Below are 115807 nucleotides of genomic sequence, written 5' to 3' on the forward strand. Positions count from 1 at the left end.
GCTGCGCAAAAGAAGGAACATTTTACAGATTTGGAACAACATGGCATACCAGAATATGAAAAATATATGTTTATATTGATTTCCCCTCCCATTCCTTACTCTGGGCAGTCTAGGTGTATGTGGTGTATTTAGTTTCCAGGTTGGGTTCAGTGTATTATTTGATAATATCGTTGTGTTTCCTCAGAGGCGCCGCTGATTGGGCGGATTAATTCGCGTGCATCTTGAAGCCGCTTGTGCACGCGCTCTTGCCTCTCACAGTCTCAGCGCGCCACATATGGGCACGGGAAATTAAACCGCAACAATATCAATACTGTCCAACGATCAGGATCCTTGTCCATATTCGCATCTCGTCCAGAAAACTTCGTGGGAACTTCGCAGGCATAATTTTACGGATTACGAATTCTTCATTTCAAGCACGGAAAACAATAATAAACAGTAAACACACTGTTTCATAAAGGGATTGCAATGTTTCCGACCAAGGCGATAATCTTAGTGCTTCTTTTCTTTGGCTGCGCAGGTAAGATCGCGTTCAAGAGTTCTGCAATAATCGCACACGAAATATAAACAGTTATATAATGAAGAGCTAGGGTTTTGTGCATTTTTTTCTGATTTGCATGCTACTTTTATGGTCAGTGATGTAGTGTCTGTGGCAGGTGCATCTGTGGACCTGTTTGAATTCTGCTGTGCTCATTGATCAACACTGTTGCATACAGTTTGTGAGAGGTTGTGTGTTGTTTACAATAATGCATGCCAGATAACGTAAGTATCCTTATAATACAGCTTATAGGGACTGCTATGAGCTAATTTGCTAGGCTAGATCCAGTGGGCTTTGATAATGGAACCTGTTCTTTAACTAGACAGGATTATCTGAGCTAATATTATAAGCAGCCCTGTACTTGCGCACTGAGTTAAAGCCTCTGTAAGATAGCAGAAGGATTCGAAAGAATCGCATTGATTTCCATTGATCCTCAGTAAATCCTTAAGGGACAGTGGTGGGATGAATTTCTTGGCAATCCACCTGCTGCACGAGTCGAGAAAGATCCAATCAGCGAGTTTAGGAGGGAACTGTCTGTGATGTATTTAACCTGTGTTGTGTATTACCTCATAGGCAACGCGGAATCCCAACTACACTGCAGTTATGAAGGGTGTTATCAGAGTCGTTTATAAATGTATGGCTGATATACATTGCTTTTGTATGTAAATTTGTCCATTCTATCCATTTATTTAGTGTGTTAAATGTTTGCACTTAATTTATCAAGTGCACTTAAACAAAGTAAAAAAAAAAAACTGTATGTAAAGTTTTTACAGAGCTTTATACACACATTTTTAGATAATCAATACTTTGCACTTTGAACTTCTGAATGTCTGTTCAGTAGTTAGTATGTAACATGACACATTAACATTATTCTAATTAGGTAAAAAAAAAACAACTTTAAAATGCTCTGCACCAATAAAATGAGCAAACACTTTCTGGTTTATTACCAAATCACATGTAATAGCAATTAAGACTGGAAAGTTTAACATAATATCTTGCATTTTGGAGCACATGCGTTCCTGATCATGATGAATGATTGGATACGCTTAGTCTTAAATGCTGCATCGATGCTGTAGAGATACCGTGGACTCAGTGTGCGTTAAGGGCACTGAGTTTTGCCATCAGACCTGGGACAGTCCTACACATTTACTTCCTGTGTGGCGTGCATGTGCTCACAAGTGGCTAAGACCAAAAGTGTGTATATTGGGACAGACCCTAATTTTCCATGGATTCCCAAGGGAATTTCCTGTGGGCTTTTAGCGTTTTGGATTTATGAGTGAAATAAAGAGACTAGTAAAAAGACTTCCTTATTGTGTTCTACCATATAAATAATGTTTTATTTCTCAAACGTGAATTTTGAAGCCACTGTGTTGTGTTTCTATAAAAATAAGTCACTACTAAAACTTGTCTCTGATTTGTCAATCATGTAAAATCATCCCTAGTAGCTGTCGTCCTTAAGTAGCAACTTTTTAACAAGTTATGTTTATCTGATTTGAAAATTTGTGTTTTATGTATAACTGTAATTTATGGGGTAGAAGAAAACATTAAAGTAATGTGAAACGTTTTTTATTCATATACCAATACTCTCTCTTGGCTTTTAGGACAGCAGCTCTATTGATGAAACACTTAAAGAGTGAAGATGTGGTCACATTAGCAAAACTTCAGCGAAAATTTGCAGGCAAAGTTGGCCCATTGTCAATAGTGTGGTGAAGCAGATCTTACTCACTTAACAATCAAGCTTTATATTGGTCAGCATGTCGAATTCCCATGTTGAGAGTTAACCAAACTTAAATACGATGCTAAATTTGTGTGTGAACATGTTTTGCCTCACGTGTCCCTCATGTAAATCTGAGATGACTGCATTTTGCCCAAAGAATTTTACCAAGTAACTGAATGTGGCGCACATTTAGTTCACATAAAAATGAAAATTCTGTCATCAATTACTTGCGTTAATGTCATTCCAAACCCATAAAACATTTGTTTGAAATACAGATGAAGATATTTTTAATGAAACCTGTAAGAATTCGGTCCCTTCATTGATGCAATTGCTTTACACAATGAACAAATGTAATTGAGGGTTTTATTCATTTATGAACAATACTTTATGTATTCCGAACAAAACTTCAGCGTATGCACAGTTCACCAGTCACTGTTTTCAGAACCAGAGAGTATATACTCCTATAATGCCGGTGGAGCTACTGTGAATATAATTGGAATTTTTGTCTTGTTGACATAGCTAAACAGAAAGCTGATAAGTGTGTTACAATATCTTATGAATGTTTTAGCAGATATTTAGTATATATGCACTCTCCTCCACTAACCAGTTCATAAGAACGCTGCACATTTGTGGAAGATTTTTTTTTAACTTAAGAAGATAAGACATTCAAGCATTTACATGCTTATTTTTTTCCCCTATTGATCTGATTGTTTCAGGTTTACACCAACTCTTTCTATCGGATCTAAATTTCATTCAGATCCAACTCAGTCGGATTAATTCAGGTGTTTACATGAAGGCTTTTTAATCCATTTGAGCCATCAATCTTATCGCTTATGGATTGGGTGGCTGTAAACATAGGGTGATTGTGACTCTTAAGAAGGATTGCTTGATTCATACAGATCCTTACTATGAGTGAAATAAAGAGACTAGTTTACTTTTAAATGCATGAAAGTTCTGGTTGTGTGGATTTCAGCAGATAGACAAAGAGGATGAAAGAATAAAAATATAATTGTTTGTGTTTCGAAGATGAACAAAAGCCTCATGGGTTTGGAATAACATTAGGGTGAGCATGTGACAACACAATTTTAATTTTGGGTCTTTAAAGAGATTGATTACCTGTGTAATTCCTTGTTTACCTGCACCCCACTGTAACAATTAAGAAGTAGACTTTAATTTTCCAGAATTGCCTCTTCAAAACTACCACAGTGATGTGGGAGGTTGCCAGGGCTTGCTATGTGGTTCCTAAGGTATTCTGGGTGGTTGCTATGTGGCTGTTCAGTAGTTCAAGTCAAAACAAAAGACCACCCCCAAGTCTCAGTGATATTCTGCTCCCTATAGGTTCCTCCTCAAGTCTATCAGATTTTTTGGGGGGAATCATTCCTTAGTGTGAACTTTACATATGAAGTTTAATTCTCAGTTATGAAATTTGATAAAGCAAAATGAGCAATAAGAACAGTGATGCTTTCCTTAGCATCCCCCACTCTTATGTCATTGTTTTGATGATGAGAGGAAAACACAAGGCTGTGCTGCCGGAGATGCTCTGGGACCTCATCTGTCATCTGAGAGATAAGATGGGCGGAGCCCTGTGGTCACATGATGCACTTCCCCAGGCTGCGGGCATGAGTCATCTTTGTGACGTAATCTCCTGATATATGCAGTTAAGCTCTCATTGGGCTTTTAATTAGCTGTGCTAGAGATAGATTGGCCAAAGCAAGATGAAAACAATAAATATGATTTAACCCACTGATCCGGAAACACGACAGACTGATCTCACATCCTTGCTTCTGAATTCGAGGAGATGACTTTGTGGCCTAAAGAAAATGGGATTTAACAGGACAGATGTTGCACTGACAGATCAATTTCCCTTGATCATTACTGCCGTACACCCACACAAACACATGCAGAGTTGCTGTCATGCACAAAGTGTGACTGGAATCTGTCTCTTCATCGCTGATGAGATTTGTGCATCTGCATTTGATCTTTCATTGTAACGCTGTTATTTTGTGTCTGCATCTGCAGTAGGTTCAAAAAATAACATTTACTAGTTTGCACTTAGCCTTAACCCCTCTGTAATCTAGTGTTGGGTCAATGGCATATGTCCAAAACAAATCTGGTATAAAACACGTGCCAAGTTCTTAAAAGTGCATTTTTGTATTCATGTTGTTTTTTTATGGTTTTGAAAAATGTTAAAACTATTTTTAAGAAATGTCTCAATGTGATAATGACTCATTTGGTGTATGTTATCATTACATTGTAGTGTCATGACGTGTAACCATTAACTAAAAGTAATAAAAAAAATTCCGTACACTTTGAAAGAATGTGAGCGTACACGTTAATCATTTTTTTCAAAAGATTTAGATATATTTTTAAAGGTAAAAAGTACTTTTTTAAATGTCATGAATTATCAATTCATAAATAATATAAAATTGTCAGGAAGTCGCACCACATGACTTTAGAATTCTTGTATTATAGGTCAAATTATGTGATATTGCAATACATTATTGAACCTGGCATGAGGGTCTGCAGGGGTCCTCTTGATGATATAATTTATTAATTTATTCTTTTGTTTTTTAACAGCTTTTTACTTCATGTTGGGCCACTTTTTTTGTCACACCGCATGACTTTGACTTGGCATACACGTTTTTCAAATTACTAAATGGTGAATGTTTTCGTAAAACAATTTCTTCTAAGAATTCAAAGATGAAAATGCATGTTCATATAAGAGCTTTATTCACGCCATCATAAGTATGATTTGCATTTTAATGTTTTTTTTTGTGTGTGTGGGGGGGGGTGTGATTGGGCCATATGACTTTTTAGCCACACCTCATGGCTTTGACCTGGCATTTAAAAAAGTTTTTAAAATATTAATCAGCAGTTAAGCCGTTTTGTTTACGTTTTGGTTTTGAATACTTGTTTTTGAAAATTAATAGATCTGAACAACTCACACTTATTGATCCTGTTGAATCATATCATATAATATGTTTTTTACCCTAGCATGCCATGACTTAAAGCAACCTAAAAAAAATTCCCAGGGGTCATTCTTGGTGGACTGTTTCTATTTCAAGGTTCAGCCTGTGTAGCGATAGCATATGTCAGTAAGCTGGATAATCCGGAAAGGCCTTCAGGGGCGAAGGCAGACTACATTCAGCATTTCGACACCATTTGGTGGTAAATTCATGTCTAGGGCCTCCCCATATGTGCAACCGAATCATTGAGACCATAAAGCCCTCCGCCGTGATTGTTCGGTACAGCAGAGATCGCATGCTTATCCTGTTGTTTGACATGTTGTGTCCCAGTGGATGCTTTTAAACCTCCATGATCGTTTCCCAGAGAGCTGCAGCAGATGTTTTAAAAGGACATGACGTTTAACTGATGCTCATGCTATATATGATGACTTTATGAACTATATTTTCTGTGAAAGAATGTCTCTCACAGTGATGTTGGATGGCAGTAACATGGCCAGCAGTAAATGCCAATGTCTGGGAATGAGCCCTGAGTTTTGCAGGACGTTCTGTTTGACTAAATGGTTCCCTGGGATGTAGCTCTTCTGCTTGGCCTCACCTTTGATCATGAGTATAGCTGGCAGATTAAGGCCTGCAGAATGCTGGAGGAACTGCAGCACCTTCAGGCTTAATGAGACCAGCCCTTTACCTTAACACATCCCTTGCAATGAATGCTATTCATGACTTCTGTTTCTCAATGTGTTGTCATAACACTATATGTTTCCAAAATAATAGGTGGCTTAAGTGCTATGAATTGTTGTTTTTATTCAGAAAGACATTATAAATGTGGTGTCTGTCTAACAGTGTTGGCCTGGAAACTGGCAAATAATTACCCTCGTGCTCTCAGCTTTACTGGTCTAAGATATCCTTTAACTCGTGTTTAAGAGAGTGTTATGGATTATCATCACCAGTCAAAATGCAATAACCTGGAAAGCACTAGCAGGAAAAGCAGATGGTTCTTAGGAAACCGATCCTTTTTTCCCCAAAATTTTCCAGTTTCACACGATTGAAGCAAGTTATTTGGACATGTCTAATTTTAGTGGAGTCAACACAATATGCTTTAGTTCGTTCTTAGGGAGTATATTGATAGTTTTCAGTCAAGTGACCGGCTCTAAGACTTGGAGGGCATCCATAGAACATCCATAGAACTGCTGCACAAGCGTGTCAATTTTTCATCCGTTTCACAGCCGCAGATATTTAGATCACCTCTCAAAAGAATAAAACAAAGGTATTTCTGTACAAAATGCAAGTTTTGGCCATTTTGTAATCCATACTAAGCACCTGCGGCAATATTTCAATCATAAACAGTGCGACAATATATATATATATATACATATACATATATGCCTTAATATATTTAAAACAGTAATATTAAAAGATCAAATTCAGTAATCACCACATTAATGATGCATAGTTTACACAGGCAAACAGATGAAGCCGGGAATATGAACGCGGTCCGCTTAACGGTTCAGTGTTTTTCTTCTAATGGTTTTCTATGGGAAGCCATTTAATGTGAAACTTTGCACATTGCGTTTATATTCTGGCTTCATCCTCTTGCCTGTAAAAAATATACATCATCAAGGTGTCCACTGAATCTTGCCTTTTAATATCTGCGTTTTACTACATTATTACATGATGCAATCTATGTAAAAATAGCTGGCGGTCAGTGGAGCAAAGCTTCGTTTTGCCCGCCAGGTGGGCGTTCCTATAAGGGTGTGACATCACGTGAAAACTATCAATAGCCTAACGTTAACCACTGTCCATAATTCAATTATTAAATGTAGGGTAGGTGATTTTGGTGAGGCAATAACAAGCTAGCTTTGAAAGCATAAGATGCCACCCTCTCTGCAAATCACTCTCCAACGCCGCACCTCCTTCAAATAGGGTGCACAGAGGTATGCAAATGCATACATTAGCATGCAGTTAGGACAGACTACTGTAGCCCTTGGATCGAGGGATATGATTTGATGAACATTTTATGGTCCTACGTATTCCATCGATGGTAGAAATACAGTTAGACCACTTAGGTACACAGAGATAAAATAAGTAGTACTCAGCTGGTCGTGTGATCTTAATATGGCAGCCCCATGAGGCGACCATGCTTAATGTTAAACTGCTTTTTATGTGACTGCATTATTATACGCGTATGTGTATATATATGCAGTACCTTTTAATACATAAAACATCAAGGATATAAGAATTCAGCCAAACTATCACTGTCAGTTTCACATGCAATGTATTACATACAAATATATTCCGCACATTGCAGTCAGAAACATCAGTTCTGTGGCAGTATTCATTTCTTTATTAATGGCTCTGATTTTTCACTGGATTCTTTCCCCGAGGGCATGTTCTCTCTTTGCAGGGGTGGTGTTGGTGTGAATTTTTTCTCTGGGCTTGATGTCTTTATAGCATCTGTCTACTGCTAAAAAATATTGAGCAACCGAATTAAGAAATGCAATTAGAGGCTGTATTTTGGCTAACTATTCACATACAGTATTCCCATGTGAAATGAGTAATGTTGTGATTTTATGCGTTCCAGGGGTCACTACAATCTTCAGTGTTTTTTTATTTTTATTATTATTTATTGTTTTTTTATTTGGTATTTTTTGCTTTTGAATTTATGTAATTCTATTCCTAATTCCTAATTCTTCCTCAAATTATTTGTCCTTGCAGGCATTTACAAAGCATTAATTGCTGAAACCATAAAGTTAACCTCAGATTTTTTTATTATTATTATTTGTATTGGATTGCATTGCATTCCTGCCTCTTGAAACCAGAAGGTTTGTGCCACTTTCCAGAAATATGGTAAGGCACAAAACCCATGTTTTTTATATGAGAAATAGGCCAATAATATAACAAAATTAAGCATATATATACGGTTGGGTTTATGTTATATATATATATATATACTGTATATAATATATTTATATAAACTTGTTACTTTTTAAGCATGTGTAATTTAATTCATTAAATTTAATTTAATATAATTAGATTTGTCCCAAAATTGAGTCCTCATTTATTGTAATGATCAGGGGGAAAAAAAAGAAAAAAGTTTTTAATGTATTTGCATTTTCTAAAATTTTGTTATCAAGGTTGAAAACATAGCTAACCTCATATAAAATAAATAGAAACTGTGTTTCTGATTCCATTTATATTATGAGGTTTGCAACTTTTTATATAGTAAAATATAAATTGGTCTCAAACTCAAGTCCTGGAGGGCCACAGCTCTGCACAGTTTAGCTCCAACCCTAATCAAACACCCCTGATCCAGCTAATCAAGCTCTTTCAGGATCACAAGAAACTGCCAAGCAGGTGTGATTTGAAGTTGGTTGGAGCTAAACTTTGCAGAGCTGTGGCCCTCCAGGAATTGAGTTTGAGACCACTGTATTATGTATTCTGACCTCCTGATGTTGACAGTCAACATTTTCCAAAGGTGAAGTACTTTATCCTTTACCATTGGTTTAAATGGGAAAAAAAAAAATACAGTGGTGTGAAAAAGTGTTGGCCCCCGTTGGCCCCCTTCGTGATTTTTATTTTTTTGCATGTTTGTCACACTTTTGTTTCAGATCATCAAACTAATTTAAATATTAATCAAAGATAACACAAGTAAACACAACATGCAGTTTTTGAGTGAAGTTTTTTATTATGAAGAGAGAACAAAATCCAAACCCACATGGCCCTGTGTGAAAAAGTGCTTGCCCGCTAAACCAAATAACTGGTTGGGCCACCCTTCGCAGCAACAACTGCAATCAAGCGTTTGCGATAACTTGCAATGAGTCTTTTACAGCACTGTGGAGGAATTTTGGCCCACTCATCTTGGCAGAATTGTTGTAATTCCGGCACATTGGAGGGTTTTCAAGCATGAACCGCCTTTTTAAGGTCATGCCACAGCATCTCAATAGGATTCAGGTCAGGACTTTGACTAGGCCACTCCAAAGTCTTCATTTTGGTTTTTTTTCAGCCATTCAGAGGTGGATTTGCTGGTGTGTTTTGGATCACTGTCCTGCTGCAGAACCCAAGTTCACTTCAGCTTGAGGTCACGAACAGATGGCCAGACATTGTCCTTCAGGATTTTTTGGTAGACAGCTGAATTCATGGTTCCATTTATCACAGCAAGTCTTCCAGGTCCTGAAGCAGCAAAACAGCCCCAGACCATCACACTACCACCACCATATTTGACCGTTGGTATGATGTTCTTTTTCTGAAATGCTGTGTTACTTTTACGCCAGATGTAATGGGACACACACCTTCCAAAAAGTTCAACTTTTGTCTCGTCAGTCCACAGAGTATTTTCCCCAAAGTCTTGGGGATCATCAAGATGTTTTCTGGCAAAACTGAGACGAGCCTTTATGTTCATTTTGCTCAGAACTCTGCCATGCAGGCCATTTTTGCCCAGTCTCTTTCTTATGGTGGAGTCATGAACACTGACCTTAACTGAGGCAAGTGAGGCCTGCAGTTCTTTAGATGTTGTTGTGGGGTGTTTTGTTACCTCTTGGATGAGTCGTCGCTGCGCTCTTGGGGTAATTTTGGTCGGCCGGCCACTGCTGGGAAGGTTCACCACTGTTCCATGTTTTCGCCATTTGTGGATAATGGCTCTCACTGTGGTTCGCTGGAGTCCCAAAGCTTTATAAATGGCTTTATAACCTTTTCCAGACTGATAGACCTCAATTACTTTCTTTCTCATTTGTTCCTGAATTTCTTTGGATCTCAACATGATGTGTAGCTTTTGAGGATCTTTTGGTCTACTTCACTTTGTCAGGCAGGTCCTATTTAAGTGATTTCTTGATTGTGAACAGGTGTAGCAGTAATCAGGCCTGGGTGTGGCTAGAGAAACTGAACTCAGGTGTGATAAACCACAGTTATGTTTTAACAAGTGTAAAACCCTAACACTTTTTCACACAGGGCCATGTGGGTTTGGATTTTGTTTTCCCTTCATAATAAAGATCTTCATTCAAAAACTGCATGTTGTGTTTACTTGTGTTATCTTTGATTAATATTTACATTTGTTTGATCTGAAACAATAAAGTGTGACACATGCAATACAATAAAAAATCAGGAAGGGGGCCAACACTTTTTCACACCACTGTAAATAAAAATCATTTTAAAAAATAATTTCAGATCCCATTTTGTATCCTCTTTGTGGAAAGCTGCACTTTTCATGTAACAGTGAAATATATGAGTGTCTATACCCATGTCTCCTGCCGTTCTTTTTGCTGTTGGTTTTTGTGGTTTATGGGGACTCTCCATAGGCGTAATGGTTTTTATACTGAACAAACTGCGTGTGCTATTGCCTTACACCAACCCTACACCTAAACTTAGCCCTCACAGGAGACTTTGTGCATTTTTAGATTTTCAAAAAAACACCATTTAGTATGTTTTTTTTTAAGCCTTTCGAATTACGGGGACATAGGCAGTGTCCTCATAAACCACCTTCATATTGTAATACCTCTGTCATACCCATGTCATTATACAAATTTGTGTCCTCATAAACCACATAAACATGCACACACACACACACACACATCCCCTCTCTGCCTCTATCTCTTGCTGTCTCCCCTTCTGTCTGTTTTCCTCGCTCTCTTTCTCTCATTTACAAGCACGTGCCACCCGAACACACTCACACTCACGCACTCACACACAGATGGAGAGTCCAGTGTGACTGGGTGACCTCCCCTGCCTGAAATGCCTCACACTTACTCGGCCAACAGAAGCTGGATGTGTCATGACCCCTGCCGTGTTATCTTTTTTTCTCCCGGATGTTTCATGTAGAGTTTGAGCAAAATGTCCACAGGCAGTCAGACCATCAGATACAACGGAAATGCAATGAATGAGAAAAACAATCTCACTTTTGGGCAAGAAGCTCCCTAGTATTACTAGTACTAAAGTGCTAATGCAGATATCAGTATTATTACAAAGAAATCAGCATTTGTTGGGCTTACTTCATGCTTATGTTGCGTCTCGGGGGTTAACTTAACAATGAATTGAGTGGTTTATTTTGGGGATGGTTAAGTCTTTTTTTTTTAATGTGGTCCAGCAGGCAGCATTTCGAGGCACTCAATCAGGAATGTCCCTTCTGGTCTGATGGCAAAAAATTTGCTACGTCAGGCTGGAGTGAGTGCGTCATCCAGGACCCACAGCTTGACGAGAACATGCATTAGTCTCTCTGCATGACTGCCTCCGTCCACCGCTCTGTAAATACATGATGACGGAACAGGGTCACTACTGCTTTTTTTTTCATTCTTCTGAGCTCAGTCATGAAATATAGTTGCATAGAACAGCCATCAAGCCTTAAGAATGATGCTTTTAGGTTGAAGCTTATATTCAGTCTTACACATATTTAATCCTGTATTTATTAGTGGCACTTATTAAAGGGATAGTCACAAAAAGAAGATATTTTGTTGGTAACCAATTTTGGTTTCACTTCCATTGTATGGACAAAAAGTCAATAGTCAATAGTCAATGGGAAATTTTTTGATTACCGTGTTCCACAGAGGAAAGAAATGCATATAGGACATGCATATAGAAACAACATGAGGGTAACGGACATTTTTGGATGCAAGCATCACTATTACTATTTTGCCCACACTTGAAACATGCAACTCAAACGTGCTGGGTGAACAATTCGATAGTAGTAAACCAATATATCGCCAAGACTGATAAATTGGCCAATATTTGCCATTTTATGATTATTGCCAATTGTTGCCATAAGTGTAGGAAGCAGGACTATTATTTTGACAGGGCTAAGAATGCAGCCATTTGAGTGCGGAGTTCACCATATTCTGTTAACTCTTCTGTATAATAAATTATTTAAAAAATTTAAAACAAAGAAAGTAAATGGTGTATGAAAAAGTATTTTAGCGTTTGACTTTGTTATTAGTAGGCCTAATAGAAAGGCAAACTCTATAATGCTTTCATTTCACTGAACAGTGTTGGTCAAAATGTTTACTTAAAAAAATAAATAAAAATAAATCTTGTTTTTGTAAAAAAAAAAAAAAAAAAGAAAAAAGCTAAAATATGATAATAAAATCAAGTAGATTTTAAATTGGTTCATTTTACTGGTTTATTTTGTCATATTATTTTTTCTTAATTGACAAAAATTTCAAGTTATTATAATTATATAATAATAGTTATATAATTGTCAAGGTATTTCTAATTTGGTAAATATTTATTTTAATTTCAACCGCATAGAACACCCTAGCAACCACCTAGGAATGCTTTAAAAATCATCCAGAATATCCATATAGCAACATCTTGGCAATAACCCATAACACCTCAGCATTGTAACATTGAGTTTGGCATTGGCAGGCTTGACTCACTCAATGCTAAATATCTAAATATCAGTAGCAGTATTCATTAGTATTCAGTATTCACGTTCATTTGGTTGGTAGCTCATCTTCTCTCATAAAGCACAGTCTCTCCATCAATTCATTTAGCATGTGAGCGTTTCAGCAGACACACCGCTTGTTATTCTATAATTAGAACAAGAGGAATTGTTGGATGTGAGCATCGCTCCCAGCCACGGATCTGTTCTCTCTGATCATCTCTTTTCTCTCGTAATGAGAGCTCTGATAAGCTCCCTCAGCTCAAGGAGTCAAGCCCAGAGACTCATAGACCTGGACCAGGCGGGAGAAGGGAATCCTTGGTTCTCCTGCATATCTCAAGATGTCCAAGAATGAAGTTGATCCGTGCATGTGAGCGGACCACTGTAATTTTGGCACGATTGTAAAGTATTGTGGCTGCCTACAGTTGGCGTGCGGGGAGGAGGTGCCTCTCCACCATCTGTTGCCCTGTCACTAGATATGACACACGCTTCCTCCAGCAGCTTTTTCACCAAATAACAGCAGTTTTATGGCAGATCCTGTTGCATTCTTTTGTGGTCAATTGATTTTTGCCTAAATCAATTCTGTGAGCTTTGTAGGCATTATATTTACACTTGAAGCTGGTTATTGAACACAAAGTGCCATAATGAAAAACGACTATATATATATATAACTTGTATCTAACAGTATAAGTATTTACTATCAGTTTTTATCCATTTAACACATCCTTGCTGAATAAAATTAGTAATTTATTTTAAATTTGTTTCCAGCACAACTATTTCCAACATTGCTTATAAATTAGCATATTATAATGGTTTCTGAAGGATCATGTGACACTGGAGTAATGATGCTGAAAACTGAAAATTCAGCTTTGCCTCACAGGAATAATTAATATTTTAAAGTATTAAAATAGAAAACTGTTATTTTCAATTGCAATAATATTTCACAAAATTACAGTTTCCTTCTGTACTGTATATATTTTTTTATCAAATAAATGCAGCCTTGAGGAGCATAATCAATTATTATTATTTCTTTCTGCATGATTTCACAGACAACTGTTTTTAAAGATTAATAAGCAGTACAAATATAATCATATGTTTATTACTGAAGATTTCTTATGGCTCTCTAATAATTATATTCCTTAAATGCAGTTTTTCTTCATTATGATATCAGGACAGTTGAATCACCCTGATATTTGTGACTTTATGCCCTTCACAAAATGAATTTTAACTCAGAAATTAAAAACATGGTCATCAAACAGAGAAAAATCAAGGTACATGAATGTACCTAAAAAGGTATAAATGCTTTGTCGCATAACAATGCTTTGTCGCTTACCCTAGGGTACAGCAATGTACCTCGGAACGTTGGTACATTTTTGTACCTTCTTCTTTGTACCTCTAAAAGAACATGTATGCACCCCTAGTGATAGACATGTACCTTTGTGTCCTGGTATGGTTTAAAATTACATCCTGATATTTTCCATAGCATTTCACTAATGTTCTGCTGAACTGATTTGTCCTAAAAAACGTAATATTTCTGAGTGAAAAAGTACACTTGCATGGGGTGATTTAATTGCTTCAGAAGCATTAGGCTTTGTGAGCATTTTGTTAACCATTTTTAAATACAAAACACAGAGGCAGTCCAAGTTTATCTAATATTCAATTTATAACCCGACAAATTATGGTAACTCAGACCATTTGAGGAAACCGATTGCCTTAAACCATTTAAAATATGAGTACTATAAACTCATATACATTCAGTTCAATTTACTTTTTTTGTGTGTGTGTTGGCTAATCAATTATTAGAGTAAATGAAATTAATTTTTTAATTCACTCGGTTTGAATTCAGGTAACAAATCTAACTAAACAAAGTCTTCTTTTCAGATAGTAGTAGATATGCCAGGATCAAAGCTTGAATGACTGATGACATTATTGTCCCTGAAGACAAAACACAAAATTAGGGAAATTCAACTCATTCAAATAAACAACATATATGGACAGCTTATTTTTATGAATCATAATAAACCACTAAAAACTTACCTGACATCTTTATTATATATCTTATATATCTTGATCATTGTTTAAATTTCAATCTAATATTCACAAAAAAGTATAGTATCGCTTCCGAAGACTTACCGTTTGTGCTTCTGGTCATCACTGCATTTGTATTAATAGCAATTCATCAAAAAATACAAATTGAAGAACAAAGTGTTTAAATAAATGTTTATAACGTGACAAATTACATCTAGTACAACACAAAAGCCCATCAATTTGTTTAATGTGAATTCTACTTCATTTTAGGTTCATATTAGTTTTGCAGCCGTGCTGTTGCCAATGTCGTCACACCACCCCTCGCTGCCTTTGCTCTGAGAAGATTGATCTCAAAAGCATGACAACAATTTGTTCGAATGAATTTTAAACACGACAACGTGAGGAGTAAATAACAGCCTGAAATGTTAACTAAAGTTATAAACCCTCCTCAGCCCCTTTACTCACCGGGGCTTCAGCAGAATTAGTAAACCTCATCAGCATCAATAGATGATACTGAAAAAGCGGATAATAAATAACGATTAACAAAAAGTTTAAATGTATTGTAAGTTAATATCGGGAATGTGTGTTTGCTTTACCTTGCTTGGGAACTGTGGCGCGAGTGACGGTTAGAGATGAGGAAGATGGTCTCTCAGCCGTCTCTCCAAATACAATTTGCTGGACTCGTTTGTGTCCGGCAGTGAAAAATTTTATTAATTTATCACTGACAAACTGTTGTGTATAACACTGCATATATAATACTTGCCGATAACTTTGATGTAATGGCGCGTTAGCTCCACACTTCTTTGCTAGCTAATGCTACACGCATTAGGATAACTGAGCTGGTTAATTCTCAGATAAAGTTAACAATAAAACACAAAGCATTCAAAAGTGCTTTTATAGGAGTAAAGAAGTTCAAAATGCTTACCTGTTACCTGTTGTGACCGCGTCGTGAGCCGTCCTGTGATCCCGTGAGTGAGCAGAGGGGGATGTGCGGAGCGGACGTGACTGACTGAAAAATGCTCGTGGTTTTTGAAAAATACCCGGATAACATTTTGCCTCGAGTAGAAGTAATTACTTTTAAAAGGATTAATGTAGACTTAATAAGAAAAAGATTTCTGAATATGAAAGGTAATATATTACAGTTTAGTTAGGCTATTTAATTAGTTATAGAAGATATAAAGCCTAATAACTTAGAGCCCCATGTTATACAAACGTGATTTCTCGAAAAAAAAACTATATTAGAAATCATGCAATGTATATCTGAAATCCCAGCTAAGTTTATAATGGAACTTATAGGTCATACTGACCAAGAATTAAATGGGAATTTACCAGTAGCCTTTTTTATTCAATAAACACACACATTTAAATGACGATTTTGTGATCTGTGATTTGCTGCATGATTTGCCTGTACCTCAAGCTTGTTAAAAGTACAGTTATGTACCTTTTGCTGTCAGAACTGATTTTGTACCTTTAAATTAAAACAAATGTCAACAGTTGCAATCTTAAGGACCATATTCTGTACCTTACAGGGTACTTTCGTGGCAAATGTACCTTTAGGTACAGAAACGATACCCCTATTTTTCTGTGTGAAGATGTGCATTCAAGTCATTGCAATCATGTAATGCATTTTTTTTATTTATTAGATCTAGGCAAAAAGGATGTGGCTGATCATTGTTGTCCAGTTCTGTTCCTTGATAGCGTGACAAGCATTGCACTTCAAAACACTTAATTCATACAGTAACTGAATTTCTGAGTGCCAAGTTGGCGTCAGTTCAGTTTGAGAATGTTTTGAAAAGTTCATTGGATATGAATGACCAAATTGTTCAGTTTTTTTCTTCTTTGTCAGGAAAGGTCTTATGGCTAAGAAATGGAGACAGGGCCATCTGTTGCTAAAACCGAACACAGAATTCGACAGTACTTGCAGATGCTGAATGCTGCCATTTTGTGCTCTCACAATGAGATTAGGGGCCTTGTTACTCCCACGACTACAGCAGGAGAAAATGAGGTTACAACAGATATAAAACTGAATAACTGCATGTATCGATTGAATCGTTTGTCACTGTTATGGGGTTCCTTTGAGGTCCTCTTTGTGCTGGTGCTTAGCATGTTGCTGTGCTTTTGTGCTTTACAGTAGATCTGATTTAAGATTGTTTAGGGGTATTGCTTGGTGCACGCTGAGTTGCCCGAGAGCCGAGAAGACCGACTGTGGTGGATTAGCATAATTAGCAATGGCATGGATTAATGAGATACGTCCCTGATGCACTTGATGTATGAAAACCACTCTGTGCTGCCAATTGTTTGTAGATTTGTAGAAGAACCAAGTGCCAAAGAATATCAACATCTGTGGTTACTTTAATGGAACACCAGAATTGTAGCTTATGTACGGGAACTAAGCATGCACATTAAAACATTAAATCAAAACAAAAATGTATATACCTATAGATCCTCCAAAGTGACATTTATTTGTGGAACCTTTCTAATTAACCTGTTTTTGGAAGACTAGTTGACTCCTATGACCTATACTTGTTCCCCACCAGGTTTCTTAACTAGCTTAACCAGAAAGACTTTGTTGGTCAGCAAAAAAGAAAAGCTAGGAGGAATTCAAAAAAGCGGAGTGGGATGTGTGAAATGGTTATGACTTCTATCATGTGAACATGGTTTGTATTTTTAAAGTCTAACACCAAGCAGAAAACATTTATTCTGTGATCTTTGTCATCCGACAACATGAAAACCAAAAATGAGCCCAAAAACATTCACTTCAGGTGATTAAAAAAATACCAGTAAGTATCTAAGTACCAAAGAAAAATAATTAAATGATATGAAGAACATTTAATTTTTAAATATTTAATTTATTTTATTATATGTCCCTCTGGAATACTTGATTCTGATTGGTCAGTCGCTGCACTGGGAGATGTTTTTGCATAATTAATTACTGCTAAATTATTTCATATCTCTCCTAAGACTCTACAGTGTCTTTTCTCACATAATATAACTCAAATCAATATTTCATGCACATTTATTTATTTATTTTGTTAAGTGGCTATGTAATAAGCTGGATAATGTGCAGTCATCTCATCATTATCCCCAAATAAACCCCTTCATTATGATGTAAGATCACCTTGACTGATTTGTTTAGCAATGACGGGCTGACTGTAGATTATCCCTTGCATATCTAAAAATAGGCATTACCACCTGGATACATAAGAATTACTCATCATGTATTATAAGATTTTGGTCATACCAAATGATTTTTGGGTCATCCACCAGAGAAAAGAAATAAAGCTCCAAAAATCAGATTAATAAAATTTACGATGACTGGGGAATCCACATTTAGCATTTCTAATCAAGATCATGGTCTAATTTTCAGACATCTGGAACTGTATCAAAAGTAGGATTTATTTGTTCTCCGACAGCATTAGCTCTGCGCTCACAGTACTGCGCTATGCAGAATCTAAGCCATAAATATTCTGGATTGCCAAAATTCCTCAAAGACACTTCTAAGGATGGATAAAAATGACACTGTTTATACACAGTTTTGTAATTCCTTGGCTGCCGGTTATACCCCCCCCCCCCCCCCCCTCTATTCCATAACAATTCGCTCCCCTTTTAAATATGGCACTTAATCATCTTGAAATAACGTCTCAGGTGACAAAGAAATGAGCAGCGGAAGAAATGGAACGAGCCTCGTGACATTGAACAGTTTTCACTGGTTGAAATGACATTTCGTAAATTACTTTCTGTGAATTTTCCTCCCACATCTCTGCAGCATCTCCTCCATACACAGGACATCTGAACGCAGACGTACGGTTATTTTGAGCCAGACGGAGAGAACTCATGTCATCACCTCTTTTGAATAGACGCCCACCACTTTGTTTTCCATTATATTTAAAACTGTGCCTTGGGAAAGTAGACAGTGCTGCTGTGCTCACATGTGGTCTTGGATTCAAACAGCATATTAAGTAGTTCATGAAGAGACGTTCATGTGAACTCCCACTCGGGGTCAGTGGGGTCAGCATCTTTGCGCCCTGGCCCGGGTCTTGGATTGTCATTTAACCCAAGTGTTTTCCAAGGTTTCAGACTCATTTTGCCCGTTTTCATTTCCCCAGCTCATCAGCTAATTTGCACATTAATTTCATTTGTTATGGCAAACGGCAGATAGCAGCATATTGAGATGCATTGGTTCATCAAAGTAGCCAACCAACCTTGAATACTGTGTGAGACATTTAAAAATTCTCATTCAGCATCTCTCAAAGTGAGTTCACAGGGGGGTTTATTGCTGCAGGGCGACAGTACTGTTTAGTCACTACTAGTAACAATGGATCTAGATGGCTGACTAGTCATTGTTCTTCCAGTTACTAATTAGTGTTGAAAGCATCAGTGCTTTAATTAGAATCATAATGTCATGTTATGCATTAAATATGATGCATTTTACATGGAGATCACCTTGGAGACTTTTTGCCATTGCATCCCATGACTGTAGCATTGTGTCAGTGTAAATATTTTTTTAAATCTTCTGTTTTGTTTAATTCTGTTTCACTGCTAGCTGGTTTTGAGCGCTCCTCGTGAAACAGAAACTTTGGACTCTCTCTTTTTCTAGCACTTTAGATACGGTAGCTCCTTTACACTCAAAGAAGATTAAAGAAAACAGTCCAACACCATGGTATAATGAGCACACTCACACCCTAAATAGAGCATCCCGGAAAATGGAGCGCAGCTAGAAGACAACAAAACTAGAGGTGTTTCGTATTGCATGGAGAAAAGTGTTTCCTCCTACAGAAAAGCTTTAAAAACTGCTAGTCTCTTTTAGAAGAAAACAAACACAATTCCAGGTATTTATTTAGTACAGTGGCTAAATTAACTAAAGATAAAGCATCAACAGGCACTGACATTTCCAAAAACTATGTGACTTTGTAGTAAAGTATACTTTAGTATAGACTTTTCTAGTCATTTAGTCCATCTAAATCCCATCCCTCCACAGTCAACTAGGGATGAAACCATACCATTTTTTCAGAAGCGATCCAATCTGATACCGAAAATTCTGAGTATCTGGCGATTCCAATCCGATCCCAGCTCAGTTTTTTTTTAAATCAATGTAGAATTTCTATACTTCTGTGTGTTGACCTGATTATCACTCTTTTGTGTGTTAAACACAATCTGCCAAATATAGACAACTTAATTTTAATGAAAAATAATGTAAAAAATATATTATCATAATCTATGACAAAAATACTATTATAAACTAGGTTAGTGGATAATTCAGCAGCAGAAGTTACTCTAGAAAAATCATGGGTGCACAGTAATTTTATAAAATCTAACATGTAGTGAAACAACATTTTTTTGTGGGGAACAAATAAAAGTTAATAAGTGTAGGACTAAATGGGGTAAAATGTTACGCAAAAATATATTTATATATTAAATGAAATATTGATGCATACCCCCGGTTTCACAGACAAGGCTTAAGCCTAGTCCTAGACTAAAATGTAAGTCTGAGCTGTTTCAACTGAAAGAAACTTGCAATGACTGATCTTAAAATATATCAGTGCCTTTGGTTTGTCTCAAGATGCACACCAGTAATGTTTTTTCCTCAGCACATTTATGAAAATTAGTTAAATGCCATAATTGAAGTATGGCCTAATCCTGGCTTAGTCTAAGCCCTGTCTGTGAAACCGGGCCAAATCTGTGAGATAATTTTATTGAGCCTTTTCTTTAAACAGTTTAAATCTCGAAGAGAGTTTCATTTTTTTGACTGTAGCAACCGAATGCAACACACAGTTTGAATGCTGAATGGAGGATGACAGACAGCCGCAGTGTAGAGAAGAGTTTACACCGATTTGAATTTAACGACTTAAATATTCATCTGTACCTCACATTAAACTATGGAACAGCTTCAGAACACTTGAAATATAGCACAAAAAACTTGATAGTGCTTTATAATATTTTTGTGCCTTTTGTGGGGCTTAACAATATCACAAAATAGTATACGCACAATAACGGATTTGGATCGGTCCAGTAGAAAATGCCAGTATCAGAGCCGATACCGATACCGATACTACAAGCTTGCATCTATTTTTGAATGTAGCGCCCAAATCTCAAATTCCAAATCAATAACCGATGGATATAGCCCATTTTTTCTTTGCCGATAATCCATTTCACTTTGAAGAAACAATCTGCTGCTTTTGTTTCAGTGCTAACATTGTTCAAGCAATTGTTGCGTCTAGTTAATTTAGAAAATGTTGAATTCTAGTGCTGTTTGGGCTAAAGAAGCACACATTGTTGCCACTGGTGTCCGATTTTATATATTTTAGATCAATGTTATTGAAATGTAATTTTGACACACAATTTTGAGTGTTCAGCCTTCCCTCATCCAAGTAGGTTGGTTCTTTTCTTGCCTATTACTTATAGTACATAGAAAAATAGCTGTTTGTACCAAGTAAACTGATTTGCTTTAAAGAGATTTGCAGCAAAGGCTCATCAAACCAAACTGTTTGCAGCCTAAACTACTACAGGAATCTGACCTCATCCACAGATCCGTAGATCCCTCACCAGCCGGTGGCTTTTCAACGACCTAGATAGTCCGGCGCCTGCATTTTCGCCGCAGGTAGACTGTTGCAATGACAAAGAGCACATGCTGATTCTCATCCATCTCATATATGATGCATATATATATACATTTTTATACAAACATTTTCTGTTACTGGCCATTCAATGCATTAATCAAACTTACTTGGGGAATGCCCACAATCCCAGAAATCTTCTGGCTGCTTTTCTGCTTTGTGTGTGTGACTCCGGTCTCCTATTTTGGCTCATAGATGCTCTACAGTTCAGCGTGAAGGCGGAATGAAATATGAACATTTTAAGGAAAGCGCTGCTATTTCTGTGGTTACATTTCAGTGCAACATTTTAACGGTTAAAGATATTAGTACAGTGGTATTCAGTGTTAAGATGCTGCAGGCAGGAACCTCTGTATTGAGATAGTTCATTCAGTTATTATAGTAGCAGTTTTGAGCTGACGATAAATAAGTGCTTAAAAACGTTACATAATAGCCCTTACCCCCGCTCAGAGCTTAGCATTATTTGCAAATGCCTAGATGAAATGGAAATGATTGGAGAGAGAATCCCTATCTTTTTGGAAAATAACAGTGATATAAGAGGGCTTTGCGAAGTCTCTAAGTAAAGGGGTTGCCCCCTCTCTGAGGTCTTTACCAATATAGATTCACTGCTGACTCAAAATATGAGTCATATATCGTTTAGACATCCTACTGGCTTGATTTGCCACTGTAGGTTCACTAGGGATGGGTGATAAAGCAAAAATGGTATCTCAATATTAATGTTCAGAAATGTTTACTGCAAGAAGTATGATAATGTATAAAATGTAGAGGGTTTTTGTTAGTAAGCACAAGGTTATAAGAAGGAATGCTAATGTGTACACAACATTGAAATATATATATATATATATATATATATATATATATATATAATTTTTATTTATTTTTATTTATTTTTTTTTTTTAAATGAGTGCTTTTATGCAAGGACACATTTAATTGATCGAAAGTGACAGTGAATACTTCTATTTTGTTTAAAAATTATTTCACAGTATATTAATCAAGGATTCCCAAAACATAATATAACAAGGTTTCCTCAAAAAAAATAAATAAATAAGCAGTATTGTAATATTCACAGTGTTGTTTAAAAAGTATTGAATCTGTTGTGAATATCTAATATATTGTCCAATCCTAATCTTTACCCAATGTTACCCAAGTGTTTGAGAAATTGCCCTGGGTGATTTGCCATACTATCAGACAGGACCTTGTAAAGCAAATTGGACCAAATGTGATTTTCTGCAGTTACGAGGCTCTCACAGTATCCCACATACAGTGGCTGCCCACTCACAGCTCGCTTTAAAGGAATCCTCTCACAGTCAATCCAATGTCTCTTCGGATTTGGATCAGCAATTTACCACCAGCTGATCCCCTCACTGGTCATGTGTGAGCTTGGTGAGGCTCACCCTTCTTCAGTACACTGTGTGCAGGCACAATGACAGTCTGAAAACCCAAACTCTGAGCTGTTTGTGTGATTCGAGGGATTTGAACAGTGTCTTAGGGTCAGCAACTAGGCTGCAACTAGTTTCAGCCTTAGAAAATGGAAAGAAATCCACTGAATGTATCCATTTGACAGCACCATCAAATTTTCGAAAGTAGCTAGTTCAGACAACTGCACTATATACCAAGTCTACATATGATTGTTTATGTGAGGAATAAAGCAGATATTATGTTGATTTTTTTTGCTGATTATCTTTCTCTCAAATGGACTGTTAATATTAACAAAAATAAAATTAAGGTTGAACCACTGATGTCAAATGGACTATTTTAAAGATGTCCTTAATACATTTCTTGGCTTTGAATGTGGTAGTTACATTGTCTATGCAGGGTCAGAAAGCTCTCGGACTTCATCAAAAATATCTTTGTGTTGCAATTTGTGTGGAATGATATGAGGGTGTATAATTGACAGAATTTTCATTTTGGGGTGAACTATCCCTTTAATTACTGCAACAAGATCACCGAGTCTTTGAATCAGTTGGTTCATTGTAAAGATCTTACTCGGTGTTGATATTTTTTTATATTTGCCTTAAAGTAGCAATGAACAGAAGTAGCGACAGATCATTTCTTACATATTGTGGAACAAATTATTGAAAAAGAAAAAAAATGTATGGCAGGGACTTGGTGTCATTAGCTGATTGGATTGAGGCAGATTTGAATGCAAATTTAAGGTTGATAATACAAATGTGCAGTTTGTGCAAATTAAATGATTGGAAATGTTCAGCATACGTCACCAGAGAGAGGAAGAGTTATGACATATTGATAAAACAAAAAAATGGGTTCAAAAAACTGAAGCAAAATTAAAAATGCATGGACGAATAGTTCACAATAGAATCAATAAGATGCATTTAGAAAATAGAAAACGTAGAATTTTTTTATTTGTCATTAAATTTAAATTACAGTATTTGCCTTGAACCCTCTTAATCATGAGCTAGGGAGATTATCACAATTTTCAGTGGTGAAATTCACTTACTTTCTTCTGGAAATCACAGAAGACGTTTTGAAGAATGTTTTTTGTACAATGAAAGTTTATGGTGTCCAAAACAACGCAGTGACTTTCATTCTGAGTTGCATTACAACAAGAGATTATGGAAAATGTGTCAGGGTTATTTTGCCTCTACAATGAAAGCCCAAAATAACACTGGACCCCACTGTGATAGTGTAGACAAAATAACTTGTTTTGTGTTCTACAGAAGATAGTCATACAAGTTTGGAACAACATCAAGGAGACAGAATGATGACACATTAGTGAGTTATTGCTTTAAATCAGCAGAAGTAAGGTTCATTGTCATACTGTAGTTACCGCTAACTACTCTGCTGCAGTGTAAAAGTGTTATTTCATCAGGGTGGTTATAGGCGAGCCGTAGGTGTCTGGCTGTGCCATTTAGAGCCAACAAAGTGGGTTGTGAGCAAAAGATGAAATGCAGGTGTGTAGTGGGGCTTTTAGACTCACAGTGATTTCTTCAGAACGAAGTGCAGCCAGAGCTCCACACATTTCCCTCAGTGGGCAACCGGCTGCCAGCGTGAGGGGGAGGGGCTCTGAACTGTTTATTTGTTGTGCAGCTTAATATATATTCATAACCACAGTTGCTGCATGATATTAACAAAGAGAGAAAATGACTGAGGACAGCAGTTGCTAAAATATGATTTGTAATATACATGGCCCTTTGTATTTTTCTTTGTCTTTCCATATTATCTTTGTCGTAATTAACTTGCTCACATGACACTGTTTGCATCCTTAAGCTGCAAAGCCCATAACAAGCATTAGATGCTTTTGGTTTGGTACTAAATCTTTATTGCACAGTGAAGACAGTACATTTATCTTCTATTATGCTGCTCCAGTAGTTGTTAAAGGAGTAGTTCAGTCAAAAATGAAAATTTGCTAAAAATGCACTCTCCCTCAGGCCATACCATATGTAGATAAGTTTTTCTTCATCAGAAGAGGTTTGGGAAATTTTAGCATTGCATCACTTGCTCACCAATGGATCCTCTGCAGTGACTGGGTGCTGTCAGAATGAGAGTCCAAACAGCCAATAAAAACATCACAATAATCCACAAGTATTTTATAAAAAGGAACCTCATAAGTGACTAATTTAAAACACTCTACTGTAGGTAGAAACTCTGTGCTGGTTAAAGGCATATAAGAGACAAAAACAACCATATCACACATACATGGGATATAATATGCATTTTAACTGGATTTAACTATTTTATGTGTACTTTTTAGTACTGAGTTAAATGTAAGTATATTTTCAGTTCACATTTTCCAGCTTAGATGATTTTTTTCCCCCCACTGCTTACCGCAGTGAACTCTGGGATTGCATCTTGCATCTTATCTATTTGGAACAGCCTTCACTTTGGGAGCGTGCATATGATGTCTTATGCTGTATTGGCAGCTCACTAGGGGAAGGGATCTACATTTTACATACTGAAGTAGGCATGAGTTGAGCATCTGGAGTTTTTAAGCTGCTCATGCAAAAAGAAAAATATAAATAAATAAGCATGAAATGATATATGCAAAACAGTGACTGGTGGAATATTTTGATCACAACAAAACAAATGCAAAACATCCTGTCTCTCCATTAAAACAAATCCAAAACGGAAGTAGAATTAAGGTTTAAAAGAAAGGAAAGATTCTTATTTTAATATATATTTTAGATTTATATTTTAATGAATACAATTATATTTGATAGCAATTTATTGAGGGTAACATTTCTAAAAGTTATTTTAAAAGCATTTTATTTTATTATAATTTATGAAATGTGAATTATTTTATTATATTATATTCAAAATTAATGCAGAAACATCCAGTATAGCAAATACTAAGATGACAGTGGAAGTGGATAATTTTAATTTGATAGAAAGATAAAAAGGCAAAATTATTAATTTTGTTTTATTCATATATGTGGATTAATTACAAATTTTCACTAATTTTCAATACTATATTTTATAGCAAATAATTGAGGAAATTGAGAAATTATAAAAGTTTTTATTTTATTTCCATCTAAACACATGCAAAAACAGCCTCTCTGTCCAGTTTAGCAAACACTCCGACAATGGAAGTGGAGTTAATATGATAGAAAGATAGAAAGGCAAAAATAATGATTTTGATTTGTTGAATGGATTAATTACTTATTAGATTTTACTTTATTTTCAACGAAAACTATAAATGCTAACAGCAATGCTAAAATGATATAGAAAACATCATCACATGGGAATTGCAACAGGTAAATAAATATGATCAAGTGAGGGTTATGGGAAAGCACAGGTTTCTGTCCACTCCCTCTATCTGGGGGTCCGGTCATAAACCCCCTCATCATTTACAGGCACGAATGCTTGATATCATAATAGCGTCGTGCTCCAGAGGCCTTATCAAATTATTGGGCCTAGCCTAGTCTTTCAATGGCTGATGTTTTCCTCTTGTTACCAGAATGCAACATGAGCCCGTTGAATTTCGCATAAACAGTCCTGCCTTCACAGACAGCAGCTGCGATTGAAGGGGATAGAGGAGGGGTTTGATGCTGTTATCCAGCCTTTTTAAGTGCCTCCGAATATCTGCCTTCTCTACTCTCTTTAGTCTGCCACTTAAATAAAGTCTCATTACGGGCAGGGAGAGGGAATTATCTTCTGGCCTCTGCTGCATTGGAGAGCTTCTGTAAAGTTATGCGCAGATGTTGATGGGCACTCAGCACAAATTGCCTGAATATGGTCAGATCTCATCTGCCTCGAGTAACTCTCAGATCCACACTGCCTCTGCACACTGGCTCACTGATCATTTTCAACAGGCTGGGGGAAGCAAATTTCTTCAAACGTTTGAAGTGCACTGTTGTGATTTAGACATTAGGCCTTTGATAATGACTGTGAACATTTGCTAAGGCAATAAGTACTCGGTACCTTACCATGCAGAGTTACGTATAATCAGGATTTTACATATTCCAGTCTTCAGCACTCCGGTCTGTAGGAAAAAAGTGTCTTATGCTTACCAAGGCTGCCTTTATTTGATCAAAAATATACAAATAATGATATTGTGAAATATTATTACAATTTAAAATGTTTTCTATTTTAATACTGTATGTTTTGAAATGTAATTTATTCCTGTGATGGCAAAGCTGAATTTTCAACAGCCAATAGTGCAGTCTTCAGGTTGAATCAATGACATCACATGGGCTATTTTAATGATGTCCAACTACCTTTCTGGGCCTTGGCTGTAGTAGTTGCATTGCGGTCTATGCAAAGATCTCAAATTATATAAAAAATATCTTCATTTGTGTTCCGAAGATGAAGGTCTTACAGGTTTGGAGTAATTAATGACAGAATTTTCATTTTTGAGTGAACTATCCCTTTAACACGTTATAGCGGAGCGGTAAAGAAATATGGATGAATGAGAAACCAAAGAGTGCAACGTGGTTGATATTAAAAAGAGTTATTAAAAGCGCAATAAGTCGCAAAAGAGAACTGAATCTGGTAATCACATACTGACAGCTTTCTGTGCATGCGATCCGAGATGGAGTGGAGTGCTCGACTAGGTCAAAACAAATATAAAAATGTGTGAAAATGCCTGTCTTGTTGAGTCTTCCCGTAAATGCATCAGGTTATGTTTTACATGAATGAAATCAGTTGGGAGGAAATAGATTGTGTAACAGTATATTGGATCCTTGCATTAGGTCTTAAAGTGACAGCAGTAGGGATGGGTACCGAAACTCGGTATTAAATCGGTCTCAGGGCTAAATTATGAAAGACCGGAGTATCGATAAGCTCTGACGTTATCGGTACTTCTGTCGGTATTGGAGAAATTAAGAAAACACACATACATTTATTGTTGCTCTCTCTCTCTCTATCTCTCTCTCTCTCTCTCTCTCTCTCTCTATATATATATATATATATATAATGTCGCCAGCTGTTTTTATGTGCAATAATATTCAAACATTTGTCTATGATGCATTTTTGCTATGCGCAATTCAGAAGCCAGATCGCGCTCACGCGGAGCTTCAGCACACGCAACATGAAAGTCCTGTTTAATTATGATAGAAGAGAGAACCAACTATTCAAACATCTGCTCACACTTTAGGCCTGTGGCTGTTATATTAAGCTAAGTATTTATTTTTTTTTTCGATTTTGGCTTCCAAGGATTATAGCCGCATTTCTTCTAGCACAACTCCCTTCCCTTCATAGCGGCGCGGATTCGTTCCTCCGAATCAAAACTTAACATCTGAATCAGCTCAATCAGTGATTGTTATAAAATGCCGTCTTTACTGTTGCTACATTGCAGGACATATTTGATAGTAAAACGTTGAAAGTACAATCTGCTGTTCCCCAGGCTGAAATGTGTGTGCGCGCGTGTGCCTGCGCGGCGGCGTGCTCCAAAACGGACAAGCACACTTTGAGCTTCGGGCGCGTCGAAATAACACACAAAAATATGCCAAAAAATACACACACAATGTGTCAAAATGGCCGGTTATGAGAGTCTTCACTTTTATGTTTTAAGTGGACGAGAACAGTTGGGAGAAAATCCGATGCGTGTCAGTATATTGTCTTAAAGTGTCAGACTGGAGCTTGAGCCATCAATGTTTATCAAAGAACAAAATGCAAAGAGAAAATCACCCACAGCTCTTAATCTGAACAACGTTATAGCTTTAATAAGCATAAATCTATCAGTACATACAGTGAAAACTATGCAGTGCTCATTTACATTTGATTACTTTTGTAACTATTACTTACCTGAACATTAATATTAGTAGACCTTCATGGAAAAATGAAAGCACTGTTTATTTCATTTCGTTTGTGTGTTTGTTTTATTGTATTTGTCAGTTTGTTTTACTTTGTTTCTTTGTTCATGTTGTTACTGTATCTTATCTTATGTATATAAAACACTAAAAATACCTGCACACTGGTGCATTTACAAATTGATGAAGTGCAGGCATTTTTAGTGTTTTATATACATAAGATAAGATACTGTAAGAATATGAACAAAGAAACAAAGTAAAACAAAAAGTACCGATAAGAATACCGTTAAAGTACCGGATCGATAAGCAGTATCGATAAGAGTAGTAATACCGTTAAAACCTTAACGATACCCATCCCTAGACAGCAGCCTAATAAACCCACTGCTGTGTGTGTTTAATCAAACAACAAAAGGAAAAGTCACTCACTATTCTTGACCTAATAATTTTTGTAGCTTTAATGAATATCAGTGTATATTTCATTCATAAATTTTTGTATTTTACATTTGAGGACTTTATTGAATTTCTGTAGTATCTTACCTGAATACTACTTTTAGACTTGCCTGAAAAAAAAAGTAAAGTACTTAATTTGTTTACTATATTTGTATCATTGTTCTGTTGTTTTTATTTGTTCTATTGCTTATCATTTGTTCGGACTGTTTGCGTGTGCTCAATAAGCATGAGAAATGTTTACTTATATTAGTTGTAAGTAGGGCTGCATCGATCTGATATGGTCATTTTCTGCTGGATCGGGTATCGGTCAGACGAGATGATCCAAATCCGATATTCTGCGTATACTATTCTGTGTTTTTGTTAAGCCCCACGAAAACACAAAATCATTATAAAGCGCCATAAAGTCAAAGTCCAAGTGCTCTGAAGACATTTCATAGTTTAATGTGAGGTACAGATGAATATTTAAGTCATTAAATTCAAGTTCACATAAATTCTTCTCGATGCTGCAGATGTCTGTCATCCTCCATTCAGCATTCAAACTGCGTGTCATGTTTGGTTACGACAGTCAAGACGATGAAACTCTCTCCAAGAACGCACAGTAACTGAAATTTAAAACTATTAAAAGAAAAGGCTCAATAAACTATCGCAAAGGTTTAATAATCTATGTGTCAATATCTCTTTCCTTTGTGCTTTGAACTTCTCTATGCGGAGCTGCGTGCTGTGAGTCTGTGACTCTGCGTTGCTTCAAGCGCATCATTCTGCACACGGGATGAGCACAATCGGTTTATGCCGCTCTGTATTGGAGCTTTTCATATTAAAATACTTTTGCACAATGAAAGATTATTTATAGTGTTTCTTGTTCTGTCCTATGATAGGTGATGTAGGTGCTGTTTGACAATTTTTGTTAAGGTTTTCTGACCCCGAGACAGCTGTGGTCCTTGGAGAATCTTTAGCCACTCAAACTCTCCTCCTCACCGTGCATTAGGACAATATAGACACACATCCTCTTCCAGGCAGTTTCGTAACATTTTATGTTGATTGGAAATTCTTAAGTATTGCCCTGATGATGGAAATGAGAATTGTCTATGCTCTAGCTCTTTTCTTAAAGCCACTTCACTAATTTGTGAAGCTCAATTATCTTTTGCTGCACATCAGAAATATATTCTTTGGTTTTTCTCATTATGATGGATGACTAATGGAATTTCGGCTTTGTTTTCCCTCCTATTTATATTTCTGTGAAACAGGAAGCCATGGCTGGATAATTTCGTGTTCATAATCGCCCTGGAGTGCTCAAAATTGTGAATATGAATGGGAATATACTTCAGAGATATTTTACTCATAAGAATTTCTAGGGGTGCCAATAATTGTGTCCAACGTGTATTTGAGAAAAACATTTATTTCATAATGATATTTCCCCCCATTTTAAATTCTTATTATCCAATGAAAGGTTAGATTTTTAGTTTATTTTTTTAAATAAAAGATCAAAAGGATTAACAATGCAGATTAATTTTCACAGCCATCTTTGATCATATTTACCAAGGGTGCCGATATTTTTGGCCATGACTGTAATAGTATTTTTGTCATAGATTATGATTATATGTTTTTTAAATTTGTTATTTTCATTAAAATGAAGTTGTCTATGTTTAGTAGATTGTGTTTAACACACAAAAGAGTGACGATCAGGTCAACACACAGAAATATAGAAATTCTACATTGATTTAATAAAAAACTGCCCTGGTATCGAATCGGATTGGAATTACTCAGCATTTTCTGGATCGGATCGGATCTGAAAAAATGGTATCGTTGCATCCCTAGATGTAAAGCCTGCTAGTTTTTTTCTTAATTTGGCAAAAACCAACACAAATACAATTGTGATAAGATCATGGATTATGATCCTTCATGACAAAAAACTTATGATATTATTTCCATATCGCCCACCTTTCAAATTAAACAAAATGTGATGTTCCAGATTCTAAAAAGACATTATAGAGTAGGCAATGGTTATCTGAAGTGGGCAACTTTCTTTTTTCTTTTTTTTTCTTTTTTGTCTGCTTTAAATTACAACATTGTAAACAGTACAGTCTGTACTTCAGATGCACTTTTATTATATAATGCCAAGATGTGGGTAGAGCAAAATTTAGCACTATGTAAAATAGAATAATACTATTGCTATATTTCAACTAGACATAATTTTTTCATAAAATAAAACGTACTATTGTTTTATTTTAGTGTATATAATATATATAATATTTTATAATAGAACTAATATTAATAATAAATTAAATCTGATATTGTCTATAGATTTTGGCTAAATGTATGTTATTCTCCTCAGCTCATGGTGAGCTTTTCCAGTGGTGGTCTATTGCATCCTATTCACATGGATTTTACGAGCAGTGAGGGATGGGGGGGGGGGGGTTGGTTTCCATAGCAACGGGTAGCAGGGACGATCACTGTGGTTGTGGCATGATCAGCAAGCAAATGCAAGCCTGACTTAGCAACCGCTCGCAGCCTGTTGGTTCGCCCCAGATTGTCCCCCATATGCGAGAGACTGACCGTATTACGTAACGTCACTCACTGGATTTATCGCATGCTGTTTCGCACAGCCAGTGTGTGAAGTTCGTGTATTATTTGAACTCATTAAAAAAGACTGGAGCTTGAAATACCCGTAGCTCAGCACATTGCCGATGGCTCCCTCGTTTGGGAAAGGGTTACTCCCGCCCCAGGGCTGCGGATAAGTAGCTCATCATATTCTCCACACAGTGACATATCTCTGGGTGCAGTACCGACTGTAAATACACAGCGGTAATCTGCTTAAGATGGCCCATGAGCCGGTGCAGCGTGACAAGGTGTCTTACACGTACAGTAACTCCAGCAAAAATAGCAGCAACAGCAGCTCGACAATTGAAACCGTGATAGCGGTAGAAACTGTAGAGCTTGTTGTACAGTATTAGCTTGTCGCGTCAACGCTTCAAACCAAGTGATGATCTGACTGAAATCAGCTTAATTATGCGGTGAGCCTCATCCACATAATGGAAGGAAAACTCTGTGCTGCTTGATGTTTTACCCAGCAAGAGCTGCAAATTGGCAGACCGCCCAGTTTTATGTGAGGTAATCAAAGGAGTTTGTGCAAAATTATATGATTTTGTTTGCAGAAGGATTATCAGCAAATCTGATATGAAGTTGACATGAAATGGTATTTGTTAGCCATTTGACTTAATGTGACATTTTCGAGTGAAACATGATTTGGAATGAGAAGAAAATGTGTGGGAATTGATTGTATCCATCTGGAATTGGATAATAAAAAGGAAACTTTTCCAACATTCGTTGATTGAATGTAAGTGGCCTTGGTGAGGTCAGCCGAAAAGATAAAAGTAGATCAAGTTGTTACATTTTTATTAATTCATTTAGACCTGTTTTGTGTTGGTTGGTAGAGATTTTTATTATTTTATAAAACACTGACTTTAACCTGAATAACACATCCCTACAATCGGCACTAGTCATTGTTGGGCTGAATTTGTTAGACATTTTTATTACTGATAAATGCCTTTTTCATTCTTGGCACTTTGTTTTTATGTTGGAAATTATTTATTTATAAGAAAATGTTTGAATAAAATGTTAAAAGATTAATGGCAGACGTTTTGGTTATTGCTTTTTAGAAAATTAACCAAAGGATTAACTAATTCATCAGAAAACAATTGATGGATTTAGAAAAATAATCATAACATTAATTAAGTAATTGAGGGATAAAATTATAGAATAAAATGAATAAATGATAGATTAATCAATAGAAAATTTGGTCACAGTTTATATTAGGTGGCCGTAACTACTGTACTTGCATCAAAAAATAAATACAATGTAGTCATATTGTATTGAAAAACACTTTTGCTGCTATTGAGGTGGGATATGTGTAAGGTTAGGGATAGGTTTGGTGGTATGGGTAGGTTAAGAGTGGGTTAAGGTGTAAGTGATGGGTCAACAGTGTGATTATATATTTTTTAAATAATATTAAAAATAAGTACAATGGAAAAACATGTATGTACACAATACGTTCATTGTATCAAATGATTAATTTAAATGTACATAGTAGTTAAGGCCACCTAATATAAATTGGGACCAAAAATGTATTAGTAACACTTTAGTATAGGGACAAATTCTCACTATTAACTACTGTAGTTGCTTATTAGCATGCACATGACTAGCACATTAGCTGTTTATTAGTACTTATAAAGCACATATTAATGCTTTTTTCTGAATGACCATATTTTAGATTCCTTAATCCATACCTAAACTTAACAACTATCTTACTAACTATTAATAAACAGCAAATTAGTATTAGTATTAGCAAATTATTAATAGTGAGAATTGGTCCCTAAACTAAAGGGTAACACTTTATTTTAGGGTCTCTCTCTTTAGGGTCACTAGTTGCTTATTAGCATGCATATTACTAGAATATTAGCCATTTATTAGTACTAATTAAGTGAAGTGAGTGAAGTGACATTCAGCCAAGTATGGTGACCCATACTCGGAATTCGTGCTCTGCATTTAACCCATCCAACGTGCACACACAAAGCAGTGAACACACACCCGGAGCAGTGGGCAGCCATTTATGCTGCAGCGCCCGGGGAGCAGTTGGGGGTTCGGTGCCTTGCTCAAGGGCACCTCAGCCGTGGTATTGAGGGTGGAGACAGCGCTGGACATTCACTCCCCCCACCTACAATCCCTGCTGGCCCGAGACTCGAACCTGCAACCTTTAGATTACAAGTCCGACTCTCTAACCATTAGGCCACGACTTCCCACTGCACAGATTAAGCACATATTAATGCCTTATTCTATCATATTTAGAGGTCCTTGGCACTAGAAAGTCTGAAAACCTCTGGATTAAACAACTGACCAGTGGTGTATTGAACCAAGCTGATTGGTTTCTTTCTCCAACAGCCCCGTGTCTTTCACAGAGTTGGGTTCATTGAGAACAAATGTACCGTTCTGTAACCTTTTCAGATGACTTTTAGTTGTTTGTGGCTTTTGTGGAAATGAGTCAACCAAGGTGAAAGGAACAGTGGGGTGTAAACAACGCCGTGGTACCCATGGGGCTCCGAATCTGGCTGTGTCTTAAAATGCCACTATGTAAAACAACGCCCCTACAGCTTTGAAAATAATACAACACTATGCAGAATTCGATGCAGCGCTGTGCACGGAAATGTCATCGTCTCTTGCTCGCATTACATATGTTACATAGCCCACGGCTCTGCTCCGGTGGATCGCCGGACACCCCGGCATCCAGCTCATTAACATACTCTGCACACACACGGGATGTCATGTTGCCAGGCAACAGCGGCACATCACATATAGAATGTTGTAAACTGTTTTTTGAGAATCACACTCGTGGAAAAAAGTACAACACCTACTGAGACCCAAGGAGCATCTAGTTCAGAGCAAATGTTACATCTTATTGGCTCAGTTTGTATTAGCCTTGTTTACTTGGGGCACAAACGGCTGCAACTGAGTGTGGAAGATGAATTCGCTGCACCAAATAAAAAAACTCATAATTGAGTCCCCTCTCTCCCCATTATCACTTTTATCACGGCCTTTTTGTGCAGTCTCTGATTAAAAGGTTTTTCTTAATGCATTTTAGAGCTCTTCCTGCCTGCTATCATTTTTTTTTTTGGTGTGCATTTATCACCGAAGCATGGAAACACTGAACAAATTTGTGGTAAATCTAGGTTAAATCAGATCTCAGACAACTTGTTGAAATGATTAACGCATTTGCATTTGATCAATGTAAATTTGTCTTCAGCAGAGATCAGACATGAGCTCGGAGATGTCTTTCTCTCATGCAGTGCTGAAGCTTCAGAATTGGACAATTAATCAGGCTACAAAAAGAGTTTTTTTTAAACATGTCATTTTCAATTAATGTCTGAGACAAAGATTGTAAATCTTCCCTTCACTTTGTCTTGACTAAAAATAAACCCCATCGTCCCTCAAGTGAATTCACTGATTATGTCCTAATCAAGCGTGTTTCCGAAGGCAAGACTGTGAGACTGTTGCATAACGTTATGCAGTCTCAGCCAATCAGAAGATATTTAGTTTAATGTGGAGCAGAAATTTGGGTCCGAGCTAAACGCTGAGCTCGGACCCCTCTCCCCAGACAGGGAGAGTACCCCGGGCTCGGGTGTCTTTATTGAGCTCGGAGCCCTCTCCCTGGACAGCACGCCAAATATGCATAACCTTTACTTAGTTTATTATATTTAAGTGTGAACTCGTGAAGTTATGTTATGGACAGAGACACTTTTTTTTGGGGGGGTGGAATTAGTTGCACATGATATAATAAACCAAGGGAACGCATTAGTAAATCATGCGCACGTTTTAGTAAACCGAGGGAATGAATTAGTAAATCATGCGCACGTTTTAGTAAACCGAGGGAATGAATTAGTAAATCATGCGCACGATTGTGTGTTCACGGTGTGTGTGTGTTCACTACTGTGTGTGCACTTGGATGGGTTAAATGCAGAGAACAAATTACAAGTATGGGTCACCATACTTGGCCACACGTCACTTTCACTTTAAAATGAGGGAACTAATTATTATATCGAGCACACAATTTACTTAAAACCAGTGGACAAATTAGTAAATTGTGCATTCGTTTAGTAAACCAAGGGAACAAATTAGTGCACAATTGACTCCGTAGAAAGTTCTGTACTGTCTTGGAATGTTTTTTTTTTTTTATCATGCCTTCATTTACGTTTGTCACTTTTCAAATGGAATAAGTGAACTCACTTTTAGAACAATATTTTTATTACGTGTCCATTTCAATCAAGCTGTAATATTCTATTTTTTTTTTATTTAATTGTATACTTTACTTTTCAAATGTTTGGGTCTCTCACCAAGGTGATTCAATTCAAAACAAATTCATAAATTCCATTTTAAAATATTGAAAAATAAAGTGATTTCTGTGAATACAAAATGTAAGTTTCAGCAGCCATTACTTCGGGCTTTAGTGTCACATGATCCTTTAAAAATAATTTTAATATGCTAATTTGCTGGATACCATGTTGCACTTTTTTTGTTAGGATTTCTTGAATAAAAAGTTTAAAATAACACCTTTTGATCAGTTGAATGCATCCTTGCTGAATAAAAGTGAATGTTTGAATGCTCGCTGAATGCTTAGAAAATAAAATTCTAGCTCAGAAATTAGCCTTTGCAACACTCAAGAGTCCTATAATGTTCTATATTGATTAAGGTATCTATATAGAAACATTACAGTTCCTGATCCAAGTACAATTGTAATGAAGTAATGATTTCAACAAACTCTTTCATTGTCGATGTATCGTCTCTGAACAGTCACAGCACTACAGATTTTCATTTAATCTCCTGTGTTTCTGTTTTCCCACACAGTGCAAGTAAACAGTTAGTTTCATATGTGACACCCCCCCCCCCCCCCACCCAGACTTTTCTCATGGTGTTTTTCCTTTTGTCATGAAGAAACTCTTCCCTGAGGGATGATAACCTACCCATGATACCACCGTCAGACTGCAGGCAGTTCATTTGAAATCGACATCTATTGCTAACCCAGCTGGTTACACATACAGTTCAGTTGTGTTGTAGAAAATATCACAAATTCAGGTATTCCCAGTCTCCAGCAGAGACGCTGAGGACGAAATGCCTGCGAATCTCTTCATCTCTTACTTTTAAGATTCAGTGTGACAGTTCTGCTGGGCCATTTGTTTTCCCAGAGGAAATCGACAGATATGAAAGAGGATTTCAAATGAAATATGAAGTCAAATGCTAAAATGTAAGATGATTCATTCAAATACTTGAAGGTTTATAAAATAACAATCCTGTCAACAATGTTCAAATGTTCTACATTTGCGTCATCTTGGATGTGTTAAACAGATGAGGTGAGATCATATGTGTTTGATTGGGTGGGACTATGAGCAGAGAGGCACATCCAGCTGCAGTCACAAACACACACACACACACACACACAGACAGAGCTCTCTCATCGCAAAAGCACTTACTCACGACTCACTGAAAAATAGTGCATGAAACACCATGCACACTTCCATTGATTTCTCAGAAAAAGACATCTGTCATTTACTCACACTCATGTCATTCCAAACCTGTAAGTTTCTTTTTTCTGTGCAACACAAAAGAAGATATTTTTCTAAAGTGTACTGGTAGCTTTTTACAATGAAAGGGCGCTGATTTCAAGCTTCAAAAATGATGCAAAAGCACCGTAAAAGTCTCATAAATCTACCATAAACTTGCTCACTGAAATCATACCATAGATAAGTGTTATGAAAAGATTAAAATGTCAGTTAATATTCATATAATTGATATTATCCAGTGAGCTGTTAACCATTGAAACCAGATTCAGTCAGTGAGTTGAACTCAGGATTGATTCATGAACAAATCATTTAGTTTGATTGAACTGGATTAGACAATTTGTCAAAACGATCTGAGCAAGGGTACATTTCAATCTATCTCTCACATAAAGAAGACTTGGAATTTGATGCACAAGTTGTACAGGCCACTTTTTTTGGTGCTTTATGTACTTTCATTACACTGGAAAAAAAATCATAAATTCACATCTGTGTTCTACAGAAAAAAAAAAAAAGTTGTATGCAATGACACGAAGGTGAGTACATGAAGACAGCATTTTCATTTTGAGTGCACTTTTACTTTAAACACAAAACAGACCCTTGAGAAATGAGGTGGAGGTGTGCTGTGAAATTTCTTTTGCTGTGACTGAGGCTGTTTTCAAACTTGGTTCAATTGATTTGTAAGCCAATTTCTGCGGAGGTCAGCAGCAATGAGGAGTGCATTATAATATTATAACAGGCAAATTATACGCCATCAATAGCTGTTCACTTCCACAAAGTAGAATGGATTGCTTTCATACCAGTTATGAACTGTGTTCCACAGACTCAGACTTTCAAGCGGCTCTTGAAGAGCAGCTGAGCTTGAAAATTGGCATGGAATGAAAATTCACCATATATATTTCTAAATGCTTTTTATAGGTCTTACTGTGAACAATTCATTTATGCACTTGTTTTATAAAAAAAAAAAAAAAAAGATCTCATAATGTTTAATCAAAATGTCAAATCTGGACCTTCCAGATGTGCTCTCTGGTGACATATAGGACTTCTCCAATTACTTAGTCCCTGCAAATGATTGGAGAATCTAACAGTCCCTGCAACCTCACATTCATCTGCCTCCACTTTTAAATTGCAACACCCATGTCTCAAAATCAAATCAACAAATAATGCATAGAACCAAGCCCCTGCCCTAAATTTTTTTCTTTTTCAAAGATTTTTTACACTCAGATAAATGTCACAATTCAGAAGAAATGATCTGTCGCTTCTGTTTCACCTCGACTTTGCAGAGCCAGTTTTTTTTTTCTTCAAAATTTCATTTAAGCCCTCTATGTAAACTCCTCCTTTATATGTCAAATGAAATTGAAATTGTTGTGCTCACATGGGCTGCTGCTTATAGCAGTTGTAATATATTCTGATTCGCTATCAGGATCTGCCAGTTTCTAACAATTGTGATCCCTCATAATGATGCGCAGAGCTGTAGGTGCTACATGGCCAAGAACAGCTTATTTTATCCTCAAGATCTCACTCCAACTGGCCAAGTTTCTGATCAGACTTAGTTGACATGTAAATATGGGCATTTGTCATGTGTTAATGTATTCATCTGACTTAAATAGTTGCATATGTTCTGAACTATCTGTTTTTGCAGCTTTATCATAATAAATGTATTTTTCCACGGGGGATGAAGTTTTCTGATCTAAAAGTTTTCAGAGTTCAATTCTGAAGTATATTCCCAGAAGAACATTTTCAAGCATAATTTGATGATTCCTCATATTTTCTTTCAGTAAAATAGTCCTGGTCATAGTGTAGAAGTCAAATCTGTCTTTAGCTTTAGCTTTTAGCTTTAGCTTTAGTCTTTAGCAAAAGTGTTCACTGTAGGCAGCATTGTTTTTGTAATTCTTCAAAGTGAATTCAAGCAGGGACTTCAGAGATTAGAGGTTTGTGGCCGTTACACACACTGCTCCAGTGTCACCATGCATCTCCCAGCATGCCTTGCTAATAAGAGGCTAATTAATTCAAAGTCCTGTCCTCAGCAGAACTCTAGCCTTTTTATGACACTCCCAAAGTTGACCGACTTAAAGTTATTATTTTATCTACATAAATATTATAAATGTGTGAAGACGCATGAAATAAATGGCCCTTCAACTAAGAACAACAAACATCCGATAGTATTGATTGAATATGCTGATTTAATTGAGGTTTACCCTCGTCCGGCTTTGTCCATTTATTAAATTACCTGGAAGACTAAAGGCCACCATCTGTGAGAGGATCAATTTTGTCTTCAGTCTGCTCTCTTTGTCTTTACTCATTTCCCAAACATCCCCTGCGCTTCAACATATGAATGAGAAATGAGCAATGGCCACACTCAAGTTAACACTCTGAGTTGTTTCCTCAATTGAAACATATTGATCTCTTTTACTATTTCCGTTCCTAGAGTTTTTGAGGGCAAAATAGATAGAAGTATCGTTTTTAAAAGCAAACAGCCTTTCTGGCCTAGCTTAGAATGAGTTTAAGAGGAGATTTGAATTTCTCAGGAATAAATCTCAGTAAAATTGGTTACATTTGTGACATAGTGCTGAATGCGCTGATGTCGCCATCAGATGTGGTGGGAATAAGGCAATAAATGAATCTGCAAAACTCTAAGGAGGTGAAATGGCCGAGTTGACAATGAGCTTGTTAGGTTCACTGTCTGTTGTCGCCTCTCATTTAGTCGGATCAAAATGATGCTTCGTTGTTTATTTGAAGAGCCCGTGTCAGAGGGGTTTCCATAGTTACTTGTGCGGCTGTAAAAGAGGAGAGATGTGCCGCTTGTGTGGAATTAATGAAAAGTGCTCTCAGAGGCTACTGAATTATGCATGTGGAGAAACAACTCACAACTGAGGAACTTTTCCAACTGTATGATTTTTTTGGACTAACTTTAGCTCTATTATAGCAGGTTTGTTTGATGTCTTCTTTAATCCTAATACTTTTCTCTCTCTTCAGTTTCTCTGCAGGTCGATATTACACCTGCGCAGGGTGAGATTAGTGTTGGAGAGTCTCGATTCTTTTTGTGTGAAGGTAAGTTTTTGTATTGACCAGATACCTTCTGGCCTCATTACAGTGTTTTTCTGCAGGTAAATCAGCTCTGACTGCTTACTGCGGGGATTTGTTTTGTAGATCATTTAATTCATTCTTAGTTATGCAAGGAGCAGGATTCCTTTCTAGTTAGTTCCCAGTGTGGGCGAGGCTTCTTGGTGTGACGCCATAGAAATAGAAACGGAGTGCCAACTGACCAGGTTACATCTGGTACCGATATGGTTTTATATTGATAATATATCTGGCATTTAAATCAATGTCAATGTCATTGTGTTCTTTGCCTACCAAATTGTATTGGGTCTGTTTATCCATCTGTATTTCATATTACTGTCAATCTTTCTCTCCTGCTGTCATTTAACCACAAACATTTACACTGCTCATTTTCTGCTTTATGGGCACATGTGTAAATGAATCTAGTTTAGAGCAGGGGGTCAGGGGTTTTAAAACTTGGCTCTAGGGAAGGGATTGTTTGGGATTTGTGAAACATCTCAGAGAAAATTAAGTAAAAAAGAGTTTAATTTGCTGAATTTGTCATCATTTATGGTTTCATTTTGATCTCGATTTACTTTATTTGATTCTGTTTAGATATTTACAGCAGTAGTTTTTAATAGTAAGAATGTGATCAAAAAGAGAGAGAGAGAGAGAGCACAAATACAAACTATTTTTGAATGTATGCATGTTTCTTGACCTTTATCTTTTTCACTGGGGTTTTTAAGCCAATTTTCTTTGTAATACTGCTTTGGAACAACGTTTAATGTTAGAATTGAATTTGAATAATGTTATTTAACAAATTTATGCATCTAACTGATAGTGGGTTGGAAAAACAAACTTAGTACTAAATAAATATTTTCTAGTTTTAATTCCTTTTGGTTATGACAATATAAAAACTAATTATTTAATTTAGCAAATATATAGTTTTTATATCACACTTACTACTTTTCTCACACAGTATAAATAAGGGCTTTATTTACTGCAATATTTATTTGTCTTTTATATTTTAGAAAAGGGGATCATCATGTTTGGAAGAAAACCCCTTTCACTCAGTGACCACCTGTTTCTAACATGGTCGATTATTGTCTGTATTTAAAAATGTGTGTCCCCTCTTTATGAATATTCTCAATGTTACCTTCTAGAAATCTGGTACACAGTTTTAGTGACCTGATTCCTGGCCCTAAAAGGTCAGATTTTCCATGTTTTGTAACCTAAAATAAGCAGTGATCTTCTAGATGATTCATTTGCTGAAATGGCACGCTAGTGTGAATTCAACTTTAATGTCACTGATGGTGTTCTATGTCAGCAAATATCACAGAGGACTCAGTAAACAAGACCCATGTGAATAGGGCTTACAAGAGGAATACGTTAAACCTTTGTGTGCCTATATCTCTCTTTGAAAAAACGTTTTTTCCTGGTTTCACTCTCCTGGGCTTCATTTGAAGGCCCAAAGGCGTGGAAAAGCAGCTCTGATAATTGCTCTGAACACTCGAGTCTTCACCAGTGCTGTGTCCTACGGTCCACTGATTTGGGTAATAGACTGGTAACCTGAGAATCAGTTGAAGTTTAAGTTGTGCCTTCTGACAGCTGTTGTGCCAGCGACACCTAATCCCAACTAATTCAAGCAAACAATTCGATCGCGTCAGGCCTGATTCGCTTTTGATTGATTCATCTCTGCTTTGTGAATGTTTACACAAGCTTAACTTTTAACAGAATGGTTTATATGACACATTTAATACATAGGATCAGCTCATGAATGTTTGCGTTGTAGTTATCGGTGGGGCCAAGGAAATCGATTGGTTTGCTCCAACCGGTGAGAAAATTGAGCTGGGCAGACTGGATATCAGCGTGATTCGCAACGACGAGACATCCTCCACTCTCACCATCTATAACGCAAAGGTTGACAATGCCGGCACATACAAATGTGTGGTCAGCAGTGGTGATCGGGAAGCAGAATCCACCGTCAATCTGAAGATATACCGTAAGATATGACATGTTTGATTTATTTGTGCTGGTAGAATATATACAGAAGAATGGCTAAATAAAATTTGTGATGTCAAATTTAAATTCAAGTTTTCTATGTATTGTTTGGCGAAAACTTATGAAGTTTGGCACACTAGTTGGAGAGGGTCTGAACAATCCTTGTGCCAATTGTGAGGTCTCCATCTCAATGTCTTTAGCGCCATCAACAGTTTAAATTTTCACTTATGCTTCTACTTATTGTATTTTCCAGAATATAAATTGCACTTGACGATAAGTTGCACTGGGTCAAATTACATTGTTGAGAAAGAGAAAAAAAGAAAAGTTGCATCAGTTGTGTAAATGTAAACAAAAAAAGTTATGTAAATAAAACTAAACTGTTACAAACACTGTAAACATGTATATTAGTTCCCCCCATTCAACAACAAATCCTATAATTTTAATGGTATTCAGAACAGAACAGAAAACAGAAAAATATAAAACAAAAACAAACACAAATTATAGTGGTATTCATTATAATCAATATTTATTATAAGCGCCAAGCCTAAACAAATTTATTTGAAGCTAAATGGAAATGCATGAGAAAAAAGCACTATACAAATAAACTTGAGCTCCCATACCTCTCTTATTTAGCACAAAACCAAATGTGTTTTGCATAATTGACATTAAATGCACTGTATATTTTTAAGTCACTTTAAAAGTCACAGCCCATTTCAGATGATAAAAAATGCTAATTATATTTCCCAAATTTTTAAGGGTGCTTCTGAGGAGACTTTATTTTGGATGATGACTCTGTTCCTTGCTGTAGACTACAAAAATACAAAATGAATCATTGCATGATAAATTGAAGTTATTGCTGGATTTTCCTCCAGAAAAAATCACCTTCACAAATGTCCCATCACCTCAAGAGTTCACTGAAGGGGACAATGCCATTATAGTGTGTGACGTCATAAGTTCACCTCCACCCACCGTCCTCTGGAAATACAAAGGTGCAAAGATCCAGTTTGAAAAAGATGGTAAGTCAAAAGTTTCACACTTTACATGTAAAAAATTGGTTACATAAGAAGTGAGATGTACTTTGCTTAACTCTCACTGTTTGCGTTCATTAATAAATTGATGAGATCATTACTGCAGCCTAATGCTGCTTTCTCAGAAATGTGGCACTTTATTAATCCCTGTGATAACAGATGAAAAAACTGTTAAAATGGATAAATTTGCATGAGATTTTAATACGCAATTTCGCACACATCTGTTCATCTTTGTTCTGTTCCACAGTCCGTTTCAAGACTTTGAATAACAACCATCTCCAAATCCGAGGGATCAGGAAGACCGACGAGGGTGTCTACACTTGTGAGGGCCGCATTAAAGCCCGCGGAGAGGTTGACTTCCGCAGCATTAAAGTGGTTGTGAATGGTGAGTCTTTGGGCATTTCAAAAGATCCCACCAGAATCCGATCCCACTTTGACTCCAGAGCCATTACATTGGATGAGACAATTGGTCTCAAATGACAAATCATACAAATGCTATACATTGTTTAGCTTTTTATTCTCATGAAAATTTTGAAATGTCTTTTTAAATAGCACACTAATCCCATTAAATTGGATTAACAAAGCTTAATTGGTCAAATTATACATTTCTTTCTTTGTCTTTTCAGTTTGCAAGCTAACAGCTTAACCTACTAGCTTACTGGTTAAGAAAAGCTCTCTTGATTTAGCTAGAACAAGATATCACAATATTGATCTGTGTATTTGATCAGCAGCTGTGTTGGTGTTGAGGTTGAGCATACAGCTCGGTGTTTTGTGTTGAGGATCAGACATTTTTTGAAGTAGCTGTTGTCAAGCTGCTCCACAGACATTTTTCCCTCATCTCCTTTTGATTTCTTTCTTATTTGCTATGTCGTTTTCCTTCCTGTGGTAAACCCGGTAATGTAATTTCCCCTCTTATGTCTGCCTTTCTGTTTATTCGTTGTCTTGTTTGAGTTTAATTTGACTCCTTAGTGGGTTATCTTTATGTTGTTGTTTAGTTTGCTTGAGCGACCACGGTGCAACAAAATACAGCACTTAATTTGTTAGTTCCTTCTTATCAAGAGAGGAGGAGCAAACATTTACACAAAAATTGGTTATATCAGTTATTGGCAGCCAATTTGATTTCATTTTCAGCATGTGTCAGATTTGCTGCAGTGCCATATTCTCTTTGTGAATGTGATCAAAGTGAACCTTTCAACAGTGTAACTGTCTTTTTCATCAAAAGCCACATTTATGAAAGAGTAAAGATGTATTTTGATTAACTTTATATTATACACATTATCGAAAGTGTGCACATTGAGGCTTGAGGCAACACTGTACCACAACGGAGTAAAACATATTTGGTAGTTGTACATTACATACTTTTACTTTCTTTTCCCCCCCTTGTCATGTATATATTTGTATTAGTATTCCAGGAGGTTCACATCCTAGCATTTTCAATTTCTATAAAGTGCTAATTTCTTGTTCTGCAGTGGTTGTTCCCTGAAGGCAGCAAGTGTATATACAATGTGATTTCTGATTAAATGTTAGATTATATTTTATTAAAATTGATTTAGCTATGCATGCGTGTAATATTATAAAAAAAAAAAAAAACTATTTAGTATTTTGTAGAATTTTTTTTTTTTTCATAATAGTACATAATAATATACATTAATTATTTAAGTGTTCTATTTTAAGTAGAATAAACACTGGTATGCAGCTAAGAGGGTTAGGATATAGAAGTTTTATTCGGCTCCACATATCAAACCTGCAGTTTTCTTTTCTGCTCAGTCCTGCCCACTATACGAATCCGTCAAGCGGAAACGAACGCCACCGCTGACATGGGCTTCTCAACCCTGCTGGCCTGTGATGCAGACGGATTTCCTGAGCCAATGGTGACCTGGGCACGGTAAGCCCATATTTTTACACAAAATCACCTCAGGAGGGAAAAAGCACTACTGAAACATTGGTTTTGCTGCACCTCCTCTTGTGTATTTTGGATTAGGAATTCAAAGCAAGAAGAAAAGGCCTCTGAATAAATTAAGAACTTTTGTGGATGACATGGCATAGAAAAACACACCATTAGTACTTTTAAAGTATGAGTCTCTCCTCAGCCATCACCGTGTTCTCAGCGGGAGTGCGTACTCTCTCTGCTTGTGGAGGAGAGCGTGTGAGACACGAATCCCTCGGGATGATACAACACGCCTCAAGGATCTTTTGTTCTGACGTGAAGGAGGTGTTTATTTGACTCAAAATAACTCAGGTCCTCTCCTCTGACAAGGGTTATGGTATATTTATTACTTGTTTGACCTTAAATCAAGAGATCACCACTGTGGTCAAGAATCCAATGAATTCAAGAGTGTCTGCACAAAGACCACTAATAGTGGGGCAAATAGAAGTAGAATGAAAGCTAGTGGTTGCTAACAGTGTTTTCCGATTTTCTGTATATTTATTTATTTATTTTTTTGTTTTGTTTCTCAGTAAAATCTCAGTTAGTGAATATTGAACAGGGTGCATGGAAAATGTGTAGCTTAAAAATATATAAAAAATAATATTTTGATCCAGGATATAAAAGGAAATTGTAATCTACTGTTTTGCAAACTCGTGGATGATATAATTAAAATAATAATAATAATAAGAGGAGGAGTAAGAATAATTAATAATTATTATTAGTAGTAGTTGTAGTAGTAGTAGTACAAAATACAGTTATTCAATATTGCTGATTTTCATTAAAGTTTTTTATTAAACTAAATATATTATACAGAGTATTATCATATTTAACTCAATAACTCAACCAAATGCATCTTATACGAGATAAATAATATATACACGATATAAACCGGCTGAAATGTTTTGAAATCACTTGTACCCTACCTGATCTAAAAAATCCAGTCTTTCACTCTGACTGTTTCAGTTTGAGTCTTGTTAAAGATTTAATTCCCTGCTGCCAAGATGCTCCTCTGTCGGTCACGGATTGTAGAAAGTGAAACTTAAATCTATAGGTGGTTGGATTTATTCACGCACGTTTAAATATTTATTTAAAGCTTCCTTCTTTTCAGATTCTTATTTACAGCATGATCTTAATAGGCTGTATATTAACTTATTCGGAGAAAACGTCTCGGGTTACGTATGTAACCCTGGTTCCCTGAAGGGAACGAGACGCTGCGTCGAACGCTACGGGGAACGCCCTCAGCGTGACCGCGCTCTGAACCAGAGTGTAAAATGTCCAATGAAAGGGCGAGACGTCATAGGCGGTGACGTCACTGACCGGAAAGCATATAAGCACGTGCGGTGGAGCCGGCGTTTGCTTCCAGGAATGAAGCAACCGCTCGCAGGGATACAGGAAGTATGGCCTAGAGACGCAGCGTCTCGTTCCCTTCAGGGAACCAGGGTTACATACGTAACCCGAGACGTTCCCTTCCAGGAACTCGAGCTGCGTCGAACGCTACGGGGAACGAGATGCCAACGCCACCAGACTTCCAAATACCTGCCCTGTGTGTATCACTGGGAGCACAGCGAGGGCGAGAAGAAGAGCCGGGAGTGGCCATACGATCAAGGTGATAGAACCGAACAAAGGTGAGGGGCGTGGACCAACCCGCAGCATTGCAGATATCCTGCATAGAAACCCCTGCCAGAAAGGCCTTGGAGGCCGCCATACTCCTAGTTGAATGGGCCTTAAGCCCCAGAGGCGAAGGGATGCCTGAAGATTCATAGGCCAAGGAAATAGTATCCACAATCCACCTGCTAAGGGTCTGCCTAGAAGCAGGCAGACCCCGCTTAGGAGGACCGAAGCAAACTAGCAATTGGTCCGTCCTTCTCCACAGGGCAGCTCTGTGGACGTATGCGTCCAGTGCTCGCACTGGACACACACAGTTATGCTTTCGCTGGTCAGGCTCCCGAAAGGGAGGAGGACTGAGGGCCTGCAGCACGACAGGCCGTGGTATAGAAGAGGGGATCTAGGAAATAACCCGCTCGAGGGTAGAAAAACGCTTTGGCCAGACCAGGGGCAAAGACGAGATAAGAAGGGGCCATGAAAGGCCTACAAATCCCCACTCTCTTAAGAGACCACAGCAAGGTCCCCGTAGGGACACGTCGTACAGGAGGCCTCAGCCTCAGCGCACCGTGGAGGAAACCTGTAACCAGGGGGTGTCGACCCACTGTAAGGCCACCGAGAAGGGCGTGGTAGGCCGATAAAGCCGCCACGTAAACCTTCAGGGTGGAGTGAGTTACCCCTGCGGAGAAACGGGCCTGCAGGACCTGCAGCACTGTACCAAACGGGCAGTTAACTGGGTCAAGGTGGCGGTCTCCGCACCAAGAAGTGAAATATTTTCACTTCAGGGCATACAGTTTCCTTGTAGAGGGAGCTCTGGATTGGAAGATGGTCTCAGCAACCTCGGTTGAGAGACCGGAAGCTATGAGCTGCGCCCCCTCAGAGGCCAGAACTTCCACACGTAATGCGCGCGTCGCCTCGGCAACGTGCGCTGCAACAGCGAGCACTCACTCAGAGGGGGAAGAACCGCACACGCGGGCTTCCACGAACGAGAGCGCTAGATCTGGGGAATGCAGGAGGAGATAGGGCGAACCCGTCTCCAACCTGTTCACCAGATCCCTGTTGCCATCCAGAACTCCCGGGAGCAGAGCGATCGGGGAAAAACCGTACAGACGAAGCCTCGGCCAGGTCTGTACCAAGCGTCCAGTCCAAAGGAGCTGGAGGAACTAGAGGGGCATAGCGCTGACTCTCGAGTCGCACAGCCAAAAACCTCCATATCTGCTTCACCACCTCGGGGTGAAGCATCCATTCCCCGGGCCTCAGCCCCTGCCTCGACAGGATGTCTGCTCCCACATTGAGATACCCAGGGATATCGATGGCTCTGAGCGAGCGAAGTTTGCCCTGGGACCACACAAGGATCTGGTGCGCCAGCTTGTACAAGGGGCGCGAACGCAGACCTCCCTGGTGGTTGATGTAAGAGACCACCGCTGTGCTGTCGGTGCGCACCAACACATGGTGATCTCTTAGGTCCGGGAGAAAGTGCTTGAGTGCACGAAACACGGCCAACATTTCCAAACAATTGATATGCCACGTTAGATGGCGACCGCTCCACAGACCGCGGGCAGGGTGGCCACTCATGACCGCTCCCCAACCGGTGAGGGATGCGTCCGTCACTAGCATTACGCGGCGACAAGAGGCTCCCAGCACCGGGCCCTGAGACAAGAACCAAGCTTGGCTCCACATGTCTAAGGCACGTAGGCATCGCCGCGTGACCTTGATCATGCGAAGCGGGTTTCCCCTCGGGGAGAACCCCTTGGTCTTGAGCCACCCCTGTAGGGGTCTCATGTACAGCAGGCCAAAAGTAATCACGTTGGACGCAGCTGCCATGAGCCCCAGCAGTTTCTGAAACTGCCTGACAGTGAGTGACTGGCCCTCTTTCACTCTCTTGACTGAGGTGAGGATCGACTCGCTCCGAGCAGGAGACATACGTGCCTGCATCGTGGTCGAATCCCACACCACGCCTAGATAAGTGGTTCTCGTTACTGGAGAAAATCACACTTTCTTGACGTTCAGTCTCAACCCCTTCATGTGCGCGAGATCGACATCTCGATGCCGAGTCCCCACCTGCTCTGATCGAGCCAGAATCAACCAATCGTTGATGTAAAATGCGGGGTACGAGTGCAGGGCCAACGAGAAGAACCCAATATCGGTAAGCTTTGCCCCTAAAAGCAAACCTGAGGGACTTCCCGTGAGAGGGAAGGATGGAGACGTGAAATATGCGTCCTTAGATCCATCGTGACAAACCAGTCCTCGGACTTGGTCTGAGACACGACTGATGAGTGTAAGCACCCTGAACTTCAGTGACATGACTGAGCGGTTCAACTGACGCAGATCTACCATCCTTCCTTGGAACAATGAAGTACCGGCTGTAGAACCCGGACTCTCTTCCGTGAGGAGGGACCACCTCGATGGCCTCCTTCCCCAAGAGAGTGTCTACTTCCTGTTCCATGATCAGAGCCTGCTGGGGGACCACGCACGTGGGAATCACCCCATTGAAAGGCGGTGGCGGAGCGCCGAACTGAATACAAAAGGCCTTTCTCTACAGTACGCAGGACCCAATGAGATCCAATTGGCAGTAGTTTCCACGCTGCCTAAATGGTCTACTAAGGGAACCAGTCTCTCGAGACTGGCCTCTGATGTACCCAGAGCTGCTGGCACGGTGCCCTGAAGCGGAGGACCGGCAGGGGACGGCCGAACCAGGAGCTCTAGGGACCCCCGCAGGGGTGGCGAGCTTCTCAGCTCCGCTACACTTCGGGGCGGAAGAAACTGAGAACACCGCTCGCTGGAGCCAGCTGCGCCCTGGAACTCTGGCAGGGTTGGCAGACTGCTCTCCCGAGGGCACTGGGGGAGACGGACACCCGATCTGCCCCAGAGGGGTCTGCCCTCGTAAGTCCTAGGCACAGCACCAGGACTGCCTCAGCCTCAGCCCCCTAATGAATGACGGTCCTCAGACCCGCGTCATTCCTAGGAAGACCAAGCTGAAGGACCAGACCCTGCAAGGCAGGACCCAAAGAGACACATCGGCAGTAGTTCCCACGCTGCCTGATGGTCTCCTAAGGGAACCAGTCTCTCGAGACTGGCCTCTGGCGTGCCTAGAGCTGCTGGCTCGGTGCCCTGAAGCGGAGGACCGGCAGGAGACGGCCGAACCAGGAGCTCTAGGGACCCCCGCAGGGGTGGCGAGCTTCCCAGCTCCGCTACACTTCGGGGCGGAAGAACTGAGAACATTGCTCGCTGGAGCCAGCTGCGCCCTGGAACTCTGGCAGGGTTGGCAGACTGATCTCCCACGCCCGTAGGCTTCTTGGCCGAGAACCCCCTTAGACTTAAGAACGGTCCGCAGATCCGGCTTAGCCTTAGAGGTCCCCGACCCAGAGCGTTAGCTGCCACGGCCCCACCTCGGTGGGGTGTGAGTAGCCACGCTCTGTTTTGCGCCTCTCTAAAGAGGGGCTGGCACGCGGCGAGGGCTGCTCCCGCCTAGCAGCCCCCTGAGCTGGAGAAAGGCGAGGGAGAAACCGCTGAAACGCCGCCGCTTGTCTACGAGCCTCCTGGTACCTGTCGACGACGTAATTGACGTAGTCGCCGAACAGGCCAGAAGGCGCAAGCGGGGCGTCCATGAGGAAAACCCTATCTTCTCCTTCATGTCAGATAGGGTCGACCACAGACAGCGTTTCTAGGGAGCTCAGAGACCAACTTATAATTCAATCAAGTTGAGCCCAATCCCTCATCCAGCTCTCTAAGCAGGTACGTCAGCTTGGTGCGCCTGCAACACTCTCTCTTTCTTTTTTTTTTTCGGTGTGCAGACACGCACCAGCCTGACCTGCAGCCGCGAGCCTTCAGAGACAACGCCACGCAAGGGGACAGATAGCTCGCGAGCGTCTGTTCCACCCGGGGCATCGCTCTGATATGAATGAGAATAACGCACGCGTCGCCTCGGCAACGCGCGCTGCGATCCCCGCACTCACACTCGCCGCCGTGCCTCAGCAGCGGCGGGAATGTGAGATGTACAGCGGAGAGAAACACAACCAGCCCCCTTTCTCCTTTTTTTGAGCTGACTGCGCGCCGTTCTCATTCATAATATGCTTGTGCAAACACTGTTTCATTGACGCGTCCACCTCCTCGGAGGAAGACAGGTCTAGGAGGAAGAAGACACGGGCTCGCCCGTCTTCATTCAAGGCTAGTGAAACTCACTCCTCTCTTTTTCTTTTTCAAAGAGAGCCTTCAGAGAGCAGGCGTAAGAAATGAAAAAGCTCACAAACAGGCAGTCAGCTCCCTCGAGAGCTGAAACTGCGCGCTCTGCTCTGAAGCAGACCACACACAGACTGCGTGCATCCCAAGCAGTGATATAATGTTGTGTAGGGAGGAACACACAGCCCAGAATGCGATCTGCTATCGCCCCAGTGCTTGCACATATTGCTGGAGCCTACTTAAGTGATTGTGCAGGACAAACAACACTAAATAAGACTCACAACATGCAAAGACAATACACACAGACAGAGAAGCGGTTGCTGAATGACAAAAAGCAAACGCCGGCTCCACCGCACGTGCTTATATGCTTTCCGGTCAGTGACGTCACAGCCTATGACGTCTCGCCCTTTCATTGGACATTTTACACTCTGGTTCAGAGCGCGGTCACGCTGAGGGCGTTCCCCGTAGCGTTCGACGCAGCTCGAGTTCCTGGAAGGGAACCGGTAGTTCTATGTGAAATCAGACATTTGAGCACCCCCATATTGCCAAAATGGCATGATCATAACACCCCGCGAATAAGTGAGATTGGTAGTCGAATCAGGCTCCTCCTATCGAAGCATTGAATCGTCGACTATTCGGGGTCACCCCTAATTATTACTAATATTCAATACAACCATTTAACAACATTTATTATTTTTATTGTAATTTTTTAGGAAACTCTATATATTACACACAGTATTATGTATGGCTTTATATTTTATTGATATTTTTAGTCTTTAGAAATTTGGTCTAGAAATGTGGTTAAACTTTGGTTAAACTGTGTATATTTTACACAGTATCTTTTATTTCTTTATATTTTAGTCTCTCTCTCTCTCTCTCTCTCTCTCTCTCTATCTATCTATCTATCTATCTATCTAAATAGTAGTTATATATAATAGTTTGTAATAATAATAATTCTAAACTATATGAGCCATCCAAAAGTATTGGAACAGTAAAGAAAAAATTGCTCTGTTGGCTGTGGAGTCAAGACATTTACAAATATGATTAAAAGATGAATATGAGACAAAATACAGAATGGCACATTTTATTATTGGGTGATTCAACACACAGATGTTTTACCAGCTAAGAAGTTCAGCACTTTTAGAGTTTCATCCCTCTATCTGTTGTGAGCATAAGTATTGGAACAGTTGCCTCACAGGTCTTTCTAAGTGATCAGCTGTGTCCTGTTGCATTAATTCTCCAGATATTAAAAGCAGGGAATGTGTCGTATCAGTTATATCCATTACTGCATTCTGAATCTTGCATTCGATGATGACACACACAAACCAGGATGAAGATGAGGGAGCTGACTTTGAGAGAAAAGCAAGCAATTTGGATGCTAAAGGAAAAGAGGAAGTCAGTTAGAGCTCTAGCAAAAACAAAGGGCATGGAGAAATCAAGAGTTTGGAAACCAGCAACCAACAACGACCTGATCGGCTGAGAAAACAACAGTAGTTGATGACAGACAAATCATAAAAGGTGTGAAAATGAATCCTAAAAGACGTGTCTGTAAAATCACCAACAACTTCCAGAAAGCTGGGGTGATGCTCTGACAATTTACTGCCCTCAGGAGACTTTGACACAGAATTACAGATGCTACACAGCAAGATGCAAACCTCTGACCAGCACCAAAAATAGAAAGGCAAGATTAGAGTTTGCAAAAAAGCACAAAGGTGAGCCAGAAGAGTTTTGGAACTGTGTTTATAGACCGATGAGACAAAGATGAACCTTTATCTAAGTGATGGGAAAGCAAAAATGTGGAGAAAAAAGGGAACTGCAATGATCCCAAGCATACAGCCTCATCTGTAAAGCATGGTGGAGGTGGTGTTGTAGCATGGGCATGCATGGCTGCCTCTGGAACAGGCCCTCTCAACTTTACTGATGACTTAATGTATGATGTCAGTAGCAAAATGAATTTGGAAGGGTACAAAACCATCTTGCCTACCATTATTCAAGAATATATCACCAAATTCATTGGGAAGTGCTTCATATTGCATCAGGACTATGACCCAAAACACACTGCCAGTTCAGTCAAGGAATTTATAAGGACAAAGAAATGGAAAGTCTTAGATTGCCCAAGTCAATCTCCATATTTAAATCGGATTGAACATGAATTTCACCAGCTGAAGAGGAGAGTGAAGGCAGAAACTCCCCAAAACAAACAACAATTGGAACTGGCTGCATTAAAGGCTGTGAAAAGCGTTTCAAAGGATGAGACCAAGAGTCTGGTGATGTCTATGGGTCACAGACTCACTGCTGTGATTGTGCACAAGGGATCTGCAACTAAATAATAGCTTTTAATCTTTTATATCTGCCTTATGTTCAACTGTCCCAATACTTATGCTCACATCAATGAGTGGGATGTACTCTAAAAGTGCTGTTCTTTTTATTTGGTAAAACATGTATGTGTTGAAACGGCTAATAATAGTTTTGTCTCATATTCATCTTTTAATCATATTTGCATATGTGTTGACTCCACAGCCAACAGAGAAATTTTGTCTTTACTGTTCCAATACTTACGAAGGGCCCTGTATATATACATGCCAACTCATAACCCACGCAAGCAAGATAATTCCACATAAAGCTGCAATTCCAGGTTTTCAAACAGAGATGGCGACAAAGAGCCAAAACTTACGGCTTTAACGACTGCAGCTTTAAATAAAAGTATGCACAGCATAAATTTGAAAGGGTGTCATCATATTTAGAAGTCTGCAGCATCAAAAACTTTGAAAACCCCTGCTATAATCATCCCTTTTCATGATTAGTTAATCGCTCCAACTATTTTTCCACTGAATTTTTCAAGCCTAACAGAACAAACTCTTTGAAGAGAAAATGTTCAGATTAGTCTTTCCCATTGCTGTATTGTTTCAATATGTTAGCACTTTCTTTCCTCTCAGGAACAACGTTCCACTGGAGAGCGGGGATAAATACAGCTTCAATGAAGACGGCTCTGAGATGTCAATACTAGATGTGACAAAGCTGGACGAGGGAGATTACACATGCATTGCGAAGAACAAAGCTGGGGAGAGCGAACAAGAACTTAGCCTTAAAGTCTTTGGTAAGAATTCATGAGAGATGAAGTCTCGCAGGAGTCTAGATATCTGAAAGCACTCTGTTGAAACTGATATTGAAAATTCAGCAATGACGGAAAAAAAAATGCAGTTTTATTCTGCAGAGAACAAAGTATAGTTGCATGAATATATTGTTTTATGCCTTAAAGAAATAGTCCACTTGACTCACTGTTTTCTTTGCTCTGTGAAATGTGTTTTACCTGGTAAACTTTTTGAATTTCTAACAAATCCTAAAGACTTTTTAAATGAAATAACACAAAAAAGGGAGATGTTTATCCAAATGTTCATACATCTTTTCCATACATTGAAAGTGAAGGCCGATGCATGCCAGCAAGTTCTAAAAATTTTGAGAAAGCATCATAAAAGTAGTTGATATGACCATATTCCAAGTCTTATAATAGAAATAGACTGTAATAAGCTTTTCTCAAATCTCATTCACACTTCTGTAGGTCCGAAAATTGGGGAACTTATTTGTAAAAGGCATCAAAACTTGTCTTTACAGGCCATATTTAAATTATCATCCTGCAAAACATCTACTTTTGTGTTCCACAAAATGGGTTTAGAACTTCGATTAGATTGAGTAAACAGTGACAGAATGTCATTTTGGAGTGATCTAACTTTATAATATCTGTCCTCTCAGTGCAACCCAAAATCACATATCTAGAAAACCAGACTACCACAGAAATGGACGAACAGGTCACGTTAACATGCGAGGCCACCGGAGACCCTACACCCACCATTACATGGAGCTTCGGCACCAGGGTCTTCACAGAGGGAGAGCAGGTAACACCAAACGCACAGGGGCTCCTCACTGGAGAGAAGTGGGAGTAGGAGCTAGAAGAGTAGAATGATGATCATGGTCTTATAGATAGGCAGCAGCTAGTTCAATGATGGAGCCGTGGTGCACCTGCCTCTGTTTCATTCATACAATTCTTTTTGTCAGCAGGAGCACCAAAAAAGGATTTATCAGGTATGAGATCAGAAGGTCAGGTATAGTAACGGGCCATTTAGATCTGTTTCTATATTCCCGTTTTTTCCCGAAAATGGCTCTGATGTTGTCAGCATACTCGAGACGTTTGCTAATCGACCGTCTGGTGTTTCGATTTCCTGAAGTTCTTCAAGTTGTGATACGATCTGCAGTTGTTGATATGTGAAAAAGACTTGCATGGCGGTGAAAATGCAATACTATTGCAACAGTTCCTGACAGGAAAAGTGATGATGGATGAGCTCTAAAAATTGCTTTACATTTGCTCTGTTCCACAACCTAGTGAGCTGCCTAGAGAGGATGCTTTGCGAGACACCATAGGTGTTAAGGCTGCTCCAAACACTGGCTAAATGAATTATGCTGCCGCCTTACATACCTGTTTTAACCTGATTCTAAGGCAGAACCACATTTACTCTTTGCAGAGAAGGCAAAACCAGAATGTACTGTAATGAGCTCAGTGGAAAAGAAATCTAAGGTGATGGATTAAAGAGAAAGTGATAAATATATTATATATATATATATATATTTAATTTGAAATAGTTACTTATTAGCAAAGTTAGGTATTTTTGTACCATTGTATATACTATGACCTATACTTGGATTAATATTTTGAATTTGAAGCTTTTATTTTTATAGTTTTCTTTCATTTTAATGTTGGTTTATTTTTAGTAACTTTCTTTCTTTCTTTTGGTTTGAGTATTTATTTATTTACATTTACAAGTTTTTTAATATTAAATGAAGATCCACTGATATGCTCTTCATGAAAGATTCCAGTATCTCTTAAACATATTTTAGTATTATTATTAAACACATTTATTATGCAGATTTTTTTAAAGCAAACTTTAAAAACATGAAATAGGTTTTTAAATTGCTCAACGTGTTACTCGCCATGAAACTAGCCAATGAAGCTGACATGGTGTTAAAACACAAACCAACCAATATCTATTAACACATTTTTTTCAGTAAAAGATAATAATCCTGTTTCAGATGGTTAAGCAGCCCACAAGGTTTTAAAACTGAGCTTTTGTCCTCTATCCTTGAGGTATATAAAAAAAATAAAGGATTTCTAAGAGAAGCTCAATTTCGCTTGTGCCGAGTCACTGTCATCACAGGGTTCCTGAAGGAGCATGTTTTATATAAGCTCTTTGTTGGACCGCTTTGTCATTTCCTGCGTGTCGTCTTGTCCAGTCTTGCTCATCTCATGTGGGTGTTGGGTTGTGATGATTGCCAGCATCTCTTCACTGGTCTGTGTTGATCACAATGTATTTCTTCATGGTTACAAAAATGATTAGCAGGTTACTTTGGCTGTATAACATTTTATTTATCAGCTGTCTCTGTTGATTGTCATTCTGGCTAAATGAAATCAAATTTTATTTTATTTACTTAATAAACATTCCTGGGCATGATTTATCAGTGCCTGTTATTCCAGATGGGAAAATTCATCAAAATGTACTTGCTCTGCTTAAAAATGTTAGTTGTTATTTTGTCAATTAGGAAATGATAAATCAATAAACAAATAGTTATTAGGCTTGTACGAGCAAACAGTGATAAACTACTGTATATATCAATGTAAAGTTGATTTGTTTGTTTGCTTGTTTATTTTATTTATTTTGTTGTCCATCTGAAAATAGAAATAATCAAATCAAAGCTACCATGCTTTGTGTGGTTACATGCAAACAATGATGTACAACATGCACAACAAATATTTTTTTCTTGTTGCATAATATATCCAGTATTTCTCAGAAATAGTCCATTACTGCCACAGAATATAAAATAAAAAGGTAATTGCAACTTTTTATTTTTTTTCGCAATTCAGAAAATTAGATTGTGAGATATAAACCCAAAAAACGGAGGGAAAAAGTTGGACTTGTTAGATACAAACTCAGAAAACTGAGGGTAAAAGTCGGGATTGCGAGATATAAACCCAGAAAACTGAGGGGAAAAAGTTGAATTGTGAGATATAAACTCAGAAAACAGAGGGAAAAAGTTTAATTGTGAGATATAAACTCAGAAAACTGAGGGGAAAACGTCTCAGGTTACACATGTAACCATGGTTCCCCCTCGAGGGAACTCGCACTGCGTCGGTAACGACACTTTGGGGGATCCGCCTCAGTGTAGCGCGTCTGAAGTATGAATGAAACTATTCCAATCCTGATTGGTGTTGCGTCATGACGTAACATGACGGCATACTCGGAAGATACAAAGGGACGCTGGCACACAACAGAGTCAGCTTTTTGCTCTTCAGCAAGCGCTCTGTGTCATTGTGTGTCTTATTTGGTGTTGTTTGTCACAAGCAGTATATTGTCATGGCGAGTGGACAGTTCAAGCGGTGTGTGCATCCTTGCCCAAGGTTTTTAACAGGTGGGGACACACATCAGCTGTGTGTTCATTATTTGGGAGTGCAGCACGCCCGGGCAAGTCTCCAGAGGGAGCTGCCTGTGCGGACTGTGATGCTCTGCCGATCAGAGTGCTGCGCTGCCGCCTGGCTGTGTTTAATGAGGCTGGCCAGGCTCGCGCGCCCTGCAGTTCGGGTCGGCTTAGATCGTGGGGCTCGCAGATGGATCTGTCAGGAGGGCTCGAGATTGCTGCGGCATATTCTCAGTCCTCATCTGACAGTTCCGATGTTCTCACTCCCCGTGCGGAAGCCCACGTCACGGTTTCTTCCACACGGGAAGGGGACCCGATGTTTGAGCTGTCTGATTCCGAGGAATTAGACATGCTCAGCACCTCGGTGGAATTGTAGAGAGCTCGCCACTGCATTCACTCGCATTTGAGGAGCTCGTTGATGTGTTGTCTCGTGCTGTGGCCAAACTTAATATTAAGTGGCCACAAGAAAAAAGTGCAAGTGAAAAGTAAATTGGATGAGCGCTTTCTGCAGCACAGGTCTCAGCCTCAACGCCGGGGTTTACCATTTTTTCCTGACTTACACAATGAGTTGTGTAAGTCATGGAATAAACCGTACTCCGCTTGACTGTCTAACCCTCCTGTTTTAGATTATAGTACCATTTTGGGAGCGTGTGAGTACGGTTATGGGACGATGCCTCGGGTGGAAGAGCCTTTAGCCAGCTACCTCTCCTCTGTCGTTGGGTCGTCCCTTAAAGCCCCGGTACTGCCCACCAAACCTTGTCGGGTTACATCATCATTGGTGGGCAGGGCTTATATGGTGGCTGGTCGGGCTGGTGCATACCTGCATACAATGGCACTGATGCAGGCATACCAGGCTGATTTTTTTAAAGGATTTAGATGAGGGCGAGGGACCAACTCCGGGTGATTTAGCGGAGTTGCGTAGAGCTGCAGCTTTTTCTCTTCGTGTTACCAAGGAGATGGCCTGTGCCATCGGCCGCTCCATGGCGGCTATGGTTGCCACGGAGAGACATTTGTGGCTAAACTTATCGGGGATAAAGGAGAAGGACAGGGCCTTTCTCCTAGATGCCCCGATATCGTCTTCTGGCATGTTCGGCGACGCAGTCAATATGGTCGTCGACAGGTTTCAGGAGGCGAAAAAGCAGTCTGCAGCATTTAAGCAGTACCTTCCTCGCCGCTCTAAATCTTAATAAGGCTGCTCTGAGTTGGCCCCAGCTGTCATCAAGCTCCTCGTACCGGCAGGTACAAAAAGAGAGTGTCGCTTCAAGAGCCCCTCCTCAGGGATCTTGGCAACAGAGGCCTGCCAAACCAAAGGTCGATTTGAGGACCGTCCTTCAGGCGAGAAAGGCTTCGGGAAAGAGGTCCTAGCTCTCGCAGGACTTCTGAGGGTTGCCCCCCACGGGGTGGAGCGATCAAGGTCGTTTCCACCTCGGAACCCTCAGGAAATCGATGTTGGTATCCCGCCGTCCAGTACGCTTCAGGCCACATCAATTTCTGGAGAACGTACGCTGCAGTGTCCGCCCCAAAGGCTTGCGGCCTGACAGCGACAGTGTCCGCACCCAGAAAATCATTTTCGGTCTTTTCCTGCCGGTATTGCGCTTCAGGGGATCGTAAACGATACTCGAAGAACACCCAAGGTCAGCCTCGAGAGGTTGATTCCCTTAGTAGATTATATCGGCGCATGGCAATGCCTTCCGAATATATCTCCATGGGTCCTGCGTACAGTAGAAAGGGGGTACAGACTGCAGTTCAGTTACCACCCCCCGAAGTTCAATGGGGTGGTCTGGACGGTAGTGCACCCAGAGCAGGGTCGGGTGATGGAACAAGAAGTTCACTACCTGTTGGTGAAGGAGGCCATAGGTGTTCCTCCGCCAGACAGGGAGTCTGCAGCATTGGAAGTGGATTTGTTCGCGTCTCGAGAGATGACCCACTGTTCACTGTGGTTTTCTCTCAGGCATCCAGCCCCGCTGGGGTTGGACGCCATGGTACAAACGTGGCCGAGGCTACGCCTGTACGCTTTTCCCCTGACCGCTCTGCTCCCGTTAGTTCTGGAGAGGGTCCGGAAAGAGGTGGTCAGTCTATTGCTGGTAGCCCCGTTCTGGCCGGCCCTGGTATGGTTCTCAGATATTATGTCACTCCTGGCAGGCCAGCCGTGGCAGATCCCTCTCAGGCAGAGGGCACAATTTTTCACCCTCGGCCAGAGCTGTGGAAACTGTGGGTCTGGCCCCTGAGGGGGCGCAGTACCTAGAGGCTGGCTTGTCAGTTGGAGTGATCGAGACCATACTCCGTTCTAGGGCTCCCTCCACAAGGAGATTGTATGGCCTAAAGTGGAATGTGTTTTCTGCGTGGTGTAGAGAACGTGGGTTGGTCCCAGTTAACTGCACGGTGGCTTCAGTGCTGGAGTTCCTCCAATATCGTTTCTCTGCTGGTCTTACCCCGTCCACACTAAAGGATTACCTGGCTGCCATTGCGGCTTTCCGTGCGCCTTTAGAAGTTGGGCCTCTGGGGAAGCACCAGCTGGTCGTGCGTTTCCTCCGTGGTGCATGGAGGATGAGGTCTGCGGCTTGTTCCAGAGTCTCAACTTGGGATCTGGCTGTGGTCCTTGAAGGGCTGTCACTTGCCCCCTTCGAACCTATCGAGTCGGCTATGGCAAAGAACCTGACCTTTAAAATGCTCTTCCTCCTAGCAATTACTTCGCTCAAGAGAGTGGGGATCTCCAGGCCTTGGCTATCTCGCAACCTGCCTGGAGTTTGCCCCTGGAGGAGTTAAGGCCATTTTACACCCTAGGCCCGGCTATGTGCCCAAGGTGCCATCTAATGTGGAACGGCCGGTGGTTCTTCAGGCTTTTCATCCTCCGCTTCATGTGTCGGCGGAAGAAGAGAGGCTTCATCTTCTCTGCCCTGTCAGAGCTTTGAATATCTTTATTCAGAAGTCTTCTCATTGGAGATCACCCAAGAAGGGACTTCCTGCTTCCAAGCAGACGATTAGTAATTGGATTATTCAGGCTATTACCTTGGCCTATCAGGTGCGCAGTTTGCCTTCACCTGTGGCCTTGAGGGCCCACTCTACTAGAGGCATGGCATCCTCTAGGGCCCTCCTTTCAGGAGTCCCGTTGCAGGAGATCTGCGATGCGGCTGGGTGGTCCACCCTGCATACTTTCATCAGGTTTTATAGCCTGGACCTTCCCTCCACGCCGGGTGCACAAGTGCTTTCGTCCTAAGTTGTGCCTGGTTCAGCTTCACACTAGGACAGTTCCCCAAAGTGTCTTTACCGACGCAGTGGGAGTTCCCTCGAGGGGGAACATCTTGGATTACGACTGTAACCCTTGTTCCCCGAGAAAGGGAACAAGACACTGCGTCTCTTTGCCACACCTCTCCATGCCTGGGAGCGGCTTGCTTCATCGCAAAAGCTGACTCTGTTGTTTGTCGGCGTCCCTTTGTATCTTCCGAGTATGTCATCACATGTTACGTCATGACGCAACACCAATCAGTATTGGAATAGTTTCATTCATGCTTCAGATGCGCTATGTTGAGGGGGATCCCCCAAAGTGTTGTTACCGACGCAGTGTCTCGTTCCCTTTCTCGGGGAACAAGGGTTACAGTCGTAACCCAAGATGTTCCTTGAAGGGAACGAGACGCTGCGTCAAAATGCTAAGGGAATGCCTCCAGCGTGACTGCGCTCTGAATCACGTGTGCAATCTGTCCAATGGATGGGCGAGACATCATAGGCGGGTGACGTCCCCGACCGGGAAGCATAAAAGCACGTGTGGTGGAACTGGAGTCAGCTTATAGGAGTGAAGCAAGTTGGGATTGCGAGATATAAACTCAGAAAACAGAGGGAAAAAATAGGAATTGCGATAATAAAAAACAGAAAACTGAGGGGAAAAGTTGGGAATGCGAGATATAAACTCAGAAAACTGAGGGAAAAAATAGGAATTACGAGATATACACTCAGAATACTGAGGGGAAAAAGTTAGAATTGCGAGATATAAACTCAGAAAACTGAGGGGAAAACGTCTCAGGTTACACATGTAACCATGGTTCCCTGAAGGGAACGAGATGCTGCGTCGAAATGCTAGGGGAATTTCTCCAGCGTGCCCGTGCTCTGAATCACGTGTGTAATCTGTCCAATGGATGGGCGAGACGTCATAGGCGGGTGACGTCACCGACTGGGAAGTATAAAAGCATGTGCGGTGGAACCGGCGTCAGCTTCTAGGAGTGAAGCAACCACTCGCAGGGATGCCGGAAGTATGGCCCCAGGACGCAGCATCTGTGTAAGAAGGGGGTGCTTATCCACTGACTGGCCACCGAGAGGGTTTTTTCTTGTAAAATATGAAAGTTTCACTTTTTGAAATAAATTTTAGATTCATTGCATGTAAAGTAAAACATTTCAAACATTTTTTTGTTTGAATTTTGATGATTAGAGCTTACAGCTCATGAAAGTCAAAAATCAGTATCTCAAAATATTAGAATATTTACATTTGAGTTTCAATTAATGGCCATCCCTACAGTATAAATTCAGAGTATCTCTTGTTCTTTGAAACCACAATAATGGAGAAGACTGCTGACTTGGCAATGATCCAGAGGACGAACATTGATGCCCTCCACAAAGTGGGTAAGTCACAGAGGGTCAGTACTGAAATGTGTGGCTGTTTACAGAGTGCTGTATCAAAGCATATTAAATGCAAAGTTGACTGGATAGAAGAAATTGGGTAGGAAAAGGTGCACAAGTAACAGGGATGACTGCAAGCTTGAGAATACTGTCAAACGAAGCTGATTCAAACACTTGTGAGAGCTTCACAAGGAGTGGACTGAAGTTGGAGTCAGTGCATCAAGAGTCACCACGCTCAGACGTCTTCAGGAAAAGGGCTACCAAGCCACTTCTGAACCAGAGACAACGTCAGAAGCATCTTACCTGGGCTGTGGAGAAAAAGAACTGGATTGTTGCTCAGTGATCCAAAGTCCTCTTTTCAGATGAAAGTAAATTTTGCATTTCATTTGGAAATCAAGGTCCCAGAGTCTAGAGGAAGAGTGGAGAGGCACATAATCCATGTTGCTTGAAGTCCAGTGTGACGTTTCCACAGTCAATGATGATTTGGGCTGCCATCTGCTCGTGTTGGTCCACTGTGTTTTCTGAAGTCCACAGTCAACCCAGCCATCTTCCAGGAAATTTTAGAGCACCTCATGCTTCCTTCTGCTGACAAGCTTTATGGAGATGCTGATTTCATTTTCCAGCAGGACTTGGCACCTGCCCACACTGCCAAAGGTACCAAAAGCTGGCTCAATGACCATGGTGTTACTGCGCTTGATTGGCCAGCAAACTCGCCTGACCTGAGCCCCATAGAGAATCTATGGGGTATTGTCAAGAGGAAGATGAGAGACACCAGACCCAACAATGCAGATGACCTGAAGGCTGCTATCAAAGCAACCTGGGCTTCCATATCACCTCAGCAGTGCCACAAACTGATCACCTCCATGCCACGCCGAATTGAGACAGTAATTAAAGCAAAAGGAGCCCCTACCAAGTATTGAGTACATATACAGTAAATGAACATACTTTCCAGAAGGCCAACAATTCACTAAAAGTGTTTTTTTTATTGGTCTTATGAAGTATTCTAATTTGTTGAGATATGGGTTTTTGTTAAATGTGAGCCTAAATCATCACAATTAAAACAGCCTAAGACTTCCGTCTGTGTGCATTGAATTTATTTAATACACGAGTTTCACAATTTGAGTTGAATTACTGAAATAAATGAACTTTTCCATGACATTCTAATTTATTGAGCTGCACCTGTAAACCCCCAGGGTGGAGTGGGCTAACCCTGCGGAGAAACGAGCCTGCAAGAACTCCAGCACTGTACCAATCGGCAGTTAACTGGGTCGAGCTGGAGGTCTCCGTACCATAAAGTGAAAAGTTTCCACTTCAGGGCGTACAGTTTCCTCGTAGATGGAGCTCTGTATCGGAGGATAGTCTCAGCAACCTCGGAAGCTATGAGCTGTGCCCCCTCAGAGGCCACACCCACAACTTCCGCAGCTCCGGCCGATGGTGGACGATAGTGACCCCCGCCTGTGAGAGGAGATCCCTCCTGATGGGAATCTCCCATGGAGAGCAGTCGAGGAGAGAAATCAGGTCCGAGAACCATACTCTCGCCAGAACTCCCAGGAGCAGAGCGATCGGGGAAAGGCATACAGACGAAGCCTCGGCCAAGTCTGTACCATAGCATCCACAGAAGGATCTGGTGCGCCAACTTGTACAAGGGGCGTGAGCGCAGACCTACCTGGTGGTTGATGTAAGAGACCACCGCTGTGTTGTCGATGTGCACCAACACATGGTGATTTCTTAGGTCTGGGAGAAAGTTTCAGTGCTCGAAACACAGCCAGCATCTCCAGGCAGTTGATGTGCCACGTGAGATGGCGACTACTCCACAGACCGCGGGCAGGGTGGCCATCCATGACTGCTCCCCAACTGGTGAGGGACGCGTCTGTTGCTAGCGTTACGTGGCGACAAGGAGCTCCCAGCACCGGGCCCTGAGACAAGAACGAAGGATGTCTCCACATGTCTAAGGCACGTAGGCATCGTCGCGTGACCTTGATCATGCAAAGTGGGTTTCCCCTCGGGGAGAACCCCTTGATTCTGAGCCATCACTGTAGGGGCCAAGAGGTATCACGTTGGACGCAGCTGCCATCAGACCCAGCAGTTTTTGAAACTGCTTGACAGTGAGTGACCGGCCTTCTTTCACTCTCTTGACTGACGTGAAGATCGACTCGATCTGAGCAGGAGACATGCATGCCTGCATCATGGTCGAATCCCACACCATGCCTAGATAAGTGGTTCTCTGTACTGGAGAAAGCACACTTTTCTTGGCATTCAGTCTCAACCGCAACTCTTTCATGTGCGCGAGAACGACATTTCGATGTCGAATCGCCAGTTGCTCCGATTGAGATGGAATCAACCAATCGTAAGTTGAACTGAATGCGATAACCTTTCTCTACAGTGCGCAGGACCCATTGAGACACATTTGGTAGTAGTTTCCACGCTGCCAAATAGTCTACTAAGGGAACCAGTCTCTCGAGACTGGCCTCTGGTGTACTTAGAGCTGATAGCTAGGTGCCCTGAGGCAGAGGACTGGCAGGAGACGGCCGAACTAGCTGCTCTAGAGACCCCCGCAGGGGTGGCGAGCTTTTCAGCTCTGCTACGTTTCCGGGCGGAAATAACTCTGCGTGACTCGCTCCCAAGCAGACCACACACAGACTCTGTGTATCCCCAGCAGTGATGTAGCGTTTGCAGGGAGGAATACACAGCCTGTAATGCGATCTGCTGTCGCCCAAGTGCTTGCTTTTCTGAGCACTTTTTGACATAATTGGAGCTTATAGTGTGCTTGTGTAAGAGACAGACAATACTAAATAAGACTCACAACACCAAATGACAGAACACACACAGAGAGGCGGTTGCTGAATGACAAAAAGCTGACGCCGGTTCCACCGCACGTGCTTTTATGCTTCCCGGTCGGTGACGTCACCCGCCTATAATGTCTCGCCCATCCATTGGACAGATTAAACACGTGATTCAGAGCGCGGTCACGCTGGGGGCGTTCCCCTAGCGTTTTGATGCAGCTCGAGTTCCTGGAAGGGAAAGTCAGATTGTGAGGTATAAACTCAGAATACTGAGTGAAAAAGTCAGAATTGATTGTTTGCAATGATCTGCCCCCCTTAGTTACTGTTACTGTTACTATCTCCAAAACATGTTTGATATTTAGGACTCTTGATCAGGCTGCCTCTGACGTGATACCCGCGATAGCCAATGAGAGCGAGCAAGCGTCACTCACCGGATGTTGCGTGCTTCTATAGCTGAAACCTGGCAGCCACAAACATGCCGTGAGAACAGAGAACATCATCCATATTCTTTTGTATACTTTGTTTTTCACTGTGAAACAGAACGCGCGCCAGGAGAGCCAGCTGACAATGTCGATTGTCCTCTATTTGTTTTTCTTCTCTAGTAACGTTTGATCTCGCAAGTCTCTGTGAGATCACGTGTCACGGTGAAATCGTCCCTACAATCTTCAAGTATGCGATCTCACGGTCTGCTCGAATCATCTAGTGTGCGCGTTCAAAGGCGTATAAGGCTAACAATCGGTTGAACTGTCTTCATGTCTGTGGTCTCACATGGTTTTAAAATCGGTTAATATTTGAAAATCGTGTGCAGCCAGCTTTAAAACAGCACGTGAACCAATCGTCTTTTCATATTTACTTAAAGGACGAAATGAACATGAATGAACATCAGAACGTGTTTTATTTTAACAGCGGAACACACTATTTTTCAAGTTTAAGTCCACCAAAGTTGATCTGCTCTCCTGTCTGTACAATAATAATTAGTGTTTTTGCATTATTGTTTATAAAACACAATCTAATAGGTAGAAAATTAAATTTATTGTTAGTTTCCAGCCTTAGCTGTCGGACAAGATGGCAGATTCGGCATTATGATTGGTCAATCGCCTGTCAATCAAGCGCTTTGTGAACAGTCAATTGTGAGATATAAATTCAGAATTCTGACTTTTCTCACAATGCTGATTTTACTTCTTGCAAGTCTGTTTTTTGTTTCTGCTGCAGAATAAAAAATAAAATAGGAAAATGTGGCTTTTTATCTCATATTTGACATTTTATTCCCTCACAGTTGCTAGTTTTTATCTCACAATTGTAAGTCGCAATTACCCTTTTTTTAACCTTACCTGTGGTGGAAAACAAGCTTTCGCTGAAATGTGTCACATTACTGAAGTTAAATGCATATGCCATTTCTTGCTGACTGTATGCAGTGTGATAAAGACAATCAACAGTTAGTGTTTCTAATAGTGAAAAGAAAATTGCCTTAACTCTGCTAATTATTTTTGAATGTGTCACTTTGCTATTCCAACACTGCTATACAGAACATCACATGCTTGAAGTGGGATTTTTTTTTTTATTTCTTGGTTGCACAACCTTTTTTTTTTTTTTTTTTCACAAGATTATTTTACTGGGTGCTTCAGATGAGGAATGCCTTTTTAATAACTCAGTGTCATGGCTACAATTTCTTTTGCTCGAGGATGTGGGAAGGGTTTATTGAAAATATTTACTAGAGCTTTAGATGATCTTACTCTGGGTGATGCATGTTTTTACTTTCTCCGTGCCCTCTTTTACATAGCTGTGTGTCATGTATTACACCTGCGTTCATATGTGCATGGAAATCCTTCAGTGTCTAGAGTTTCCTGTCGTATGAAAATGAATGTTTTCTCCCTCAGAAAGACCCAGCTCGTATCTTATCTTCTGATTGTAATAGTTGGGCCAATAAAAAATGAGTTGAGGACTGTCATATATTGCAGTCTCTGAGCCACTTACCAAGGTGCCAGACAAATGAGCGGGTCATAAAAATGGCAGAGTAGGAGTGCCTCAGGGCGATAAAGAATTGGCCACGGACCACAGCTTATCACAATCCGGTTGAAAGACAAGAGGAGAATTCAACCTCTGAACAAGGGCTAATACATCAGCCACTTTTTCTCTTGTCTTTTCTCAGTCTCCTTTGAGAATTCTGTAGAGCACATTAAAGAGATGGCGAACCAAAAATTCAACTTCTGTCATCATATACTCATCCTTGTGTTACTCCAAGCCTGTTTGAATTTCTGTTTTGTGGTAGAATTCAAAAGGAAACATTTAGCAGACCGTTCAAGCTGTGTTTAGTGAAACACTGCAAATAGTAATTTTCTTAATGTAATCCTTTTTCCATTTTAAACAAACAAAAAAAAGATTTGAGATGTATGCTTAAAATGATAATAATTTTATTCATAAAGGATGTATTTGATTGATCAAAGTGACAGTGAAGACTTTTACATTGTTTCTAAAGTTGCTGTTCTTTTGAACTTTCTATTCATTAAAGAATCTTGAAAAAGTATCAGGATCCACAAAAATGTTAAGCAGCACATCATAGGGCCATCTGATTTTCGCAAAAAATGGTATGACTATATGACTTAATGGATTGATAGTACTACTACTAACAATACAATTATTAAAATGCCATTTTTAAGGAATATTTATCAGAAAAGTTATTTACCAGAATTTATTTAACAGAAAAATGTAAATACACAACACAGTATTTCTGAAAAAAAAAAAAAAAAATCAATTAATTATAAATGCTTTTAATTATTAAAATGGAGTCCATTTAAAAATCAGAATTTTATAAAAATACAACTGAATTTGACAAAAAATAAAAACGTCATATAGCCTTAAAAATATAAACTTTTAATAAATTTCTGTTAAATTGCATAAGTTTTATGAAATAATTAGACATTTTAGGCTTTTTGATTAATATCTTTTAATTTAACATTAAAACGGAGTGTAAAAAAAAAAACAGAATCAGGTAAAAAATAAATAAAAATGATTTCGTAGGGCCCTAATTGAATCAGTATGTTAGAATATTACATAACACTTTAAAGTGTATTCAAATTGAAACAGTTATTTTAAATTGTAACATTTGCCAATATTACAGTTTTCCTTTATTTTTGATCAAATAAATGCAGCCTTGGTGAGCATAATAGACTTCTTTCAAAATACTAAAAAAGAACAGCTTGGACAAAACAGCTTGTTAATACCTGAATTCCACAGCAGAATAAAGAAAGTTATATGGGTTTGGAATGACATGAGCATGAGTAAATAATCTGAATAATTTCTTGGCTGAACTGTCCCTTTAACATAAATGTAGCAGTATTAAAATAAGATTGCACAGTACAAGAGCATGAATGCATGAATAGCTTGAGATGGTTGTAAGTTGAGGGAGTGTTTTATTCCTAAACCCCACAGACACACTCCAGAGAGAGCAGGGCATGTGTAGGGCAGCTCTTGTTTTCAGACACAATGCTCTTTCAGATGAATGCCCTATGCTAGTGCCGTCATTGATAGCTTTGTCCATTCGTGCCAGTGACCCCACAGCCAGTGAAAAGCCACCTATTCCCTGAGCTTGGTAAACAGCGTTTCCTGGCAAACTGTAGCTGATCTGATGAAACGGAGATATGGACACTGTCCCTCTCATGGTAGTTCCACTGGAACGTAAAATGTTCACAGCAACCGTGTTGATGATTTTTATCCCGCAAGAGGAAATAGATTAAAGCAATCTTTCAGCTTAAATACAACTTTTGTGTTCTCATCAGTGTCTGTGGCACGTTGTTAATTATTACATTTCTGATGTAAGATTTTGAAAACTATAAGAAATAATTTTAAAGGGTATGAGTAATCAATTCCGCTTTGATCTGTCAAGATTAAATAATTTATTGTACTATGAAAATACTCACTTTAAGAATTTCAAACTTCTTTTATTGAAACTAAGCTGCAGAAATTACTTATTGTGAAATTTTCAGGTTTCTGGCATCACATCAACGACACTGACATTTGGTCTGTCCAGTTATGGTATTGTAATAAGAAAGCAGAATAGATGCTATTAGTCCCTTCCTAATAACATAACTCTAATTATAAAAGTAAAATCAGCAGTAGAACTTGTGCTGTGTCTGGCTGTGTAGCAGCTGTTGCTCTGCATGTCCTCCCAAACAAATTAAGTGAACGGTGTGGAGTGAAAGCAGAGTTCCAAGATTTAGCTTGAAGCGTTTTTGTTTTTTTCAGAGCAGCAGTGGTTTCTCTCATCTAAAAAATCTCTCCATCACAACACAAGTGTAAAAGGCATAACGGGTTAGCAGCCAAAAAACATCTTTCAGTAAGAGATTGCTGTATATTTATGGTGTTAATGGTATGTTAGTAGTCACAATGAAAGAAAGACAATATCCAGTGTTATCCCACATAAAGCATATCATTAATATATATACACATTTGATCAATTTATGTCACTCCATTTTACTTGCAACTATGTTCAAATACTTTTATTTTGTAAAGACTGAAAACAGAAGACTTGTTTATCAATGCTTTGGAATACAGACCTAAGGTTGGTCTCTTTTTAAAGAAGACACATAGCTGATTATTGCTGAAGTGAAAGCATTTAAAAAACGAAAGTATAAAAAAGTTATAAAAGTTTAAGTTTACAATAAAGAATGTAGTATACAATTTTTATTTTATTTGATATAAAATAAGTATTTTATAAAATATGTTGAACTCTAAAATTTCTATGAAATTAAAGCCATATGTCTAACCAAGTTGTGTTCCAAATTTGAAGTTAATATCACAACAATTGTGGTTTCTGTGAGATTTTGTTTGGGCACTATACCAAAAATAACCACTGGGTTACACCCAAACTCTACTGATTTTTTGGATGCAGTTTTCTGTCACAAATCAATCATTTTCTGTCACTATCACTTCTATTACAAGACAGTTACCAAATATGGAACCTTGACTGTCAGACCTTTCCAACGATATGTGTTTTGTCAAGATTACAAAAAGATCTGATTTTCTAAAACAAAAGCCATGTTTTTATATCTTGATTTATACCCATATACACTTGATTTATAGCATTTAATTCATAAAATATCAATGTAAACCTAATAATCTATTGCTGAATAACAGCCTTTTAAACCGGTAAGTTCCCTCCAACATCTGTAAATATGTGAACTAGATCAACTTTTATCGGAGGGTGAGTAGATTTCCCACTACAGGCGGCCATGCAGTTTTAAATGCTTCCTGTGAGCGAAAAAAATAATGTAGAAACAAAAGTCACCACATCTACATATTCACAACAAACACCCTTTCAAAATGAAACCAAGAACCACTTTCACTGCTTCTCCCCACAGCCTCTCAAATGTTTGTATCCCACAGGATACGCCCCCCAAACTGGCAACGTATCCTGTTGGATACAAACATTAAAATCAAAATTAAAAGTCATGTTTTGAAAAAAAATGATCAAGTTGTATTATTTGTGTCCAAATAACATGGAAAATAGAAATAAATTAATATTCTGATGTTTCTTTATGGTTTTGTCCTTTTTAGGGTTAAATTGATCACAAGAAGCACTAAAGACATTTATAATGTTACAAAAGATTTCTATTCCAAATAAATTGATCAAAATTACGTGTTTGGCGGGGAAAGAGTTAAAGGTCAATTGGTTCCGTCATTTTGAGAGTCGAAAAAAATTAGCACAGAATTAAGTCCAGTGTCCCGTGACGATATATTGAGGTCTAATTAAAGCGTTAACCAAAAATTAAAATTACCACTTTTTTGGCTTTCTTCTTTCAGACGAATCCAACTGGAGTTAAATTAAAACCAAGCTATATAATGGCAGTGGGTGGGTGTTTTTGTTCAACAGTCCAAATGAAGTCCAATAAAGCGCATCCATCATAATAAAAAGTACTCCACATGGCTCAAGGGGGTGAATAAAGGCCTCCTGTAGTGAATTGATGAGTTTTTTTAAGAAAAATATCCATATAAATCCATATAAAATATACTTTATAAACAGTTTTCTTTAGCCTGCACTAACTGTCGAACATGCCTTTCCGGGCGGATGGCGTAGAGCGTATGTGTAGTGCATGCGCCGGTTAGGAAAACCAGTCTCTTGGCTTATATCAAAATACTCAGACATTTTTCTTTACAAATCCTCATTTTGTACTTCTTATTTGTTACCGGTGCTTTATTTTGCTCTCTCCTCTGCGCTTCCGCATTCGTCACTAATCACCGTCGCATGTACTACGCATACATCCTACATCATCGCCTGGAACGGCTTGCGTGAATGACAGTTAGCGCAAGCTTGAGAAAACTGTTAATAGCGTTTTAAATATGTATATTTTTCTTACAAAAACGCATCGATTTGCTACAAGGAGGCCTTTATTCACCCTCGGAGCCGTGTGAGGCACTTTTTATTATGGATTAATGCACTTTCTTGGGCTTCTTTTGGACTGTTGAACAAAAACACCCACCCACTGACATAAAACTTGGAAGTGCCAGGACTTTTTTTAATATAACTCTGACTGGATTCGTCTGAAAGAAGAAGGTCTACACCTAGAATGCCTTGAGGGTGAATAAATCATGGGCTAATTTTCATTTTTGGGTGAACTAACCCTTTAAGTGAAACGGTAGGTCTGTGCAATAAACTGAATGTTACATTATTACCGGTAGTCCACAGCCTTAGGTAAATGGTTATGGAGCATGATGACGTATGCTTTGTAAATCATGCGTGAACTGGTGCCATTTACATTCGTCCTCTCTCTCTCTCTCTCTCTCTCTGTTGTAAAAAATTCAGTGATGTCAGTTCACTTGTGATTCACTGTGCGTTTCTTGGAACTAAGCAGAACAACTGTTTTCAACACTAAATAACTAAGAAACGAGCATCAAATCAGCATATGTGACCCTGGAGCACAAAAGCAGTCATAAGTAGCACGGGTATATTTGTAGCAGTAGCCAAAAATACATTGTATGGGTCAAAATGATCGATTTTTCTTTTATGCCAAAAATCATTAGGATATAAAGATCATGTTCCATGAAGACATTTTGTAAATTTCCTACCATAAATATATCAGAACTTAATTTTTGATTAGTAATATGCATTGCTAAGGACTTAATTTGGACAACTTTACAGGCGATTTACTCAGTATTTAGATTTCTTTTGCATCTTCAGATTCCAGATTTTCAAATAGTTGTATCTCAGCCAAATATTGTCCTATCCTAACAAACCATACATCAATAGAAAGCTTATTTATTCAGATTTAACATAATGTATAAATTTCAATTTCAAAAAGTTGACCCTTATGACTGGTTTTGTGGTCCAGAATGTTAGAATGATTTCTGAAGGATCATGTAACACTGAAGACTGGAGTAATGATACTGAAAATTCAGATTTACCTAACAGGAATAAGTTGCATTTGAAAATATATCAAAATAGAAAACAGTTATTTGAAATTGTAATAATATCCACAATATTCTTATTTTTTTAATCTTACCATACTTTTGAACAGTAATACTCTTCTCCCAAATGAACCAAACAAGCAGCTAAATTTTATTTAAACATGATTCCTATTCATTAGAATCTGATAAAAAATTGTTTGGATAGCATTATGAGTAAATTATAAGTGTTTTTTTCTCTTAAAAAACCTATACTAACATAGTGAATCCCAGTGGAAAAAAATAAATAATAATTTTAAAAAGTATGCTATCACCCTATTAAAAAAGTAATCAATTTTGACAAAGGCACTTTCATGCCTTTATCCCATGTGTGCTCCAGCCTCCCTCTCGGCACTGTACAAAACTTTTCTACATGTAGTTTAGCATTTTATAATTAACACCAATAATTCACTCCTCAGTAACTCTTGTTTGAATAAGCTGCCAAGTTCTAGATGTGCTATACGCATATGGATTTTTTCTCCGTTCATATTGTAATCATCCCAGATTCATTGAGTGCATTTGACAGATCAGAGCAGGCCTGAGGCTTTGGGCACCTGATCTAATCAGAATAATCATCATGTAATAATGTCTACAATAACCTGAACATTTCATTTACATAAGCAGCTTGTTCATTTTGTTCTAATACTTTATCAGACTTGAAAATATAATTCAAGCATTCGTCATTAGCCTAGGGCTTCAGTTTATACTAAGATATTAACTTTAATTAGTAGCAATTAGACGGCGTTGCAGAATAAAAGGCATTGATCATAACTGTTTATCCCGTGCGGGTCTTCGGGGAGGTAGTTAGCCAAATGAAAGGTGCAAGACTAGCAGGCTCAGCCTGCTGACATCATAACAACCCTGCAAGGGTTTCGCTTTTTTCTGATGCTCTTGCAAAATGACTCGTGCTGTTCAACTCTAGGTTTTGTTGTTGTTGCAAGCACCGTACAGAGACACATTGTTGTGCTCAAGTGCGCTAACACAGAGCACAGACCATTTCAGGCATTGTTCGATTAGTGCCTGTTGGTCTTCGTGTGTTTTGTCTGGTAATAATCTCAATGTGTTGTAGCATGTGAAACGGTTTCCTGTCAACTGCATCGTGTTGCTACGCATGTGCATGCTCAGCCTCCATGTGAAGTGTCGTGAGTCCACAGAGAACTTCAGCTGCTTTCATAGGGAAAGTGACTGCATGAAGTGTTTATCTGTGTGGTCTGAGTATTCCCTGTGTCACTGTGTACAAAAGCTAAAAGGTAGTAATATGTTCACTTTAGGTACTAATATGTACCATTTAGGGGTAAATAAGACACAAAGTTCTACCTTTTAGCTTTTGTTTCATAGGGTACCGCTTCAGTGACAGTTTTGTACTTTTTTTCTGAGAGTGCAGAAATATAGTGGTCCTGTTCTCTGCAAATTGTAAAAGAAGTCATTACTTATAAAATTTTATTTTCTAATGTTGTTATTAATAACACTGAAGTTTTTTTAAAAGAACTTAATCATTTTAAGATCATAATGCGCTGCAAAAATCATTTTTCAATCAGTGTTTTATCTTGCTTACCAGTATAAATATTTAAATGCACTTAAAACAAAATAAACTTCCTTGGGAAGCAAAATTATTGATAATAACTCTTCCTTTCTGATTGCAAACAATTTGTCAAAGGGGTAATAAAAACTAGAGGTCGACCAATGGATTTTTACCGATACCGATAACTTGGTTGGACTACACTGGCCGATAACTGATTTATGACCAAGTTTTTAAAACTGATACTGAATGAAAACTAAAACAGTGCTGAAATTAATTAAAAAAAACAATATTAAAACAGTACTGAAAGTAAAAAAAAAAACATACTTTTAAAATGGAATAAAGATATTTAAACAAACATCATCCAGGATGTTTCAGACATCCAATCAAAGTATTCTGGAGTTATACATTACCTTATACGGTAGGAAAGAAATGTAATCACTGATTATAAGGTGTAAATAAAATGTGCATATGTATTTGTCTAGCTGTCTGGTTTCAGTTCCACACTCTAAATGGCATCAGCACAGTGGGAATGTGTAAAAGAGGAAGTACATAAAGTACATATGTTTGAGAGAAGAAAGGGCTCAGATAACTTGTTTTGTTCCAGCACCCGACTATCGGTGCCAATTAACCGGCATAAATTAATAATCATTGACCTCTAATAAAACACATTTTCCTTAAAGATTAATTGTCTGAAAATTAAAAAAGAAGACTTGTTATCTTGAACAGTTTTGCTTTTCAAGTAAATTCAGATTTTTTAAATATTTTTTATTTTAATTTTTATATACATTTTTACATTTATTACTTTTGTTTTATTATTTTATGAGCTTTAAAAGGTGTGTGTAAGCAGAATTTAATTAATCAGAATAAACGATTAGTGTATTCAGATGAGTAATGCTAAAATAAAGGAGAGAAAAAACAGAACATTTCATCTGCTTCATGGTATGATATTTTTGTAATATACCTCACTTTGTAATGTTTCATTTTTAGCCCATATGCTTAATCATTAAACAAATGTATTTAATGTGAAGTGGTTTTATTCCTTCTAAAGGACTGCTTTGCCTCTTTGTGTTGTTTTGTCTGTTCTTTGCAGGCCTCTTGGACTCGACCCGAACAGCACAAGGTAGAGATTCCGTATCCATGTCTCCATAAACTAAATTATGAAGATAGCCATCAATTTCATAAACCTCTTTCCCATCAGATCAGATTTCTGAAATCTCATCAGATCCGTCAACTGAGTTACAATGACAGCTTTGTTTCATCTGAGAGTGGAATGATGTAGTTGTAGTTTTCACTTTCCATATTCAGCGCATGGCCTCTTTTCCATTCTGTACCTAATCAATTAAATCATTCCAACATAATTTTGTTTCATTATGACATAAGACTGCATTCTTGAAGGATTCATATTTTGAAATTTTTTTATAATGCCCTTTCTTGTTAATGCTTTTGTGATATGGTGATCTTTTGCACAACATGCTTTTGTTGTTGTTCACACCGAGACATTTCTTTGAGACCTTTCCCACCCTGACAAAAATTAGACGTTTGAGGAAACCACCTCCATCCAAGCTTTTGCAGAAGGCTGGCGTGCATTATTAAAATGACCTTTCTGCTGAAAACTGGCTCTAAAATTTTAATGATATGGCGTTCTCACGTTGCAAATGAATAAATAGATCCTTATCTGAGAAGAATGGGAGATAAAGTCTGTTTAATGTGCTAATTGAAATGTATAGCAGTTTGTCATAGAGATTCAGTCTTATGGACCTCAGTCTGACCCCAATACCACATAGTAACCAGATTCCAGTGACCAGAGCACGTCCCATGGCACTGGGGGTCACGGTCTGGCCATTTGAGCATAGCAGACAGGGAAAACTGTGGGAAAGAGGGCCGGAAATGGGCTGGACGGGGCTCAGCTCTCCCATTAGGAGGTTATTCAATTAGCCCAGTCAGCTCTGCTGGGTGGCTGTTGGGTGGTTTTTGGATGAAAAGGCTCAGCATTATGTAAGCGTGACTCAGTCCTGGGACAACACCCGCATAATTATTGTCTCTGGAACGATGCTTCTGCTGAGTTCATTCATAGCGAAGTTTGTGCGAGGGGCAGCGGCTGACCAGAAATATAGAGAGAGTAGTTTTTTTCAGTTCCAAGTGGAGCGGGGAATACTAATGTTGTGCTTGATGAAGTCTTCGAAACTTCAATGCATTTCCTGTCCTCATTACCGTCCTGTCTGAGATTGTGTGTGTGAAAGAGAAAGCGAGTTCATTCCATCCATTCTTAGATCTCTTCAGCCCAAGTATTCAGTGTAATGCACTGCAAATAGTCTTTGTCTTTAATGAACGATATTTGAATAGCTGTTACAAATCACTTAATTTTTCTTTCTTTTTCTACATTTTTTGTATCACTATGCGCTAGATCTCGGCGCTCTTTGCTGTTCTGTCTTACACTTGTACTGCTTTTGAGTACAACATGATCGCAGCGCTGTACACCAGGAGTGATAAAGTCGTTATTTTGAACTAAACACAACTTTATATATCATAAATATATATTAAATGAATAAAAATTCATAGTAATAATTCTAGTGCTGTCAAACAATTAATTGTGATTAATCGCATCCAAAATAAAAGTTTTTGTGTACATAATATATGTGTGTGTACTATTTATTATGTATCTATAAATACACACACATCCATGTATATATTTAAGAAAAATATGTTATATTTATATATTAGATATAATTTATATGATATATGTACAAATATGAATATATACATGTAAATATTTTCAAAATATATCCGGTGTGTTTTTATTTATATACCCATAATTAAATATGCACAGTTCACACACATATATTACATAAACAAAAACTTTTTATTTTGGATGTGATTTTTTCGCGATTAATCGTTTGACAGCACTATATGTAACATAATAGTCAGCAGTGTTGGAGAGTTACTTATAGTATAGCTTTACAATATTGCGTTACTCCATTAAAAAGTAACTAATTGCATTGCTTACGTTACTTTTGCGTTACTTTTTGTTACCTGGGCTGTGCTTGCTTATTAGTTTTTTTAATAACAAATAATCTAAACGTTGGCAACTGTAAAGGCCATTTCACACCTCACTCTCAATTTGTTTCAAAACGGGACAGTAATGCATTACTTTAGCAGTTACTTGAAAAAGTAATCTGATTACGTAACTAGCGTTGCTTGTAATGATGAACAGTAAGTTATTTTGTTTTCCTTTTTTGAAAGAAATTACTAGTTTTATTTAGAAAAATATTTCTGTTTCATAATAAATTGTTATTTTGAACTTTATATTTATCACATTATCCTGAACAAATCAGTTTTCACAAATACTGTAGACACAAAAATAATAAGAAATTACATTTTAAAACATAATGAAGTACAACATAGTTATTTTAAATTGTAATAATACTTCACAATAGTACTGTTTTTGCTGGATTTCTTTTTTCCCAAATGAAGCCTTAGTGAGCCTTAGTAAAGGATGTCTTTCAAAAGCATTAGAAAAACCCCAAACCTTTGAACAGAAGTGTGTATATATATATATATATATATATATATATATATATATATATATATATATATATATAAGCTGTGTTTTGATTTCCTGTAACATATAACCATACTTACATTTTTCAAATCTTAAATTTATGTATAAAACAGAATAACGTTGTTTTGTTTTCTCTAATCAACCCGTGGGTCGGTTAGGCCTCCTCCACAATCTCTATCCTCCCCGCGGGCCGTGTGTTTGACATCCTTGCTATATGCAAATTGCACAGTCACTGAGTTGGTTATAGATGCCACTCATCTTCATAAGGACCACAAGGTTAAGTGGAACAGCAGGCTAAAAGAAAATGCAAGCGTGGCATGTTAAGATCTATGCTTGTCTTTAAAAATGAACACTGAGACGTTGTAAAATGTTCCAAGCCAGCTGAGATCATGTGATGTAACTTTTGATGAAATAACAGTGGTGTAGAAATGGCTTCCCCTACCTTACGGTCTGCATTATTGATGTTCCCCCCTCACATCTTCGCGCCAAAGACTCAGCAGATAAAAGACTCTTATTTATATCTGCTGTTCAGCAAACCACTTTTTTTTTTTTTTTTACCGGGTTTGGTTCTCTTGATACAGCTTGTTTCAGTCCTCACATACTTAAAAATGACACATTTTTCAAAAGGCCATTTTCTCTGAACGTAGAGAACTTTTTTTTTTTTTTCATAGAAGTGGAGTTATTTGCAAATTATGTAACACGTTTAGGAAGATAATGGCAAACCCATTTATTTATTTTAAGGAATAGTTAACCCATGATTAACATTCTGTCATCATTTATTCATCTTGACTTGTGTTCCAAAAGAAAACAAAATACTATAAAAAAGATATCTAGAGCTGCTCTTGTCCACAAAATGAAAGCATATTGTGACAAGATGCTCCAAAAGGACAAAAATAAAGTATGAAAGCACTATAAAAGTAACAAAAAATAGTTCATATGTCGTTTGTGCTATAATTAAAAAGTCTATTGAAGCCTTACAACCACTTTTATGGTGTTTTGACAGCCTGTGGTGCTTGAAAAAAGAAAGCCTTATGTGTTTAAAACAACACGAGGGTGAGCAACCGATGATAGAATATTCATCTGTGGGAAACTATTGTTTTTAATGGCTGAAGGAAGTGAAAAGCATGAATTTTTCAGTGAATTTTCCCCTCTTATCTGTGTTTAGAGTCCTGATGGTGACGTGTTGGTCCGCAGTGACGCCCGCGTGTCTTCTCTCACCCTGAAGTACGCTCAGTACACCGACGCCGGCGAGTATCTCTGCACCGCCCGCAACGCCATCGGAGAGATGGCACAGCCCATGTATCTGGAAGTGCGCTGTGAGTCTATAGTATCTGTAGCCTCATTAGCTTCTATCAGTCACACATACTGCTGGATACCACACTGATATGCCTCAGAGGCATATGTTTAATTCACAGCAGCACTGCTGCTCGGCTGCAGTCCAGAGAGCATATGGCAACTCAGTAGAGAATGCTAGTTAATGTATCAAAACTACAGCCACCCCATGACATTACCACCCCCTTCCCAAACCACAGGACATCAATGATATGAAAAAGCCTCCCAATGGATTTCAATCACACTGTGTCCTAACCAAGTGCAACATTACTAAGTTTTTGTGTCCACATTGAGTGCAAAAATTCTGCATGAATCAGTAATATCAAGGAATGTACATTTTATTTCTTATTATAATTGAATTATTGATTGATTGATTAATTAGTTGTCTCTGTTAATACCACAGAAACACATGTGGAAAACATTTAAATGATAAATTAAATTAATATTAGGGATGCAGTTATATTAAAATCTTTGTAGATTTTTTTTTTTTTTCATGTTATGGCCAGTAACTGATAGTTATAACTAATGGCTAATATTCATTTTACTAATAATTATAATCCAGAAAATACATTGTACCTCACACACCTGAATCAATCATAGCAATCATAGCTGCGTTGGATGAAATTACAACTGGAAAAATATAATTCCCACACATTTCTTAAAAATGTAATGACTTGACTTCAGTCAACCAACATTTCCCCCCTTATAATAAATGATTATTATTATTATTATTATTTTTAAAGAATAACTTTAAATGTAAGATGATGACAAACGTATAATACTGATAATTAAAAAAACTAAAAACTTTTGCTTAAGAAATGTTACTATTGATGTTTTTCTAATACATTTTCAATACACTTTATTTAGTGTAATATATTTATCTGTTTATTTATTGTACTTAAAAATATGTCGAAAATCTTCATCCATTAAAATTTCATTTTGAAAGTGAAATTGATTCATTGACAGTAGACAAGCTTAATGTAGCATTTAATCTAAGCACTAAATTCTGCTAACAAAGACAAAGTTCAGACCAAAAATGCACCAATTTACTTTTGTTTCTACGATTCTAATATTGCTGTAACATCAGAAATGGAGCACTCTCTTCCCTCAATGTTTTAATTGTAATTGATAGCAAGCAAAGCATTACCGCCCATTTTCGCTCTCATTGTGCTCCCCCCACTGCGCCTGTTTGTATTTGTTTTCACATTAGCGCTGGCGTATGCTGTGAAAATACCAGCCTCCCTCTTCGCATATTTAGTGCATTTGTACCAGTTGTGTATTGTTGTGAGGGGACTAATGACATCTGAAGCTCTGATGAATGTGAGAACAGTATCTCATAGGGCCTGGAGCTATTCGCACGCAGTCTGTGAGGGAACTCGTGCCTGAATGCATACAATCACATGAGCATTGCGCCTGAAGTCTCCCCCAGCATGCTATTCAGGGACGCTGCTCGGAGGAGGGGCCTTTTGAAGCCAGTGAAGCGTGATTGGCTTTTATGCACTGCCGTGAACAGATGTGTTCAACATCACACAGCGTTGTGTTTTCAGCACTCTGTGTTTAAGCCCTGGACATTTTGATCTTTAACCAGCTTATCCTCAGAATAAAGGTATCAACAGTAATGAGAGGGGTGGCTTTGTTCTCCCTTAGCGGATGTAGATGGGTGATAGGTAGATGAAGGGTCAGCGCTAGCAGCAGGTTTGTTTATTTTCATTTCTATATGCTTTGCCTTTCATCACAGACGCCCCGAAAATCCTGGGCTCAGTAACGGTGTACACGTGGGAGGGCAACCCGGCCAACATCAGCTGTGAAGTGCTGGCTCACCCCAGCGATGTGTCTATTACGTGGCAGCGAGACGGCTTCCAGCTGCCTAATGCTAACACCTCCAATATCAAGATCTATAACACGCCTTCCGCCAGCTACCTGGAGGTACGGCCCACGCAGACGCCTTCCTGAGAACATAAACATTCACATGAACCCAGATGGATAAATCTTATAAAACCGGACAAAGAATATGTGCTAGTTAGATTTCACCCCTAAATCAAAAGAAAGAAATGTGGTTTCTATATATTTTTCATTATATTATATTATATTATATTATACATCCATACATATATTATCCAAACCACAGATCCTCTATTATATTATATTACAGTATATTATATTATAGCATATTATATTATATTACATTGTTACATTATATTATATTATTCATCTATCTATACCTATATTATCCAAATTGCAGATCTTATATGATATGATATGATATGATATGATATGATATATGACTGCATTCATCCCAGTGACAGGAATCAGTTTACAAAACAGATTAATTCTGATTCATATACTGATTTGCTCTGTGACCTTTTGTACAGGTTTATTATGGCAGTAGTTGGCTAAAAGTGCGTTTGTGCATGCTATGAGTGAGTCATTTGAATTATTCACTCAACTGATTTGTTACAGCCATTTATAACCGCTACAGTTAGTATCCTTCTTTTTTTTTAAATTGTACCTTTCTGGTGCAGTTGATCAGCAGACTTTCAGACTTGAACAAGATGCCTGATTCATTCATTTTGTTTACAAATGACATTTCCATTCAAAATCTTGTTCAGACCAGGATTATCATTTTTAAGTAAGACTTAAAAAATGTTTGTTAATTGATATAAAACTCATGGAAGCATTAGGGAAATACACACAACAAAATGACAAAAAATGAAGCTAGAATTAAAATGACAAAAGCACTTAAAATTATTCAAATTAAAATCAAATGGCGAAAGCATGTAACAAAATGATTAAAATTAAACAAATTTAAATGAAAACAGAAAAATAAAAGCTAATTATAATGTTAACAAAACCTATTCTAGGTTATAAACTATACCATAATGCCAGTTCTTTTGTGAAGGGAATATATAGGTCCAACCAGTATAAAGTTTCTTTCCCTTACAGCATAAACCCAAATGCTATTCGCTCATGCTATGGTTAGTCTTAAAAGGCAGGAAAGCAGTCACACATTTCATATGAAAGAAATTCATGTAGTCGATGTATGCAAGAACAATTTGTTCACTTGAAGGATTTGCTCAGCTTCAATTCAAGTGGTTTTGAAAACAAGCTTCATTTTCTGTATTATAAATATTTTACCTACCTTATTTATTTTGATTTTGGAGTGAAATGTGACCTGGACCTGTTTTCGTGAGCTCCGCCCAGAAAGGGATAGTGTTGCTGTAGGGCATTACTGCAGCCTATGCATCTTATCAATATTTTAGCACATGGAGAACGCTGTCAGGAGTAAATACACATCTAATGGAATGGCAGTGATAACATGCATGCTTGAAAGATAAATGCTGAGATAGAGACTAGAGGTTAATGCATTCTCTTGATTTGTCCCAGGTCAATCCAGAGTCTCAGAGCGACTTTGGCAACTACAACTGTTCTGCCTCCAATGAGATCGGGACTGAATCCAAAGAGTTCATCGTCATCCCAGCTGGTCTGTTTCTCTGTATTGATCTCAAAACAAACACACAGACATTTATGGCAGTAGAAAATCGCATTGACATTGAGTGTTTGGGTGCTTTTTGCTTTTGAGCTACTGTATTTTTGATTTACCTGCAATTGTAGACTTTGTTCAATAAAGTGCAATACAATAGCTCAAATTTTCCTCTTGTAAAAGTGGTGCTGAAGCACAAAGCCGTACAATCAGGCCGTATAATCGGGCATAAGCTGTTAAAGTGCAGTTGTCCCACTGCGTATTGTGAAGTGTCTCCCCTGTGGTGCAGATGTGCCCTCGGCGCCGTCCATCACTCAAGTGCAGCCATACTCCAGCACGGCTCAGGTGCTTTTCGAGGAGCCCGAGTCCACTGGAGGAGTTCCTGTGCTCAAGTACCGAGCCGAGTGGAGAGCCGTTGGCCGAGGGAAATGGGTGCAGCGAGTCTATGAGGTGAAAGACGGTGAGTCCGTCACATGAAATGAGGAAAACCATCCATATTATATGGATTATCAACACCACTGCATGGTTTGTAGACTTATGGACTTGTACTGTATCATGGAAGCACAGAATTTTCCTAGGTCTTTTGAAATAAGTATATAAAAATAGTATTTTAACAGTCATGTTACACACCATTTTGGAAACCGTACTTTAAAAATTATGGAAACGCTTTAGTATAGGGACCAATTCTCACTATTAACTAGTTGCTTATTAGCATGCCTATTATTAACATATTGGGTGTTTATTAGTACGTATAAAGCACATATTCTGCATGACCATATTCTACATCCCTAATCCTACCCAATAAATAAACTTAAAAGCTACCTTACTATTAATAAGCAGCAAATTAGGAGTTTATTGAGGTTGTAGTTAATGGTTTGTTAATAGCGAGAATTGGACCTTAAAAAAAGTGTGACCAAAATGATTAATTCAGAAATTATTGTATTGATGTCCCATCTGTGGTCACATCAACATTAAAAGTTTCAGGTCAGTGAGATTTTATTTAAATTTACCAAGGCTGCATTTATTTGGTCAAAACAATTGTAATATTGTGAAATATTATGACTATTTTAAAAATAACTATTTAGTTTTTTAATATATTGTAAAATGCAATTTATTCCTCTGATGTCAAAGCTGATTTTCAGCAGCCAATACTTAAGTAAAACTACATTGTCTGTTTTTTTTTTTTTTTTTTTCAATTTGCAACAAAAATGTACAGTATTTAATATGCAATTATTTTTGTGAACTGCTTGATAAATTTGAATTAGGTTTGCATGTAATGAAACACAAGCAGAAAATGAACAATTGATTTAAAAAATGGCTTTACATACAATTTACTAGAAATTTGTTCTTCTTATGTCTCATAAATGGTCCAGTAAGTAATAAAAATGACCCTGTAATATATGTTAAACCATAATGAAAATTCTGGCATCATTTACATACCCTGTCATTCCAAACCTGTGTAACTATCATTCTATGTTACACACAGTAGAAGATATTTTGAGAAATGCCACAGTGTTTATTACAGTGGATGTCAATGGTAACCAAAACTATTAAGTAACCAACATTTTTCAAGATATTTTCTTTTCTGCAGAAGAAGGAACAACATGAGGGTGAATAAATGATAACAGACTTCTCATTATTGGGTGAAATATCCCTTTAAGTAATATTTCAGCTATGTTTTAGCTACTTTACGCCTGTAGCTTTACATGTCAAATGTATTTCCTCATGTTCAGTGACAAGGTTTTATGTTGCCCATTTAGAATGCAAACTGTTGTTTATGAATTAATGAATGGGTTTTTTATTAAATCTGCTTCTCGCTGCATCCCAGCAGGACTGAGTTCAGTCACAGTCACCGGCCTAAAACCTGAAACCGATTACGAAGTCAAGATGTCTGCCATCAACGGCAAGGGCGAAGGCGACAGCAGCCAGTCAGTGGTCTTCAAAACCGAGCATGTCCGTGAGTATCACGTTTCTCTCTCAGGAGCACATGGTTCCTTCAACAGCAGCGCAGCGTGGTGTGACGGCCCACACACCTCTTCACCAGCTAGTGTGAAGTCTTTGGCTGACGCAAATGCTAAAATATACAGTTTGTGCTCATGGTGCTAAAGAGTAGGGCGTAATGACTTAAGTAGTTTGAATATTAACATTTTCAGTCCCTTGACCAATTCACTCATTTTACTGAATTACAAATCTTGCATTACAGAATGACATTATATTAAAGGTTAAGTGTGTATTGTTATCAATTAATGAATAGTTAATGCTGTATCAGGTTATTATTGTTTTAAGAACTAAAACTAATAAAATAAACGTTAAATAAAATCAAATAAAATTTTAAGGTCTTAAATTTAGATCATTTCAGAAAATTGTACACAAGTAAATAAATAAAAAAGACCTGTATAGACATAAACGAATAAACATACACATAAAAACAAACAATTTTAACTAACATTAAAATGAAAACTAAATATATACAAATTTTAAATAATAAAAACGATAGATAGATAGATAGATAGATAGATAGATAGAGAGATAGATAGATAGATAGATAGATAGATAGATAGATAGATAGATAGATAGATAGATAGATAGATAGATAGATAGATAGATAGATAGATAGATATTTTTGTATTAATATATTCTCAAATTTTTCCCTTTATTATTACTATTATTATTTTTTATCTAAAAATTAAAAAAAAATTCTAAAATAAAAATCTGACTGCAAATCTGTCATTATACACTCCAGACAGGCTATGCATGGTTCTTTTTGAGCAGCGGCTTCTTTTGTGCCTCCCTCCCGTACAGGCCAGTATTATGTAGAGCTCTTGATATGGTTGACTGGCTCACCTTGACTCTGTTCTCAGCTGAACTGAACTGAACTCTGTCACTCCTTCAGAGTAACTGTTAGCCTGTCTGTGGCGTCTCTCAGAGTTTTGAAGGACCATCTTTTCTAGGCGTTTTATGTAGTTGCCCATTTTTGACAACCTATAAACAGTTCCCATTTGGCTATCCAGTGTTTTGCACCTTTTTTGCCCTCATGCAGGTTATGTATTATTCATCATGAAGAGACACCTGGTGGTTATTTTAATCATTCATAGATAGAAGCCTATGGACGTAAGGTAAGATAAAAAAAAATGCCACAGCATATTTCTATTATTTTTGACCAGAATATATAATTGGTACATTTGGACTTTCAGTGCATAGAAATAGATCACAAAGGACTGAATATTAATGTAATATTTGTAATTCAGTGCAATGAGAACATTGGTCTTGATACATTTGCAAATTACTGTGTATAAATATATGCTTGGCAGGTTTATTGCTGCTAAGCACATTCATATATACACTGGTCACATAAATGATTTCTTATATCAATAATTGAGTCATCTACGAGAAATCCTACTGGTAAGAACAGAACATCTTGTTCTCATACAAGACATAAAATTCTGCAAACATTCCACAACATCAATACAAATCAATCATAACATTGCACACTACAAGAATATTCCCATGATTTGTGTTGATATTCTCATCATGGATAAACACCACACACACCTACCCTCTTACTCCCCCTGGTGGTTATTTGTGTGATGATTTGGACTTGCCAGAGATGCCATTATCACATAATACACTCACATTGTGCACTGGGATTTATTTCCTGTCAGTACATGAAACAAAACCCATTTAGTGCTGAAATCTCCAGGATGTAGTCAAGAGAGTAATAACTCTAACTCAGGTAAAGTACGAGTGATGAGAGAGTATTGCCGTCTGATCTTATTACCAGCTTTTACCCTTTGACATTTTCAGACTTTTCTTTTTTTCATCCTGTCATTTTATGTGATTTTCCATTATTTTGTTTCCCATTTGCATGTTTTTTTTTCTTTCCTCCTCCTCATTTTCCACTGGATTTTTTAGGGTATTCTTACACAAGTAAGTGTTTCATGTCCCCCTGTGATGATTGTTATCTTTTGATATCATTCATATTTCTTCGTATTCTATTCTTCGTATTCTATTATTATAGGATTTAAAGACCCTATGAAATCAAAATGAGAGTTTTGTGGTTTGCCTCTTATGAGGTCAGCCATATGTTATTGTACTCATAAAAGCTGACTAAATTAAAATATATTTTTTGTGCTTTTTAGAATAAGATTGTCTTCTCTTCTAATATTACCTGCCTCTGATTTGCAACAGCAAGTATCAAAACAACATGGCTGTTACATAAACTAAAGGCTACTTTCTGTTTTATTAGGATATACAATAACACATTAAACTGGGTTTGTCATCTGTTCTTATGGGGTCTTTAAGTTCACATGCTAGCTTTTTCCCCCAAACAAAATAAAGTAAATATTTTCTTTTTTCATATGTTCCCTAGATGGGATTTTTCATTTTCACACCGATGACACAGGTTTGTTATGGAGCTGTATGATGATCTTCATAGTCATGATTATATAATATTAAAGGAGTAGTTCACTTCCAAATTTCCTGATAATTTATTAACCCCCATGTCATCCAAGATGTTCATGTCTTCCTTTCTTCAGTCGCAAAGAAATCAAGTGTTTTTTTTTTTTTTTAGAGAAAAATATTACAGGAATTTTCGCCATATAATGGACTTTAGTGGTGGTCATCAAGTTGAAGGTCCAAATTGCAGTTTCACTGCAGCTTCAAAGGACTATATGCGATCCCAGCCAAGGAGTAAGGGTCTTGTCTAGTCATTTTCTAAGAAAAATACAAATTGATATACTTTTTAACCAAAAATGCTCGTGTTCCACCAGCTTGACCTCATACATTGAGTAATCACATTGGAAAGGTCACACGCGGTTAGTTCTTTTTCTGTGTACTTCAGTTCAAAAAGGTAGGGTAGGACGAAAAACTCATTTTCCCCTCGAACTTCAAAATCATCCGACATCATTGTTTTACCTTTTTTGTAAAGGGTGTTTGACTTTCATTGCACGTTTGCTTTGTAAACACTGGATCAGTACTTCTGCCAGCGTCTCACGTAGGGCTGTACGATTACGAAATCAAAATCGAAATTTGGAACCTCCAACCGATGTAATTTTCCCATTTCAGTTATTTCGTTACTTTAATCCGGTTAATACTTTCCCAATTAAGAACATACTACCGCGTGTGTAGTCAGCGCTATACAGACGTGTATGACTGTTGCGTTACGTCTTTTCAAGGTTCTCGTGAGTGGCGCGTCTAAGATGCCACGTGAAGTTAACAGAATTTGTTAACAGGCTGATCGCTTCCATGCCACACTTCACTGATGCTGGAGTTTGTGCTAAAGGAGCCCTGACATAGTATTGAGAGTGCATAAATGAACATACTTTAAAGAACTTGAACTTTTCTGCTTTGCAAATACTTTTTTTGATTGATCTTAGGAATTATTCTAATATTTTAAGATACTGGATTTTGACTTTCATGAGCTGTAAACTCTAATCATCAAAATTAAAACAATAACTTTTGAAATGTCTTACTTTACATGTAATGAATCTAAAATATATCGGAAAGTTTCACTTTTTGAAATAAGTAAAAACAAATTCAGTTTTTCACGATATTCTAATTTATTTTTAGATGTACCTGTATTCCATGGCTGGAATTGGGTTCAGCTGCACTGAAACTGCAGTTTGGACCTTCAAACCACTGGCTCCCATTGAAGTCCACTATATGGAGAAAAATCCTGAAATGTTTTCCTCAAAAAAAAAAAAAGGATATTTGTGACTGAAGAAAGACAGACATGAACATCGTGGATGATATGGGAGTGAGAAAATTATCAGGAAATTTTCATTCTGGAAGTGAACTTTAAAACAGAAACTAAGAAAATCCTTTTGTGGGTAATACAAAGAGTTGATGTTACATAATGTTCTAGTTTTGTGATTGCAAAAAGCCTCCACATGTCTTTGTCTTTAGACAACACACAATTAATCCAATTATTAGTACACATGAAGTATTTAAAGTTTAGCAACTTTAAATATTTCTTTAGGGATTGAGATCCAGTGTGATGTGCTTACAGTATCACATGCTTTGTCCAAAAACTAATGCATGATCCTTTAGTATTGTATCAATACTTCAGTGTTTCCTCTGTTTTTCATTGAGAAATATGATTTGACAACTTATCAGTAGTGTTTACTAAAGCAGTCATCACTATCACAGTTGCTCATACAGGATTTGAACAAACATGTAACACTAAGAATTAAACTTGAATATGTAACTTATCCCATTCCATTTGTGCTGAGCACATAAATAAGACCTCACATTGTGCTGTAAAAGCAGTGTTGTTACTTTAATAAGCAATAATATTAATTTACCTGGTAGATGATAAAACTGGTGGAAAAACATAGATTTAATCTAAAGAAAGGCACCCAAGCCACATCTAGAGAAAAGAATGTCATACACAGCTGATGGTTTGCCCTTTAGATTTGTGCAGCTCCTGTATCTAGAACAATCTCTTAGCAACACCTTAGCAAACACCAAGAACCGTTAAGAACTACTCAGAACAATTTAGTAGCCATATAACAGCACACTGACAACTGCTCAGTTAACTTTAGCAACCAGATACCAACCTCCAGAACACCCTAGCAACTGCTTGGAAAAGGACTAACTAACTTAGCAACAAGCAAGAACACATTAATAACCACATAGCAACATGTTAAGCACCAATTTAACAAGCACAAAGAAACTGCATAACAACACCATAGCAACATTGTTACAACCACCAAGAACACCCTAGCAACTATATAGCAACACACCAAGAAGCACTCACAACAGCAGCAACAGCAAAGCAACTGTTTTGAAATGCTCTAACAACCACATTTAGAACACTTACCAACACGTTAGCAACCACAAGAACACCCTAGTAACCACATCGCAGCATGTTAAGAACGACTCTGAACAACTTAGCAAGCACATAGCAACAGGCTGACAACCACTGGGAAAACGTTAGCATCTGGTGCCATAGCATCCACCAAGAACACCCTAGAGACAGTTTAGAAAGATGCTCCAACGACCACTCAGAAAACATCAACAACCAAATAGCAATGCAGCAGTAACCACCAAGAATGTCATAGTAACCATGTAACCACCCCAGAAACACACTAACAACCACTCAGAACGTGTAGCAAGACTTTAACAACCACTGAGAACACCACAGTAACCACATAGCAACACGCAAAGACCCACTCTGAACAACTTGGCAAGCACATGGCAACAGGCTGAAAACCACTGGGAAAACTGTAGCAACCACAAACTGTAGCAACACCATATTAACCACGCAGAGCACTTTAGCAACTCCATAGCAACCACCAAGAACATATCACAAACAGCATAGCAACACAAAGAAACACTCAGAACAATTTTTCAACTGTATAGCAACCAAAACACTTACAAAAACTCAGAAATCTTTAACAACCAGTGCCATAGCAACCACCAAGAACACCGAAGCAACCGCCAAGAGCACCTTACAAACAGCATTGCAACATAAAAAACAGAACAATTTTCAACTGCATAGCAACAAGCTGACAATCGACACACTGACAACCACTCAGAAAACTGTGCCATACTGTAGCAACCACCAATAACACCCAAGCAACTGCATAGCAACCACCAAGAAGTTCAGAACACACTAGAAACTGCTTTGAAAGAAACTTCAAAGGACACTTCAACAGCCAAATAGCAATGCAGTAGCAACAACCAAGCACACCCTAGTAACAGTGTAATCACCCTAGCAACACACTACAATCCACAGAACAATTTTGCAACTGCATAGCAACACAGTAACTGCCAAGCAGGTGCATAGCAACACCGTAGTAACTGCCACATCACACCAGGTTGTGTACAGTCACCACTCATGTTTTCTTCAGAATATATAAAAAGTGAACTGGTTTGAGTGATTTTCAGTTGGGTTAAGGCTAGAGGGTATACAGCTAAAACTACTGGGCATGCGCACATCAATATAGCATAAATTATGTTACCCTGTACAACATTAATTACTGTTTTTGCATTATTGTAAGGGGTAGGGGTAGGGGTAGGTGTAGACGTTAATAAAACACAATCTAAGAGGTAGGAAGTTTAATTTACTGTTAGCTTACGGTTTTAGCTGTATCCCTTCTAGCCACATCCTTTCAGTTGTGTTTAAACCAGACCATATGCTCAGTCTGTCAGAGGAAATCCTGCTCAGTGTGTCTCTGCTTCTGTGCTCAATGTTGTGATCTTTGTGATTAAAGCCATTTTGAGTTGCTTGGTTTTATGTTTCTCTGCAGTTTGTTCTAACCCTTGACTTGTTCTTTTTTTCACATTTTTTACATTTGTGTCTATATTTTTGTATCTTTCATGCAACCTCTTCCAATTTCCTTTCAACCAATCATGTGCGTGCATATGATGTGACTGTGTCATGTGGCTTGCATGGTGCTGGTGATGTCATCATCCACACTGACGAGCAGAAGGTAAACACTTGGGCCCGGCTCCATCCTCTCATGTACAGGATTAGCCTTCACTCACATTGGAATCACCGCATTCATCCCTAAGCAGCCATTATAACTCACTCCTGTCACATTTCAAGAATTAAATCCCCTCAGACAGGTCATGAAAATTCATCCAATCCCAATTTTTAACGGAGACTGTTACCCTTGAGCAACCACTGCGCTCTGACTGCACAAATTATCTTCCGTGGTGAATATGCAATCAGAAAAAAAAAAAAAAAAAAGTTGATGCCGTGTCCTGTCAACCATGGAAATGACATCAAAAGCTCTGGAGCTGAAAAACATTTCCCCAGAGCGATCGCTGGGTACGACGATCTCGCTCTTTTATGTTCAGTCTAAACATTTTGACAAGCAGCGGGTTTACAGACGCTGACGTTCTTTCATCCGGTGCTGCTTTGGATATGCTGCTACCAGTGTACAATTATATCCAAATTAGGAAAGCCCCAAAAAATGCTACAGTAGACGCTGCGAGTGGTTGATCTCAATGGTTTATTTATTCTCCGCTTTCAAGCATGTTTCAGTAACATTCACAGTACCGCATTTCCTTTCAACACACCTTTGAACCTTTTAGAGGGGTCCTCCTCTCCTCTCCAAAGTTTGTCCTTTGATGTTTCGGTTGTTTTTGCCTGCATGTAAATTTTATGATGACTCTGTACAGAAAAATATTGTATCTGTGATTGGAGTATATTGGTCTGTTTTGCTTGTCTTTTTATACGGCAAAAAGGGGCAAATTTATTTAATAGTTGTGCCATTTTACGTCTTATTCACAAACCACACACAATCCAGTTCAAGCATTTAAAAAGTGCCATGTACATTTAAAGTAATAGTTCATCCAGAAAAAATAAATTTTGTGATTAATTAGTCACCCTCATAAGACTTTTGTTCATTTTCGGAATACCAAATATGGGTATTTTTTATATTCTCTGGTCATTCTTGACCACTCATTAAAACTCCATGTGACCAAAATTTTAAAAAAGTTCATAACGACATACCCTACAACCCAATATGTCTGTTTCTATACTAGGCAAATAACAGTATGTGAGTTGAATGTCTGAATTCGTAGAATTCATAAAATAGCAGGCGAAAAGTACCCAGATGACCTACTACTTTCAGCAAGATTCTGAAATGCACATCCGATAGATAAAGGACTTTACTATCCCATGATGCCATGGGAGTTGTGAGAGCGACACAACTGATCCCATAGGTCACATGAAAACATGGCACACATTACTTTTTTTTTTTAACAGACAGCAAGTTTCTAACCAAATGTATTACCTACTAGACCAGGGATCCTCAAGTCTGTTTAGCTCCAACCCTGATCAAACTCACCTACCTGTGATTTTCTAATGATCCTGAAGACATTGATTTGCATGCTCAGGTGTGTTTGATTAAGGTTAGAGCTAAACTTGGCAGGAAAGTGGCTCTTGCAAGCCAGATTGGAAGATGCCTGTACTAGACAGTACACGATTTCGACGCAGCAATAGGAAAAGTCCTCTCGCATCAGGATAGTAAGATGAGCAAAATCTTATGGTTTTGGAATGGAATGAGGGTTAGTAAATGATAAGAGTTTTTATTTTTGGGTGAACTATTCGTGTAAGTAATTTTTATTATTTTAACATGCCTCCTTTCTATGTAAACAAGTTTCATGACAGATTACCAGTTTAAACTGGATTGACTTTTAAAATTCGATTCCAATTTGATTACAGAATTTGAAGTAAGGTATTAAACCGAATTTGAATGCAAGGAAGTAAATTAATTTGAAACAAAGAATGTAGCTTTTTTTTTTCTTCAGTGTTGTAAAAAAAGTTTTTAAAAGTTTATAAAGGTTTTATATGCCTCAACTTCCTGTGGTTGTGGCCAATTCAGCTCAAATTCCAACTGATGGAATTGAAAGCCCAATTCTGCAACCGAGTACTCACTAGCAACCTGCAAATTAGGCCATTTTGGGGCGTGTTTGAGATATTACCTAATTTGCATAGCGCCTTTAGCGAATCTGTTACTAAAACAACGCAGTCAGCGCGTGCAAATAAATGGCGCAATTCATTCTTGGTGAATTCCCCCCAGAATATCTCAGTGTAGCTGCCATGGAGATAATGAACATGCACGTGTAAAACTCTTGTTTTTAATCTCATTTAATTTACTGCTGTTTGCTCCCCTGTGTATATGATAATTTCATTCACTGTATCCTGTAGGGACAGATGGCCAAGGAGGATGGAATTAATCATGCAGTGCTGCACTTTCATTATTTAAGAGATGAGCGTTTATTGATGACCCTTTAAACTGTCAGTCGAGTAGAATAGCTGCTTGTTAATTGAGCTGATTGTTCGGGATTGGAGCTCCTCGTATCAGTTAGTGGGGCTTCTGCCATTTTACGTGCTGCACTTTTATGACCTCAGAACACATTAAGATTAATTACTGCATTTTTATCACATCTCATTCAGTTTTTGCAGTTACGAGAGTGTTTTTTAGGAGAAGATCCGTAGAGAGTTGATAATTTCACTACTGCATAGACAAAATTGATATGATATGTGATTACTATCAGACTAAACAAGAAGTACAAACAAAATGAAAGAAAAATGCCTGTAAATTGAGATTGTGAAAGCATTTCTCTCGTACAGGCTAACAGCTAATTACTGCCTTAATGAGAGTAAATGCCTTAATTTTTCCATACACGCGTAGCTTCTGCCTGCAGTGTTGTTACGTGTCACTCTGCTGCATCAAACTAATGTAGTGAATCAAACGAGCATTCGCTGGTCATTAAAATGAAATTGATCATGATGGCCCATGAAGGAGAGGCCTCAGTGAACAGCGGCATATAAATCTTCCCAATTCACAGTGCGCTAATACACATGACTGCTCTATAGGTATGTTCACATTTCACCATGACTACAAATATCAGCCTACTTATCTAAGGAGCCACAGCCAAGTAGCATGTGTCATATTATTCTATTACCCGCCTATATGGAATCATTAGCGTGTAGGAGGCTAAGAATTATGGGAGTTGGAAAATTGGCAACTTTTTAATGCACAAAATTAGTGGTTGACTGGCATTTCATTGGCCAGAAATGATATCTACAGATCTGGCCAATTGTGTAATGCTGATATATACATAATACAATTTAAAGCTACCGTAGGTTTTTTTTTTCTTTTCAATCTTAACTCAAGTCGAGTGACATGAGTTTGTAAGTAACTTAATTAATTGGATAAAAAAGCTGAATTTGAACATTTATCAAAAACAATATTGCTTTAATAATATTATTGAGTTATTTGTAGTTTGGAGTGACTGCCTGTTTATTTGAACAATAACAGATGGAGGACTGTATAAGAAACCTTTTTGAAAACCTAAGTTATTTTTGGTGCTTTTATGGATAGGAAAATTGCACAATGCAGCTTGAATAACAGCAAAAGAGTTGTACTCAGAAATTGAAAAGTGAATGAAATGGAATTAAACTTTATTTTACAATATGTACTATGGTAAGATGTTAAATTCAACTTTTTATAAATTCAAATGACTGTCGATTTCACAGTTTTGTTATTCAACATTATTGACATGGTTATCAGTCAATGTCAAAAATCTCAAAATAGCCAAATATCACCCTATATATTGATGTTACTGCACATAATAATACCAATAATTAATGCTGAATATCCTCTCCTGTTTGAACCTGTCTTCCTTTTACACATCTTGGTTTTTTAAGGGGATAGTTCATCCAAAAATGAAAAATCTGTCATTTATTTGCCTTTGTCATTCCAAACCTATAAGGCTTTTGTTCATCTTCAAAACACAAGTAAAGATATTTTAAATGAAACTTGAAAGATTTGTCCATCCATTGCAAGTCCACAAAACCCACAACCTAAACTTTTAAGCTTCAACAAGTTTTTAAAGACATCATAAAAGTAGTTCAAATGAATCAAATGGTTTAATCTGAAGTGACATGATCACTTTATGTGATGAACATATTTTATTTAGGCTTTGATTCATATGTAAAAGCATAGAGCACGTGCAATATGATAAACAGAAGCTTGTTTGATGTACAGATTTGGTGGATGATTTTGGTTTCAAAGATGAAACAAAGTTTTACAGGGTTGAAATGGCATGAAGGTAAGTAATTGGTGACATAATTTTTATTACTGGGTGAACTATTCCTTAAAGTTATGATGCTTTTTTTCTAATGTCATTGTAACTGATTTGTTGTTGTAGGAGAACCAAGTCCCCCTGTACTAGAGGGCACCCCACAAACCAAAGGCAATTCTCTCAAAGTCAAATGGACTAAACAAGATGATGGAGGGTCACCAATCACCCATTATTTGGTCAGATACAAAGCGGTGAGTATCCAATATGAATATATTTTATGTGATCCTTCTTATTTTAGTTGCAAGTTTCATGCTTTGCCATTGTACACAGAGGGAAGACTCTGACTGGAAGCCCGAGATCCGTTTGCCCAAAGTGAGCGAGTATGTAATGCTGATCGGGCTGGAGTGGGACACCGAGTATGACGTGTTCGTGGTGGCAGAGAACCAGCAGGGCAAGTCCAAGCCCGGCACGCTGACCTTCCGGACCTCATCAGAGCCTGCAGCAACCACAGGTAACCACCATCCGTCCCTCCCTCCTCCTCTCCTTCCATCCCTCCTTCTCTGTGTTCACCCTCGCTGCCGGTCTCAAGCACACTGATTTTAACAGCTGACTCAGAGCTGTAATGACACCAAACATGTGAATGCAGTGTGGGCCATCACTTACGCTGCATGATAAACAGTGAGTCATGCTACACGGCAGATCACGAAACGCACGGACAAAACATTTGGCAGGTTCATATGGGATTTTTTATGCCATATTTCTATAACATAAGATTAGTGCGAGACGGCGATACAAGAGCTGGCCATTTGAGCTAAGTAGGGGAGACAGAAGGGCAGTTTTGATCACAAACAAGCGGGATGACAATTATTCAGCAAATGCTCAGTAGAGTTATTTTTCTGCTTGACAAAAAAAAAAGTGTTTTACTTTGTGAAATTCTTGGCATATTTGCGAAAGTATTGTGAAAAAAATAAAATAAAAAAAATAATTAAAAATAAAAGTGTAAAAATTGCGTGTGTGTGTATAATATGAAATGTATGTATATATATATATATATATATATATATATATATATATATATATATATGTATATGTGTGTGTGTGTGTGTGTTTGTGTGTGTGTGTGTGTGTGTATATTTATTAGTGCTGTCAATCGATAAAGAAAAACAACTAATTAATCGCACATTTTTCTGAAATTAATCACGATTAATCCCACCTAACATTAAAGTTTTTAAATATACTTTTATATTGCAATAATTTTACATTCAATCTTCAAATTAATGTACAAACAACATAAAGACAGTATAGTTTTAATATTTGTTTAATGGCATCTTTATTTTTATGACTGAAGGCCAGTATCACTGATACCAATCAATACTGATTTCCCTAGAAAAATGCTTCCCCCTAATATTTAACCATTGACTATAGCCATTCAACTTTACATTATAATTACGAGCTATGCATTTTAACATTTATTAGACAATAAAAATAACTTCTAATTTAAGTGAGCTTAAAACAATCTTCAAATAAACCCATTATAATAAATGTCATAATTATCTACCTTCTGTGAAATATACAGAAATTGAATAAAGTTATCAAACACTAAATGCTAAACTAAATACAGATGAATCCTTATAACTATAAAGTTATTGATTTCCTCTTTTTTTCATTTGTTCTTTATGAACAGACATCACAGCAGCTGGTCATTAGGTTATTTTGGTTGCTTTTTTAATGCTTTATTGATTCAATGCCACAAGAACAAGAGGTATTACATATTCACATAATCAAATTAACATTAGCTGCCAGAGAGAGAAAAATAAATAAAGGAAGAAAATGACATACATTTCAATGCTTTCAGAGCATTACATGTTTTCAATGCTTTTTTGTTTGTTCCAAGAGATTTACGTATAATTTAAAGTCATTTATAAAATGTGCAAAATTTGGTTTACATTGAGCCCGCTTCTTCTTATGTATATGGAATTTTCCTAACAAAATAAACAAATGTATAATATGTTGTTCTTTACAATTCAAATTTTCATTTTCTGTATAAAAAAAGTATATCAATTATACAAATTTCTATCGTACACTCCATTTTTCTGTTAATATAGAATTCCAAATCCTTCCAAAATAATCTTGAGTAAATACAATGGAAAAAAGGATGCAAAATAGTTTCTTTTTCTTGACCACAAAAGTCACTGGAATACGAAATATTAAGCTTAAGACTTTCCAACACATGCTTAGCAGGATACATTCTATGAAGTATTTTGTAAGACACTTCCTTAATTTTGTTATTGATACAAAACTTATTTGGCAGTTTCCATGCTTTAACCCAAGAGATATTACCAAATAATGAAGACCAAACAAATCTTGCTGCCGGTAAGGACACAGAACAAAGAGCGTTCCTTATAATCTTATTGCTACGCTGTTGTTTTAAAACATCAACATTTGCAATGAAAATGTTTCCACAAGGATTAACCATGTTGATTTCTTCTGAGTTACAGTTTTTTTAAAAGTAACATCAAACTCTTTGGAATTGCATCAAAAACAATAGCAAATTCTCTTGGTTTAACTGGTAATTGAAATTTCTGAATAAATTCAGTATACGACAACAAGTACCCATGGGAATTACTAAAAGAATACCTTCCTTGAACCAAGTATAATAGAATAAAGATTTGTTTTTAAATACTATGTCCTTGTTATTCCATATGAAATAGTTGTGGGGTGAAAAATTGTGCTTATACACCAATTTCCATGCTAATAGGTCTTGTCTGTGAAAACCAGCCAATTTAACAGGAATTTTGTCAACAGAAATATTAAATTTCAACAAAAAGTCTATGCCTCCAAGAGTATTAAATATATAATTAGGAAATGCATTCTTAGGACTTTCTCTATTATTCATAAACTCTATCATCCATTTATTTTTAAAAGTGTCATTGAGAGTATTATAATCTAAGACCTCCAGTCCCCCTTGCTCTTTAGGATGACAAATTACCTCCTTTTTTAAATAATGTGTTTTTTCCTCCAAATAAAGTTATAAAGAATCTGATCGTTAATAGTCTTGGGAGGCACTTCTAACAACAATGATGTATAAACAGATCTAGATATACCTTCCGACTTTGACAATAATACCCTCCCAAATATTGAGATGTCCCTCATTAACCACAAATTAAATATCTTTTTAGTTTTCTCAATAATTGGTTCAAAATTCAACTGACTCCTTTGTTTTTCATTTTTACAAATTATTACACCTAAATATATTAATTTATGTTTAACTGGAATGCTTTCTATTTCTGAAGAGGAGCAATCTTTGAGGGGAAATAATACAGATTTATCTAGATTCATTTTTAGGTTAAGTTAAAATTGTACACCTAAATCTGTGATACCATTAAATTGATTTATTTTTATATGTGATGCTAAAACCTGAGTTACTAACAAAAATCAAAAAGGAGAGGGAGGGCATCCTTGCCTAATGCCACGATGAATATCAAATTTTTGTGAGGTACCATGAGCAAGTTTGACAGAACTATTACACCCACTATACAATGTTTTAACTGCTTTCAAAAGCATATCTCCAAAACCAAACAATTGAATAACTTTGAAAATAAAATCATGAATCACCATATCAAATGCTTTATAGAAATCAATAAATAAAATAAAACTGGTATGATGGCCTTGCATAAACCCAGACTATTCTATATCAATTATTTTGTCTAAACCCTGCTTCAGTCTTCTAGCAAAAATAATTGCAAACAATTTACTGTCAGTATTTAATAAACTAATAGGCATCCAATTTTCAGTGAATAACTTGTCCTTATTAGGTTTGGGAATCAGTGTTTTAATGAAACAGGCAAATCACCGTTTTGTATAGCTTCTACAAATACTAATAATAAAAAAGGTGAAAGTTCTTTGGAAAAAGTCTTATAAAAATCACCAGTTAGCCCGTCGTTGCCTGGGGATTTGTTATTCTTTAATAAATGTATGCACTCTCTTAACTCTTCAATGTCTATTTCTTTATCACAAATATTCTGAAAGTTCAGGTCTATTTTTTTGGTATCACTCACTATTTAAAAAAGTATCAATGTTGGAAGGAGATGATATGGGAGAATACAAGTTACTAAAAAAACTGAGCAACATATTTCGAAATAACTGAGGAATTATCTACGAATTTGTTGTTAATCATTCATTTTGAAATTGAGGCAAAATCAGTTCCTTTTTTCGAGGCCAAAAAAATATTTTGTATTATTTTTCCCCTTTTTCTAACCATTTAAGTCTAGTTCTAATAAATGCTCCTCTTGCTTTATCCTCATAAATCTTATCTAATTCAATTTGCAATTTTGTAACTCACAATTACTCAAAGATTCCTTTTTCTTTTTACACAAATTAAAAATCTCTTCAATAATTGATTTTTCCTTAATATTTAAATTTTTTGTTTTCCAATTTTCCTTGATTAATAAATGCCGTTCTAATATCAAACTTCATTAATTCCCAATTCTTTCCATATGATTTTTCTAAATCTGCATTTGTTCTATATTTTTCAATAATAGCTTTAATTTTTTTCCTTTAAACATTCATTTTCAAGCAATTTGTTATTTAATTTCCAATAGCTGCTATGTTTTTTGTACCATATTTATTTTTATAAATACCCCTTTATGATCCGTCATTATGCAAGGTTCTATTAATACAGAGGTTATGTTATTTGTTAAATCATTAGACTCTAACCAATAGTCGATATGAGAATGAAGAGATGAGTCCTTATTACTCCATGTATATTCTTCCCTGTCTGGATTCTTACATCGCCACACATCAATAAGACCCAATCTTAAACATACATTATCCAGTTCACTAGAAGGGCCCGGTCTAGTTTTAGGAGGCCATCTATCAATGGTTTCATCAAACACAGTATTGAAATCTCCCCCCCAAATAACTTTAGCTGAAGGAAACATGGAAAATGGGTGGGTTCAAACAAAAGGTGCTATCTTCTAAGTTGTGTATCAGATCCAGATGAAAATACCTGTAAATAAAAGCTGAAATGTTAATCTCTCATCTCATATTCATCTTTTGATGTCAAACCCAAATGTTTACAGTCTACAGCAAAAATAAAGGAATTGGCCTTACTGTTCCAATACTTTTGGAGGGCACTGTATATTATATTTCTAAATTTATATTATTAAGAAAAAAAAATATATATATACAAATAAATGCAAAAATATATGTATAAATAAAAAATAAATCACAAATTAATACAATCATTTACTTTTCTAATATCGGCCAATATCTATATTTTTTACCGTTATGTTCCCTATTTTAATGTAATATCTATTTTATACAGGATTGACCTTTTGTATATTGAACAAAATCAGCATTGCTTCTTGGAAAAAAGTAATAATTAGTCTTGCATGGTCAGTTCACTTTGCAAAGCACATTGTATTTCTCTAAGAAAAGAATCAGCAGACCTCTTGCATTCACATGCAGGTACACTCTGAGTCACTGTCTCTTTAATGTTATTGACTTGGCCTCCATCCACCTGTGACCAGGCTAACCCTCAGCTTTAGCAGCAGGGCAGCAACCCAGTGCATCTTCCTTTCCCCCCGCATGATGGAGAATCACTTCCTGTTTACGAACTCTGCCTAGTGTGCTGTGGTTACCCAGAAGCTGGGGGATGCGCTCTGGTCAGGCGTGCCAGGGCCACAGCTGGGGTTCACTGCTTCACTTGTAATATAACAAGCATCTGGTGCTTCTTTATGCAGAGAGACTTTGTCTGTCCCTCGCTGTCTCTCTCTCTCATTAACACACTGAGATGGCCCTCTGGACGTAGGAAGGCTGAATCGCCGCTCTCTTTGGCATACTAGGCTGTGAATGGCCCACATCCAAAGGCTGTTTGTCTCACTCACACCTCGGAGTACAGAACCGCACTCCTCACAGCATGCCAATGAGACCACATTACCTTCTGACTAGAACTTCACTAAACATGGTTTCTTTTTTTACTGTGATAACGAACGTTAAAGTTGAGAACAGCTTGGATGTTGGCGTATTAGAAGTCTGGAGCATTTTGCAGTGCTTTAATGTAGCGCTTCACTACAATTCACTGATTTTTATTTATTTTGAGTAACACTTGAGCATGTACTAACTCAAAATAACCATTTTCAGCAACTTGTGTGCAAGTTTTCTGTTTATTTAATCATATTTGGCATTTCATAACCTCTTAACTGAATATTTTATAAGAGCTCATGCATTATTCTGCTGTTTGTTAATGAACTGTGTACATCTTGGAGCTACAATGTTAGTACAGGCATATTTCATAACTGCTCCAATCACAATAGAGATTTATTTAATGTGGATGCATTTTGCACATTCTTCACAACAAATATGTTCTCTCCTTATGGAAAACTTCTGGTGCAGAATCTTTATCCCTTTCTGCCAGACTAACAGTTTTTAGGGGACATTTTTGGCCTCAGTGGGTGTTTTTAAGCTTAAATATTATGAAATAACATCATTTTACTTCTTTGACAGTTAATAGTGAATATATAATGAACAAAACAAGTGATAAACACCTCTTTTATGACTAATTATGTCATTTTTCTTGTATTAATTTATATAAATTTAACTTAAGGGTTTTTATTTAGCTGCACAACATACTCTATTCTGTATTCTATTTAAAAGTAAAATTATATAATCTCTCTCTCTCTCTATATATATATATATATAGCCATATATTGCCACCCTTGTTAAATATGAGCAAAGGCGGCTGTGAAAATAAATCTGCATTGTTTATCCTTTTGATCTTTCACTCAAAAAAAATCACAAAATTCTAACCTATCATTGAAGTTATTTTCTCCAATAAATGTTGGCCAAAATTATTGGCACCCCTAGAAATTCTTATGGGTAAAATATCTCTGAAGTATATTCCCATTCATATTTAAATTTTTTAGCACACCAGGGTGACTAGGAGCATGAAATTGTCCAGCCATGGCTTCCTGTTTGACAGGATTATAAATATGAGGAACACAAAAGCCAAATTTCCTTGATCATCCATCACAAGGAATAAAACCTAAGAATATAGTTCTGATGTGCAGAACATGATTGTTGAGATATGATTGTTGAGCATCACAAAATAGAAAGTGACTGTAGGAAAAGAGTTAAAGCATTGAAAATCCCCATTTCCACCATCAGGGCAATAATTAAGAGGTTCCAATCAACTAAAGATGTTAAAAATCTGCCTGGAAGAGGACGTGTGTCTATATAGTCCTAATTCACGGTGAGGAGGAGAGTTTGAGTGGATAAAGACTCTCCTAGGATCACAGCTGTAGAATTGTAGAGATTAGTTGGGTCTTGGGGTTAGAAACCTAAATATATATATATCAAACATCCCCTATATCACCACATGTTGTTTGGGAGGGTTTCAAGGAAAATTCTCCTCACTCATCCAAAAACAAACTCCAGCATATATTCAGTTATCAGACATGACTGGAACTTCAAATGGCGCTGTCTTCTATGGTCAGATGAAACTGAAAAAAGAGCTTTTTGGCAGCAAACCCACCAGATGAGTTTAGTACAAACAGGGATAAAAAGTACCCCATGTCCACGGTTAAATATACTGCTGTATATTTATTGTTGTGGGCCTGTTTTTCTGCCAGAGGTCCTGAACAGCTTGTTCAGATGCATGGCATCATGGATTCTATCAAATACCAACAGATAAAAAATCAATACCTGACTGCCTCTGTTAGAAATCTTACAATGAGCCGTGTTTGGATCTTCCACCAGAACAACATTCCAAAACAAACATCAAAATAAACACAAAAATGGGTCACTGAGCACAAAATGAATCTTTTACCATGGCTGTCCCTGTCCTCTGATCTGAACCCTACAGAAAATGAGTGAGGTGAACTGAAGAGAAGTACTAACATGGAGCTGTGAATCTGAAGGATCTGGAGAGATTCTGTATGAAGAAAATGGTCTCTGATCTCTTATCAGATGTTCTCCAAACTCTTCAGACATGATAGCAGAAAACTCAGAGCTGTTACCCTGGGAAAAGAACGTTGCAATAATTGGGTGCCAATAATTGTTGCCAACAAGAACTAGAGAAAGCATTTATTTCACAATGAGACCCCCCCCCCCCCCCCCCCCCCCACACACACACACACTTTCAATTGTTTTACCTCAATGATAGGTTGGAATTTTGTGAATTTTTGAATTAAATATAAAAAGGATAAACAATGCATATTTATTTTCACAGCCGCCTTTGCTCATATTTACCAAGAGTGGCAATATTAGTGGAGGGTACTGTGTGTGTGTGTGTATATATATATATGTATATATATATATATACAGTGCCCTCCAAAAGTATTGGAACAGTAAAGACAAAATTGCTTTGTTGGCTGTGGAGTCAAGACATTTACAAATATGATTAAAAGATGAATATGAGACAAAACTACAGAATGTCACATTTTATTATTGGGTGATTCAACACATAGATGTTTTACCAGCTAAGAAGTTAAACATTTCTAGAGTTTCATCCCCCTATCTGATGTGAGCGTAAGTATTGGAACAGTTGCCTCACAGGTCTTTCTAAGTGATCAGCTGTGTCCTGTTGCATTAATTCTTCAGATATTAAAAGCAGGGCATGTGTCATATCAGTTCTATTGCTTCTGCATTCTGAATCTTGCATTCGGTGATGACACACAAACCAGGATGAAGATGAGGGAGCTGACTTTGAGAGAAAAGCAAGTGATTTGGATGCTAAAGGAAAAGAGGAAGTCAATTAGAGCTATAGCATAAACAAAGGGCATGGAAAAATCAAGAGTTTGGAAACCACCTGCAACCAACAATGACCTGATCAGCTGAGAAAACAACAGTAGTTGATGACAGACAAATCATAAAAGCTGTGAAAATGAACCCTGAAATACATATCTGTAAAATCACCAACAACTTACAGAAAGCTGGGGTGATGCTCTGACAATTTACTGTCCTCAGGAGACTTTGACACAGAATTACAGATGCTACACAGCAAGATGCAAACCTCTGACCAGCACCAAAAATAGAAAGGCAAGATTAGAGTTTGCAAAAAAGCACAAAGGTGAGCCAGAAGAGTTTTGGAACTGTGTTTATGGACCGATGAGACAAAGATGAACCTTTATCTAAGTGATGGGAAAGCAAAAATGTGGAGAAAAAAGGGAACTGCAATGATCCCAAACATACAGCCTCATCTGAAACACAGTGTACACAGGTGTACATTATAGTACACATTACACAAGTAATGTAATGGCTTGGGCTTTCATCACTTCTTCTGGGACAGGCTAATTAATCTTTATTAATGATGTAACACATGATGGCAGCAGCAAAATTAACTCAGAAGTCTACAGAAATATTTTGTCTGACAATTTACAGAAAGATGCAACCAAACTGATCGGGAGATCCTTCATCATGCAGCAAGATACAACAAAGGAGTTCATCAGGGGCAAGAAGTGGAAGGTTTTAGACTGGCCAAGTCAATCTCTACACTTAAACCCTGTAGGGTATGCATTTTACCGGCTAAAGAAGAGACTGAAGGGAGTAACCCCCCAAAACTGAAAGAGGCTGCGGTGAAAGCCTGGAAAAGCATCACATAAGAAGAATGCAAAACTTTGGTGATGTCAATGGGTCACAGGCTTGATGAAAGTGAAAGTGACGTGACATACGGCCAAGTATTGGTGACCCATACTCAGAATTCGTGCTCTGCATTTAACCCATCCAAAGTGCACACACACAGCAGTGAACACACACACACCGTGAACACACACCCGGAGCAGTGGGCAGCCATTTATGCTGCAGCGCCCGGGGAGCAGTTGGGGGTTCGTTGCCTTGCTCAAGGGCACCTCAGTCGTGGTATTGAGGGTGGAGAGAGCGCTGGACATTCACTCCCCCCACCAACAATCCCTGCCGGCCCTGAGACTCAAACCCACGAGTCCGACTCTCTAACCATTAGGCCACGACTTCCCTGATGCAGTTATTGAAAGCAAAGGATTTGCAACTAAATATTAAGTCTTTTTCACTTTAATCTATGTTAATTAACCAACAATACTTTTGGTAACATGAAAAATGAGTGGGTTCAAACAAAAGGTGCTATCTTCTAAGTTGTATATTAGATCCAGATGAAAATACCTGTAAATAAAAGCTGAAATGTTAATCTCTCATCTCATATTCATCTTTTGATGTCAAACCCAAATGTATTATCCATACATCTTATTTTAGCATCATTGTGATACAGCTATATTTATTATAAATATTGTTAGTAAAAAAAAATTATTTTCTGTTTTCATTTCTAATCTTGGTAAAATTTTGGTAATTTTATTGTGTTTGTCTTTATTTGTAGTTATTGTAGTTTTGTTGTGTGTGTGTGTGTGTGTGTGTGTGTGTATATATATATATATACAATCATAGTTAAAATAATAGTTAAAATAAATTACATTGAGAAACTAGCTGTTTACACACACACATTTATTTATTTACTTTTTTTATTTTATGGTTTTAATTTTTCTTTTTCAATTTTAGTTAACTATAATAAACCTGACACAGAAAAACATATTTTTTCTCCAAAATACATTTTAATGCTTTAAATATTGCTAGGTGAAATAATGAAATAAAATGTTCCATAGTCACAGTCACTGATAAATGAGTTCAGGTCCAAATTGTCCTGCTGCTCTGCTGTTGTTAGCATTCAGCTATTCAACGTATTTCTCATCTACTCTGAAGCAAAACTACCAAGCACTGAGCTCTTCATTAGCCGCTTGCTCTGTAGAGCATTGTTTGTTTAATACAGCACCTCGTGGTCTTCGAAGGACATTTTTCAGACCATTTTTGTGGTTCCAAATTCATGTAAATGTACTCTCTAATTAGCCTAAAATATAATAAATAGCTTGGTCCCTGCTACTCGCTGTGTGGGCTGTGAGGTACACTGTGTTTTTGGTCTGCATTATAAAGTGAAGTGCTAATTCTGTGTGTTTTGCATAATCTTCAGTAACATCGTCCTGTTATTATCCTCGTTATAGTGCAATAAACAACTCCCACCGTCCCATTAAAACCATATTCTGGGCTTTTGCATGTCTTGTTTTGTTAACTGAGTCATTCTCAGGATGTGGTGCCATTTATGCAAGAACATTTCAGGAACTTTTTTAAATTCTCATTTTTATTTATTTAGTTTTAATTCAGTTTAATTAAATTTGTATCATCATTACCTCTAACGATACTGCTGAAGTACTTAGAGAAATCATATTTTCCCATTTTCCCTTTCATATATGTATGTATGTGTATGTATATATATATATACAGTATACTGTATATATATATATATATACACATACACACACACACACACACACACACACACATACATACACACATATATATATATATATATATATATATATATATATATATATACATAAATTATTATATGTATATATACATACATATATTATATTATTATATATCATTTATTTATTTTTCACCTAAATGATTTATAATGGCCTTATCGATAAAAATGGTTTGTACAGTCAGTTTTTTTTATTTAATTTTTAAACTACCCCTTCAATCACAAAAATATTACTGTAAGTCACAGACGTACATGGCAGCGGTACTGAGAATGACCTAACTGTTGTCACATATGTTCTCTTTCACCCTCAGCTTGTGCTTTCATTAATTTTCCTTTTTATCCCCACTTTTATGTTTTCATTTTGAAACTTTGTTTCTGTGTTTGACTTTCTGCCTCTTGTTTTTCTCTCTCTTCCCATTTCCCTTTTTCCTTGTTTCTCTGTTGTCCTGTCATTGTTCCTGGGCTTGGAAAATGGACGGACCATCACATGCACTCATAATGCAAACTTCCTGGTGCCAATACTCTTCCTCCTTCCCTTTGTTGTGGTTATTGCATGAATGTCTGTTTCTGCCTGTGATCTTATGTTGGTCTTTGTGTTTTGTAGTCACTCAGAGTGGTTCTTCAGTCTCCTCCACTCTAGTGTCCCTTCTGCTCTCTCCGTTATTGCTGCTTTTGCTTTGATAGAGTCGAGGAAATGTCTTCTCCTCATGTTGAGGATCCTCTGCATGATTTGTCTCTGTATCTCTCTAATGTGCTGGGAACACTGAGCCTCATAGACAAAGTAACTCCAATTACAACTTAAGGAAAGACAAAAAGATATTCAGTTTCAGATGACCAAATGCTTAAAATGACTGTGCTTTTTAATTTATGTCATTAAAAAAGTAATCCTTTTTTATATATATCGCATCCAGTCTATAGACATTTGCACTGTATTGTGTAAGTAAAACTGCATTGTGTCATTCTAGTGGCACCAGATGGAATTAACTGAACGCTAAGCCCCGCCTTAAAACAGTAATTATTACAACTGTTTTAATTTCTTAATGCAAGTTTATGGAGGATCTGTTTTGGGGTAGTTTTAAATGCAATTTAACAATAATCTAGAGGGCCGGAGGTTAGTGGATGGTTGCAAAAACAATGAAGAAATAATGAAACAGAAGGTCATGAAATAAGCTTTTAGAGACCGAATAATAATAATGTATGGCCTCTGTGGGATTCTGTGTGTTTGGAAACAACAATTACTTTTGCAGTTCCATGTAGTGCTGCTAATGATGCAGTAATGACACGTTTCACCTTAAAGAATGAGAGAGTGAAACACTAAGTTAAAAGCAGAGAGAGAATATATCTTGTCTGTCTTATATTCTTGTTTTGCTCTACGGATTGTTTAAACTAAAACTGTACCAGTCCTTTGGGATTGAACTTTGTAACAAACCTTTCAGATGTTATTTTATTACTTAAAATACTTTTTGAGGCTTCTACTTACTGTAATGTTTGGGGGGAAAAACTGCATTGTATTATAGTCATCACTAGGGCTATTGTTCACACGTGGCATTATTAAATTCATTTTTTATATACTGTTGTTGTGTCCTTTTTTTGGATATCTACAAAAGTTTGAGGTCTGTAGGTTTGAATTTTTTAAAGAAGTTTTTAAGACTGCATTTATAAATAAAAAGTGCAGTGAAAACAGTAGTATTGTAAAATATTATTACACTTTGTCACATGATCTTTCAGAAATCATTATAATATGCTGATTTGCTGCTCAAGAAACATTTCTTATTATGAATGTTGAAAACAGTTTTGCTGCTTAATATTTCCATGGAAACATCTTTGATGAATAGCATTTTTTAAATATACATTATAACGGTCTTTACTGTCACTTTTGATGAATAAAATGTAATTGCAGAATAAAAAGTGTTTATTTATGCATTTATTTATTTTGAAATCTTACTGACGCCAAACGTTTGAACGGTTGTGTATGTTTAATTTGCAATGACACAGTAAGACTTTAATCTGTCATAAATAGCATTTATGTTGTGCCAGTTGCCGTAATATCATCACGATCTTAACTGTCACTGGTGTTTATGGGTAAGTATTTTTTTTTTAACTACTGGTGGTCAACAATAAACATAAAGCTTGGAAAGATGAAGGCCAAGATTGTATCATCGTTTAGTCACTCTCGTGTCGTTTTATGCTGATACAAAGAAGATATTTTGAAGAATGTTGGTAACAGTTTTGGTTCCCATTGACCTTTGAATGCATTGGAACTCAATGGGAACCAAACTGTTTGGTTGTAAACATTCTTCAGAATATCGTTTGTGTCAGTTTAAGAAATGTAGTTTAACAGTTTGGAACAACATGAGGGTGTGTAAATGCTGAAAAATTTTCGTTATTGATGAACTATCACTTTAAGTCCAAACTTGGGTATTATATTCTTTGAGTGCACAATTACACCTAAAGGTGGAATTGTTTGCTTTGCCATGTTGCCTTCACCAATTTTCTTTGCTTTTCTGAATCCTGCTAGTCTTATGATCTGAAAATAGCTCATGCTTGCTTGACTGTTACATTGTATGTAATTTGTGGGCTGATGATCCCTCCTGCTCTGTCTCTTTGTCTGCATCTCTCCTGTTTCTCCTCAAGACTCCATGGAAGACGGAATGGGCCTGAACACTGGAGTAATTGTCGGTATTCTTATACTGGTGTGTGTGCTGCTCTTGCTGATTGTGGACGCCACCTGCTGCTTCCTCAACAAGTGTGGCATCCTCATGTGCATCTGCGGTAAACCCGGACAAGGCACCAAGGGCAAAGACATAGAGACAGGCAAAGCTGCCTTTGTGTGAGTATCCACTATACATATATAAGTATACACTATATATATAAGCATCACTATATATATATATATATATATATATAATCGACTCAAATAAGCTCATATCGCACATCAAGAGCAGTCAAGGGCCCTGCATTGTGCAGCATATGAATGTTAAGCATGAATATTTTCAGTCATAAGCTGATCTATTAAAGCCATCCAACCCCGGTGAAAGAAACAAGAGCTTCTCTTATGCCACGACTGTAGTGACCTCATCAAACTCTACTCATCGCTGTATAATGAGCAGATGTGTGTGCTTTCTCTCTGTATGCAGTCAAGATGTGTCTAAAGAGCCCATTGTAGAAGTGAGGACAGAGGAAGAAGTCACAGCCAATCACGACGCAGAAGGCCATCCTGAGCCCAATGAGACCACGCCGCTGACCAAACCAGAGTAAGCTCAGTGTTATGTGATAGTACTGTGCTCTATCACTTAATCACAGAACATCTGCGGTGCCATTAAACCAGTATTTCCTACACCCTAAATATAACCATTTGAATCCACCTCCACTATCTATCTTCTATTTTTAAACTTCAAGACAACATGAAACAGCATTTTGCAATGCATTTAAAGCTGCAGTGTGTAATTTCTGTACAGCTAGTGGCAACAAAATGGAATTGTGAAAAATATAAACTGTTTTCAAACACTTTCCTTGAACTTATACTGACACCTTGTGGTGAAAATGTATTATCACAAAGAAGTTTTGCATCACCATAAATTATATTTTTAAAATATGTTCAAATTGAAAAGTTTTTTTATTTTTTATTGTAATAATATGTCCACACTATTATTGTTTTAATGTGTATTTGATCAAATAAATGCAGCCTTGATAAGCATAAGGAACAAAAAATGTACAAACATACCTATTTCAAATAGCTTTCAGAACTATTAATAAGTGCATCTTTATGCATGGTATGAAAGTATTATCAAATATTACATACAGCAGCTATAACATCCATAATGTGATGATACATTCTGAGTCTGGCAGGGTCCTGTTCCCCCTCTCTTTCAATGAATTTTTCTGTCGCTTCTCCAATGTCCTATCAAATAAAACAAAACGGAATGAAAAAAATCATTCAAAAGTGGGCTATGATTTTATTGGCCATTCATACACCATTTAAGACATACAGTTGAAGTCAAAACTTTACATACACCTTTCAGAATCTGCAAAATGTTAATTATTTTACCAAAATGAGAGGGATCATACAAAATGCATGTTATTGTTTATTTAGTACTGACCTGAATAAGATATTTAGCATAAAAGATGTTTACATATAGTCCACAAGAGAAAATAATAGTTGAATTTATATTCTGAAAGGTATGTAAAGTTTTGACTTCAACTGTATATTTTGTTGAAAAACAATTATTATTATTTAATCATTGTTTAGGATTATGTGTTCAGGCAGATTGTTTACAATAAGTCTAAGGGCATTTATTGAGAGTTTAAACACAATTCATTTTGATTTCATGTTGTCTTTGGCCTCATGCTCGTTTTTCCTAAATACTCCCACCATAACAAACATTTTTTCCCACCATTTTTCTTATTTTAAATCAAGTACTCCCTCTAGTGACCATTAATTGTAACACCACTCTTGTAATACATGTAATACTGCATTTCAAATCAGTATTGCATATGTGTTGTACCCAGATACCGGCAATGATTTGGTGTCTCTCCCTCAGTGTCTCCCCTCTGTGTCGACATCACCCGTCTGTGTCTCTGTTCTCTCCCTCTTCTCACAGGCAAGTGACGGAAACTGCCGCCGCGGTGGTGGACTTGCCTCTTTCTGTGCCCAATAACTCAGACACAGTCACTGACACCTTTGACCTTAGCCAGAGTAGCCCAGTTAGCGAGAGCACCACTCTCACCTCCAGCATCACAGCACCTCCCTCTGACCCTCTTAACCCCGTCCACATGACACCACCCAACAGCAGCACGCCCAAATCTCACACGAAACCCTCCATTTCATCTACCCCGTCTCCCGACCCGGCTAATGTTACTCTCCTGGTAGACCTGGGTGATTCTCCAGAGCCACAAGCTGAGGTTCCTCCAGTGGTCCCTTCAGAAGAACCAGTCCCAGTACCTCCTTCCCCTTTCAGCGTTGTCCAAGCAGATGCTATAAACTCAAAAGTCACAGAAAACGAATTAGAGTCACCTGAGTCTCATGCCACTTTAAATACCATCAGCCCACAGGGCAGCGTCGCGATCCCCTTAGTGAATAATGAACATGTGATTGATGGAGAGCTCCCACTGGCTCCAGACACAGACGTCCCTCAGGATGGGTCACATGCTGTGGGGACAGCTGGCTCCAGTGGCCCATCTGTTCCAGCACAGGACGAGTATGGATCTCTAGATGCTCTCTAGATGTTCTCTCAGTTTGTTTGTGTGTGTTTGTTGTGGCTGTTAGTTGTTTGTTGTAATTTCACTGCATGTGGTCATCTGAATCAGTGAATGTGCATGCATTCTTTAGAGGTAGTCATTTAAAGTTTGCGGCAAAAATGAAAATTCAGTCATTTACTCAGCCTTATGTCGTTCCAAACATAGGAATAAAGGGCTGTTCACAGCAATGACACTAACTATGAAGATAACTATAACTGTAAATAATCTTATGCGAATAGGGAAGTCCAAAACACGACTATATTGATAACAACACGAAGGAACAATATCATTGGGATTAGGGGTGGGCAATATGACCAAAATTTTATATAACTTTTTATTTCATGGTAACAATATATATCACAATATAGTTATTTTTGCTTTAAATAAGGTCTTTATGAAGTCAAAATTTGTGATACCACAGAAATGCCATAAATCTCAGCATAAATCAATATCACAAAAATCTAATATAATACTAATACTAGCCTAAATAAAAAAAATAAAAAAAGCTCAAGCTCACAGAAGACAAGTAAACAGTCAGCGATTAATGAAGAATAAGAAACTAATTACAAGTTAAAGCACAAAAAAAACTACTGTATAACAAATAAATAAAAATGCTGCATGCATTGTATAAAGTCTAATCAAATGAATATAAACACTCCATATTATTCACTGTGTAAATTAAAAATACATTTCTTCTTATTAAAGTTACAAAAGTGACTTATTCAAGAGCAGTGGGATATTTTCTCTCTTTTGTTGTTTGATTAACGTGAATGACAAGCAGCAGGAATATTAGACTGCTGTCACTTTAAGAGCTGCCCTGATCTAATATACTGTTACACATTTTCTTTCTCCACTGTTTGCTTTCACTTACTTTAGCACATACAAATGTGTGTATTTAACCGTTCACGGCCTATAATGTACCAAAAATCTGACAGCACGTGCATATAGAAATTAGTATTCTTTCGCTGCTGATTGCATTTTAATAGCTTAAAATCACTTGTTTTTAAACCATAATAGTTAAAAACATGTGGAAACTTTAAGTTTTCTTGACAATGTAGCACAGCAGTGTCACGTGAGCATGTAACCGCAATAGAGACAATAGTCCAAAATCTCTGCCGGTTGACAAATTTCTACCAGTTAATCATGTTTAGCAGTATATCGCCCAACATCGTTTTCAGAACTATTATTTTTTTTCCAGCTGAAAAACTATTTTGACCGACTGCCAATCAGAATCCACCTGAAGTGAAAGAGCTTAATGTTTAAAGAAGCAGACAACACAATGTTATAATCCATTGGTGTGGTCGCTAATATTGTTATCACTATAGTTATCTTTATAGTTCTCGTTCTTGGTGTGAGCGGCCCTTAATTCTTAATCTCAGAATTGATCTTTTATTCAATATGTTTTTGTAAAAACATACTTGCACAGTGCTTCCAGTCCACTGCATTCGGCTCACTTAACTTAATCATTTAGACACCCCCCTGTTGATTTTTTTAATTAATATTTTTGTAATGTAATGTTCTCTGTACTGCTTTTCAGCAACAGAAATCCCACCATGACATAAAAGCATAAAAACATTTGCCGCATTATTCATTGAATTTTTATGGGCAAAGTATTTCAGTAGGAATCCATGCTATTTTGCATAAGGGCAAAATATTTCCTCAGGAAGATTTCACAACAGGTGTATACTGGTCATGTGAATTCACCACATTGACAAAAGGAAGTTTCTTGGTTTAAAAGTGACTCAATCTAAAACACTTATATACATTATTAACAGTGTTAACAGAGAGAATGTATTTCACACATAAGCTCAGTATACCTAAATAAATCCAAATCAAATAGAAGCATGAGCCTCTAATTCAGCGTTGAAATCAATAAAATCTTAGTGACGTTGAGCTGTGAACCTCTGCAACCCAGTGAGCTGAACTTGAGAAATGAGTCCAATACGTGAATGAATCATTCTGACCGGTTTTGTCAATGCGTCTAACTGAATAATTTATGAAATGGACAGAATTAATAAAGTCATACAGGTTTGGAATGACATGAGTGTGAGTAAACTATGACAAAATGTTCATTTTTGGCTGAACTGTCCCTTTAATGGTCTCAATCACAGGAAAATTCAGGATGATGAGAAGAGTACAACTGAGCTGAAGAAAGTTGCGCCAGGCACTGGAGCAGAACCCAACACCCTCACGCAAACAAACGCCACTGAAAGTAAAGCATGAGAAGACGAGTAGAGGAGTAAAAGCGGCGTGGTGACCATGGACGAACGTGTTTTATTAACAGTGCCCTTAATGAATTTTCTGAACGAAACAGTGTATCTACAGACAGAAGTTTCACTTATAATGTATGAATGCATTTTACTTTTATTTTTGTTGATTTGAGCAAGTTTCTGTGTCAGAGTTACAAATTCATACAGTTCAAAGATATTCTTATAGAGCTTCTTATGTTTCTTTGTACATTTTTTTATTATTATTATTCTCCATCAAAAGGATAATTATTAAAGCAGGGCATCAAGTTATTCAGGAGAATGATTTATTCAGTAATACATGAACGATTTATTTGCTAAGTACATTGTTAAAATGTAAATGATTTCTCCTATTTTTTTATCTTGAGTGTTTGAGGGCTAGGTTCGATTTGTTGTTAGTTTTGTATTTTATTATATTTTATCGTATTTTATTTACAGTTAACTGTTTTGCTTTTTGGATGATAACTCGTAATGGCAGTTATGTAAAGACAAAAAAAATATCGTAAGATATTTTAACATACTGTTATATGACCGAAAGTCTGATAACGATTTCAAATAAGCCATTTGATTTGCTACTGAAGTCTTTATTAGATCAGTTTTTACAATTATCGTGTGTTTCTAATATTTGGGATTTATACATTAAATCATTCTTCCAACATGCTCCTAAAGCATCTACTTAAACTAAAATATCTGCTCATTTTTATACCTTGTACCTCTGGAGAAATGTTTCACACTGTCACCTGCAAGCTTGCGCACTGTGATTGTGTTATCAAGATCTTTGCCGTCTTTTTTTTTCGTCACGAAGATTTGCAGCAACTGCTGATTGTCCTTTTATAACATGACGTATGTTAACAGTCCTGTATGAAACTGGACCGATAGGACACGTGACTCTGAGAAGAGTTCTTATATCATCACTCATTGCATGACTGTCTGCTTGCCCATGTCTGATGTTAAACAAGACTGGCCTGAACTGTAGACCTCAGTTTATGGCAGTCTGGTGGAGAAATTGTGAAGATTGTTGGTTGGGTGTTTCCATGATTTCAATGATTTCTATCATGTTTTGGAGAGAATGAAAGATAATTTTGTTTGCCCATTGTACACAAGTTGTTCACTGCCAGTTTGCCCCAAAATTGTAAATGGTTTCATGTATATGGGGATTTGACCCATGAAATAGCAGTATAATGGTTGAGCTTTACAACAAGCAAAGAACATGTTGTAAATTGTGTTGTTCTAACACATTTTAATTAAACTCATTAAAACATGAACGATTATCTTGTGTTTGTGCAGTATCATGCTTAGATAAGATGACCTAAAAGTAAATAAATTAACTCTACATTTTTATTTGGTAGAAACATAAAGGTCAACATTGTTGTTTTAAAAATGCCTTCAGATTAACACTCGCTTTCATTTTAAGCATTACAAACAATGTATTTTTATGTTTACACAAATATGGTAGCCAGGATACTCTCCAAAATAATAGTCTCCATGGTTATTGTTGCTACAATAAATCTCTGGTAACTTGTTATTGGCCAACACTGTCATCAAAAAAGAAATTAAAATGGCAGAAAGGTTCTGAAGAAACACTTTGGAAGAGACCCTGTGGTGTTACCTGGGAGTGGAAAATGGGTTACCTATTAATATTTTTTAAATGTCATTCTGGAGTATATGTATATTGGATGCATTGCATCCTGATTAAAATTCCCACCTTAGAAAGGAGAAAGCACCTACTTATCAATTATTTAACTTGGCCAGCAGGCGGCACTACTTCATAAGCCTCAAATGTTAGTGGACGGGGTCACATTCAATTCAGTTAATAAATGTCTTGAAAACAACTTTTTGCCATTTTTGGATCAAAAGTTATTTGTTTTGTGGGACTTAAAAAAAATGTGTATCTGCCTGAATGAAAGTACCATTTGTTTAAAGTGCAATTTCTTTATTAATTCTGTCCAATTCAGGCCTGTAGGCTATTTTTTATTTTTTTTTAAGCAAATTAGTAGTTCGAGGGATAGTTCTGGTGAGCACAAAAATATATTTTGAAGAATCTTGGTAAACAGATTTTGGCAGCCATATATATATATATATATATATATATATATATATATATATTTTTTTTTTTTGTGGAAGTCAATGGCTACCGTCAACTGTTTGGTTACCAACATTCTTCAAAATATCCTCCTTTGTCCTCAACAGGAAAATAAACCTCTTACAGTTGTGGAAAATCTTGAGGGTGAGTAACAGAATTTTAGGGTTGGGATTAACTATCCCTTTAAGGTTACAAAACTAGGCATTTTGTCATTAAATACTTTTTAACATTCATATTTTCAAAAATGTATGAATAAAACATGAATATAAATGTTAGACTTCACTGAGCACAACTTTTTATCTCGAACATCCTTTTCCTTGACCCATGTAGCTACTGCATTAAAATGCAATGAAACAATTTCATCTGTAATCCGTATTTGTGCTTCAACTGTTTCTGCAAAAACTGAAAACAACAT

General features: G+C 37.7%; 1 protein-coding gene across 3 annotated transcripts; it reads left to right on the top strand.

The window, feature by feature from the left end:
• The first annotated feature begins 247 nt into the window (after positions 1 to 247).
• ncam1b (neural cell adhesion molecule 1b) lies at positions 248 to 114572 on the top strand. 3 transcript variants are annotated; one of them, XM_079392384.1, is made up of 20 exons: positions 248 to 517; positions 39952 to 40026; positions 41807 to 42016; positions 42888 to 43031; positions 43291 to 43428; positions 44811 to 44928; positions 53688 to 53848; positions 54502 to 54644; positions 74654 to 74683; positions 78288 to 78438; positions 80193 to 80380; positions 81839 to 81935; positions 82225 to 82395; positions 83764 to 83892; positions 94608 to 94732; positions 94812 to 94992; positions 108460 to 108655; positions 108963 to 109079; positions 110427 to 111023; positions 113175 to 114572. In XM_079392384.1, the coding sequence occupies exons 1-20, from the start codon at positions 466 to 468 to the stop codon at positions 113284 to 113286; spliced, it is 3135 nt and encodes a 1044-aa protein (XP_079248510.1). In that variant the 5' UTR covers positions 248 to 465; the 3' UTR covers positions 113287 to 114572. The 3 variants fall into 3 exon arrangements, with proteins under 3 accessions (XP_079248510.1, XP_079248511.1, XP_079248512.1); XM_079392385.1 differs by having other exon boundaries at positions 83767 to 83892; XM_079392386.1 differs by lacking the exon at positions 110427 to 111023 and having other exon boundaries at positions 83767 to 83892.
• Positions 114573 to 115807: the final 1235 nt, after the last annotated feature.

Source organism: Barbus barbus (assembly GCF_936440315.1).
Source record: "Barbus barbus genome assembly, chromosome: 34".
Taxonomy (NCBI): domain Eukaryota; kingdom Metazoa; phylum Chordata; class Actinopteri; order Cypriniformes; family Cyprinidae; genus Barbus; species Barbus barbus.

Coding starts and splice junctions, on each gene's coding strand:
- ncam1b (XM_079392384.1), top strand. CDS start 466: ATGTTTCCGACCAAGGCGATAATCTTAGTGCTTCTTTTCTTTGGCTGC. Junction 42,017..42,887: donor CGTCAATCTGAAGATATACC/GTAAGATATGAC, acceptor ATTTTCCTCCAG/AAAAAATCACCTTCACAAAT. Junction 43,429..44,810: donor CATTAAAGTGGTTGTGAATG/GTGAGTCTTTGG, acceptor TTTTCTGCTCAG/TCCTGCCCACTATACGAATC.